Source organism: Acartia tonsa, chromosome 13 (genome assembly GCF_053477335.1).
Source record: "Acartia tonsa isolate MP-2025a chromosome 13, ASM5347733v1, whole genome shotgun sequence".
Taxonomy (NCBI): Eukaryota; Metazoa; Arthropoda; class Copepoda; order Calanoida; family Acartiidae; genus Acartia; species Acartia tonsa.
Window position 1 is genome coordinate 15,652,117 of NC_137272.1, and position 140,394 is coordinate 15,792,510.

Here is a 140,394-nt window from a genome sequence, read left to right on the forward strand (position 1 = left end):
GAGAGAGAGAGAGAGAGAGAGAGAGAGAGAGAGAGAGAGAGAAAGAGAGAGAGAGAGAGAGAAAGAGAGAGAAAGAGAGAGAGAGAGAGAGAGAGAGAGAGGGGGGGGGGGAGGGGGGAAAGAGAGAGACAGAGAGACATAGAAAGAAAGAAAAAAAGAGAGAGAGAGAAAGCGAGCGTGAGAAAGAGAGAGAGAAAAAAAGTTTATACGGTCTTTAAAGGACCAATAATATGCTTTCCTAGAAAACAGAACACGTTCTGTTCAGCCGTTTTCGAGATCTTTTTCTAAATAAACACGAAAAATTAAAAGTTAGTATGTTTTTCAACCTATTTTTAAAAAATACACTATTCTTAAACATGAAGATATATTTCGATTTTAGCAATTATTTTCAATTCATTTTGTCTTTTAGTAAAGTGAATCAAGCTAATTTAGCTTGGTCAGTTGAGACAAAACCAATTTCTGCTTCAAATTGCAGAGGGTAGTATAGACTGTATAGTTGTCAAACGTCAAACTAAAGTCAAACTTACACTAAATTATCTATTAACTAGCGGCTACGCCCCCTAGAAGCCTCTAGGGGCACTTAAGGTAGGAGGGGGAAAAGTTGACCTCATCCCATTTTAATTTTGAGTTTTAAAAGAGTAAAAAAAATTTTTTTGTGGAGGGGGTTAAAGACACCCTTCCCAAAAATAGTTTAAAACCTTCCCATGACCTATAAGAAGCTTTACTGTAAAGGAGAACAATATCGGTTCACCGGTTAGCGAGATCCTTCGGGACAGAAAAATACGCTTAGTACTTTATATAATAGGATTAACTATTGGGTATTTTTTGAAATTTTCAAGCTTACCTAACAACATCCCCAATGAAAGGTTTTTTTAATCTCACAAAATTTTCGCTTGCTGTCGGGGAAATTTCAAGATCGAAATTTCATTATACTCAGGGAGGGAGGAGACATTACACTGGCCCCCAAGAAGATTTCCTCTTAACTTTGGGGACTTTAGTTAAATAAAGATTGGTTGATACCAACTAGCAGTGACCATATAATTTCCCCCCAAAAAATTATGTACAAAAGGGGTAATTATGTTTATCGTAATTTATGGTGTCTTGTATAACATATAAACGACTATTGACCTATCCCTGGTCCATAATGCTATGTCAGACAGATGACATAAACAACAGACTTATAGAGTAGCTTCGCTTCGCCAAATGAAGAAAACAAAAAATTACATTCTGACAATTTTTATTAAACACTGAGAATTCTATCAATAAAACAATTTTTATTCAATACTCAAATTTCTTTTTTTTTTGTAAAAAGAAACAAATTTCAAAACATACACATTTTTATAATTTTTATATACCAACTTAACTATATTAATAGATAACAATAGTTTATGATTTAAGCTACTAGATAGCTAGCTTAAATACTTTATACTAGAGCATATTTCTATGCTATTTTTTGGATAAAAAATGTCACTTTTCAGATTTTTTCCTAAGTTTTATGTAATCTGAACTAAAAACTGAGAATAAGTTTTTTTTTCACATTTAAAATTCACTTGAAATTTTATTAAAAAGTTTCAAAGTTAATTATAAATTCAACCTCTGAGGTTAATTTACATCATTTCAATTCATAATTTGATTAAAATTTTCTTGTACAGCATGTGGAATATTCAAATTTTTTTCACACATTTTCTGTAAAAAAAATCTGCATTTTAAACAAAAAATGTAAACTGAACCAAAATAAGCAATTTTAAAACACTGATATGTTCTTTTTTAATACTAAATTATGCTTTTAATTAACCTAATCTTTCGAGTTAAAAAAAATTATAAAGAAAAGAAGCATTTTTTTTTACTTTCTACATACAAATATCACAGTAAAATAAAAGGTTTAGCTATTTTACAGCAAAGCTTAAAACTTAAATAGATTGCTAAAAAATGTGTATTATACTATAGAACAAAAAAACATTTAATGCTGTAAAAAGCTGCTCCAAACAAATTATATGAAGAAAAAAATATGAAAGAAAGAAATGGAAGAAGTAACTGATCATAAAACTCAAAGAATGCCAAAAAAATTAAACAGTTTTTTTTACAAACAGTTTAAATACTTTTTCATACTTTTGAATAATAATTTTATTAAACATTTATTTAAAAATATTCATATTGAAACATTTTGGCATTTTGTAAATAGTTTTTTTTAGAGAATGTCTTAAAATAAATTTTTGTATGGCACATTTTTTAGATTTCTTTTAATGAAATTTTTTTAAACTAGGTTTTTCAAAGATACTTTGAAATAAAAATGTAGTTTGAAATTCTTATTTAATTTTTGAAAAGGATACATAAAAACCAACTCTTTGGCATTTTAATTGTCAAAAACCTTACCAATTATAAATATAATGAATTTATAAGATAAGCTATAATTGAAATACATATTGGATAAAAACAATGGACTATTTTTATTGATAGATAATTAATTAAAACTAAAAACTGGCTAATAACTGTACATTAACATGGTTTTCTTGTAACTGGTTGTATTTCTTACATATACATGCCTTTACTTTTCTAGGCATGAAATTACATATTTTTTTATTCACTGTATTTCAGTCTAAATTTTTGTGGTTTTAGTATACATATACTATAAGTCAGAATTAACTTTTTTGTTTGTAAAATGATAACAAAATCACTTTTTTATTATAATTTATAAATCATATTTGTCTTTATATAATAATAGTTTCTCTAATCATAACTACAGTACAACAAATTTAAAATAATTTGCTACTAATTACTAATACTAATGCCCATAGAACACACTGCAAGGATAGATATAAATAAGTTCTACAAGATAGATATACCTAGATGATAGGTATACCTACAAGTTTTACACCGAAGGTACCATTACAACAACATATATTTACACAACAGAGAGCTTAGCAGCGAGATTTTTCCTTGCCGCGTTTTTTTATTTCAGAACCACATGAAAGTCGTCTTTGCTCACATATAAAAGTCGTCTTTGCTTTCAAAACATTCACCAGCATGGACCAAAAATGGCGCCAAAAATTTGTATTTTCTATGTACACAGCTTTTAACTAGGCTAGTTGGATAATCATTTTATTAATTATCTGACCCATGGAGGACCCACAGACACAGCAGTGTGGTGCGCATACTGTTGGTGGTGATATTGTTCTGCCGCATGCTGAGGATTCACTCCGTGACCGCCAGGCTGCCCCACTGCCGCCTGCACGTGGTGATGATGATGCTGGTGGTGGTGAGCAGCAGCGGCGGCCGCTGCATAGCCATGATACTCAACCATACCTTCCATGCCGTTGGCCGCGGCTGCCGACGCAAAATCATGCTGTTTTATGTACTCATCAACATTGACATCTGAGAACACCGGGTGTTGTCCACCTTGGCCGGCAGCAGCTGCAGCAGCCGCTGCAGCATTAGCTGCTGACCAATCATCACTTGATTGAGAGGTTGGGACACTGCCAGCCATGCTTGTTGGCGGGGTGGAGGACATGCCACCAGTTGGCTGCGGTACTGGAGTGCTTCCGGGCATGTGGGGTGAGGGCGGCTCCTGTTTGGCTAGCGCCCGCTCCAGAATGGACCCAGATGAGCTGGATGAACTGCCGGGGGCCGGTGAGTCAGGGGCGGGCATTCCACCGGTGGCCGCAGCAACATTGAAGAACCCGCCGTTTTGGTGGTCAGCCGGTGACATCATAGCCTCGCGTTGACTGCTGCCACCGTGCTGTTGGTGTGGACCTGCGTGGTGGTCAGGAGAGGGGAAGCTGTTGTGTGGGTTGGGGGAGAGGGTGCCTGCTGTGTTTGCAAATTCATGAGGAATTATGGGCGAGTGCGGATAGCCGTCCTGTCCGCCAAATCCACCGCCAGAAGCTCCTCCGCGGTAGAAACCATTTTGTTGGCGTTGCTGTTGGGCAGCCGCGGCCGCAGCCGCAGCCATTTGAGCAGCCGTTGGGATGCCGCCCATGCGTTCCAGCACCATGGCACGTTCTTGTTCGCTGCCGCCGCAAAATCCGTCAGGTCTAAATTCTGGCGGCGGAATGTGGCCGCCGTAGCCCGACATATATTCAGCCGTCTGCCAACCACCGTCCTGATAGAACTCAGGCATGCCACCGGGCACTCCGCCGGGAGACATTCTTCCGCCGAAGTCGGGTACGCCAGGCGGGCGTAACCGGATGTCGTGGTGGAAGGGGAATCCTGGGTGCATGCCGTCGGGCGGGAAACCGTCCATGCCAGGGGAGGGTGTAGTGTCCGCTCCGCCCCGCAGGATGTCCAGACTTTTCTTGGATCTGCCACGTCGCTTGTTGTCGTAGCCTTTGCCTGAAATAAAAACAAAGTTAATAATTTAAAAAGTTAGCTTCCCTAGAAAGAATAAAGTATTCCTTGTTTGTTTTTGTTCTATAAATTTTTAATATTAATAATCTTTACCTAAAAATAATTTGCTTTTTTTTCATTACATAAGACTGGAAAATAATATTTTAAGACAATATTGCTACTAAAAATTCCATCTACTACGTTGACCCAAAACTTAAAATATATCAAATTTGGGGATGGGGATGAAAATCATATAAAATAGATGAAAATTTAAAGAAAAAATTGTGGTTATATAAGAATGTAGATAGTAGTGCAATGTCTGTGTGATAGTCTGAACCTTAAGATTTCGGTAACTGCTAAACCGGATGCGTTCTTATTTGCAGAAAATATATTTGCTGGTTATACGATGGTTTTAAGCTATTTTTAGTAGGTAATTTAAACACTACCCCCTCTCTTAACCTAGTGATGCTTTCCTGTCAAACAGAAGAGATGTCACTCTCTTTGATCAAATTATATTCTGTTGTAGAGCTAGAGACAACAACAAACAAACAATGTTTCATTTATCATACATTTTCTAGGGTTTTTCACTCAACTTTTCTGTCATTTTTATCAGGGGTGTAAAGGGATAAGACAATGGCCGATAAACTGATGTACATCCCCAATTATGGTACACAAAATTATCCTTCTGTAGATTTTAATTAGCAGTTGCAACGTTTGAACACTCAAATTAATGATCCAATCAATTAAAATTATCTTTGGTCTCCAAAGTTGTTCAACTAACGAATAAGAAAACATTATTATAAAACTTTGGGGACTATTCTAATAAACAGCACAATGTCCCCTCCCTCCCTGCATTGGTATAGGACAATGGATGATAAATTAATCTTTCATTCAATTACAGTAACAAAATGTTTATCTGTGTGTACTAAAGGATATTACTAACCGCTGCACTGGACCGATATGGTTCTCCTTTATAATAAAGCTTCTTGTAGGTCATGGAAGGTATATAGCTATTTAAAGGGCAGTTAACTTCTACCCTCCCAAGAGAAATGCCAAGAGAAAATGGTTTTACTTGTATTATAAAACTAAATTGAAGTAATGTTTTTCTGTGCCACTTATGGAAATAACTGTATTTAAAAAAAAAGAAATAACTTTTGCATAAATTGAACACACTTGTATATGTATAAAACTGCAGAGCTAATGTACAGGGCGGGAGGGAGGGGATAATGGTAGTTAAATTAGATCTACACCCCCATTTCTTCCCCAAAATAATACGTAGAATATAAAGTATTATTGGGGGAGGGGGGGGGGGTATTGATTTCTTGTCTTATCCCCTAGATCCCTGAGATTTAGAAGAAAACAAAACAAAGTTATGGATAATTGATAGAAACATTTCATGTAAAAATATTTGGAATTGTTCTTTAGGTTACAAATATTAGGTATACCTATCTGTTAAAGGCGAAGCCCCTGGTAGTCAATAAATCTATTAAGCTTACATAAGAAAAAAGTAAATAAAAAGGAGTTAAAAGGTGACTGTCTAGTTCTACTATACCAGCCAAACAGAAAAAAAACAACATATCGATAAAGTCTTTATTTTTGACAGAAATTATATCAAAGAAATGAAAACAAAATTTGAAATAAAAATGATTTATTTTGCAGAACTGTAGAATGGTGGTGTGCCTTGGCTTCCGTAGTAAAAGACAAAAAGATAGGGAAGTAAGGAACATTGGACTTTAAATTTCACTAGCACCCAAAGTTTTATAACCATCGTTGGCCTAAAAACTTTGGGTACTTTTATTAAATTATAATTAGTTGGTTTAAAACAAGAAATATCTCAACTTTTTAACAAATAACCTATGGAAGGGGTAATTTGGTTTATCATAATTGGGAGAGTGAATCAAGTGCATTGTAATAATATGGCGGCTCTGACGATTTTCTTTTGTGAAGCCTGTACGGAAGTGAAGGCACGGCCTGTAGATTTTTGAGACTAGCATGCAGACAATTCAACACAGGGACAGGGGCGTGCCAATTTATAGCATAAAAATAACAGGATGTCTATCTGTGTGTCTGTCTGTAGATTAAGATTTTCGTAAGACAATTCAACAAAGGGAAAATAGCGGGGCAATCATTATATAAAAGTAACATGTCTGTCTGTAGCTAAAGATCTCGTTTACCACTGAACCGATATGGTTTCCCTTAAACTTATAACTACTGATTATATATAATTTTAATGGTTACTGTATTACAATTTACTGTTCTATCTTAAACTAAAATTTTTCGCTGTGCTACAATTAAACATAAATTTTTATTTGTTTATTTTAAATTAAATGCTAAAAATTGCCCCACCTTGGATAAAAAATAACTAGGGGAGAGGGCATTGCTTTTTAGGAAGTTAACAAAATATTAGAAAACCAATAATAGTAGTTAGATAGATACATAAATAAATAGAGAGGGAGAGAGAAAAGGAGAAAGATAGACAGATAGATAGGTAAAAAGAAAGAGAGAGAGAGTAAAATAAAGAATTTTTCATTGGAAATTTGACAGAAAATTGCTAAAAAAAAGTCAACTAGAATTTACACAAAAATAAGAAGGGAATTTTCAATTATTGACAAACAAACATTTATTTCAAAAAATAATTCATCTGCGATACTTTAAGAATACAACTTTTTTGTACTCTAAAGCATTTTTATATAGGAATAAATAGCCTGACAATAAAAATCAAAATTCTGAACTTTTTCTGTCAGGAATAAGTCAATTGAAAATAATTTGGTATCGATTAAAAATTACTTATAGCAATGCAGCTGTTAAATAAGTTATTATAAACTTGACGGTAATTAAATTAAATTTAAAATAATGTTTTTTTCTCGCTGAATGCACAGTTCCTAATTTCCTGTAGTTTTTCTTTGTATTCTGTTGAATTTTAAATTTAAACTAGCAAACAAAAATGCAATCAGTTACTTCCCATTTTTCCTTTTAATTTCAACAATAGTTGCCTCGCCCCTCGACTCTAGGAGAGGGCGGGGAAAATAGCCTTAAACCACCCATAGAAATTTAAGAAGCTTCCCTGAATACGCCTCATACCAATAATTTCCAAAATCTTTACCTTTTGATAAAAAAATCTTACTATTTTATATTAAAGGTACAATAAAATGACAAACTGACGTTCAGACCCGTCGATGGAATTGTAGAGTAGAGCATTTTTTTAAAAAATACGGGAAAAAACAAAATGGCGGCCATTTTATAAAAATCAATCAATCAATCACCTGGTTCTGTGTTAGAAGCGCGTCTGCGCGAGGATTTGCCGCCAGTCTTTGCGTCGGGGTTGATGATCCACCAGCTGGACTTACCCGTTCCCTCGTTCTGCACCCGCACAAACTTGTTGTGCAACGACAGGTTGTGACGGATGGAGTTCTGAAACAGAAAAGAATCGTGTTATTACTTTAAAACTTGAGGCTGTAATTGAAGTGGAAAAGGCGCATAAAAACGCCTGAAATCAACACAATATAATCCCATATAGTTTTAGACTATTTTTTTTTGTGTCCTTGTCTGCTTCAACGTATAATATTTTTAGAGAAAAAAAGAACAATAAATTGTTATAAAGTCAAAATTGATAATGTTAATGAGTTATTAAGTTATGTTTATAGAAGAAGCGCCTCTAATAAACGTCAAAAGCTATTCTTAAGTCTAATTGACCTTAAATATGCCATTTAATAAGAAATATAAGAAAAATCATTCAGTAAAAATATAAAAAAAACGTTTTCATCTTTAAATAGAAAAGGGGGCAAAAAAATAGCCTAAAACCATTCTAAGACATTACGATAAGCTTTCTAAAAACGGAAACTCCATCAGTTCATAAAAATATGAAAAATAATTGTATTCCCCACCCCAATGCCCCCCCCCCCTTAACCCCCATTAACTATTATCAGTATATTTCTTAACTCATTAATGTGTCTCAAGGGTGATATAATCAATGTTTGGATAGATAGATATTTAGTTTTATTTGGGAGGAGGGCTACTCTACAAGCAATGTTTGTTTGTCTGTAGGTTCCTTCAAAAATGTTGGGACATTTGACTGTAAATTACACTGGTATACAAAGTTTAATAGCAACGATATCTAATTGTTGGCTAAAATATTTTTGGGTACTTTTATCAAATTTGAGTTGTTCGTTTTAAAGTAGCAGTGTCCAAACTTTTCGACCGATAATTTTAATCTACAGAATTAATGAACATCTTCAGTGATTCTTATCAATTTATGTCTATTTTCTTATCCCTGAAGTGAACTTCTTAGTTGTATAAGCTACGCATTCAATGGATGTTAAAGCCCCTTGTTTTATATTTATATCATTTAATGCTAAATTACATTTTCTTAATAAGCATTAAGAAAGGTTAAGAATTATTATGAAACAGAGATAGGACAATGAACGCAAAGTTAATCTTCCCTCGAAATATTTATTTGTTTTTACATTTTTTAACAATCTTTGTTTCTTTATATAGAGTGGTTTTAGGTTACTTTTTTAGGTTAATCTTCATATTGTTTATGGCTGTTTTATGCTTTTCTAGCCCTAACCTAAAGGCTAAGGGCGTAACCGATAGTATATCTTAAAGGGTCATAATGTATGTTTAATGATATTAAGCTAAGTAAAAACTTTTTTCCCTTTACCTAGCTTTTTCAAAGGAATAAACATTATGAAAAATAAAGACTTTATGTCCTAAAGTAGCGCAGAAATAACATATTACAAAAGAAGCAGCTTATAGTGCCTAACAAAAAATGACGTCATCCAATACAAATGACCATTGATAGGCCATGCCAAAATGCATTTTACCATTGGTCATTTATTTGTATTGTAAGAATTAATTTTTTGTAAGGCACTATAAGCTGCTTCTTTTTTAATATTAATTTTCCCAATCCTAAAAAGTTCTGAGTAAAGTATTTGACAATCATTACAAATAACTTTTTTTCTCTCCCACCATCCATTAGTTTGGCCTTTCATCCTCTCTCCCCCCCCCCCCCATAACCTCTTACTTTTTACACTTACTAAAGACTTATTAGAAGCGTAGCTATTCTATAATTCATCGTAGGTCTGTACGTTAATTTGAAAAATGCTGATTTTTAACTTTTTGACAACAATTTTTGTAATATGTAATTATCCTATTAATTTGATTTTTAGAATAATGATTCCTAGGACAACAAGGTACATCCAACAAGTATGTCCTTAATTAGAATACTTTATCTACGCAATTTTGCAAAAAATTTTCATACACAATTTGGTTTAAACCTTTAAATTAATATTCTGCTTATTAAGTTATGACTCTCTACAAATTCATGTTCGAGTTTATTTGTTTGATTTAAAAGATTCACTTTATGGATTTATTTCATTTTTTAGTTTTAGCTCATCTGCCTTTGGAAACCCTTGCCCTTGTCTACATTACAACTGTCCGTTTTTTCCAAGACTTACGGGTCATTTTCAAAATAATTAATCTTACGATTTCTTAAGTGAAGATTTATATTACTAAATACTTTTTGGGCAAAAATGTACACGGAGGTTTCAGAAAATTGGAAGATTTTTTAGTTATTTTAAAAAGATTTTTTTAAAGGATAATAGAAAAGTTAAAGAAGGATATAGCATCTGAAGAAATTTTATTTTTCATATAATAATGATTATGATCATTTGTTTTATTGTTTATCTTAAAAGGAAATTTATAATTTTGTTCAATAACCTTTTTTGAAGTCTCCATTTTAAAACCTTCCTGGCCGAACATATTTATATTTGAGATAAAAACTCAACATTGTGGTAAAAGGCAGGAAGGGAGGGGACATTGGACTGTAAATTCTAGTCTTATCCAAAGTGTTACTATCACGTTCTCTAAATCGTTGGCTTTAAGAAACATTATTAAGCAAATCTTTTTTTTGTGATAATCTAGAAACACCATAAGTAGAAAAATATTTCTTCCTGTCTAAGTACTAGAAACTAGACGTGCATACATTACAAAAAATATTTTATTATAGCAATTTTTTTTATTGTAGGGTTTTTCTCTTTAAGTATTATTTGGCATTCTATAGGGTTAAGTTCTTATTAAGGACCAAGGCATTCCTCTCTGTCTGTATTCAATGATCTCGCTAACCGCTGAACCATTATGGTTCTCCTTTACAATGTAGCTTCTCATAGATCCAGGAAATGTTTAAATATTTGTTATAAAATTTGGCTTAAAGGTTAAAACACCTTGCAAACATACATTAGTGAAGTAAGTTAACATGGGAGGGATAGAATTACTGAAAAATGATTTTAGTTTGGACTACTTAATGGCATTTAAATCTTTGTCTCCCAAAGATTTTTTGTTAAAGTTGATCATTTAAAATTGCGCAAAATGTCCTACAAAAGTAACAGGATGGCTGTGAGGCTGTCTGTCTGTGTGTACAGAATGATCTTTCTAGCCGTTGAACCGATATGATTCTTCTTTACATTGTAGCTTTTTATAGGTAATGGAAAGGTTTAGAAATATTTTGGGGAATGATATCATCACCCTCCAAAGAGAAATTAATTATTATACTACTTTTATAGAAAACTTTGGTTTTTAATTCATTTTAGTCTTGTTCTAATGCATTACGCTTCCTATTTTCACACTATTTCTTTCTATCTATCTTCCTATCTATCTATCTATCTATCTATCTATCTATCTTTCTATCTATCTCTTCTCCTATTTTTACCTTTTTTCCTTAATTTGAATTTGTTCTACGGCCCTATTTTCCCCCTTATATTTCCCCACCTTATATTCAAAGAGTATCCAAAGTGTTTTGGGAAAATTTTTTTTTTTTCATTGTCATAACCCTACAGGTTTTCTACATGTTATTTGCTTAATTGTTCACCCTATTACATATTAACAAATAATATTCACAAAAAAACCAACCTTTTACACACACACACTCACACACAAACACACATAAACACACACACACACCGAACTTTAGGCTGTCATTTTATCAACATATCTAAAGTAACATCGACTACAATGGAGTTACTTAGTAGTTATAAGTTTCTTGTATTCCTAATGGCCATCATTAATAACATTGTATTTTATATATGTATATAGTAAATCCTTTTCCCTTTATATCTTTATCTTTTATCAATAAGTAGAGAAATATTATCAGGTTTTTAAGGGATAAGGCCTTAGGGAAAATATGATTGTTTTACTTATTTTATTTACTTTATTTGCTATTCGTTAGCTTAAAAATTTAGGGGTAGTACACAGTAACAGTGTCAAAACTTTTCCACAATTTTTTTTGCTTTAATGGTATATCCGTTATTATCCCGTTAGAAATATAGAAAATAAGGGGTGTGCATTTAATTCCACTGATTTATTATATTTGGAATTATTAAAACAGCGCAAACAGACCTTTTTGAACAGTAAAACACTCAATTTGTTTTGCTATTAAGTCTTTTTGTAAATATTAAAAATTATGGCTATTTAACATTATGCGGTAGGTAATGGACACCAGAAAATAGAGGCGTTTATTGGTTTCATTACTATAATTATCCAGAGCCCATACCAAGATAAGAAAGTAATGGGGGGGATACTGTCCCCCTTGGGGTTGGGAGGGGGATTATTTTTTCATGGGGGGGGGGGATGGGTGACAATATGTGGGGAAAAATAATTGGACGTGAAAAAGTAGAAATATATATCATTTCAGATCATCTTCTTTATCTATCTACTAGAGTCTGCGGCTCTAGCATCTAAGGGAGGGCGGGGTAGGTCAGGTATATAGCCTAAAACTAGCCTTAGACTTTTCTAAAGCTTCCCTAAAAATTACAACCAATTCGTAGCAGGCAAAATATTAATAATACTATATGAGTGTTTTTTTTTTTAAAACCTACTTATTAAATATCTTGTATTATAGAGTTGCTACGCTTCATGTAGAGATAATTATCCTTTTTTTATATTAAAGATCCATATGTTTAATAAAACAAGGACAATTATATCAATATATAGCGCAGCTATATCGTCAATAAATCCCTTAATATGACATTTTCATAAAATTTATTAAATATTTTTTCAATTATCAAAATTAAGATCATTATACTATTGGATGGACAGACACAAGAACGTACAGACAGTCCCAAATTATAACGTGGCAGTGCTACTCTATAATTTGCACAAGATAATTATGTTATTTGATGCAAGTTGCCAAAGAATAAAAGTGATAATCTTGGTGATACATCAGAATTAGTCCAGCAATTCTTCTTTCAATAAAAGGATTAATAATAATACATAGTAGCGCATATACTCTATGACTATGGTAGGGTGTGTCTGTATGTTTTACCTTGTAATTAATGATTTATGAACCCTAACTACAAGATATTGCAAAAAAATTCTTACTTTTCCTTCAAATCATTACTGATACATACTATAATGTTATTTCATCAAAATATTGTTATCTTGTTATCGCTGCGCTCCTTATGGACATGATGGTTATTGCTGTAATTTTTCAAAGTATTGCTTTTAAATGAAAATGAAACAAATGAGAGTTTAAAAATAATGTATACCCTTTGTGTTTAATGTAACAAGAAGGACAATTATGTTTATAATCAGCGCAGCCAAAAAAAAGCTAACATTAAAAAAAAGACCAGAAAAGGTTGAAATTTCAATTAATTCATGGGTTTAAATCTTTAAAATCCGTCAATAAACAAGAAAGATTTTCTTAACTTACTCAAATAATGAGACGGATGTACGGATATACTCTTGTTATAGAGCAGCTTCGCTTCTGAAAACTTTTTAAAAATTAGTCTTTTCATGTCAAGCCTTTAAACACGAAACTATATTCCACATTATAATATACCTCTTCTCTCTCTTTCCCTCTCTCTTTCTCTCAGCTACTTTGATAAACTTTTTTAACAGAAAACAGCTACTATATAATAAGGATTTTACTGTTTTTCAGAAAACGTAAAATTACTCGTTAACAGAAGTTTCAGATAAGATAAACTGACTTAAAATATTCATTCGTAATTGTTTGAGAATAAGTTTGTCAGGAAATTTTTATATTATTACTGTATTACAGTTACAAGTTCTTTTTTTTCCATTTTTCTGTTTCACTCTAGTTGGATATAGTCGTCCTTGTTATCTGGTAAAACATTTGGACTTTTAGGACAAATATATACAACTAGGAATTAGAATGAAAAATGCAAAAAATAAATTCAAACTTTTTTGGATATAACTAATGCATTTGACTGTGTGCCATAGCTTGCCATTCTTTCAAACTTTATTCCTCTCTTTTCCATCTATTTCTTTTTGTTCTGATTTTTAAATGCAAAGGGGATAGTTATAGAGAGGTTAAGAAATAATACGTATAATGGCAATATCTTCAATTAAAAGTTTAAAACTTATTGGAAATTGTAACGCTAAAAAAAACGTTTATTAAATTCTAAATATCAAACTTTTTGTGTGTATTTGTGAAATTTTCAGAACAAATATGAGTACATTCACATCACATGGAATATACAAAATCTTGTCAAATATCATTTCAATGTCAAATTTTCCTTATTTCTCATATTTTTCATTCAATGTGTTGGATTTATGTATAAATATAATTTTCTGATTTCTATTCTGGGGATGTTTTAATACAAATCTGATTAGATTTTGGTTTTGGAATATAAATTGGGGTATCATTAGAAGAATAACAAGGTTATAATAACAACTGTCATGGAGAAATAATATTTTTATAATATCATGTCATATCTAACACATAATTATCTATAATAATATCATATAAGGACAAAAATAATGAGATCTTTTGTTTTTCAGTTATTTAGACCGTAAAACTAAAAGGGCATTAATAATATTTCTGTGGACATAAGCTAGAAGACTCAAAAACATACCTAGAACAAAAAGTATATATAAATTATTTTTCAAAAACAGAAACCCAATAAATTAATTTAGAACAGTATAAGATTAAAATAGATTTTTAAGGAACTTCTTAGTAATGCCATAATAATAAAAAAAATTTTAAAAGTAAGCATATTTTCATTAAAAAATCCAATTAAAGACTAAATCAAAACTTTTGTACATTTTTAAAATGATAATGTTAATGTACTGCATGTTATTAATATGAGATATTTTACTGCCAAAATATATTTTTGCATTTATATTAAAGGCCCACCAAGTATTACACGACAACTTTCTACTGCATAATGGTAATGTACTGCACAGGTTAAACGAGCCTCTCAGAGATTTGGAGAATTATAATTTGTTATTTATGTAAATATTCTGACTTTACAAACAGTTACTGGGGGAAAAAAATTGTTTTGATGTGGCGGTTTTTCTTTTTTTTTAAGTTTTAATAAAAAAGTTCATATTATTTAAATAGTGCAGCAATAATTTAACTATGACTCTATCTTCCATGTTATTTGACCTATTTTAAGAATGATTATTTTAAATTAATTCACTATAAGTATTATAAGTTTTTCATTAAGAACATACTTTTTCTTTTTTCAATCAAAAACAACTATTCTTAACAAGCCTAATAAAAGGTTATAGAGGGTAACTTAACCTACCAAAATGTTCTAAGATATGCACACTTTTTATCAAGAATATGGGGATATGACAATGGCATGTAATTAATCTTCTTCAAATTATTATCCCTTTATAAAAGTAACAGGATGTCTGTGAGTTTGTCTGTCCGTGTGTACCAAAAGATCTCACACCTAGAGATCATAGGGGGGTTGAATTGATTAACTTTTTTGCCATTTTCCTTTCCCTACATTCCTGTAACGATTTTACATTATGATGGTAACATGTAAGATACTTAAAGAATATATATTCAATGTTTAGGCAAGAAGAAAAGGGATAATACAAATTTTTATGTTGGAATATTAAAGAAAATAAGATTTATATGGGTTGTCTGTTAGACCTAGCTGCTGTGATTATATCAACATAACAATGTAGTCATAATGTATTATCAGAAAAGTGTTATATTAGTCCATTATAGAATGTTGATAATATGTCAGCTTTGACCACTCTTTGAAATGTCGACAAAAAAGTGGTAATTCATTGCATTTGAGTTTAATATGATTATTAAGGGTAATATATATTCTATTCTAGGGCAAGAAAGAGTCGTTTTAAAAATTTATCACTAAAATTCCTATAAATGTACTTATTATTAAATTTAAAGCTATCATTTAAAATTTAGATAAATTGTAAAGAAAATAAAAATATAGGGTAGTTATTCAAAAAGGAATGTCTTGGCCCGTTAACAGAAAAATTCAGAAAATAGGTAACAAGTTTTGGCTTCATTTATATTTATTCTTTTCTTTAATATGAAATTGTTTTAACTAAGTGCATTTTTACATTATTAAAGTGCAGAAAAGTGCCATCACTACCACCAAAAGTGTCTAGTGTTGCAAAAAAATTCGGGTAGGAGGAATTTTTTTCAGGGACTATTTCTCTTTTAGCATCCTTTTTTAAAATCTTTAAAACCGTTCCCAGGACCTATGAGAAGCTACAGTGTAGAAGAACCATTTCGGTACAACAAAGACACAGATGCTGTTACTTTTATATAAGGATTTTTAGTTCTTTTGGCTTTAGACAATGCGAAAAAAGTCTTTCAGCGCGCATGTCATTGAACTAAAAAAAAACTGCATTCGTTACTAGGAACATAAAATACTTTATTCATTCCAAAACAATGAATTCCTGAGTACATACTTAAGGAAATATCTTTAGTAGCGCAGCTACTCTGTAATTTGGGTATGTTCGTCCGCTCATTCAACTCTTGAATGCTGTTTCAACTGCAATTGTTGAAGGATTTTAAAACTAAAAAAATTTAAATTGTCAGTTTTTTTACTGTGTATTACAATACTGTTCTTCATTGTCACTTTTAAACACAATTTTCAACGTTTTTTAAAGAAAACAATCAACGAAGTTATGCAAAAAAAAGACTTAAAGAATGAAAAAAGAGTTCTAGATTTTTTAGTTTATTATTTTTACAAAGCACAGTTTTTGTGAGGCAAATATATATATATTAGATAGTTGTACCTAACTTTTATTTGATATATTTTTTATAATTAAAATTAGAATTAAAATCCAAAATTTTTAATTAAAAATTTTCTTAGTCTTATTTCCTGCTTACAAAGACTTTTTACCAGGGAGGGAGGGGGCAATGTTGAATAAAAAAGTCTACAACCCTTTAATCCCCCAATTATTAGCAGTTACAAAGGACAAAGTGCACAAATAAAAATTTGGGAAAGATAAATAAATCTCCATTGGTTCTATCCCTGTATTTTTTTGCTGGCTTAATTTGAACAAGTCTAAATATTAAAAGACAAAAGTTTCTTACATGAAATCCAACTATTTACTATGTTTATAGGAGTAACAAGAACGGTTTTATTCAAGAAAGCGCAGCAACAATGAACCTTTGAGAGATTTTTCCCCTTATTAAATAATGAAGATTATTTTTTTTTTGTGTGTCCACTAAGATCTTAAAATGGATGAAAAAATATTTCTCCAACAATTAGAAAGTTATGAAGTGGTTAAGGCAAGTTTTGGTCTATTTTAGTGGGAATAAATCGAGAAGCGTGCTGTAGGGGGTGTAGAGTGGTGTCAACACCCTCCTTAAAATTTAAATTAGGAAAGCCGGACTTCCCTTTCTAAAAACAATTAGATTTCCTAAATCGAGACGCACAGCTATAGTGTAAATGAAAGACCAGACAGGAGGCGCAGCTTCGCTACAAAAAAATAATCAAAACATTAGATTTATTTTCCAAAGTTTTCAAATCATTTTGGTTCCAGGAATAAATGCTGCTGTTGCCTTTCCAGGGATCTTATACAACAAATTGTCTCAAATAGCATTACTTGTAAAAACTTGGGAGGGAAGGGGGGGCATTGAACTGTAAATTACACTGGTGCCCAAAGTTTGGTTACCATGTCATCTGATTTGTAGGGTCTAAGCAATTGGGTACTTTTTTAGAAATTTTGTTGGTTGGTTCTAAACCAGTAGTGTTCAAACTTTTCAACCAATAACTTTTTAAACACTAAAAATCATTTATATGAATAAACAAAATATGTACAGAATTCAATATATTTTGGTTTTTTAATACTTAATTTTTCAAACTTAAGTAAAATTCCTTTGGAAAGGTTAGGAGACTTGAGGCAAGAGACATTACAAGACAGCAGAAACAGCGAAAAAAAGAAATGGCAAAAGAGAGAGAAATAGAGGGAGGGAGGGAGGGAGGGAGGGAGGGAGGGAGGGAGGGAGGGAGAGAGAGAGAGAGAGAGAGAGAGAGAAAGAGAGAGAGAGAGAGAGAGAGAGAGAGAGAGAGAGAGAGAGAGAGGAGAAAGAATTTTTGAAGGAATAAAAATTTTGTAGAGGAGGCTATATGAAAGTATGAAGCCACATTTCAGCCTCTGAAGTATTTCTCTCTTTCTCTCTCTATCTGTCTCCCTCTCTCATTTTTCGTGCTCTCTATTCCATTTTTCTCTGTATAATATATTAAGAAATGTTAGTGGCTTCTGAAAGTATGCCGCCAAAAAAAAAAAACATTTGCCGCCAATAATTTTACTTTGCTTTAAAATTGCATTCTCATAGCTTTACACAAGCCTGCCCTGCTGGATATTTTCATTCTGTTAGACAAGATAGCAGTGAGTTGACGTTCAAATTCATTAAGTCATGTCGATTAATTTATAACTGAAAACAGTGGTTATGACTTAAATATCATGGAATTGCTGTAGAACAGGTTTTTTGTCTGATATTTACTTGACCATTGTTACCAATAATGCAATACACTACTGGAAGTCATTGCTGAAAACTTTTATTGTGGCAATTGTCGATATAACTGTAGCACCAAAGATTAACAGGGTGGCTATGGATTATAAAAAAAGTGTAGATTGCTGCTAGGATAACAAAGCTTTAAAGGTTTTGCTCAATTATCTTTGACATTCTCTAACTTGGGCCACATTTTTTTCTCAAGCTTTTTGCATTTTACCTCTAATTTTGCAACAAATTAGCATAGTGCAGACATTTACCTTTTTTGGTAATTATTAAATTTTTCAAAAAAAATATATCATACTAAGTTTGTAAGCATATATGTCAACCATACCATAATGTGGGATAAAATATTATGTGTAAAAATCACGCAACCTTGCGTAATAAAATTCCCGCGCTAATTGTGCTGAGATTCAAAATGGCGGACAATGGCCAGTGCTCTGGTTGGTGCTACACAATGTAAAGGGTTGAATGGATGGATGCATGCATGTGTGTGTGTGTGTGAAAGGATTGGTTATTTGTTAGGCTTATACAAAGGGGGAAGGGCTAATAAAATACTGGCCATATACGTAAGGAAGGAACAATGGACGAATAAAAACTATACTGGTAAGTTCTCTCAATAGTTAGCTTTTAGAAATTTGGCACAAATCTTGATTGGTTTGTTCAAACTAGCAGAGTCCAAACTTTACAACCAATAAGGGTATTTATGTTTGTTATAATAGGGTATGTATATTTATCGTCCATTCTTTATAATCCATTTCTAATTTCTCAATGAAAAATTCTTTTAATTTTTATGATTTATAAAAGCAGAAATTCCATAAATTTATTATACATAATTAAAGCTGTTATAAATGTATTTCTACAAAATATAAATTATAATAAGGTCTTTTATCAATTATAATCGTATTCTAAGTATTTGAAATAACTAGCATTTTTTATAATTTTCTCTCTTTTTAATAATTAAATTAAGTTACAGAAGAAGAAGAAAAAATTATTTTAAAAATAGCAAAAATCAAATTATAATGATTATAATACATAATATACATGATTTTGTTTAAAGACATGCTAAAGACGTTCCAAGGTTTGAAATCGATTGGACAATTCTAACATGCCTTTATTAACAAAAAGATCTAACCGATACACAAGACCCCAAGTATAGAAAAGTTTCGCTTTTAATAATACAATAATACTAAAGGCCAATTAGGACTTGATTTTTTTATTATTTATCATATTTTTTATAAGTTATATCTTGATATAACTTGTTAAAAAAGTAAATTTAACGTGATATAAAAGCATTGATTAAGGCAATTAAATTATCATTTATATATATTTACCTTGTTAAAAAAATCAATGTATGTTACAAAAAACAAACGTGAATTTCAAAACGTTTTATTAAGAATAAGATAACGACTTAAAAAACAGTTGTAGCTTTAACAAGATATGTACAAGCCTAATTAAATCTAAAGTAATTGGTTCTTATTTAATTTGATTGAAATTGTAAATAACCGCTATATACGTGTTATAACATTTGAAAATTTTTGTCCAAAGATGATTTTAGAAATATTAATTGCCTAAATTGTAATTAATTTACTACATTTTTACCGTCATACCTTACTACTTTATATAATAGGACTAGCGGCTAGGACATAAGAAGCCTCTACGGGAGATTTCTCTTGGGAGGTTGATGGTAACCTCCCCAAGAAAAGTTATAAACCTTCCCTGGACCTATAATAATTGTAAAGGAGAAACATATCGGTTCAGCGGTTAGTGAGTTACACACAGACATCCTGTTACTTTTGTATACTAGAATGTAGAGTAGTTGCGCTACAAAATTATAAAAAGGTGCATACATATAAATTACTAGAGTTGGCTCAATATAACTATATCGCTATTGGCTAGTTTTCTATAAGTACATATCTATTTATCTATTTCTCAATAAATCAATTTTCCTCCCCCGCCATTACTATCTAAAAGAAAGAAGTAAATATTTATTAATTTAAATGATTCTAAAAAGATTTTTTCAATTATATTTTTTCACATTACCATCACCAAAGGGTTAATATGATTAAAATTTTTGTTTTAAAATTTTAACACAAAGGAAGTGTCGCCACAATCGAATTCTTTAAAAATAGAGTTTTCTTAGATTTACTCTGTTATGAACGTATATTTTTTATTTATGAAATAAGGATTAAATACTTCAATGTAATTCAAATATCTACATGAAGTGAAAAACTTAATTCATTCCATAAACAAATAGAATAAAGGTCTTATCGCTTTGGTCAATGAGAGTTTATTATGGATTATTGGAGCACTATGAGTTTTAAACACTTTACCATTGGAAGACTCGAGCTCATTTATAGACGTTTATTTCCTATATAGATCTGTCATGGATCTTGATGCAATAAAGCAGGCCATTTTGTAAATGTTAAAAATTGGAAGATTTCATTAAATAAAAGTAATCGCAAATATACTTAGTAAATGAAATTGTCCCCCTATCACCAAGTCACCACCAAGGCATCAAAAAAAACTTTTTAAAACTTTGGCAAATTTGACTGTCAGATAAATTAAAATGTGTAGCAGGAGCATACAAAATTAAAATAAGGGAATTTTTGCGTTGACAAATAAGTTTTATATATTAATTTCATACTTAAAATTTAATAAATTGTTTAGCAATAACAAGCAAAGGATAAATTTTAAGAATCTGTTTTTTGAAAGCCATCAATAAGCAAGAAAATAAGTTGGCTTAAATAGTATATAGCTGTACTAAAAATTAATAAAATATTAACTTTTTTATATAAGTAATAAAAAACTTCTTTCAAAGTCATATAAGGAAAAAGTTTTTTTTCGTTACAATTATTGCCTAACTGTCTTTGTAGTTTTTCCATACTTTTTTTGGTTAGTAGAAATTCTACTCTATAATTATTAACTAATAAGTCATGGATGTTCGTCTGTCTGTCTTACTCTGTCTCTATGCCGTTTGGTTTTGCACATCTGAACAATACATCAAAAAAAGCATTATTGTTTTGACAACTCTTCTTTTTTAATCTAAATAGTTGAATTTTGATGCTTCTGGACATAACTGTCCTCAATTTGCATAAAATGAATGTAAAAAAAAGTTGATAAACCTATGGAAAATCCTCTTTCCCCCTTCTTTAATTTCTTTCCATTTAACACAATGAAACCTCTTTTTTTCCACAATTTTTTTTCCAGTTGATTTTGAAACAAATATAGACTTGTAAGTATTGAAGTTCCCCCCCCCCCCCTCCCACTTCATTTTTGATTCACCCCTCCCCCCAAAGTGGGATCTGATATTCTATTTTAAACCATCCTATTAACCCCTCCCCCCCCCCTCAGTTGGACAGTAATGCACAGATTTTGTTTGGTCAATATTACCCACTGAGCTTGGGACTGATACTTAAAATTAGAGTTTTTGAAATGTTAACAAAATTTAGACAGAAAAAAACACAAGAAATTATGTTTAATTGTTTTTAAGAAAAAAACACCTTCACGATTAGTTTCTAGGGGTCTTAGTATTCAAGGGATGGGTGAACTAAAAATAGCCCAAAACCACACAAAAAAACTTTTAAATAGCTTTCTGTTACCATTTACAGGATTTTTCAAAATCCTTACAACTTCTTATTATACCCATCAATGTAATTTTAAAGACAATTAATTGTGTATAGCCCTTTTTTTCTTTGTTTACAATTTTAACTTTTTTAAGTATCGAACTAATTGTCATGAGATTTAAGTCTGAAAATTACAGAGAGGAAAAAAATGATTGGAAAATATTTGACTGGAGCTGAGGAGAGAGAGAGAGTAATGTACTTTGTTAGCAATAGGACAACGTGTGTAGCTTTTACGACCCTGTTAGGCTTTTATGCTGACAATATATCAACACAGATACGGTAGGAATGGATATAGAATATACGTAGATATTATGACAGGGAAAACTGTCGTCAATTTAGGTTGCTAACATAAACATCAATTATTGGCCTGTTCGTTCATCCATTTTAGGAGGGAAGGGGACGGGTATAATTATTTTAGCCAGCTACAAGTATCATTTTATCAGTGTATATGATAAACTGGGGTAAGATCCAAATAATAATAAATCCATTACTTTATATGTCATTGAAATATAGTTCTGTTCATAATATACCAGCCATTGAATGCCACAAAAACGACAAAAAACACAAGTTGTCGAAAATATGTCAGGTATAATCAACTTTACAAAGGATTTTGTGGAGTTTTTTTAGAAATATGATTTTAATTTTAATGTACACCCTTTTCAGTTTTTGAACAATGCGCGAATCACGAAATATAGAATTTTATTATTTTTTGATATATCAGTTTTAAAAAGGTGATATGCATAGTCATACAAAAAAACAAATATTTATATAGCAGCGCATTTTTCCTAATATATATTTACGAATCTTTTTTAAAGTATGGGAGAAACACCGCTTTTAACAAAAAGATGACAACATCTATAAGTAGCGAAGAATAAAAAAATTATGGATGGACAAACGGACATTGTGATTTGTGGGAGGAAAATAAAATAAGATATAATCAAATTTCTCCAAGAGCGTTATGGACTCACTTACAGACGGACAGACAAAGTGATTTATAGAGAAGCTTCGCCAGTAAAAATCTATTTGTGAGGGGTAGGGGAGGTGGTGGGGGAGGGGTAGAGAATATGAAGATTATAGAAAACTGATAATTATTATAATCCTCTCGAAATTAAAAAAGATTTTCAGATAAAAATTTACATAAAATGCTTTGCATATTTTTTCAGCTAATTTAAATATTTTTATTTTGTTTTATGACTAAATAATGTTTTTAAAAAGAGGTTAGATAGTGAAAAATGTATGCAGAAAGGCTTAATACAATAGACGATAATATTGATGACAAACTTAATTACCCTTTCTGTAGATTAAAATTATTAGTTAAAAAGACCATTCACAATTAAACAAATGTACACCAAAGGTTTTTGGCCAATAATTAAGAAACCATCGTTATAAAACTTTGGGTACCAGTGTAATTTACAGTCCAATGTCCCCTCCCTCCCTACATGCATCATGAGGTTGTTCATGCGTTGAAAATCGATCTTTCATGATTTCTATATTAATAGATTATTATTATCGTATTAAAAAGAAACTTTAGCCGGCTTCCTTTTTATCAGTAAATTAATAACATTTTTCATCAGGTTTATGGAAAAACACATTTTTAGAGATTTGAAGATTGATTTTTGGTAAAATTAGGGATCTTAAGGGATAAGACAATGGACGATAACTTTATATACATCCCAAATGATGATAAACAAGGTTACCCCTTCTGTAGATTACAATTAATAGAGATCCTAGTTTTGGAACTAATCAATCAAAATAAAAGTTCTAAAGTTTCAAGCCAACAAATAAGATAACGTTGTTAAAAACCTTGGGTACCAGTGTAATTTACAGTCCAATGTCTCCTCCCTCCCTTGGGATTTTTATAAGACTACACATTATATTAATTACTATAGAAAAGTTTTGCTGATTATAATATACACCATTAGTGATTATAGAGATAAATATATTTGATAATAGAAGATAAAATAGCCTAAAATTACAAAAGGACCATACTACTTATGTTGTTGGATAAGATATAAGCACAAAAATTTCAGGCAGAATAATCATTTCTGTTCACTTGCTACTGGTCTTTACAAATTTTAGGGGGGTAGAATTATAAGAAATGGGAAGGGTGGTTTTGGTAAGTATGAGGTATTAGTGTGTGTGTGTGTGTTGAGTGTGTTGTTTTCTACAAGTAATAATTGGATTAAGAAGAAGTTGGCTAGAGATAGAAACCTGGTTCGATCCTTAAAATAATTCTTTAAATTTTCAACATCATTTTAACATTTATAAAGAATTAAAAAAAAAACATTCTTTATCTAATAATATGCAATCTTTTATGAAATAGATTTTTAGAAAAAGATATTTTTGATAATTTAAAAAAGTTTAAAGATCGAACTTTTGGTATAACATTAACAGAACAGTCATTAGATGCTCTTTGAGTAGCGAAGCTACTCTATAATTTTTTTTAGCCGTTGGGACGTTATTACTTTTTATGCTTGTCATGGTTAAAGCCAAAAAGTTGTCATTGAAAAAATATTTGAGAAAACAAAGGCTGTTATTTAAATAATTTTGAATGGTATATGCTTGATTATAGAAAGTTTATAGCTATATATGTAGGTATGACTTTAGCAATATACCTATCTCATAATATATGTATAAAAGCTTTTATTATAAAGTAGTTAGGTTTCTTTATGTCTGATCTCGGATGGTTCCAGTTCAAATTGCTTATACTTTCAAGGAAGCTTCATAATTTTTTTTGTTTGTGGTTTTATGCTATTTTCTGACCTCTCCCACCAGAATCTAGTGGCGAATTCATTGTCTAGTTTTTCATGTATGATTTAAGAAATAAAATCCTAATGAACTCTGCCGTTACTAATGGTTTAAGAGCCCTTTACTCGCCTCTCCTCCTTCTGCAAATGAGAATCCTTTTAAAGATTAAAGTTTTACTAAAGCAAGGACAATTGTGGCAATAAGTAACGCAGCAACAACTAACACATTTTTTCATTCTCTTATATAAAGTAGTAAGGTTTTTTCTCTGAGGCTTAAGATCCCAATAACTACTGAACCGATAGGATTCTCTATCTAAGTAAGCTTTACATAGGTCCTGTGATAGTTTTATGATATTCCATTTTCAGATTTAAATCTTGGGATGGTTTTCAGCTATTTTTCTAGATCCTCTTCCTCTTTGGATACAGAGCCCCTAGATGCTAAGGGTGTAGCCGCTAGTTTGTAATATAGAAAGAAGTACAGCGAGCGATGTACAATGTAAAATATTGTACATATTGACGTACGTCTCTAGTATTAGAGTAGCTTCGCTGCTAATATATGAAAAATAATTTTACTGGTAATTTATGATCTTAATATGAAAGCATCGATTCGCCAAAAGAAATCTACAAAAATCTTTACAATTTTTTTTTCATCAATTGGGGTCAGATCCAGGGTTCTTAAGGGATAAGACAATGGACAATAAATTGATGAAAATCCCCAATGATGATAAATAAAATTTTTGAAAAGTTTGGACACTACTTGTTTAAAACCATCCAATTAAAATGTAATGAAGGTATCCAAAGTTTTTGAGCCAACGAATAACACATTGTCCTTTTAAACTTTGGATACCAGTGTAATTTACAGTCCAATGTCCCCTTCCTCCATGGCTCAAGTCTTTTTATGAAGACATACAAATTTTCTGTTTTAAGGCATCTTAACGTACAACATGCTTTCATATTTTTCATAGCAAAGAAGCTTTTCAAGTTTCTTAAATAATTTTTTTTGAAGAAATATTTTCTTAATGAAGGCAGAGGATGATTTAATCTACAACCATTCCCCCCCCCCCCCCCCCCAATATTTGAAAGTTAGAAGATGGATTATTAGTCCATTGTCCTATTCTATGTATTCTTATTAAATAATATGAATTAATTTATAGATTTTAAAAACTAAATTTTATTTTTTATGTCTTAAAAAAGACTTTCATTTAATAATAATAAGTTAAGAAGACTAATTAAAAGTTTAGAAAAAATGTAAATATCATTGTCTTAATTCAGGGATCTAAAGGGATAAGACAATGGCCGAAAAATTGATGCTCATCCCTAATGATTATACACAAAATTACCTCATCTGTAGATTATAATTAGTAACATTTGGACATTCAAATAAATGAACCAACCAATCAAAATTCAATAATAGTCCCTAAATTTGTTAAGCCAACCAAGAAGTAAACGTTATTATAAAACCAAGGGGACTAGTGTAATAAACAGCCTAATGTCCCCTCCCTCCCTGATCTGAATTATATTTCTTTTATTTCAAGTTTTTGGACGGGTAATTTCCACCTTTTTTATTCAGTCAATTTCCTGCCCCGGACTAAATTTATATAGTGGACTTTAGGGAGACATGTAGGCTCTGTTAAACTGGGAGGTAATTGTTGACATCCATTGGTCTTTCATAATTGATGCCGTTTAAGTTATAACAAAGATGAAGGAGACACTGAGCTGTTTATTACACTAGTCCCCAAAGTTGTATAATAACGATTTCTTATTCATATGCTTAACAAATTTTGATTTGTTGGTTCATTGAGTTAAGTGTCTAAACGTTTTAATCACTAATTATAATCTACAGAAGGGGATAATTTTGTGTATCATCATAGGGGATGTACATTAATTTATCGGCTATTATCTTATCTTTTTAGATCCTTGAGTTGTATTGTCATTTGACTGTTGATATTATTACAGCCATTACTATTGTCGATATAATGATATCACTAAGGTTTAACATTGAATATAATAGAGAAATGGATAGAAAAATAAAGAGTTAAAAAAAGGGAAAAATGATAGATACGTTTTAGTAATATTAAAGAGTTAAAACTGAAGGGAATTTTGGTGATATATAAGGGAAAAAACTTAAACAACAGGTTTTAAACTTCTATGATTTGAACCCTTTGGTCAGAATCATAACATCTCTATAAGTGACATTTTCCCTTATTAAACATTATGTCTTATGATATATTTATTTACAGGAATAGTTATTTCTAGCATCGTATTATAAACGGCTTTCCGCGGATATAGAATGTACAATTATAAGATTAAAACCAGTTTTTTAGCCCCGAGGTACCGAAGGCTCCGGCTAAAAAAACTGGTTTTAATCTTATGATTGTACATTTTTTTATTCGTAGAAAGCTGGATATAATACGATGCTAGACATAGTTTTTTTCGTATGGATGAGAACCGGTTCCTATCCACCGGATTTGAATGAATACGAGAAAGTAATATATCAACTGAGCATCTCTACTGCAACTGTGCTTGTGTAATCGAGGACGTACAACCTTATTTTGGAGGAGGGTGTTTGGGGGGGGGGGGGATACTATTTTACATTTCCCAACTGCGAAACTTTGGCCAAACGTATTTCTGTTCGATATTCAACCCTTTTACTTGTTTCTGGTAATAAATCTTATACTTTTGTGATTAAACAATATGATCAATGGAAAAAGTTTTAACACGGGTAAATACAGAAAAAAAAAACTTGTTAATTATCATCAGTTACAGTTAGTTTTAAGTTATAGGGAAGCGCAGCCACTCTGCAACTAAGGTTTGTACGTCATAGTCACTAAATAATGAATTTCTTGGGTGTTTTTGGAGATAGAGATCTCATTTTTTGTAGGAAGTTTGCCCAAACCAAAAGTCTTATTTAGGCTCAATACGATATTAGCTGTTAAACTGCTTTTTGACCGCTGACAAGCTTATTATGGATATTATAATTCTTGTTGTTATAGTAACAAAAATAATAACATTTTTCATTTGTTTGACTGTTGCTAGTTAAGTCAGTGCTTTTGCTAAATTCAACGCCCTTTTTATGCTTTTTTTTGATGTATTTTTAATAGTAAGGATTAATCTATTATTAAAAGCTTTTTTATTTTGTTTTAAGCAAAGGATTTCTAAACTAATTGGTTGGTTTTTAAGGGAGGCTTAGTATAGGTACTTATAAGTATATATATAAGCAATAAAAAGCGACCAATATTTTTTATGAATATAAAAAAGAATTGTAATTAGAACAAAATACACAACACGATAAAGTCCTTTTCATAATTAATGAGACGTATGGACACATCCTAGTTATAGAGTAGCTAAGCTACTTATAATATAGATATATAGAAAATCCCTAGTTACTTGACTTTTTACTTCGATAAATATCCAAGGATTTAAGGATAAGACTATGGACTTTAATTTTTTTTTTATACTGATTATAGTAGATAATCATAGAAAAATCTCCTTATAGTACCAAAATAACGTCATTTTTTATAGTCACTATAAAAAAAGCTTCAACAAAGAAACTTGTTTTAAGCTGGATAATTGGGTTGTAGAATATTTTTCCCGCCGTTGTCCCCTCCCTGCCTGGTAAATGTAGCAAAAAGTTGAATATTTTGAGAATTGAAAGAGTAGTAAACAAGTCTAAAACAAGGATAACTATTTCCAAAATCCATTGAAACATATTATTTATTCCATTATATACGATAGTGAAATTTTATTGCTTTGTCTGAAGCTAAAGATTCAACTACTGATTGAACTTCATGGTTTTAGGCAATTAATTATTTTAGATTTAGGTAATAGATTTAGGCAATATTTATTAGTTATACCCACTTCTTAACTATACTACAAATTCCCTTGACGCTAAGGTCGTATCTGCTAGTATTATAATAAATTACTAAAAGTACAATTTTTAATAGGAAATAAAGCTTTTGACAGGCGAAATAAATAAAAAATTTTAACAAGTTTTCAGAACAGACTGAAATTGACGTGAGCTTCAGAGTAGCTCCGCTCCCAAAACGAAAGGTTTTTGTCCGTCAACATGATTTGAACAATTTCTATGAAATCTATAGGTTTTTTTCCCAACCAGCGGTCTATGGTTAGTTTTTTCATTTTCTAATTTAAATTTCTATCAATTTTATTATTGAAATAAACAAATAGTTGTTCTAACTACTGTTTTGTCAGATGCCTGACTGGTAATTATAAAAGATGGTGTAACGCCTTGGCACATAAACAGACGTTCTTTAAACTTACCTATAATGAATAAAAAAAATAACTAAACATAAAAATTTAAAGTTATTTAAAAAACATATCGTTTAAAATCATTATAAGACTTATATTAAATATAAATATAGCCTAAAACCACCCCAGGAACTATGTGAAAAATACCTTAAATCGATACATTGGTTAGCTTGATTTTAACGGAAAGCTTACTACTTTTTATAAGATATTGACTTAATTTGCTTTATAGATTTATTCTGTTGTCTTAATTCTTTCAATTAAATAGCCTAAAACCACCAAAGGACCAGTAGGTATATTCCCTTAAGAGTATAATCCGATCGGTTTAGTGGTTACCGAGATCTTATGGGACAGACGGACAGACATACGGACGGACAGACGGACAGACATACGGACGGACAGACGGACAGACATCATTCTACTTTGTATTATAGATCAATAATTCAGTTGTTGAGGCTAGAAAAAAGTGAGAGAGAGGGGACAATGGGCTGTTAGTCCCCAAAGTTTTATTATAATGTTTTGTTATTCTTTGACTTAACAACTTTGGGGACTTTTGATTGGTTAGTTGATTGTTCCTGCAACGGTTTAAACACTAATTTATTCTACAGAAGGTGTTATTTTGTGTATCATCATTGGGGATGTACATCAATATATATCGGCCATTGTCTTATCCCTTTACTTCTCTGGATAAAAGTACAGATGTATAAATTATAAAATCTCTTTAGAAAACTCCCCTCCTCTATCTAGTCTTATTTTTGCTTTCTTTAAAAACAACATCACTTCACTGCAGTTTAGAAAAGAGAGAGAGAGAGAGAGAAAACTGAGTTGAAAAACAAGATTGTTTTGACGCATATTTTGCGTCATATTAAAGGAAAAACAGCAAAGATGGAGGGGGTAAGGGGGAGAAAAAGGATAAAACTCAAAACATTTTACGCAAAAAGTTCATTTTGGTCTGATTAAAAATTAAATTAGCAAAATAAAATTATCTATTTATTTTCCATTTATATTTTCTTTTTATTTTGATATTTTTTACTCATTTATCTATCTATTCATTGATTTTTCTGTCTTTTAATATTTTTTTACCTTCTGTTAACAACTATATTTTAATTGTTTGAAAATACTGATTTGGCAGCAAATTTGCTGTCTTTGAAAGTATTCAGTTTGCTATTTTTTTGCAATAAATTTATTGGCAATTTTATTTGCGCGAAGCTTACGCAAAATATTGCCAAAATAACAAAAGAGTTTAGCAAGATGAATGAGAAAAAGAATTGAGCAAAAAATATTGGTGCAATTTGCACTTCAATTGGTTGGTTAATATTATCAGTTTTATTATTTGCTATAAAAATCTGGGGTGCTTTCACGTTAAGTGCTTGTTAATCTTTTATAAACCCTCCCCTCTTCATTTTAAAATAAGGGGAGGTGGGAGTTTTTTTCCCGATGCCTAACCCCAGCAGGGCTTCGAAGTACCCAACAAAACCTAACCTTTATAGCTCTTAAGATATCTAAGACCAGATTCTTTGTATTCAAATAAAGATATATCATTTTTTTTTGAATAGATGACACAAAATAGTCAAAAACCATCTACTAATGTATAGGGTCAGTAAAATCGCTATGCAGATAAAATAAGTAGCTTTTATTAAAGAGTGTGCCATCACAGTCGCAAAATCACATCACTCAGTAACCAGAGATCTAAAGGTATAAGACAATGAACGTGTAATTGATGTTCGTACCCAATGATGATATAAATCAAAAAGTTTTGGAACCAACTAATCAAAGTTTAATAAAAGTGCCCAAAGTTTTTGAAACAACTTTGGGCACCCTTGTATAATGAGTAGAAATGATAGTCAACTAGCTTTCATATATCTTTGTCATAACTTTACTCTACTAGCTCAACTAATAAAGGGAGAAAGAAAAAGATAAAATAAATTACACTTAAATTTGGAATAAATTTATTAAGAAGGGATGGTTAGATTCAATCCCTAGCCCCTGAAATAGCTATATCAATAAGCAAATTTTAGTAGATAGGCATACCTTTAAAAAGATGGCTATACCTTTTTTCTATTCCTTTATCCTTACAACTAAAAAAAAACTTGCTTACTCCCAGAATAACTGGGAGGGCATAACTATTTACTTCATTCATAAATTATGTCGACATAAAGAATTATCAAAACTTTTATAATACCGCCCAGGATGGTGATAATTATTAAGCAAAATAGCCTAAAACCATTTCGATACTAAAATTTAAAAATTAAATATTCTAAAACTTTTACAGAATCTTTTTTAAACTTCCTCAATCAAACTTATTAAAATCTTCAGCTGTAGACAAAAATCCTTACTACTTTATAAAATAGGATTCAAATTTTTTATATGATTATTTTGTATATCTATCCCTATCCCTAACGAAAGCTCTGCATATTTTATTGTCCTTAATTCCTGGAAAACTTTAAACTTTTCGCAGATTTTTTGACGGAAATTTTCGACAATTTTTTCTTTAAATGATTTCTTTATTTTTGTCCGGTCAAGATATTATATACAGTAGTAAACTTTTTTTGTCTGTAGCGAAGGATCTCGCCTACCGCTGAACCGCTATGGTTCTTCTTTACAGTAAAGCTTCTTATAGGTCCATTGAAGGTTTTAAATATTTTTTTTTTCTACCATCGAATTTTTACTGAAATCAAAATATTTTGAGGGTAGGTTGAATCCCCCCACCTCAACATAAGTGACATTAGAGGCTTTAAGGGGCGTAGCCGCTAGTAAATGTAATATAATACTAAACCAAATTTTCTTTCAATGATTTTAATAAATCCTGGATCGGCCAACAACAAAAAAAAACTTCATAAAAAAGTTAAGGGAATAAAAAAGAACTATTGACCTTTTGTTTTATAGCATGTAAAGCTAATAAACTTTAATAAAAGTTCAAAAAAGAAAACGTAAATGATTTCTTTAAATAAAGAAATTTAATAATCAAGGGTGATTATATCCATAAAGAGCGCAACAATAACAAGGCAATAAAAGAGTAAAGGGGAGTTCATTTCATTCCAATTGATTTTATATGGCTTTAAAACTGGTTGAATCTGACAGTGTAACGTACATACGGGCATTAGGTTTACATAAGCAGCTCTTACGAAATTCAACCAAATGAAAACCTATTTTTAATGCCTAAAATTTGTAAAGATATTTTGAAAAACATGAGGCCCTATAGATTATTGAAATTGTAAAGAAATTTATAAAAAAAACTTTGAGGCTATATAATTCTGAAAAACAGAGGCCATATGATTAGAGAGAAAAATATCTTTTCACTTAAAAATAGTTACAATTAAATATTATATTTATTTCATCTTTTTAAATAGATCTAATTGCTTTTGAGTAGATTTTTAATAGATTAAGAAACCCTTCTATTGAATTTGGGTCATTATATCTTTTTTTAAATCCTAAAAAATAACATATAAAACAAATGTTCTTTTAATTGTTGTATAAATAAATGATAAGCTACATGGATGTTCAGGCTTAAATTTTATCCATAAAAAAAAAATATTTCATCTATCAATAAAAGATAGTGATTAAGGGTGGATTGAGGTTTTTGGTGGTAAATAACAGAAAGAAGCTAAAATAATTCATAAAATATGAAAAAAGTTAGAATAATGATTAACAACTTTGGGGTTTTTAATGAATTTTTATTGGTTGGTTCATTAAGTTTATTGTATAAGTTTCAACAACTAATCATAATCTACACAAAGGGTAATTTTGTGTATCATACTTGGGAGAGTACATCAATTTATGGGGCATTGTCTTATCCTTTTAGGACACTGGATACTATTGTTTACAAAAAAGATTTTCCTGTGAAAAATTTAGGCTGCAACTGCCCCCTCTCTGACCTTAAAAAGCCCACTTTAGAAAACAAAACCTTGTGGAATAAAAGATGAAAAATGTCTTCTCTTATCTCAAAATTTATCGATAAAAATTTGTGAAATATAAAAATTAACATCTGCCGCCCTTTTAAATTTCAATAAAAGAAGAAAGAGAAAGATTTTAAATAGCTTTTTGCTTTAAATTGACTTAAAATTACTTTTTTTATTTGTTTTTATTAGTGCAGCTACTATAATAATTAATTATCGCATCGTACTATAAACTACTTTCCGCGGATATTAAAATGAAAATTTTTAAAATAAAACCCAGTTGTGTTAGTATTAATCTCATAATTTTTATTTGAATATTCTTGGAAAATTGTCTGTAATATGATGCTATCATGATTTTCAACATGGCTGAGAACCGGTTCTAATCCAGTGGATATTAATTGGTTTCAAAGCAATACTGAAAAAAATATAATCTTTCGTGGTTATGATTTTTTTGTTGAAAAAAATCAATTATATTGATTCATATTTGACATTTTGCACCCTTTTGATAAGTGTTAAAAATACAATTATATCTCCCCTCCTTTTTTTCACCAAATTCATGAAAATTTCATATTTAAAAATCTTTTACTTATGGCCATGATAAAATATCAATTAGGGTGTTTTAAAAATTATATATCTTCCCCAAACCTTTTAGGCTTTGTCTTGGGTACCCTAACTTTTTCTCCGATGATATGAATCTGCTAGAGGTGAAGTTTTGTTTATCATAATTAAGAGTAAGACTATCAATAATTGTCCATTTTAAATTTCTATTTTTGAACCTCCCTAATATAATAACCTTTAAATAAACCAATCCTTTATTATAAACCCGTGAAGTATTAAAAATTTATGAAGTTTACTCTAACTCTCTTACTTTAAAAAAAAAATTATCACAAAATTTCATTTCAAAAATTGGATTCAACATACAAAAAAAAAACAGGGTAAATGTTGTATATTATCATGGTTGCTATAGCAAGATAACAAAAGAGTAGTAGACTATTATACAGTATACAAAAATGTATATAATTTAATGGCAAAGCTTTTATTTTGAGATTACTTATCCCTCCGTGATTTTTATCATGAAATATTAGATAAAATTACTTATTGATAAATACCAAAAATTTACTTCATAAAATCAAAATCTTTACTCTAACATGACTATTTTACGTCCATAAACAGCGCAGCTAAAAACGGGCAAGAAATATTTTGAAAGTTTATGAACAAATTTTTATATTAAGCAATTTATGTTAATGTTTTAAAAATCCTTTAAGAAGCAAGAAAATTACAGATAATTATGCAAACAGACGACGTATGGACATAGACTAATTATACAAAGAGTAACTACGCTTCTATGAGTTCATATTTTTGTTGTAGACAGAAGTGAAATGACCTATGTCCGCATACAATATCTTTTTAACGACGTGACAAAAGTATAAAAAGGTCTGCTGGCCATAAAAAGCCTAAAAAATTGTTCTTAGCAGCAAATTGTTTAAGATTATCAGGGATCTAAAGGGATAAGACAATGGCCGATAAATTAATGCACATTCCCCAATAATGATACAAAAAATTAACCCTTCTATAGATTACAATTAGTGGTTGAAAGTTTGGACATTTAACTTAATGAACCGAAGAAAACGTTATTATAAACTTTTGGGAACTTTAGGGGAAGATTCAATTATCGTCCATTGATCTATCCCCTGAAGATTATGCGCTATGAGAATAAAGCGCAAATGGTGAAAATAGACACCACTCACAGTGGGATAAAATGAGATAATTGGGTCTAAAAGATGCCAGGGAGGGAGAGGACTTTGGAGTTTAAACGACACTCGTATCCAAATGCTTATTTTTAGCTAAAAAAAATTTAGTACTTTTATTGAATTTTGATTAAATGGTTCTTAACAATCTTTTCGGCCATAATTTAAATCTACAGAAGTGCTGATTTTGTTTATCATCATAGGGTAAGTAAATCTATTGTCTCATTCCTCAAGAACAAAATTATTTATTTTTGTCCAATTCCTATCCAAAGTGAAGACACCCACCATTACCTTCCCCTAAAACTTCCCTTTTTCGTCTACCCCTCAGATGAGATAAGTTGACCCCTTGTGTCTAAAGTAGCTGCCCTTGGTAACCCCATGACATTCCCTCCACCCGCAACCCCCCCATGAAATTCCCCTAACATTGTAGTATTGTACCTACTACCTGTTACATCTAAAGGAGATTGTATAAGATATGAGAAAGGGGACGGCGTAGGGAGGTAGCTGGGGGTGAGTTGACCGCCTGAATGTTGCCCACCAAAAGGGAAGTGGGCTAAAAAAAAGGGGGTGGTAATAGTTGTAATAATGTTACAAAAGATTGAGAGGATTTCTATTTTTAGACTGTAACGGTAAACCTTCTACCTATACTTAGACAACGTAAATTATTAGCAGATTTTTAACCTTTTTTCAAAATAGGGAATATTAGATTTTAATATCAGAAGGGCAGTTACTCTATAAATAAAACATTTCATATATTATAGTTTACTGTTCTTAAAAATATCTTTTGCTGTGCTACCTTTGAATAAAATTGTACTTTTCGTGCAAAAAAATGAATATAATTTCAAATAATAATAAATCCAAAAAGGGGCCAATTTCATAAAATGCAGTTTAAGAAAACGATTTGTACAAAAAATTCCAACTTAAAGAATCTTAAACAGCACTTTTTAGGCCCAAATTTTTTCTCATGTTTGAACTGTTTTAAGCATTTGATAACAGGAGGGTTGGATGGTGTATTAAACAAGCTTGGCTTTAAACAAAAAAGCGAATTTAAACAAAATAAAAATTCATTATAATTCTTTTATATAATAAGATTTTGGATCATGTTACTTGTAGGTTATTTTTTGTCTGAAGCTGAAGATTTAAATGTGAACTGATTGAGTTCTTCAGTTAAGGGAACCTTCATATAGCTGTTGTGATGGTTTTGGACTACTTCAGTTATATATTGAGAGGGTTTTAGGCTGTTTTTCAATCTTTGATTGTTGATGGAAATGTTACTAACGGAATCATCTTTTAGAAGGTGATTCTTATTTTTGCTGCGTTATTTCATTTTAAGCTATTTTCAAAGGATATGTAAAAAGAGGTCTTAAAAATCAAAGTTTGCTTAGGTATATATAAACCTAAAATTGAAATGAAACGGCCTAAAGAACAGGCAAATATCCTAACTGTAGGACAGCTGCGCAGCTAACAAGGTCAATTATGCCTCACAAGTTCTTTTACCACATTTTTTGGTCTTTGGGCGGGCAGAACATTGGGAATGCCCATTTTTAATGTTGAAAAGCAAAACTAGAGGGTCATTCTTTTCATATACCACCCCCTCCCCTCCCCCCCCCCCACCAATCCTTTTTCTTCTTCATGCAAAAATCATGGAAAAAGAAACGTTAAATAAACAAAAAAAAGTTTACTTGCAAAATATATATTCGGCTAATAAGCAAAATAAATATGAAATAAAGCTAAATATTTTTCATATATGGCTTCGAAACCGCTGGATCGGAACCGGTTCTAAGCTTTATTGAAAAATCATGTATCGTATCGTACAATAGACAATTTTCTTTCAAAATAAAAGTCATAATATTAATTCTAGTTTTGTTAGCCGGTGCTAACAATACTGAAACAATTTTTATTTTACTATCCACAGAAAGCTGTCTATAATACGAGGCGAAAGATAACTATTGATTGCAAAAATTTGGGGGCTAATTTGCCTAACCGTTTTTCCTTGAATTTAAAAGTCCAAATTGGTGCCCTGTTAACTCCTTATAAGGCATGCTCTGTACTATAATATACCACGGGGCCAAGTAAATCATATGGAATTCTGAATCAATTCAACACAGGGATCTAAAGGGATAAGACAGTGGCTGATAAATTGATTGTATATCCCCAATGATGATACTCAAATTACCTCTTCTGTAGATCAAAACTAGTGGTTATAACGTTTGAACATAAAACTTAATGAACCGATAAAAATGTAATGAAACTCCCCAAAGTTATTAAAAACTTTTGGTACTAGTGTAGCAAATGTCCCCTCCTTCCCTGGATTCAAGAGGTAGGTATGCAATTCTCATCTTTTTTTCTCATTTTTTTTCTGTTGAAAAAATATAAATTTGATGGTCATGATGATTTTGGATGAGATATTAAAGATGTTATTAGCAATAATTCATTCTGGTAATAATTTTTTTTTAAACAGGGTGGCCAAAAAATTATTTGAACCTTGATATCTATTTGTGCCTATCAACTAAGATTTGTTTAATATACGTCAATTAAAACATATTTAAACAAATAATAGTTACCAATATTATAAGATTTGAATTTTTTTAAAAATTCAAAAATCTAAATATGATCATATTTAAATTATTAAAAAACACTTAAAAATATTGAAAAATTGACTTTGAAGTGTTTCTTTTAATAGCAAAGATATTCTAATAAGTGTCTTTGTCTGCCTGTCCTTCTGTTACTATATTTCAAAACAAATATCTTAAATATAAATAACACAAAACCATCCCAAGACTTGGATCTTAAAAACAAAATAGCCTAAATCCAACCCAAGACCTAAGTGAAGCCTTCTTAATAAAGGGAACTCAATCGGTTCGGTATTTATTGAAATTTAAGGCTTCATACAAAAAAACCTAATTTATATAATAGGATTGTTTTAAAAAGCTACGCATCAAGTGGACTTAGTTATCCTTATATTATTAAAATAAGAAAGAAAAATCTATAAAAACTGAGCCAGACATAAAATTTAAGAATGGATGTAAACAAACAAAATCCTCGAAACGAGTAGAAACTTCTCAAAATTAAACATTTTCAACCACAGTTCTCATAGAAAACCGTCAAAATAACATTTTTAAAAAAGCCAAGAACCACCACAAGAACATTAAGAATTAAAATATAGTACGTTGAAGAAATCCAACACATTTTGCCCAAAAAATGATTATTTTCAAGCCCAGTTTTTTGCACTGTTTATGACGTTTAAAAATAAGCTATGCGACCCTTTTATAGTGGTAATAATGTATAAATACTGTCCAATAACACCATCATATCATATTACTGTCAGCAATCTAAATTTGAATTAACATTCGAGGGTTGCAGAGATCTTAAGGGATAAGACAATGGCCGATAAATTGGTGTAAATCCACAATGATGACACACAAAATTACACCGTGTGTAGATGAACCAACCAATATTCCCCAAAGTCGTTAAGACAAGAGAAAACGTTTTCATAAAACTTTGGGGACTAGTGTAATAAACAGCCCAATGTTCCCTCCCTCCATGGCGGGTCTAGTACAAGAATAACAGATACTCTATAATTATGATTTGTCTGTAGAAGCGCTAAAATTTCTCAATCAAACGCTTCTTAACTGCTTTTTTGGCCGCTTTTTCATAACATATCTACGCGTTTCATCAAGAAATAAGTAGAATTTTTTTCATTATTAAAAAAATTATTAATTGTCCAAAGATTTTGTTTTATAAATTAAAAATCATTTTTAAGTGGTTATTAAATCATTAGATTTACATAATATTAATCTACAATAAAAAGACAAAATTCAGCTGTTAAATTTATAAATATTTAGTAGTAATTAAAAGTATAAAATATGCATGTTTGAAATGTACGTACAAACTTTCTGGTAACGATTATAGAGTTGCTACGCTTCCAAAATCGTACCTAACTATTACAGGAAACACCATACAAAGTTTGAAATCAATAGAACAATTGTAGTATGCCTAAATTAACGATAAAGCTATCCTTAATGTTTAAAAAATCAAATCAAAATGTTGACGTCTAAACACATTTTTATATAACATATATTTCGACTGAAGGAACTAATTGGCTTATGAACGAAAGAAGAGATTATTCAAATTTCTAAACAACATTCTTTTTTCATTGATTTTTTTCTTCTCCTATTTAAATTGATAAATAGTTAGCACAGCAATGACAATTAATTAGAAAAAAACAGGAATCTAAAAGGATATGACAATGGCCAATAAAATGATGTACATCCCCAATGTTAATACACAAAATTACTCTTTCTCTAAATTACAATTAGTGGTTGAAACGTATGGACATTTAACTTAATAAACCAACCAATCAAAGTCTATTAAAAGTCCCAAAGTTGTTGAGCCAACGAATAAGAAAACGTTAGTATAAAACTTTGGGGACTAGTGTAACAGCCCATTGTCCCCTCGCTCTTTCTCTCTCTCTCTCTGTAATTATTGGGTATCTCTACTGCAGGCGTATTTTCAACAATTCCCGGAAAGTTAAATCAATGTCATATACTATTACAAGACAGTCATAGATGGAGAAAAAGCATTTTTGCCAAAGTTTCTAAAAAAATTAGGATCAAATCTGTTTTAGTCAAAATATTTTTAAAAAATTATTTTGTAAACATTTTACAAAGCATATAAAAAAACAGGGTTTGCTGTAGTCAACAATTTAAAAATGGGCATTCTAAAATTGCTTTAAGATCCCCAAAACGGACTGGATCCAAAAAGTTTTTGTTTAGCCTAACTTTTTAGTTTTTCCCTCTCTTACTGTTGAAGTATAGTAATAAGATTGAACGATATTCACGTAAAAATACAAAAAAAAGTCATAGCTATTTATTCGCAGGTTAAAATAAGATCATTATTGAGGCAGAATGTATTATTTTTTTTTACAAGAGCATATAAAGAGTTTTAGTAATAAAATTTTGATGAAAATGTCAAAGATTTTTCATAAATTATGCACTGGCTAGCTTTGACAGATTTTGCTGTTTCATGAGAAAACTGTTGGATTGGGGTATGAACTCTGGGAGGAAGGGACATTTGACTGTAAATTAAATTATAAATGTCCTCAAAGTTATAGGTAAAAAAAGGTTGGAGACTTTAATGAAATCCTAATTGGGTTGTCTGTTTCTTTTCCACAAATGATTTTAATCTACAAAAGGGTTACTGTTGTTATAATTGGAGATGTACAATGAACATGAATATTTCTTATCCCCTCATTCAAATATTTACCCGTAAAAAACGTCTTATCCCTAATTCCCTGTAAAAAAGTGAGAATATATTTCCATCATAATCTATCTAAAATCTATCAGTATCTGTTTAAAAAAGCATCAAAGCGAAAAAATATTTTCTTTAAAAATAAGTAAGTTAAACTAAAGCATTTTTTTTAAATATCCATAAATAGCTAAAATTTTACCATTCCCAATGAGGGTGCACAAATATGAAACGTTTGGACAATCATCTTAAAAAAAACTAATCCAAATTCAATAAGTTGTTATCCAACGAACAAGAAAACGTTATAATAAAACTTTGGAGACTAGTGTGGTAAACAGCCCAGTGCCCCCTACCTCCTGGCTTCATCCCCTGTTAAAAACAAAGTTACAACTGCGAAAAACCTTTAAAAAAAATGAACACAAATTTTTCCTCAGCCATTTCTGGCCAATTTTGTTTATCAAATTTCAATCATCACTCATTAAAAATCACATTAACTTTAAAATACACAAATTTCTTTCTGTATTCAAATTTATAGCACAGAAAATACAAATTTTTCCTCTATTTAAAAGTGTTTTTCTACTGATTTTTTAAGAAGCCTCTATTTTTAACAAAAAAAGGATTCAGTTATTTGTGACATATTTTGAAGAAAAAAGAACGTTTCTAAGTGAATTTTTTAGTATCATAGCTAATTTTTCCTTGATTTGTTATTGCTGCGCCTGCTAATGGATATAATTATTCCTGATTACATTATTATTATTATTATTTAACCCTAGTACCCGGATTATTATTACCATATAGCACTAGGAATCAGGGAACTAAAGGGATAAGACAATGGACAATGAATTAATAACACATTCCCAATGATGATAAACACTCACTTATTTGGACTAGAATTGTTGTTTTAATATATAGTTTGGAACCAACTATAGTGTTCAAAGTTTTTGGACTAATGTGGTTATAAAACTTTGGGTACCAGTATAATTTGCAGTTAAATATTCCCTACCTCCTAGCTAGGAAATCTACAAACCTTTCATCCTTCCAAAGTGAATATCATACCAACGGCTACGAGAAATAGGGAAAGATTAATTTATCCGCCAATGCCCTATCCATGTCTCCCTGCTATTTAACCCTTACCTATGTATGGGAGGTGTAAATAACCCTACAGTACTGCTAGCTACCACCATCATTAATCTAATCATTAAACCAGCAGTTTTATCATTTTATGACAATTTTGTACCAGTAAATAATATCTAGGATCTAAGGGGATAGGACAATGGCAGCTAAATAAATTCAAACCCCAATGATGATACATAAAACTACCCCTTCTGTATATTACAAATAGTGGTCCAAACGTTTGGTCAATCAACTTAATGAACCAGCCAATTAAAATTTTATAATAGTCCCCATAGCTGTTAAGTAACGAGTAAGAAAACGTTATCATAAAACAAAATTGTCATTGTGTCGTACAAACGGACATATCCTAGCTGGCGATACTAAAAATATGAATTATAAAAGCTATGCTCCCTAGCTAGGGTTAAGCCAAGCAGTATTTTCATGCTTGAAAAAAGGGGGGGATTATGTCAAAAAAATATGGAAGGTGGGGTGGGTTGAAGCTCTAAAGATTTTATACCTGATTGCATTAGGGTTAAGCTATCCCCCCCACTCTCCGACACCCCCTTCCCCCTACTTTATAACCCTTAACCCTTCTAAATGGAGGGGGGGTTTAACCTACCACAATCTTTTTTACAATTTTCAACCCTCATCTTTTAACAATCACAGTTGAACTTGAAGGGACAATTCAATCAAACCAAAAATTATGGAAAAAAACATTTAATTTTTCTAGTAACTCAAATTAAACAAGAAAAATTATATCTAAAAGTAGCGCAGCTATAATTTTTTTTAATTTGGCCATTTTTGGACCATTGTGATCCTTTACAGAGATGACATTTGATAGAATGGTTAAGTATTGATGTAACGGGAGGGGGGGGGAAGGTGGCAGGGTTATTAAAAATTCGGGGGGGGGAGGGGTTGTTAGGGGTTAAAGCCTTTAGAATAAAGCATCTAGGACCTTATAAAGCCTCTTTTCTTTATTATAATATTCAAGTATGTATTTTGTATTTATGTATTTACATTTAAGCTTTAAGCCTACTATAGTCTATTAAAAAATTTGTATATTGAACATCTGGTTTTTAAAAAATTGGCAATTTTGTAGGTTAAAATGATGTACTTTTTATAAGAATTTTATATTATCTTTATTTAAACGTTGCATGATTTAAAATACTTTTAAATAAACCCCAAAAATGTTTTAAAATAAAAATTGCCATAAAAAATCTTTGAACTTTTTGATGGAAAATCTCTGATTTATAATTTGTTTTTATTAAATGGAAAATCTAAATCTGTCATAATGAGGTAAACGGATAGAAAAATAGGCAATTTTATTTATCTTTCCTTTGTCAGTAAATCTCTCAACATGACATTTTTATTGAAAGCTCCATTGCTAACCAGTTTTCAGCTTTTTTTCAGTTTAAAAGTTAATTTAACTATACCTTTAAGCCCTGATGTTATGAAATGAAATATATAACAAAATTACATTTTATTGAGAGACCAAATTAATCAAATGTAATTCTAGTAACAAGTTTGGGGACTGTAAATTGATACTATCTATCTATCTATCTATCTATCTATCTAACTATCTAACTATCTAACTATCTATCTATCTATCCATCCATATATCTATCTATCTAACTCGCGATTGTGGCATAACACATTTCCTCGTTATAAGGGTAGTGGTTCGAATCTCGGCCAAACACTGCGTCATAACTAAAGACGTTAAAAATCGGTCTACTGCTGCTATGTCAGATTTGTTACATAAATATTTAAATTGGGGGGGGGGGGGGGGATACCTTTTCCCAAAACAGGCACAACTCATTACCATGCAAAGTTAAGACTTCCAGAAAAAGGTCGAGAAATCATCTATCTTTCTATCTTTATAGAATTTTAAAAATCTTTAACAGATTTGAATAAGGAAATTTATAAAAAAAATCAGGAATATTTGTAAAGTTTGGTCATTGGTGAGGGAATTAAATCTATTCTAGCTGTATATCGAGTTACTTAATCAAATTTTCTCTATTTGCAGGGAGGGAGGGAGGGGACATTGGACTGAATATTGCACAGGTTCCCAAAATTTTATAATCACATAAGATTCGGTGGCCTAAATAATTTTGATTTGTAAGTTTCAATAATTTGCAAAAGGGGTAATTTTATTTGTAATCATTGTCTTATCCCTCATGATTCCTATTTATTTGAGTTTACAATGACATTGTGGTCCTCTATTAAACCTAAAAGTGTTTTGATGACTTAATAGTTATTTTTGTCGAAAATTCAAAAAGTATTTTCTTTAATCTTTTACTTTTCAGTAATTTTTAAAGTATTCCAACTTACCTATAATAAAGTAAAATAAATGATTAATAAAATTGTTAAGAAATCTATATTAATTATTTGTATAAATCCTTGATAGTTGAGTATCAACACGATTGGTTTAAATTGAGTTGTATAGTTAGAATTCAGGGAGTAAGGGGGGGGGGGGGTTGGAGTGTAAATTACACTGGTACCCAAAGTTTTATAACAACGTTATCTTTGGGTACATTTATTGAATTTCGATTTTGTTGTCTCCAATAATTTTAATCTGCAGAAAGCGTAATGTTGTTTTTCAACATTGGAGATGTATATGAAATTGTCTTATCCCTTTAGATCCCTGGGTAGAAATATAGGATTATAGAAAATTTCTTACTTATTAATTTTAGACTTATGGGCAGACGAATATATTACATTATTTGCTGAAGGACGTACATACTATTGCATGGACAAGGACCTAATTATTGGGAAGCGTTGCTTCTAAAAATATAGTAACATTTGGCTTTGTGAGTGATACAAATATGCCCAACTACCAGGGATCGCAAGGGAAAAGACAATGGATGATAAGTTGATATACATCCCTAATAGACATAATTACCCTTTTTGCAGATTAAAATTATTGACACAATACAATCTGTCCCGATTTTGTATTACTTTTGCGGAACATGATTGCAGTTACGTCATATTTTTCTTTCCCGAAAAAGGGAAAAAGGGAAGAAAATCTCTTCAAAAGAGATGGGGAAAACCCCCTTTTCTCCCATCTCTTTTTTCTTCCCCCCTTCCCTTTTTTTCTTTCCCCCCTTCCCTTTTTCGGGAAAGAAAAATATGACGTAACTGCAATCATGTTCCGCAAAAGTAATACAAAATCGGGACAGATTGTATTGTGTCAAATTATTGGTTGAAAAGTTGGAACACTGTTGGTTAAAAAAGTACCCAAAGTTTTTGAGCCAAGGAATAATCTATAATGTTTTGAGTACAAGTGTAATGTCCCCCCCCTAGATATACCACACTTTTCTGGGATCTTGCTGAGTCAAGTATCAACTGTTGGGAATATCAAAGGATGACTCCATGCAAAATTTGAGCCGGATCCGGCCAAAACCGGCCGTGAATTTTATGAAAAACCGGTTTTTTCCGGTTTTTAGGGGGTATCTGTAAATCGATTCAGCTGGAGCAAAACCGGTTAGAGGTACAAAAAATTTTACTTCACATGAAATTTAGCCAATGCAATTGCCTACAAAAATGTACTTTATCATCAACTTGATTGGACAACTCTTTCCCCTCCTAAATGTCCATTAAAACCTTGGAAACGGCAAAAATCGCCAAAAATCACGCCTTCGGCGGCAAATAACGGCTAAACGGTCAGCCGGAGGCGAATGAAACATAAATAAAGAAATGTCTGCCTCAAAAAGTTGTTCAACATCAAAGAGATGCTTGAAGTCTCTAAAACGACTCCTTCCCCTCCTTTAAGGGGAAAAACTGAAAAAACGTGATTTTCAAAAGTATGCCCACTTCGTGGGTGTGGGGGGCACTGAACCCGTCACCCCAGGGTCACCAAATATAAAGTCTAGGCGGCCCACAATGCTGAATTTTCACTAAGTGAAAGTCTTGTGTCATTATCTTTTATGAGAAAAAAGTTATTAATTAATTAAAATTTCAAATTGTGATTTTTTGATGGATTTCTTTGATGAAATGACAGGCTGGTCAATTTTTAGGCCATTTTTTGCTGTTTTCGGCCCGCCACGCCCAAACGGTTTGAGATAATCTCACGGGACCTTTTGCCCGACCTAAGCCTGGTTATTTGTAAGGTCTAAGAAAAAAAAATCCCGGATTGGATGAAGCACGACGTCGCTGCGTGCCATCAAAAATCGCTGGTCGGCTCATTTTGCCCCCTCAAAACACTCACCTCGTGCCATTTTTCTGTGTAAAGATTATAATTATAATCTTTTGCGTAAGTCTGTTTTTTTTCCTAGACCTCACAAATAACCAGACTTAGGTTGGGCAAAAGGTCCCGTGAGATTATCTCAAACCGTTTGGGCGTGACGGCCCAAAAACCACAAAAAATGGCCTAAAAATTGACCGGCCTATCATTTCATCAAAGAAATCCATCAAAAAATCACAATTTGAAATTTTAATTAATTAATAACTTTTTTCTCATAAGAGATAATGACACAAGACTTTCACTTGGTGAAAATTCAGCATTGTGGGCCGCCTAGACTTTATATTTGGTGACCCTGGGGTGACGGGTTCAGTGCCCCCCACACCCACGAAGTGGGCATACTTTTGAAAATCACGTTTTTTCAGTTTTTCCCCTTAAAGGAGGGGAAGGAGTCGTTTTAGAGACTTCAAGCATCTCTTTGATGTTGAACAACTTTTAGAGGCAGACATTTCTTTATTTATGTTTCATTCGCCTCCGGCTGACCGTTTAGCCGTTATTTGCCGCCGAAGGCGTGATTTTTGGCGATTTTTGCCGTTTCCAAGGTTTTAATGGACATTTAGGAGGGGAAAGAGTTGTCCAATCAAGTTGATGATAAAGTACATTTTTGTAGGCAATTGCATTGGCTAAATTTCATGTGAAGTAAAAATTTTTGTACCTCTAACCGGTTTTGCTCCAGCTGAATCGATTTACAGATACCCCCTAAAAACCGGAAAAAACCGGTTTTTCATAAAATTCACGGCCGGTTTTGGCCGGATCCGGCTCAAATTTTGCATGGAGTCATCCTTTGATATTCCCAACAGTTGATACTTGACTCAGCAAGATCCCAGAAAAGTGTGGTATATCTACCCCCCCCCCCTCCCTGCCTATTACTTCATTAGCAGAAGAAAACATCAAAAATTCATAGTTAACTTTGACACATACATGTCTGTCTGTACATCTTTGCACTTTGACCCAACAAAGATGTGTTTGTTTTGAAAGCAAAGTTGTTAAGATATCCCCTCCCCCTCCCTCCCCTTACTCTTAAATCTGAAAGTTCTACTTTATAAATGTTAACCTAATGGATATATTATATGTGGATATATTGACAGGGAATAATTTAGTTTGCTAATATGGACCTCATTTATGGTCAGTTTATTAATCCAGTAGGAGGGGAGGGGATGGTTTAAAGGTGGTGAATTTGGGGTATTGTTAATTTAACCAGCAGCAAGTATCACTTTATCAGAGAATATGAAAATCTGGTGCTACATCCAGGTAATAATATATCTATTGTTAACCCTAACCTAACCTAACCTGCTTAGGATAGGTATAGATGTAATGGAAAAAAGGACAACTTCGGCCATAAGAAGCGCAGCAATAACATTACATCAAATTTAATTTAATTTATAGCAGGTATTGATCATTTAATTTAGGTATTTTTTATAGGAAATTTTCAAAATCTGTTAATAAATAAAATGTTTTAATATTTGGGTGGGCTGTAGAGAGATGTATAGTGTGCACGTTACGGACGGACAAACGTACATTTTCTAATTATAGAGTAGCTTCACTACTTAATTCTATTTTCTATTTAGACAAAATTTTATAATAATTTTCCCTAGCCCTTTTAACATGTAATATGAGTGTTACTGTTAAGACATTAACAAAAGTTGAAAGGTGGAGTATGGGGGGGGGGGGGGGGTTCTGAAGGGGAATAGGGTTAAATTTTCAAGTGGCATTATTATAGCGTTTCCCTTTTTTCCCAATATCATGTCTTTTGTGAAGTACAGTTATTAACATATTTATCTAATTCTATAATTCTTAATTTTCATGTATTTATATAATTACGCTTGCAGTAGAAATACTCCACAAAAATAGCTATAATGAGAAGCTACATTGTACAGTAGAAGCATATAGGTTCAGTGGCTAGATAGATCCTTCGGTACAAATAGACAGATAGACAGACAGGCTTCCTGATACTTTTATTAAAGGATTGTTACACTACTTAAATATTACATTAGTAAATCTATTAAAAAAGTATATTTATGTGTGTATATAAAAGATTTGTAACTAATTTTTGTAAACATTTTCTTGGGAGATTGCTGGGGTTGGGGTGGGGGGGGGGGGATTAGTGTTATCCCTGTGTACTCATATAAAATCCTTTAGAAATCCTGGCCCTGATTGATTCCATTTTTACGTTGTTTGTTTTTACTTACACCTCTCTCTGCAGATTTCCGTCAGGGGTCCCAGGGATGGGATGGTGGAGGATAAATACCCCCCCCCCCCCTCATCCACTAAATTTCTAGTTATTTCTCGGTGATTTCACACAAAATGCCAGGTGTCCTCCTTTTTTAATAAAGGGGTAATTTTTTACTTAGGCTTTTCTAACCCCTCGGGGCTATCTAATACCCAATATAACCTAACTTAACCAGATATAAAGTAATAATCAATTAACCCCCCCCCCCCCCCACCCTTATTTTCAATTTATTTCTGCTATCTTATTGTTTTAAGTAGCGCAGATACAAAAATCCAACCAGTGTAAAAAGTAAAATAATTACAAACAAACTTACATATTTAAATAACTATAGAGTTGCTTTTTTTTCTTCTTAAAAATGCTTATATATCTTAAAACCCTGATTTAGTACTAATCTACGAGTATATTATAAAGAAATTGAGATAGAATTACTTACATTTTTACATGAGTTTCATATAAATATATATGTATATGACACTGAATTACTGTGTAATACTTTACTTTTACTCATACCTTCTTTTTATTGGTCTGCTCGTTCATCCAGTAGGAGGGGGGGGGGAGGGGGAGGGGGAGGGGAGTTATCATTATTTTAGCCCGCTGAAAGTTTCATATGAAAATCTGGTGTGACATCCAAGTAAAAATATATCCAATGTCTCGCTACCTATGGATATAAATGTTCCAAGTGGTTAGGTTAGGTAATTAGATGTATATAAAAGGGTTGTCACTCCCACTACTTATATTAATAATATAAATAGGTGTATTATTATAATATAATATTTTAGTTAATCTAAACCAGATATATATATTTTTAATATTAGCTACATTGTCAAAATAAATTAGGACTGTCAATACCACATTACTGCTTAACTTCAGAATCTTAAGGGATATGACAATATACTATACATGCCCAATGGTGAGACACAAGACAACCCCCTTGTAATTTTTTGTTGAAAAGCTGTAGTTTTGAACTCACTAATCACAGTTCAATAAGATAACTAGGTTATAAAACTTTGGGTACCAGTGTAATTTTCGGTCCATTATCCCCTCCCTCTCTGGATTAACTCTCTATATGTTTATAGAGTAGCGAAAATACTCTATAAATAGGGCCTGTCTGTAAGTCCGTCAGCATTAATTTGATTTATTATAGTCCTATTTGATCAATTCCTAATTATTTATTTTAAGTTTTTAAGTAATAGAACCAAAATATAATTTTACACCTAAAAATGATAATAGTTTTTCCAGTATGGCTTCAAAACCGATTAATATCCGCTGGATTAGAAACGGTTCTCAGACATACTAAAAAATTATGTATCGTACCGTATTAAAGACAATTTTCCACGAATATTGAAATAAAAAATCATAAAACCCACAGGGCCAATCAGACTGGTTTTAATCTTAATATTTTTCATTTTAATATCCTCGGAAAGATGTCTCTAATACGATACGATAACTAACTATTTCCTTTTTCACTAAAATGTAAGTAAGTAAATAAGAATAATGCTATTTATATAGTTTTTATTAATTATATATGTTAATGTGAAGTGTTTTTGTTTAATCAACCTCTTTCCCATTCCTTACTTGATGTAAAGCCAATATAAAAATAGCTAATTTTCTCTATATACATATAATAAAAATGTTCTTTTTACACATTTTGTTACTTAAAATGTAACGCAAAAGAAATCAGTAAAACATAAAGAAATCAGTTGCGCCCCTAGCATCTAGGAGCTCTGAATTCGAATTGTTTAGAAAAGCAGAAAAATAGCTTAAAACTATCCCAAAAAGGGACCTATGTGAAGCTTCCAAAGAATAGAGAACTCAATCAGTTCAGTTACTATCGAAATATCAAGCTACAGACTAAAAAACCTTACTTTTTTTAATAGAATAAGCTTAAATATGATAGCTTATACACCTAAAAAAAGAAAGAATATTAAAGAAAATGTTAAAAGAAAAACTTGAGTACAGCATTTAATTTTGCATAGAATTTTGATGCTGCCCCATTTAAGCACAAAGAACGTACATGTCAGGCGGACACCAACTTATAATTTGTAATATGCTAACTTTTAAATCTTTTTCATCCAAAATTTGGATTCACGGATTTTCGGAAAAAAATTTGAAGATTTTTTTTGCTTGAATCTCTTTTTATAAAGTAGTAAGGTTCTTTGTCTGTAGCTTAAGATTTCCTTAGGTGGTTTTAGGCTATTTTAGTTTTAAATGAAAGTCTTTAGATGGTTTTAAACTTTTTTCTGCTCCTCGAATACGTAGCCCCTAAATGCTAGAGGCGAAGCCGCTAGTTATCTTAAAAATAAATACTGACAAAAAATTTAAATCATTTAAACTTTCTTTAAGGTGATGTACAAAAAAGTTACTTTAACTGTCCGAAAATATTTGAATTTTAAAATCTTAACTCTTAACGCTATCATAAAAAAGAAAATTACACCTAGCTGGGAGTCCGTGGGGTGGGTCAGCATTAGGGGGAACACACCCATAGGAGTTATGGGTGCTTTTAATGGGTGTATGAGTTTGAATAATAGCCGCACATTTTTAATTTTTGAGTTGTGTATATTTTACAACACAGCCATGAAAGGAGAAGAGACAGCTTAGCATAAAATACTCACTTTTTCATTTACTTTCAAATAACTCATATTTTTAGTAGAGAAGCTACTCTATAATTAGAAATGGTCCTCTGTCTGTCCGTCCGTCTGTAACGGTTATCTTTTATCCTTAATTTATACACGTTAGAATTATCTAATTGGTTTCAAACTGCAATAATGTCAGGTAGAAAATTTAATTGATTTGACAATTTAATTAAAATTTTTTTTATGAATTTTCAAAAGGTTTTTATTCGGCTGATTAACTGTATAATTTTTCATTCAAGCCTTTAAAACTTTTTTTGCATTTGTTAAAGGAGAAAAAGGAGAAAATAAAAAGATAGAGAGAAGGTGAAAAAAGTGCTGAATTAAATAGAAAAGATTGGGGGTAGGTAAGTTTTATTAGGGATGGGGGAATTATTTTCATTAGCATGGTTAGAAATTTTTAAAAAAGTTTTATGACAATATATTTTTTGTGGCACCATAAGAAGTTCTAAAAAACACGATTACTATATAAAAAAGTACAAAACGAACCATCCTTTTTTTTAGAAATTATTTAATCAAAACGAGCCGGGCTATCATGATTGGGTAAAACTTTTGAAATACATTTGCAAAGGACTAATTAACATGAATTAGACACTATTATACTCTCCCCACCACTCTCTCTCTCTCTCTCTCTCTCTCTCTCTCTCTCTCTCTCTCTCTCTCTCTCTCTCTCTCTCTCTCTCTCTCTTACAAGTACCAAAACTTAAAAACATTTACTCATCAATATTTATGAGCGTAACCACTCTACAACTTCAGATTGTACTTTTGAACGTCTGTCATACAGCTGAAGTTCTGTACCGTAGTGTAGTTTACTGTTCTTTCTTCTCCTATAATCTTAGATATCTTGTTTTTACTACGCTACTTATAGACAAAATTACCCCTGTTTTTTTTTTTTGATGAAATAAACAGAATTTTCATAATTGATTAAGCTATTATCATTCTAATTTAATTTAAAGAAATTCAAATACTAGAAAAACGAAAAACAAAAAGTTTTTAAAAAGCCAGATCACCCAAATAATATGGATTTAAAACTCATGCCTCATAAATCAAAAATAATAATTCCCCTCGATCAATTAAAGCTTTACCAAATCAAAACATCCATATTTTATAGGGAAAGTTCATTTTTTATTGCTTTCTTTCAATTCTAAGCACTTTTTATATACAGTTTTTAAAAAGTTTTAAAGCAATAAAAAGTTAAAAGTAAATTTGATTAAAAAACTAAATGCATAAAGATATGTTCAGTAAATGTAATGTTAAAATAAAAAAGCTTAAAGCCTATAGTCTATAATTACAATAAACATATATGTAAACAACTTTTATTTTTTTAATACAGCTTCATGATAAGAAAATCATGAATGTGCCTTTGAGCCACTACATTACACATTTTTTCATGCCAAAATTTATGACGCCCCATTTTTTCACCTTCTTATGAGCATCTTTTACCCCCCATCTTTTTATGTACCCAATCTTTTACCTCCCTCTCTTTTGGTACCCAATCTTTTCCCCCTTTTGTTGTGTATATTTACTGTGTCTAACACAATTTTGACATAGAGTTATTATGATCATTTTATATTCGCAAGAGAGGCTCGCGCGCAAAAATGTTAATAAACATGTGTGCGCGGCATTTAGGCGCGCGCAGCATGTCTGTGTCTGTACATTGTTGTTTGCGGCATTTCTCTCTATACATAGGCATAATATGTAAGATGCTGCGAAAATTTGCACTCTCCCTCATTTTCTCTCTATCTTTCTCACAGGGAAATGGCTTAATGTTATAAAAAAAATAATCAGCAAGATATTGCACCTGAGAAAAACTATTGGCTTTTATTGTTTTTTAGACATTTTTCATCCTGTCACGGAAGTTGACAAATTTACTGGAGTTGAAAAAAAGTTTTTTCGAGCTATTTTATGAAATACTTTATATAATAGCTCAGTAATCCTCAGTCTATTACAGTTAAGCTAGATGGTGTTTTAAAGGTATTGCAATTTCTTATTGGCGGAAAAGTTGGAGGAAAACAAGTTTTTCTCTGGATAAAATATCCCTGTTTGACACTATTTCTGGCAGATACGAGTGTAAAGAAACCGCCCGACCTCTGAAAAGGCTGGCATAAACCCCCGTGCTAAATTAAAGATGCACAATACACACACACACACATAATTTTTATCAGAGCGTAATTCAGGATTTTTAAGTTTGCATGGGGTCAAAAAGGTTGGGACTCATACTTTAGGGTGATTTTAAATCTACATTTTTTCACATTTTAAAATATTTTTATTCAAAAAAGTCTTTATTGTACATTATTTTGAATATTTTATTAATGAATTATCAAAAAATTTGAATTTTTATATAATTGTTTTTTAGGACACCCTAATGATACCCTTTCCTTGTTTTAAAAAAATAGTCATGCAACAAAAATATTCTGACCACCCTGCTGAAGGCTCTCTCTATACATATAAGCAATGATGATATACTATCTTGTTAACAAGGATGACAACATACGTATTTGTTGAATAGCAGCGCAACTGCAAAAATCTTCGAAAAATTATAATTTCAGCCCAAAATTCACAGATAAATATTATTTTCAGACAAAAATTTACTGTTATTTGAAATAAAAAAGGCGATATAAGATTTTTTGCCCCACCTTTTACTATTTTCCCAAAACAAGAAACATCACTTTAAAACAGTATGAAAAAAAACCTATGAAGAACTTTAAATCTCTTATGTGCTTAATCCTGAAAAGGTCAAGTAAAATGTTAAATGATTTCAAGAAACAAGATGAAAATTTATACATCTCCCAGGGATCTAACGGGATGAGACAATGGACGATAAATTGATGTACATCCCTAATGGAGATACACAAAATGAAATTCCCCCTTCTTTAGATAACAAATATTGGTTTAAAAGTTTGGAAAATCAACTTAATGAACCAGCTAATAAAATTGAATAAAAGATAACTTTGGGAACTAGTGTAATAAACAGCCCAAATGTCCCCTTTCTCAAAATTTAGAAGGGAATATTTAAAATATGTTCAAAAAATCACAAAAATAGCTAATTAACAGCCAATACATAACTAATTAATTTCTAAACATTATATTTCCTGAATATGCCTTAAGATTTTCACTACAATAAACTATATCTATTAGGATAAAGTAGCTATTCAACTCAACATTCTATTTCTAGCTTTTTTGTATGCTCGCTTATTTGAATAAATTGAGTAAAATTGATGCGAATTATACACCAATTAATTAACTGGCTGACCAGACTACTCACACACACACACACACATACACACACAATTTATAGCGTAGCTACTCTGTAGTTGTAAGCAGTCTGTGGCTGTACGTCCGTCCCAGGGATCTAAAGGGATAAGACAATGGCCGATAAATTGATGAACATCCTCATTTTGTAGATTATAATTAATGGTTGAAACGTTTAGACTCTCAACTAAATAAACAAACCAATAAAAATTCAATAAAAGTTCCCAAAGTTGTTAAGTAAATAATAAGTAAGTAATAAAAGAACGTTATTATAAACTTTGGGGACTAGTCTAATAAGCAGCCCAATGCCCCCTCCCTTTTGGACCGTTCTTTAAAGTTTCAAAAATTGAAAAATTATTTTTTTGATTGTTTGATTGACTAAATGACAAATTCCTTATGTAAAACAAGAAGATTAAATGATTTTTGAGTAAAAATTTCAACAATTTTCTAAACTATTTCTTTTTACACAAGGAGAAAAATCCTCAAGAAATGTGGCTACGATTTAGCAAAGATTTTTGGCTGTCATAAAAATAGCGAATATTAGATCAACTAATTATTGCTTTTGCCTTTTCTCCTAAAAGTTTCTACCTTAAAAGCTGTTTAATTTAATAGATTAGACAAAAAAAATATCTTGCTTTTTTGGAGAAACATCAAAACTTTTGAAAAAATTTGGAATGTCGGGATTATCTCTTTTTTAGTTACAGAATTCCTTCATTTTTTTACAATTCATTATTACACCTTACCAGGGAGTGAGGGGACATTGGGCTGTAAATTACACTGGTACCCAAAGTTTTATACTCGAAAAATTGGGCACTTTAATGAATTTTGATTGGTTGGTTCCAATTAAGTAGTGTTTGAACTTGAATTTAATGTACAGTACGGGTAATTTTGTTTATCATCAATAGGGATTTACATTAATTTATCATACATTGTCTTTTCCCTTTAGATCCCTGCAATTTGGGTATTAAGTATAAGGGATTGTTAATAATTTGATTATTTTTCTATTATATAAAGGCTTCAATCTTTTATATCAGTGTTTTTTACTATTTTTTTCCATTGCCTTTTCCCTGCTTTCATAGTTTAATTTGTCATTTGTGAGGTACAAGTTAAAAACAAAATGATTTTCACTATAACATTATTGATTTTCTTGTATTATTTAATATTTAAGTTATTATGCAATTATGTGTATAATTATGGAAAGCGTAGCTACTCAAAAACAAGAATATTCATGTAGTGGGACAAAGTGACTAAAAAATCAGCCATGTGACGTCATAAAAATGAGGGATTATCCATCTATTTTAGGGGGTTCCTTCCACATCTTATCTCATCTCCCTCATTTTTATGACGTCACATGGATGACGTTTGAGTCACTTTGTCCCACTACATATTCGTGTCCATAGAATAGAAATGTAAATGTTTTGTCTATAAATCACAAAATATGACATTTTATTTTTTGTAAAGCATATTTTCTTATTTCATAAAAATAAATTCTGTCAAATGTTACATTAAAGTTAAAATACACAAAAATGCCGAAATTTTTTGCCGTTTGTTTACACTTTTATTTACAAAATTTATTTATGTTCTGTATATATGATTGGATTTAAGCCTACTTACATCATAGATAAAGTTGAGTGGGCGATAGATAGATTGGAAATTTAACGCTTAAAAGATTTTTAATTGAATTCTGTAGATTAAAAAAAAAATTAGTAGATTTTTTAAAACTTTATAATTTTTTAATTTGTAGATTATTTTGCATCGTTCTAAAAAGGAATAACAACTCTATACTACAAATTTCTATTTTGTCTATGAAATTCTCGAGCTACGTGACTTGAACATAATCCAATCAAATAATAAAACAAATTCTACCAAAAAGGAGCGTTCATACGATGTGGTTAACACTACAGGTTATCAAAAAGGTAGATGCAGGTTTTTAGCAGTAATTGAAGGAAATAGATATATTCTGTTGTAAATAGTTTTTTTTGTCTGTAGCTTAAGATTTCGATAACTACTAAACAGATCGAGTCCTCCAGTTTAAGAAAGCAACATATAGTACCAGGGAAGGTTTCTGGCTAATTCAACTTCTGGATTCACGTCTTGGTATGGTTTTAGGCTATTTTTCTGCACTTCCCTACTCATTTTAATGCAAAGCCCCTAGATGTTAAGGGCGCAGCTGCTAGTATCTCAAATGTCAATAGAAAAAAGCTAAAAATTTCGGTTGCTCTTGAAAAACTTTTAAAGATATATAAATAGAATAAGGGAGTTAAATAAATGAAAGAGAGTGAGAGAGAGAGTGAGAGAGAGAGTGAGAGAGAGAGAGAGAGAGAGAGAGAGAGAGAGAGAAAAAAAAGAGAGAGAGAGAAAGAGAGAGAGAGAGATGTTAAAAAGCATGACAAAAAGTTAGTAAAAGCATTGACTTGAGATATTGATATATGTTGTAATTCATCATACACACATACAAATACATTTTTCATTTTTAGTAGCGAAGCTACTCGTTAAATATGCCGTACGTCTATAACTTAAAAATATCTAACTAATAATTATCTACCACATAGGTAAACCTTTTTTAATGGATAGATAAATAGCTAACTTTTTACATTCGAATAAATCTATTAATAAATTTCGATCTATATAAATTGATTTTCAACAAAAAGCCTTTTGCTTTACTCTCTCTTTAATGGAACTTTGACTGTAAATTATACTGGTACCCAAAGTCTAATACTCTCATTCGTTAGCTCATAATCTTTGGGGACTTTTATCAACTCTTATTTAGTTAGTATAAAAATAAACATTATTTTAATCTACTGAAGGGGTTAGTTTTGTTTTCATCATTGAAGATTACATTAATTTATCGACTATTGTGCTATCCATTAATATGCCTGTAATGTACTAGAGATATGATGTTGGTGTATAATATTGACACAACCCAGTTTTTACAACAAAACTTCCCCTTGGTCCTGTTTATCCCCCCACCCCCCAAAAAAAAATAAAGTTGTCCTTCATTTCAGCAATTTTTTAAGTACTTTTTAAAATATTACTTAAATATAGTAGTTTATATGTATACCTAAAGATAATAAATAATATAACAGATAAAAATTAAGTAAAGAATCAATTTTTTCATTTTTTCATGAAAACGTCATATATTTGACTTTATAAGAAAAATCTTCCAAAACCGGAACTCGGAAAAAGTATTATGATAATTAAAATAATTTGAATTATAGTCATACTAAAAACACTAACTTTAACCCTGCGGGGTTATTCTAACCTTAACCTGACCTAACCTTGAAAGTATTTCTTGAGCTAATTAAATTGATTAAACTACCATTTTTAATTTTTCTTGTGATGTCTTATCCCTCCCCCAGTGAAATATTGACTGGTATAACGGGGTGGCGAACATTAATCATTATCTAATTCACTTACTACCGGCCTTAAACCAGGAATTGTGTACCATAAGTTCACAAATTAGGCAAATTTTTCTAAATTTCTTAACTGTTTTTAACTGACAGCTTACATCTTATTATAGAAAGTAGCAAGTTTTCTTTGTCTGTAGCCTAAGATTTCGATAACTACTGAACCGATTAAGTTCTCCGTTTTAGTAAAGCTTCACATAGGTATATGGTTAGTTTTAGATTTAAGTCTTCGGATGGTTTTTGATCTTTCAGTGCTATCTACTTAGAAACAATATTCTAAAACTGACTCCAGCTCAAAATGACCTAACTTTTTGGTATAGAAACCTAAAATGGCTTTTGCATTTTTTGCCCTGCAATTCGAAAAATGATCTCAAAAGCCAGCAAAAAAAATATGCCTCACCTCTAAAAAGCAAATCTTCATGTTTTTTTGAGCTAAAGTATAGTATATTTAGGGAGAGAAAGGACATTCGAATTACACTGGTACCCAAAGTTTTAGAACTGTATTATCTTAAATAAAAACTTTGGGTATCTTTATTCAATTGTTTTTGGTTGATTTCAAACTAGTAGTGCTCAAAGTTGTCAACCTATAATTGAAATTTTTAAAAACGCGGGGAAACTGTATGTAATATAGTTGCAACACCCAACCCCTAAAAGAACATGAGTCTCATATTTTTATTTTTATCCCAAAAAATTGAAGGATTATGGATGAATTAATATTATTGAAAGAAGAAAAAATTTGACCATTTTTATATTTCCTTCTTATAATGTACTTGTTCTTAAATGAAAAACATTTTTGTCAAAAATAAGATATAAATTTTTAATAGGAAAAAACTTATTTTTGTACTACTTTTCTTCATTTTTTGTAACTAGGGGAGAAAAAATCAAAAAACTTAGATTATGTAATAGATTTGCTTAAAGCATAAATCCTTGTTCAAACTATTTAAATTCAAAAGTGATAGGCAGAAAAAAAGTGTAAAAATTACACAAATTTATTACTTACACTCTCAAAGAAAGATTTTTCAATAGATTTCGATAGACAGGGATCTAAAGGGATAAATTGATGTACATCTCCAATAATTATGCACAAATTACCCCCTCTTTAGTTTATAATTAGTGGTTGAAACGTTTGTACACTCAACTTAATGAACAAACCTATCAAAATTCAATAAAAGTCTTCAAAGTTGTTGAGCTAACGAAAAAGAAAACGTTATCTTAAAACTTTGGGGACTAGTACATGGATAGATAGAGCTCTTGCAGGTGTATTACCGCTCTAAAAACTCTACTGCTTTTCACATGGATAGTAAATTTAAAATTTATCGACTTTCCACCCATTTAATTCATCTCACCCCTTTCATTCTTTTTAGTGGCGAAGCTACTCTATAATTCACTTTGTCTTTCCGTTCGTCAGTCCGTCTTTTTAGTGTGTTTTTGATGGCAGAAAGGGAGGGAACATTGGACTGTTTATTACACGAGTAACCAAAGTTTTATAATCACCTTTTCTTATTCAGTGGCTTTTTTGTTCTACAGAAGGGATACTTTTATTTATCATCATTGAGGATGAGTTTTCTCATTTTCTGTTGCGCAGCTACTTTATATGAAGTCTTTTGTCTGTTAGTCTTTTTAGAAAGATAAATCTTTAGGAAAACTATTTTGCATGGGACATTTTTTTGGGTTGACAAAACAATTCTGTCTCAATTTATAATCATTTTTCACTGGTGTAAAACTTAAAGTCCAAACAAAAACAAAAAAAGCTTTTTTTAAAACACTTGTTGTGTGCCAGAAGTGTGTGAGACACGAGATAAAATTGCGGGGTTCGCTTGCGGTACAATGTTAAAAATTAGAACCCACTCAAATTTTCCGCAACGAATTTCATTAAAATTCTCAAAATTTTTCGTGTCACATTTGCGAGAGCGGCGGCGGTCACACGGCCAATTTAATAAAAATCGCTGACTAGCCTTAACATTTTTTCGCTATAGTCCTCCATGGTTAGGGTATGTAATGGGGTAAAGGCAGCTGGAAGAAATATTTTATCAGGGTATGCGAGAATATTTTACAATATCCACGTATTCTATATCCATTATAAGATATAAGGTTAACTTTTCAGTAAAGTTCCCCCGTAGTCACCCCTAGCACGGTGCTAGGCGAATCTAATTTTTTACCTCAATATTTTTTAGGAATTTATTTTAGCATTAAAAGAAAAAATCAAGGATTTATTACTAAAACCGATGAACCGATATGGTTCTCCTTTAAAGTGTAGCTTCTCATAGGTCCTGGGAAGTAAAAATATTATGGGAAGGTTAACACAACTCTCCCAAGAGAAATTACCCCTAGCAAAAAAAAGACCATCCCCAAAATATATATTTCTTTATTTTTTCTTTTTTAAACTTAAACTTTAAAAAAGTGCCCCTAGAGGCCTCATGTCTTAGATTACTAATAGCGGGTATTGTTATTAAACTGTTTAATTTTCCAACTTTCGATGGGCAAAAAAAAGAATACACTATTAAAAAGAATTCTTTATCTTTATTTGGAATTCGAATTACATATGTATTTTAAATATTTGTCTAGAAATAAGGAGAAAAGGGACATACTTTATGAAAAATACCAGTCGCTTTGCCCCTAAGGGGGTGGTGGGGGGGGGGGGGGTTAATTTCTTTAGGAAGGTTGGTGGTACTTTCCCTCAGAATAGTTATTAAACTTCCTATGAACTATAAGAAGCTAAATTGTAAAATATAACCATAATGGTTCAGCAGTTTGCAAGATACTTTGGTATAGACAGACAGACACACACACTCATGGACATCCTGTTACTTTTATATAAGGATGATTATATGCCAGCCATGAACAATTTTTTTGAACACTTGTACCTTTCCCTTATCAACTACTACATTTCTCCTGGGGGGGGGGGGGGGTGGATTTTTTGTGGGTGTAAAATTGACAATAAATTTGACCTATCTTTTGTCAATGGACATTTTTTATTCATTTCAGGATTAATTGTCCTTTAAGTGTCAGAAAAAGAGAATTTTGTCTAACTTTGAGATTTAGTAAAATGAAAAAATTGATGATTTGAGCACTTTAAAAACTTGTTATGACGTACAGACATTCTCAACTTGTGTAGAAGCTACGCTACTAAAAAAGGCGTATGACACAGTTGTGCTGAAAGATGATTGTACATACGCACAGCAAAAAAAATGTTTTGTTCGGACGATTCAAGAAATGAAGGACTGTAAAAAACATGAAATTAAATAGAGTTAAATAAAAAGATGTTTAAATCAAGGATCTAAAGGGATAAGACAATAGACGATAAATTGATGTACATCCCCAATGATGATACACAAACTCACCCCTTCTGCAGATATAATTAGTTGTTGAAGTGTTTGGATACTCAAGTTATTGAACCAACCAATCAAAATTCAATAAAAGTCCCCAAAGTTGTTAAGCCAACGAATAAGAAAACGTTATTTTAAAACTTTGGGGACTAGTATAATTCACAGCCCAATGCACCCTCCCTCCCTCCCTGTGTTTAAATAGTTTATTCTCTATAAAAAGAAAGACTAAGTTAGTATTGTTATTAATCTTTAGGTCAACGTAGTGTCAAAATCTCCTTGTTTTTACTTATCTTACTTAGATAGAAAGATAGTTATAAGAAATAAAAATTAGATTAGTTTTGCCATGAAAATCCAAGCAATAACGAGCTAAAATATTTTAGACAAAGAAAGGAAGAGTAAAATATAAAACAGTAATAATATGGAAAATTTGAAAATAGAGGAAGTTTTTTTTAAGCCTTTGGGGCTACCCAGTTCCAAATATAACCTGACCTATAATGAACTTAAGTTTAAAAAAAACTCTCCTCCCTCTTATTTTCAATTTACTTTATTTATAACGAAAGTGGGGGGGGGGGAGGAGGCATTTTAAGGGAAAACACCCATGTAAAACATAGTATTACAGCTTTCATCAGACAAAATTTTAGATTACTTTAAAACCCTTTACGCCTGATTTTTTAGCAGTCAAGGCATTAGTAGACAATTAGCCCTTAACTGACGAACGATTCCAGGCTCATTAGCGGGGACATAGACTTATATTCTTAACTTTGAAAAGTGATTATTAATGACATTGTTCCGATTTTATGTTTTTAAAGTAGATAATTTTCTTCTTAAAAACATTTAAAATGCAATATGACTAACAAAAAAAGTAAAAAGTTTATTTTTTAAATAAGTCTAATTTTCGCAGGGAACTAAAGGGATAAGACAATAGCTGTTAAATTGATGTACATCCCTAATGATAATACACAAAATTACCCCTTCTGTAGAAAATAATTTGTAGTTGAAAATTGTAAAACTCTTCTCATTAAACCAACCAATTAAAATTCAATTAAAGCCCCCAAAGTTGTTAGGCCGATTAAGGTGAAACTTTGAGGACTATCGTATTAAAATGTCCCCCCCCCTCTTCCTGATTATCCAAGTCATTAGAAGCAAATTAGGAACATCAATGTTATAATTCTTCAAAGTTGAGAAAATAGCAATGTACCTGCCAATTTTGTAATAGTATTCGAATACAAATTTTAAATACTGTATTATATTTCATTGTTCTTCTCAAAATTTTGTTACTTTTTATTGCTGCGCTTTTTTATTGACAAAATAGTCCTTATTTTTAAACTTTCTAGTATAACATCTTTGAGCAGGGTTAAGAAAACAATTATAATAGTCTTTTTTTGCAATGACTAATTTTTGTCACGCGCTTGTTGTAGCATCAGTAGCATGCGTAGCGTAGCAACTATAAAAGCATCTTCTATTCTCAACTCTCAGGGATCTTAAGGGATAAGACAATGAACATTAAATTGTTAGATTATCCCAATGATGAAGAACAAAATTACATTTTTTGTGGTTAAAATTGTTTTTTTGAAATGCTTACAACCAACCCATAAAAATTTGTTAAAAGTACCCAAAGTTTTGTAACCAAAACTTTGGGTACCAGTGTATTTTGTGGTAGATAAACTTACCTACAAAATAAAATTTAAAATTAATATATTTGGGGACTTGTGTATTAAAATATCCCCCCCCCCTCCCCTCCCTTCCTGATTATCCTAGTCATTAGAAGCAAATTAGGAACATCAATGTTATAATTATTCAAAGTTGAGAAAATAGCAATGTACCTGCCAATTTTGCAATAGTCTTTTTTAATAACATTTTTTTAAATACTGTGTTATATTTCATTGTTCTTCTCAAAATTTGGTTACTTTTTATTGCAGCGCTTTTTATTGACAAAATAGTCCTTATTTTTAAACTTTCTAGTATAACATCTTTGAGCAGGGTTAAGAAAACAATTATAATAGTCTTTTTTTGAAATGACTAATTTTTGTCACGCGCTTGTTGTAGCATCAGTAGCATGCGTAGCGTAGCAACTAAAAAAGCATCTTCAATTCTCAACTTTCAGGGATCTTAAGGGATAAGACAATGAACAATAAATTGTTACATTTCCCCAATAATGATGAACAAAATTACCATTTTTGTGGATTAAAATCACTTGTTGAAATGTTTGAAACATGCTGGGAACCAACCAATCAAAATCAATTAAAAGTACCCAAAGTTTTGAATCAAACGAATACGATATCGTGATTAGAAAACTTTGGGTACCAGTAAATTTTGTGTTTAAGTTTTTTCCTTCTTCTCTGATAAACTTACCTATTAAATAAAATTTAAAATTAATATATTTAAATGATTATACATTGATAGCTGGATAAATAGATAAAATAATACCAAGTGCAGTTGTATTTAAGCAGAAGTAAACAAGGATTACAACATCCATAAATCTTGGAATGTACAAACAGACAAAGTGAGTTATATTGCAGATATTTGGTTGCCATAACAAATAAAAGAAAGAAGGACAGACATGGAAACAAAACAGTGTATAAACTAGAATACTCAACGAAAATTTCGGCTGTCTATCTTCGATAGCAGCCGAGAAAAGTAGATTGACAAAGTGTTTAAAAAATCAGCCAAGGATGCTGTGAGTATTGGTGCAAAAAATATTACGTAACAAAAAAAATTAGCCATTGAGAGGCCACTATAAATTTTACCATTGGTCAATAACGGCCTCTCATTGGCTAATTTTTTTTGTTACGTCATATTTTTTGCACCAATACTCACAGCATCTCAGCCAAGTAACGTCATAAAAATTAGGGATTACCCATCTCTTTTTTAGGGGTTTTCTTTCCCACTTCTCCTCTCATCTCCCTCATTTTTATGACGTCACATGGCTGATATTTGAGACACTTTGTCCCACAACCCAGAAAATCACATTTCCCCCGTAGCGTTACAAACTCACCGACAGACAAAGTGAATTATAGAGTAGCGCGCTGATAATGAAAAATAAGCCTTGTAATTGGTTATTGTAGGCTTATAATTAATATTATTCACATTATAAGCAACTATCATAATCAAAATGTTACCTAACTAGTATTTAGAAAAAAAAATACATAGATCAATAGATAAGTAAATAAAGAAAAATATTACTGGTACCCAAAGTTTTATGATTACGTTATCATATTTGTTGGCTCAAAAACTTTGGGGGTACTTTGATTGAATCGTAATTTGTTAGTTATCTAATTGTGATTTTCAAACTTTTGAACCATTAACTTTAATCTACAGAAGGGGTAACATTATTTATCATCATTGGAAAAACAAAAACAATTTATCGTTCATTGTCTCAATCCTTAAGAGTCCTAGTATGACGTTAGTCGTAATATAAAATGGAATGCCTTGGCCAATAAACAGACACAAATCAGTAATGAGAATTTTTAGGACTTAAAGACAAAGGTAAAGTTAACGATCCCTTTTCCCCGGACGACTTTGTATAAAGTGCGACAAAGGCCCTTTTCTAAATTCATCTTCCCATTATACCAACTTGTCAGCGCATAATTATCCATTCAATAAAAATTAATATTCTTTTTTTCTTCAAAACCTATTCATAAGTGTGCCGTAGTTTGTGTGTGTGTGTGTGTGTGTGTGTGTGTGTTTGTGTGTGTGTATTACCCCGGGGATCTAAAGGGATAAGACAATGGCGGATAAATTGATATACATCCCCAATAATGATAACCAAAATTACCCCTTCTGTAGATTGAAATTAGTTGTTGAAAAGTTTGGACACTTGATCAACAAACCAATAAATATTAAAGTCCCAAAAGTTGTTAAGCCAACGTTTAACAAACATTATTATAAAACTTTGAGACTTGTGTATTGAACAGTCTAATGTCCCCTCCCTCACTGGTATAACCCTAATAAATGAATTACTTGAATTTAGGAAGGGAGAAGACAATGGCAGTTTAATTAATCTACTACACATCTAATCCCCAATTTTCCAATATCAAAGAAATAAAAATTCTCCTAAAGGAGTTGGGTGGAAGATATAATTGTCAATCATTGTTCTTTCACTGCATCTAAGCTTAATAGAATTGTCCTACCAATTTAAAACTTTAATAACAGTTGGCTAAGCTTAGCCTTTATTGGTTTTCATAATATTTAGTAAATTATTAAAATAATGATAAAAAGATAACTTTTTATTTATTTACTCGAAACAGTGGAAACTGATGGCATTTCCCCACAAGCGTAATTTGTTCTAATTACGGTAGGAGAGCGTAAAATTAGTGCTGTTTGTCCACTTCTGCAAAAAAAGTATCAAAATTTATAATATAAAAAAATATGAATGAAGGCTTTGCTAAAGTCAAAATGATTGCAAATATAGGAAAGCTTTTAAAAAACAGCCAAGTGACGTCATAAAAATAAGGGATAAGAGAGAAGTAGAAAATAAAACCAATAAAAAAGAGATGGATAATCCATCATTTTTATGACGTGGCATGTCTGATTTTTTAGACACTATGTAAAGTTATATTATCAAGCGACTAAAATTCTTAAAATGCACTGCTCAACTATATTGTAAACAAGGATGACAACATCCATAAGTAGCGAAGCATAAACAATTAAATAAGAATTTAGATATTAGTTGACAAAAGCATGTATATTAGGAAAAAATCACGAAACCTTTTCAACATTTGTTTTTAATTTCTTAATATTTATTTATATTTCAGTACTATGACTAACAGACTGACGGTCAAAGTAAATTACATACTGGATGCTCAGAACAACGGGAAATTTAAATTTTATATTTTTAACTACAAAAATTTAAAAAAAAACGGACCATAAACACCAAAGATATGAAGAAAAATGTGAAAAATATAAAAATAGCCAAAAACCTGCAAAAAGGCAGTCTGACCGCCATTGATGTGTTCTTGAAATTTAATTTTGATAAAATAAAACTGAAAAACTTTGGAAATTGGGCCATAAACACCAAAGGTATGGAGAAGAATGTGAAAAATACAAAAATAGCATAAAACCTGCTTAAAGGCAGTCTGAACGTCATAGTTGTTTTCTTGAAACGACAGGAAATTTAATTCTGATTCTATAACTGAAAAAATTTTGGAAATCGGACCATAAACACCAAAGATATGGAGAAAAATGTGAAAAATACAAAAATAGCCTAAAACCTGCTAAAAAGCGGTCCTATCGCCATTGATGTTATATAGTTAATTGTGCTCCTTGATAATGGGAATGTTGTCAAAAAATTTCAGCCTTTTATCTTTTATAGGAGCCGAGAAAATCACGTTTCCCCCTAACTAAGACGGACATCACTAAAAAAAGGGGTTTCGTGCATTTAAAAACTAATTAATAGTAAAACATTAGTGTGCATTTTGTGTATTTTGATAAAACATTTGGATTTTCGCGTATGTTATGTTTTTCGCGGTTATGTAGCACTTTGCAATTGTGATAAAAGCGGAAGTGACGTACCACCACTAAAATTATGGTGTAAAAATACATAATTAATGGCCGCTATCACTTACAACCAAAAAATATTAAAAATGTACTTGGGGAGGGGGGAATTCTTTTCCTTAATTGGTGCGGTTTTGGAAAGGGGCATTTTAGAAATGTCTCCCTTCTGCAAAAAAACGGTCTTTTTATAGTTTGAAAAATATTTAAAAAATAATAGTAAGATTTTGGTGTGACTGAATTCTTCATTTTAGAAACACTTTTTATTAGTTACAAGCAGGTTTTTAGCTATTTTGGTAATCGAACATGTAAGTTACACGCATTAGACTAAAATAATTGAACGTACAGACAACCTAACGTATAACTTGAATTAGTTAGAGTAGATTCGCTACTAAAGGTTACTAGAAATTTCTCCTTTATTAAGAAAAGGTTAAGTTAATTAAATCCTAATATAATAATTGGCGAACAGCACAACTTCACAAGTGTATTTTATATATAAATCATACCTTTAGTAGTCAACTTTTTATATAGAGATAATTATACTATAATATATTGTTACTTATACTTATATTTAATGGATTGATAGATGGACAAATAGATAGAGGAATAGATAGGAGACTTAATAAATTGATAGTTAAATATGTAAATAGATAGAAATATAAATAGATAGATGGAAAGATTGATAGATTGACACAAAAGACAAACAAAAAGGCATAAATACCACAGATAATGCTACTATTTTTAACAAAATTAGCTAAAAGAATTGTTAAAAAATGATATAAAGATATAAAAATGCCTAAATAGAGGTATTTTTATCTCCCAAAAGAAAACAAAACTATAAAAGTTTGTTTTTTAAAGCAAAGCTACTCAACATTTTCTTTATCCATAATTTACTAAAATTTACTTTTCAGCTTTAAGAAAAGCATAACAAATGTAGTTTTCTTGTTATTTTATTTGTACTTTTCCATTGCCGCGTGATTCCTAAACGATGTCGTCCTTGTTTGTCCTGCCAATATTATTTTACTTATCTTCTCTGTAACTTTTTAAATGAGCTTTTCTCCGAAGCATGAAGGCAAAAATCCGCTGCCCTTTTTGCCATGGGTGTCGGAGTGGATAATTTTGTAGAGCATTTTACGGATTTTTAAAAAGTTATTTCATCCAATCCTGTAATATAAGGTAATACGGTTTCTGTCTGAAGCTGAGGACCACGGAAATTGCTTGTCCAATATAGCTTTATCAATCAACATTTATATATTACAAAAATACGGGAAATTATGTAAAAATTTGACACCCCTGTCTGCAGTAATTACACGTACGGTAGGATAGTCAATGATTGGGAAATTTTGCCATCTCTTTGCAGCTGCAGGTAAAAAAAAATGCTTAACATTTAAACCGAAAAGAAAATTTGCTACTTATTATATATATGTATGATGTAATTCCTCAAAAAAATTCTCTCAAAGCTCTAGAATGTTTGTTTGTATGTATATTAGTAAATCTATACATATATTATTGTATTGCTGCGTTACTTAAATACATAATTAAACTTGTAAATTTTTGAATTTCAAGAATTTTTAATTAGGTTTAAAATTAATTTAAATAGTATGTAAACTGATTTGAATAAATAATTAGATTTAAAAAAAAGGATAATTATTGATAAAGATTATTTATTAGTGCTTATTCCAAGTAGAAATGAGATTATTATTTCCCAATTGACCATTTATAAAGGCCGAATTTTTATTTAGTAGTGTTAGTGTAGGGTGTTAGGAGTAGGGGGGAAATAATCACATTTTGGGTGTGATATGTAAAAATTTACTTAATTTGTAAAAAAAAAACCAAGTACTTCGAACCATTTCAAGTTTTTTTTCAAGTGTTTTAAATGGTTGGGGGGTAAAATCCCCACTAAAACTAAATCCATTGCAACCCGACTTGGGAGTAAAACTTTTATGGGGTCGGGGTAATCACCGCTTTAAAATAGCCATGTAGTTTAAACATATCTGACTTTGGTTTACTGTTATTTTTTTTCATCAAAAAATATTATTACTGGAATATTTATAAACTTTAATTTTACCATCTTTATCAACAACTCTTAAACGATTCTTTTACGAATAATTTAATGATCAGATATTTATTTTTAAATAGATTACAAAGTGTATCTACATTTCCGCAGATTGATTCATCCGCAAATGTCTCATATTCGCTAAAAAATACAATAGCAAATATTTAAGGGCAAGTGGGTAGGTGGAAGTTTGTGCTATTGTGATGAGTTTAAAATGTGCGGAAATGAATTCACACCCGGAAATATTTATTTACCAATTTTAATAATGAAGTTAATAAGATTGTAAAATTCCATATGAAATAAAACGTAAAATGTTTTTTTTTTCGACATATTGTTGATACAATTACAGCAATAAAGTTCAATTAATTGGAAATTATACAGGGAAGGGTGGGAACATTTGACTGTAAATTACACTGGTATTCAAAGTTTTATAACCCCATTCGTTGACTCAAAAATTTTAAACTAGTAGAGTCCAAACTTTTCAACCTAAATTTTAATCCACAGAAGGGATACGTTGTTTGTCATAATTGGGTACAAACATCAAATTATGGTTATTGTCTTATCCCTTAAGATCCCTGTGAATTATCCCAAATTATTGGCTGACCAATAGAGGGTCGGTGGGGTCTGTAAAGATTTTATTATAATTTTGTTGCTCTATAAACACTGGTTGTAGGATTCATATTGCAACAGGTTGCAAGTTTTTATAACTGGAGCGAAGCTTCTCTGTAATCAGATTCTTATCGTTCGGGCTGTTCGTCCTTTGAAGTGTTTTAAAGTACACTAAAAAGATTGACGGCTGTGATAAGAATTGATGTATTGGTCAATACGTTTCTCCATGGTAAGGGGAGGGGATGGGGTAAAGTCATAAGGAAGGGGTATATCGTTAAATTAGCCAGCTGAGAGTGACATTTTATTAGGGTATGCAAGAATCTCTCATAATATACACGTATTTTATCCATTTAAATGACACAACATGACAAAATAAAAAACACCAATATTTACCACCATTCAAAACGCTTCTATGGAAATAAACATCCTAGGTTTGTGTATTATTTTTTTACAACCACCTTAGTTAGTAGTACAGGATATTTTTCTTACTTCCACAGAAACAAAATGTAACAAGGATAAAAACATCCATAAGTAGAGCAGCAATATCAAGCTAAAATAGAACATTTAACTAAAATACAGCAAAAATTTAGAAAGCTTGTGGTATATTCAGTAAATGTAATGTTTAACCGACGGTAAGAAATGCAGCAAAGCATTTAGAACAAATAACTGAATATACACACATTGATTAAAGGGTAGTAATGCAAGTGTGTTTATGACAGACTGACAGACGTACGGACAAGCAAAACTTATTGAGACACTACACTCCCAAAAATAACATAGTCATGGAAAGTGGTAAAATCATATTTCATTGCTACTGAGTAATCTTTTTTTCAAGTTTTTTTTTACAAATTTTATTTTCTGTTTTAATAAACTTATAAACATCTTATATGATTAATTGATAAAAATTCTTTGTATTTTCTCAAAAAGGGATTTTTAAATGTATAAAATGTTTTATAAAAACTTTTTGATATTAAATTATGATTTCTTTAATAATATGTCAGCCAGAAAGAAAAATAGTATTAAAGCATCCCAAGACTTGAATCTAAATAATAAATTAACCTAAACCCACCCCAGGACCTATGTAAGGCTTCCCTGAACAACTCAATTGGTTTAACAGTAATTGAAATCTTAAGCTTCCGACAAAAGAACATCACAACTTTATATAGATGGATAGGATATAGTCGACATGTAAGGAAGGGGGGTGGTTATTGCCTCAAACACCCCCTTCGGTCGAACGCCCCTAGTATTTATGCACGTTTTTGTTCTTGTTATTTGCCACCGACTGTACGGTGGGTAACTTTACGATGGCATGCCTTAAATCAAAGCGATGAAAAACAAAGCAATAAAAAATCAAAAATCTGCCCAAAACTTCAAATATATTATTTTCTTCTGAATGTGATGCATATGTATTTCTTAATTTATAAGTAGCGCAGCTTCTCTATAAGTTGGGTTCGTCCGTACGTTAAAATTATAAGTAAAGTAAAATTGTATTTCCTTCAAAATCTTGTAAAAGTTATTTCAAAATTGATTTTGAAGATTTTCTAATTTCATTTCAAAGATTTTTTAAAAGAATACAAAAACAAATAAAAAAATGCATTATATAAAAAGCATTTTATATGTATACATACCGAGGGTTATTATTTTTAAAAGATGCATTTTTTCTTTGTTTAAAAGAGATTTTAGAATAGAGATCCTATAACATTTTTTTCATATCTTTTTTAGTGTGTCCTAAAACCATCTATTTCAAATATCTATTTTGAAGCTATACAAATAAGTTTACTTGAGATATATGAAAGATTTTGTTATCTCCTAACTCCCTCATATTAAAAGCAATTGGAGGGATAAAAAATGATTTTCCATCAATTGAATGAAAATATTCAAAATAATAAAAAAAATGATGAAAATCTTTATCCAGTAAATTCCTGAGAAAGATGCAATAAAATTATATTCCGTAGCACCCTATATTATCAAATTTGCTAGCATGTAAGCCTGAGGCGGCGGACAAAATAACAACCTGCAAATCTAAAACTGTAAAAAATCCTCCAAGAATAAGAGGAAAAAATCATCCAGTTTTTGCTTTTGTAATGAAAAAAAACAAATAAATTTATCTTTTTAAATTTAGAAATTGGTGCCAACTTTTTTCAAATGTCTATTATATCTATAATGTCTTGCATTGGTGCCTTGAAAGTTGTCTGCAGATACGAAAATAATAATTATAAACATATTGTGATAAAATCAATTATTTAAAATATGTATTTTTTGTACTTTTTTACAATGTTGCCAAAAACGCCACAATGTTGAGAACATTGGTGAATTTTTTGCCCGTCACTTTTAAAGGGAGATTTTTTATAAAAAGGAGGAACACAGCGATGTAAAAAAAAGAATATAGTGAGTTAGGGAAAAAAAGACGAAAAAGGGATTTTCATAATGCACGAAAAAAAGGGTTTCATCAGAAAGGGGAGGGAAAAGGGTAAAGGTCAACAATCTTATACAAAATAGGAAGGGGGAGGGGGGAGGAAAGGGGGAGTACTTGTTAAAGCCCTAAAATTCGGATAATTTTATATCAATTACAATTTGGCTATTTTTTTGGTATTTTTAGAGAAATTATCTGTTATCTATCTATCCAAAAATCAAAAATCCATCGTTTAAAATGCATATCTTCTCAAAAAGAAAGGGATTTTTGATTACACGAACAACTAAATTGTCTAAAACTTCACAAGTAAACTTAAAGGTTTCCAGAAAGTTGACTTTGAATGGCGGAAAAGATGAAAAGTTGGTTGAATTGTCAGAACAAACTTACCTAGAGAAAAAAAGGTACATATTTATTAACTTGAATCGTAAATTTTTAGGATAAAAAGGTTCCTTTCATTTCTCGCCCACGCAAGGGCAAGCGTGTGCTCCAAGGAGCGCAGCTACGCTATGGTTCACTCTACATGTCTGTTCGTCCTTGTGCTATAATTTGTGTTTAAATGATTTATTTGTCTTATGGAAAAATCATACATGATAAAATGATAAAAATAAAAAAAAATTTAATTAAAAGGATCATATTATACATACAAATAAAAAAAACATAATCATTTCAAAAAATATTATAAATAATGAACTACATAAAAAATTTAAATTTAGTTAAAAATAAGTAAAAATGTTAGAACCAATTCTCAGTCATACTGGCAAATCTTGTACCGTATAATAGGCAAATACTAAAATAAAAATCACAAAATTAAAACAGGGCAAATAAGATTAGAATTAATTTTATATTTTTTTATTTTACTATCCGAGGAAAGCTGTTTGTAATACGATAGATAAATAACTATAAAGAAAAGCTTAAACTTATCACACATTAAGAAAATGTAATGTTTAACCGACAATTTGGTGTTTTTTTTATGACTGTTGTCATCCTTGTTTAAGTACAGCAAAAAAATACTTGAATGTACATAAAGAAGATGATTTGGGGTTATATAGCTCAATATAATACACAAGGAGTTATTATAGATAGATAGATAGATAGATAGATAGATAGATAGATAGATAGATAGATAGATAGATAGATAGATAGATAGATAGATAGATAGATAGATAGATAGATAGATAGATAGATAGATAGATAGATAGATAGATAGATAGATAGATAGATAGATAGATAGATAGATAGATAGATAGATAGATAGACAGACAGATAGATAGATAGATAGATAGATAGATAGATAGATAGATAGATAGATAGATAGATAGATAGATAGATAGATAGATAGATAGATAGATAGATAGATAGATAGATAGATAGATAGATAGATAGATAGATAGATAGATAGATAGATAGATAGATAGATAGATAGATAGATAGATAGATAGATAGATAGATAGATAGATAGATAGATAGATAGATAAATAGATAAAAAAAAATATGATGAAAAAGGGGGATTTAAAAGTTAATTTATTGGCATATAGCATCTAAGAAACATTTTAACAATATCATTCTACTTTTCAAGAAGGTTTCTTGAAAAATATATTACAATATCAAAATCTTTTTTCTAGACTTTAACTTTGCTGTTATAGTATAAATATAAACCCATAGAACAATTCTTTCAGCTTTACCCTCTAGGGAATATTTAATATTTAGTTTATACCACAAACAGTTTTTAAAACAAGAATGACAACATCCATAAAAGGGTTATGTATTGAAAAACCGAAACAGCCAAAGACGTAGGGAGGGAAGGGACATTGAGCTGTTAATTACAGTAGTCCCAAATGTTTTATAATAATCTTTTCTTGTGCGTTGGCTTAACAACCTTGGGGACTTTTATTAAATTTTGATAGTTGGATTATTAGGTTGAATGTCCAAACGTTTCAACCACTAATTTTTATCTACAGAAGGGCCAATGTTGTGTATCATCATTGGAATGTATATCAATTTATCGGACATTGTCTTATTCCTTTCAATATCTAGAAAAACTTGAATTACAGAGTGTCTACGCCACTAATAAACATTTAAGCGTCTGCTCACTCAATAATAGTTTTTGTTGGGTTCAAGAGATCAATTTTTATTTATGGATATTTTGGGTACTGCCATACATTTAGCTCAGTTTGGGATAAAATCTTTCACTTAATTGGGACTAATAACTTATTTTAAGTGTTTTCAGTTTTTCTTTATGTCAAAAAAAAAATTTTGAAGAAATTTTTTAAATTCAATTACATAAAACTTCAAATAATCAATGAAGATTTAATTTTAAAACTTTTTTGACACTAAAAATATATAAAAAGAACTATTATTGAAGAAAAAAAGTTATGGCTTCTGGAAATAAAATTATTTTTAAACATATTTTTTAGAACATTAAAAAATAATTAAGTTATTTTAAACGAGAATTGAAAAATTAGGTTATATATTTTAAGCCTTCTTGAAATAAAATAAATGTTATATAATTTTTGTTTTACTCAAAGTTATACGTAGATAACTAGAATAGTTATATTTATAAATGATGTAGCAATAACAATAAGCTATTAACAGTTTGGATAAATTAATGTACATCTCCAATGATGACAAACAAAATTGTTATTTCTGTCTGTTTAAGATATTGGTTAACAGTTTGGACACTGCTATTTTGAGTTAATTGAGCAAGACTTAAAACTTGTTCCCAAAGTGTTTGACCCCACGAATAACATAGCATATTTATAAAACTTTGAGTACCAATTTAATTTACAGTCCAATGTCTCCTCCCCTACTGTTTACATACATGACAAAGTTAAAAAGCAGCTATGCTTTAGAAAAAAGGAATTTCAAATTCTACATGTCAATATGTCCTTTATTATTTGTATCATTATTATTATGAAACAAAAAGTATCAAATGAATATTATTACTATTTACATTTGCCAAGCTAAATTATAGTTGTGAAAAAATGACATTTGCCTATAAGAAAATTTATACCTTTCAATTTTGATTTTTATATTAATCGTTTTTTGCACAATGAGAAAGAAGCTTTTTTGCTATAATTTTAGCAAGATAAGAATGTAGTTATGAAAGATATAGGAGTCTAGTAGTAATTCTAAGTTCAATGAAATTTAAAAATGTTTCTCATATTTGTTTAAACAATAAAACACAATTTTTAATACTTGATTTGTTCAAAGTATTGAATTATTTTATGTAAAAAAATTATATTTATGTTGTTTTTTTGTCGTGTTTTTTATCGGTGTCCCCTAAGTCACGTAAAAAAAGTCATCAAAACTGCAAATTTAGCACTTATAGACAGGGAGGGAGGGAACATTGGACTGTTTATTACACTTGTCCCCAAAGTTTTATAATTACTTATTCTTATTTGTTGGCTTAACAACTTTATTTAGTTTGATTAGTTGATTGATTAAGCTGAGTGTCTGAACATTTCAACCACTAATTAAAATCTACAGAAGGGATATTTTTATTCAACATAATTGGGGATGTACATCAATTTAACGGCCATTGTCTTATCCCTTTAGATCCCTGGATACTTTAGAGCGTAAGTGAAGTGACAGCATATTTTGATGAAAGCTGTGAATACCTCCTATGATAGAAAATCAATACCATCACAGTTTTTTTTTTATCCAGGGAGGGGACATTGGACTGTAAATTACACTGGTACCCAAAGTTTTATATCATAGTTTTCTTAATAGTTGGCCATAAAACTTTGGTTACTTTTATTGAATTTTGATTGGTTTAATCCCTAACTAATTTTTCAACCGATAATTTTAATCAACAGAAGGTGTAATTTTGTTTATCATCAATGGGGATGTATATCAATTTATCCAGGGAGGGAAGGGACAATGGAAAATTAATGAATTTTCCGACAAGACTGGAAAGGAAGGTACAATAGGAAACAATATTATAGTCTCCCAAACTACCAGAAAAATTTATATTTATTGGACATGGCTATTTATTTTTTTTATAATTATTCAAAAACTTAATTTTATCATGTATTATTTTTAAATAAAATTAACATAAAAAAGCTTTAAAATACAGTATTTAGTTATGCTTAATAGATTTATAAAAATATTAGTTAAAATCCTTATAATTTATTCAAAATTAAATGTGATAGCGTTTTTCAAATTTTTTTTGTACAAAAATTCTAATTGTTCATAACATTAACTTTCAATTGCTTGTTTTTATAAAGTAGCGAAGCTACTCTATAATTAAGGTTCTATGATTGTATGTACGTCCTTGCTTTTTTCTAGTTTATTATTGCTTCGCTATTTAAAGACAAAATATTACTTGTTAATACATTAGACATTTAAAATACGTGGATATATTGACAGGAGAAAATTTTTCGTCAATTCTGGTAGCTAATATGCATCTCATTTATTGGTCAGTTTGTTCATTCATTAGGAGGTGAGTTGATTGGTAAAAGGGGGATATCGTTGATTTGCCAGCTTGGAGAATCACTTTATTAGAGTACACAAAAATATGGGGCAACATCCAATTAATTATATATTGATTGAAATATCTTACAGTAAAAAGAACTTATAAAAAGAGAGCGGTAAAAGAGTAATGATTTTTCATATCTAACAAAAATTAGAAGTTCAAACTTTTTGGACTTTTTACAACATTTCTTGCATATGTGAGTTCTTCTAATGTTATCTTAAGTATTTTGTCTTCTTGATAAGTAAATTATCTTTATTTAAGTAAAAACAGATATAATTATGTCCATTAGGAGCGCAGCCTTTAAACTGTAATAAAAGGACGGTCAAACGTACGGACGTGCTGACATTTAAATTCTTTGATGTTTTTTTTTTCAGGTAAAAAAATTTCAGACTTTTGTAGCCTAGTATGGCAACAAAAAAACAGCCGTTTGAGAACATTTATTGACAATAATTTATGATTTAATACTTGTGTCTGCTAGCAAATGAAGAAATTTTATGAACCTTAAATTTGAAATGATCAATAGCACACAACAGTCGAGGGAGGGAGGGGTCATTGGGATGTTTATTACACTGGTTCCCAAAGTTTTATAATAAAGTTATCTTATTAGTTATAAACTTTGGGGGCCGTTATTGAATTTTCATTAGATTGTAATTTTGTGTATCATCATTGGATATTGTCTTATCCCTTTAGATACCTGGTGGTGTGTCACTTTGTGTGTGTGAGTGTGTATGTGTGTGTGTGTGCGAGTGTGTGTGTGTGTGGAGTGTCACTTTAACGCCATTCCCATCATATTTATTACACACCATAAAATATAAAATTCCCCTACCCCCCCCCCCTTCACAAAACATTTTTTCTACCTGTTTTATTCCCCCCTTCCACAACCTATGTCCCTTTTAGTAGGTGTGTCGTAGTCTGACCGGAAAGTCCCCCCCCCCCCTCCCCCTGTTAAGCTTTAGTGCTATCATTATGTCACCATTATATTAAAGTTAAAAAGGCATTATCAACATTGAGTTAAACTGGAGATATAAGATTATAAACGTATTATTTACACGTATTGTCGAACAAAATAATGAATAACCACTTTTAAAAGGCTAAAATGTCAACAAAACGCCACCTTGTCTAACTGCGCGTTACTCATAAAAATTTGTGATATAAAATGCTATAGATAAAAATTCTTTGGATTGTTTTTTGTCGGGTTAGGAATGCGAATGAATATGTTCAGGTATCTTAAGGGATAAGACAATGGCCGATAAATTGAAGTACATATCCAATGATGATAGACAAAATTGCTCCTTCTGTAGATTAAAATTATTAAAGAAAAAGTTTGGACTCTGAAGGTTTGTATCAAAAGTATCAAGATTTTATAAATGAACAATAAGATTTATAAGCCAAATGAGAAACAGTGTTTATAAAACCTTGGGTACCAGTATAATTTTCAATTCAATGTCCCCCTTCTTTAAATAAGGATCATTTTGAAAGACAGAAACGTTGCGGGTAGTAAGACGGACAGCCGAACGTTAAGAACAATGTTATATACACTAGCTGCGCTACAAAGACAGGCGCGTGATAAATGGAACACTTTGTGTATATTTTGATTTGTGGCTGAAAATTTGTGCATTTTCGATGTTTAATGTTTGTTTTCAAATTTTGAATGACCCGTTTTTTAATCCACATTCCCTTTTATACCCTGTTAGGCTAGATGGCCTTGCGTTGACTACAATTTAAACTGTCTTTTTCGACCATTTTTTGTATAAAAGTCATTGTACCGTTTGCTTTTTAACATGTAAATTGGAATAAAGTTTCATTTCGACATACTAATAACACTAAGGGGTTAACAGGGGTGTGAATTATTACATTACATTTGAGAAAGGTGACTTTAGATTTCTTTTGGCCTAAAAGCTTTTTAACAACGATACTTTATGAAAACTTAAACATATTACCAAGTCAATTTAAATTATTAAACAAAGATATAAATTCTGATTTTTAAAGCATGAATAAACATAATAAAAAAACCATTTATACATGTACAATAAGGCTTCGAAAGTCCTACTTAAAAATCGTGTATCGCATCGTATTGTAGACAACTTCCCACAAATAATAAAATAAAAATCATAAAAAAAATCATCATTTTTTCATTTTAATATCCGTGAAAAGCTGTCTATAATACGATGCTATAAAAACTATTAATTTCCTTTAAAAAAAACTTTTAGGACAAAAATAAATAAAGCTATCAATGTATTTTTAGTATGGCAATGATTTTCAAAATTAAACTTTTTCACAATAAAACTTTTTTCTAATTCAATTAATGTTTTTTTTTCTCTCAGCGTAAATATTTTGATACAATTTGAATATTTCGAGGTATTATAAAATCCAAGCAGACTTTTAAAAGTTTTATTTAATTTGGCCTGGTTATTACACTAGTCCCACAAATTTTTATAATAAAGTAATCTTATATTCGTTAGCTTATTAACTTTGGGAACTTTTATCATATTTTTATTTGTTAGTTCATTAAGTTGAGTGTCCAAACGTTTCAACCTGTAATTTTAGTCTACAGAAGGGGTAATTTTGTGTAACATCATTGTGGTTGTACATCAATTAATTGACCATTGCCGTATCCCTTTAGATCTCTGTGTAATGTAGAGGCATAGCTACTCTATGATTAGACTTGGTTGGTATGTCTGTATTCTTTGACAAAGTATTACTGTAACTTTCTTGTTTATTTGTGGATTTTAATATTTTAAAAAACATAACATGCCTAATATAAAAAAAATTAAATTTTGTGATTACTGTTTATTTCAATTTTATTTTATTAATCTGATTTTAACTTTTTTATAATCCTTTTATTAAAAAGATTAAAAAAGCTAAAATCTTTAAAATCTCTAAATTTAACCTTTAGGAATTTCCTCCGTTCAAATCAAGAGAAAAAATTAAGGATTCTATACTTAAAAGTAAAAAATTGAATTAGCTTTGATAATAACTGTCAGAAACGCAAAGAAGATAAAGTATAGAATAGAATCCAGGTAGAAGATTCTGCCTGGCTAGCCTGAAGTAAAATTGGAACTTTTGAAAGACCAAAACGGCTACAAGGCTGTTAGTAAATAACATGATTTCAGTAATTCTTCAGAAAAAATATTCAAAATAAATTTCTTTTCCAATGATTTACTAAAAGCCATGTAGCCAAGAATCCAGCTTCCTCTTCCCTATTCACAATGGAATAAAAATGAATTTAATGTGCATATTAAGCCTTAAAAAAATAATTATGTAAGAAAATTTACAAAAAAATATTGGTCTCAGTATTTATATTATAAAACTAAGTTGCGCTCTTATGTTTCTTATATTAGATGTTGATACAAATTAAACTTTTCTAGTTTTGTCCAACTAGTCATTGTGATTTGTACTTTATCATTATTGTCTTTACTGCGCAAGTCAAAGATTCCTTCAAATTTCCCAGAAATATTTAGGGTTTTCATTTCTATTCCTCCTTATTCTATGCAGAAACGTAATTATTTTTTGTCGCTTTGATCTTAGTATCTCGCTAACCACTGAACCGATTGGGTTATCCGTTTTGAAAAATCTGTATATAGGCCTCGAGATGGTTTTAGGCTAATATTATTTAAAATTGAAAACTGGGATGATTTGAAACTGACAAAGGCTGATTGTCTAATGGGTGTCAGACCCCCAAATTGTCCAACTGTATCGTATAAAGTTCATGTTAATGATATTGATATGACAGTTGAACGTATTTTAGCAAACTTTTTGCAAGCTCACAATTTGAAATCTATCCCCCCGCGCCAAAATTTTTGGCCGGAAAAATGTTCACTAATTGAAATATAATCCAAGTTATGCTTTTAAATTGGCCTCTAATATGGTGTAACTTCATTTCTGCATATGTTTAATATTATTAAATAATCTGCGATTTATCAAAACTGCAAAAATTGCAATGTCTTTTGCAATGTCTTTGAGATAAGACATTGGCCGATAAATTGATGTACATCCCCAATGTTGATACACAAAATTGCTCCTTCTGTAGATTACAATTTGAGGTTGAAACGTTTGGAGACTTTTAACTTAATGAACCAACCAATCATAATTCAATTACTTTCATCATTGCAGATATGATAATATGCGAAACTGGATGAACACCCATAATATCATTATTTTAATTTTGATTTAATCAGTCAATGTATAAGATATTTTTTTATGGCCCAAGGCAGAATTTAGGCTTTTTTAAAAGGTCTATATCCCACCCCCAAATAAAAGGTTGAAATTTGTGTTCTTTAAGATCTCAGAAAACATTTAAACACAGGTATCCTTAAATTTTAGGGTAACTTTGTAATGCTCTTGGGGAAAGTTTTAAGCCATTTTATGGATAAAAATTCTAAGTAAAATTGTAATTTATAAAAAGCTTAATTTTAGCCTGCTATAAAAGGTTAAAGGAATTACGCAAGATTTCTCAAAAAAACATAAGTTCAACTAGAATAAGTTTAGGCATAGAAATATTCTTTGTACAAAATGTTCAGAATATCATATCCATTCTAAGAAAGAAGAGCCTAGCTCATTTAAAACTTAAAAGAATATTACCCAATTAAATGTTTTTTTTTCTAAAATTTGAGGTTACAGGAGGGGAGGGAAGGTTAGAAAAGGGAATTGGAAAGGAATGGGGAATAATCATAGACAGATTTCCACGATTATGAAAAGGAACAAGATTAATTCCAGTTTTGTTGGTCCTGAGGGGCCAAAGTCACGGCCCAACAAAATTTTGAATAATTTCATGATAATTTTTTTATTATTTGTAAATAATTGCCTGTAATACGATACATGATTTATTAGTAATCCAGCGGATATTAATCGGTTTCAAAGCCATACTGCAAATGTTTTTACGAATGCCGTTCCCTGATCTAGCATGGGAGGTGAGAGGTATAATTGAAAAATACTTTAGAAATTCTCCTGGGACCTTTTTTCAAAGTAAAAGTCAAACTGTTGAAAAAACTGTTAATTAATTTATAATATCCACTTCAAAGCAGAGACGGGCGTGCATAGACTTTTGCCAAAGGGGGTGGGGGGTTGTCAGCCCTGGGGGAGAAGAGTTTTGAAAAGGGAAAAGGCAGGCCTTCTTTTTTGAAGTTTTTTTTTACCTTTTTAAACCCTCCCCTTCCCCTCTGCACGCCCCCGTTAGCGCAGCTATGACAAACTTCATTTTTTAAATAAGAACAGTAAATTGTTATACAGGTGTTTTTAAAGTAGTTATTATCATTATACTACAGCATGCATGAATTGTTTGTTATCGGTAAAGAAACGGAGACGGAAAAATTGTTACTAATTTTTTTCTTATAATTAATTTTACATTTATTTGTCAAGTAAAGCCATTACCTAACTTTTTTTATCATAAAAAATAAGAAAAATTTAAAGAATTTAGGCTGAATTCATTATGAAGTATTGAAAAAATATTAATTAGTCCAGATAAGGTTAAATAACAAGGTAGTGAAAGATAGAAAGGGGCGGAGCCTCAAGTCAAGATTTTATGGATTTACTTTCAGGTATCTTAAGGGATAAGACAATGGACGATAAATCTCTATACATATCCCCTATGATGATAAACTAAATAACACGTTCTGTTTATTAAATTTTTTTGTTGAAAAGTTTCAAACCAACCAATCAAAATTCCCTAAAAGTACTCGAAGTTTTTAGGATTATCATATAAACTTTGGGCACTGGAAAAAATTACAGCTCAATGTCTTCTCCCTTCTTGATTTACATAAAACACAGTAAGATATTTTTAATGTATTGCTTTTTTTGAGCATCACCTTTTTATATTTCCCCCCTGTCAGTTTTGTTATAAGTTCATTATAATATTTAATTTTCTTAACATATTGGTCAGTCAGAACAAGCAGAGAGGGAGGGGACATTGGACTGGAAATTACACTGGTACCCAAAGTTTTTTAAGGGTACTTTCTTTGAATTTTTATTGGTTGGTTCAAGTCTAGTACTACTTCTAGGGCTGCTTTTGCCTATCAACATAGGGAATATCCCACGTAAGATATTACTACCAAAAAACTAAATCTACCATATACTACAACGCTAATCTCAAAATGAAATATCTTGACAATGGTCTTTTACTAATAGAATAACTATATTTAACATTTTTTGATTTTATAAAAAAATTGAATTATAAAAAGGTGAATCATATATTTATATATTCCCCCAAAAAGTTTTGCTAAATCAAGGTATAATATATTTATATATATGTATAAAATTTGTATAATTCTTTAGTAGCGAAGCTACTATAATGTATGTTTATATGTATAAACCGTACGTCTAAAAATAAAATATTAGTTAGAAAATTACTTTCAATTTTAGTTTTAAAAAGATTTTTTTTTTTAATATTAAGTTGGTAATTTTTCTCTTGGAAGGGTGAGTTGATACCTTTTCTGGATCTATAAGAAGCTTCACTGTAAAGGAGAACCAAATCAGTCCAGCGGGTACCGAGATCTTATGGTACACACAGACAGATTTACATCATGTTACTTTTATATAATTATGCTTCACATATTAAGATTATTTTGTTATATGCGCTACTTTCGGGACTTAATTGTTCTTGTTTTATACCTGATGGGCTGTACGTGCACGGTGGCGCTGTGGCGTAGGAGCGCAGCTTTCATTTTTACTGTTATATGCATAATAAAAATCGACATTAGCTTTATTTTCTTATGGGTTAAAATAAATTTGCCTTGCGGGCGGGAAAACTTTGGGGTGGGTACAAGGAGGGAGGGGACAATGGACCTGAAATTACACTGGTACCCATAATTTTATAACCCCTTTATTTATATTCGTTGGCTCAAAAACTTTGGGTACTTTTATTGAATTTAATTAGTTAGTCTAAAAAAGTAGTTTCCAAACTTTTCAAATAAATAATTTAATCATTTTTTGGGGATGTAATCTTTTGATTATTGAAAAACTTTGTTTTAAAATCAAAAAGTTATTTTTTTGCAATATATTAAATGATTTTGGTGACATATTTTCAAAATCATTTTTCCTCTAAAAAAAACGAACAATAATCCTTTATTTTAAACGTGAAAAAAAGGCATAAAAATCAAATTTAGTATCTCGATGATTTTTTTAGCGCATTTGTAATAAAGATTTTAAAATGACTGTATAGTAAAATGTTAAATCTTGGAAAGGACAGTCCATTTGAGATTAATTGAAAAACGAACAATAGACTATAATACAGCAAAAGCAGAGGAAATTTTAAGAGGTTTTAAGTTAATTTGTCTTAATTTGACAACTATTTGATTTCAATAAAACTACTGAAAACAGTCCTATGAATTATGGAGAAAAAAAAGAATGTACTGTCCTTTCAAGGATGATAGAAAATTTAGTTTTACAATCCATAAACGGGGATGAGTTACATTTTCATACAGCTCCACCAGGGATCTTAAGGGATAAGACAAAGGACAATAAATTCATGTACATCTTTAATGATGATAAACAAAATCAAACTTCTTGGTTGATAGTTTAGATAGTGAAGGTTTGTAAAAGTCTCCAAAGTTTTAAGCCAAATGTTTGTAAAACTTTGGGTACCTCCATCTTACAATCCCCTCCATCCCTGTACAGTTCTTAGCATTATCACCAAAGTTATTAGCATAAAAGTTATCATTAAAACAAATTCGCATAATTTTTCAGTGATATTTTGAGATTTATTGACATAAAGCATCTGTTTTATGATTAAGAAACGAATTATTATTTCAAATGAAGAAAAAATAGTTTCAAAATTTATGCTTTTTAAAGAAATACTTTTGAAAGTCGAATAGGATTTAAAGCGCTTGTAAATATGACCTAAGAGTCTTAAAACCTTTGTTCAAAAAAGAATGAAATAAATTTTATTATAATTTTTTCATCGAATTTTAGCCAATTTGATCATCATAAATTAAGCGCAAAATTTGATTTTTTCAACGGCGAAAATTCTTTTAATTTAGGTCTTTCCGTTAGTTTAGTGTATGCTGGCGGCTACGCCCCTAGAGGCATCTTACAAGAAAGACATCCTGTTACTTTTTGCATAACTTTTCATAATTTTCTTCGTTTTAAAAAATAATTTCAAAGATTTCTTTTTTTTATTTTCAAAGATTTTTCCTAAAAATAAATTTATTTGTGATATAATTTACTAAATATTAAAAAATAATGTAGGTAAATGTAATAAATTGTTATACATCCATCAATTAGTAGAAAATAAGTATGAATTTTTAATAATGTTACATATATTTATATTTCCCCCAATTTTTAAAAACTATTTCTATACTTAGGTCTGTCCGTCTGCAAGTTCATCTGTTACAGCGTTATGATTCCCGAGACGATAGGGTATACTTCAAATGTCATTATATTTGAACCTGTTTATGATTTTGCTTTGCTTTTATAGATGTTGTCATCCTTGTTTTTGCTTGGTAGTGTATTTGTTGTTTATTTTTATATTTTCCGTTTATATATTTCAATTCTTTCGGTTTCATACATTTAAAGCAATTCTAAACCATAACAGTAAAACATATACGTTCTTTTCTTCAAGATTTGATTTTTTTTTAGAATATAGAATTACATATATCCTTATTTCAAAGTAACAGGATGTCCAACTGTGTTTGTGTCTGACAGTCTGTCTGTACCGAAGGATCTTGCTCAACGCTGAACCGATATGGTTCTCCTCTACAGTGTAAGTTCTCATAGGTTCTGGGAAGGTTTATAACTATTTTGGGGCAGGGTATCTCAACCCTCCCAAGAGAAAATAAATTGGAAAAAAATTATCCTTTTCCATTAAATGCTCCCAGAGGCCTCTAGGGGCGTAGCCGTTACTGTATAATATACATATCTCCATATAGAATTACTATATAAAAGCTAAATACATCTAAATATAAGAAAAGCCTTAAGAGTCTAAGAGACTTGTATGAAAATTTAATAAGATCAAAAACCGAAGATATTACAGTCTATATATCTCCCTCCCTTTCTCTCTCTCTCTCTCTCCTATCTTCCTCCCTTTCTCTTGCTCTCTCTCTCCCCTCTCTTCCTGATTTTTCTCGTCAATTTTCCATTATGTTTCATTAATTATTCCAGTATAGGAAAATGCTTATATATATATATATTTAGTATCACTATCAGGGATGTAAGAGGATAAGACAATAGCCGATAAATTGATGTACATCACCACTGATGGTACACAAAATCACCCCTTCTGTAGAATACAATTAGTGGTTGAAACGTTTGGATATTTAACTTAATGAACTAACCAATCAATATTCAATAAAAGTTCCCAAAGTTGTTCATAATTTTAAGATTTTTGGGACTAGTGTGGTATGTGAAAATGGATGATAAATAAATCTGTGCATAAAATTTTATTTTGAAAACAAAAAATATCTAAATTTACAATGCCTATATTTCTGAATTTAGGTAAAATTCTTGCAAATCATAACAGAATAATTCTTTATTTTTTTTCGTTCCCCTATTTTACTTCAAGTTAACTTACTATCATGTGTATATATTGATAGAAAAATGGCAAAATTCAAGAATATTTTATACAAACAAGAATGACAACATTCAAAAGTAGCAAATCAAAAAAAATAGGTAAATCTTACACTGGTTGATCATTATTACAAAGAATCTTTAATAAATTTTCAACTGTCTATCTTGAATTTCAGCTGATTTAACAGACAGACGAACGGACAGACAATTACTTTTAAAAGTTACCATGCCATTATAAAACAACAAAATAAAAAAAGCAAACTGTTTGAATTATTTTAAAAATTTGTAAGGTGAAAAAAAGATAATTAACACAAAATTCCTTTCAAATGTTCTTTAAACTATCTTGTTAACTTTTACCCCAAAGAGACATGCCCACACACACACACACACACACACACACACACACACACACATACTCACACACACACAGCTATCACAACATGAAAGAAAAAAAGTAGATTTATTTCAATTTCTAACAAACTACGAAGAAAATGTCCCAAGTAAATGTTAAACTAATTCTCAAAATCTCTTTTAGTAGCAAAGCTACTCTATAATTTAGAATGTTCGTCCGTTATTTGGGAAAAATTTGATTTTCTCACCCGCTGATAAAGATATACAGCTATTCTATTCTATTCTAAATTTCTTAAAAAGATACTTCATAATGTGTTTGACTTTATCTATTATTTGCAACTTATGGATGTTGTCATCCTTGTTTAGTCTCTTTTGCTATCCCCTCTGCTATGCCTAGCCTATCTATCTATCTAATTTTGGGGCTTAAACTTGAAAAGGCCATGATCTTCAAACACAGAATGCTAGATACAATTTAACAATTTCATTTTTTCCCCTTTTCATGAACAAAAAAATACGTTTTTCTCACTCATCCAATTCTGTATTTAAAAGGTTAGATTTAATGTAACAATAGAATTTGTAAATTAGGAATAGTTATTTATCGCATGAACAGCTTTCCACGGATATTAATATGAAAAATTAAAGATTAATTAGTAACAAATTATCATTAATATGATACAATACACGAGTTTTCGAATTTTCATTTACTTGAACATTCATATAACTAATATTTTGAAGAAAAAAATTCAATATGAAAGTAGCTGTGTTTAGTGCTCTAGGAAAATGGGGATAGATTAAAAAGTGATAGGATATAGGGTATTTCCTGGCGTCAATAGAATAGGTAGGCCAAAAGCAATGACACCTATCCCCATTTTGCTAGGGTTCTATAGACAGCTGCTGAAAACCGGTTTATGTGCTTACCTTCCATCCAGCTGAGCTGTTGCTGTCCCCCTTGTCCTTGAAGTAAGGTATGTTCTGTACCATCCAGTCGTACACCTGGTCAACAAAAATGATAGGTTAGGTTATATTGGATAAAGGGTAACTCCGTAATGTAAGGCCCCCCCCCCCTCCTCACAATAACTTTCAGTGAATCTCACAAGGAAGTAAATGTATGGATTTCCCTCAAAGTGCCTTGTTGAACACAAATACCCCCCCTGGTTATTTTTAAATAAATTCAAAATATGGGGAGGAGAGGAAGGGGTAGTTTTTCATTTGTTTATTTATTACTTTAGGCCAGGTTAGGTTACAATAGGTACTGCCAAAAAATATCCCAGCCCATTATTTTTGATTTATTTCAGAAATAAGGGACATTTCAGTGCTCGACTGGACCTTTGTGGGAATTTTCAAATGTATATTTTAGTGATTTGGGGAAAATGAATTTAACTTTCATTGGCCTATCCGTATTACAAACATTATTAAACTAGATAGATTAAATATGTAAATTATTTGTAAACTTAATGACACCTTGATATTAGCAAAGTATTTGATAACAATTTAGATGCAAGATAGAAGGACAATAGGTGATAATATAATCTTTCCAGTATGTTTATAATGCGATGTTAGACGCATTGTTAAATTATGTTTTTTTATAATTTGTTTTTTCTTTATGAACAGGGAAATTTAATTGCCATTGTCCTATCCATAACTATAAAATTAATCCATACCTGACTCAATGTTAACCGCTTTTCAGGAGAGCTTATAATGGCCTGTGTGATCAAATCAGCGTAGCTCAAGTTACCCCAGGCGTTGCGACGGCTGGTCGACTTTTTCGAGCCCGGCGGGCCGCCGCCGCCCGCCGAATCAATCCCCTGTCCGCCTTTTGTGGCCGTCGATGTTTGCGTTGTTTGGATCATTTGATCGGGACTGAAGCCCATTGGGGTTGTGGGCCCGCCATCGCCTCCGGCGGGGAACGGCGAGCTCTGGGGACCACCAGCGCTGTACGGCGCCCCAAAGTCGTCATGACCGTCCATGTAGTCACCGTTGGGCCGGTGGTGGTGACCGTTTTCATGACCGCCCTGCAACGGCACCCCGTCCTCGTCATAGTCCAGCTCTCCGCCGCGATGGTGAATTCTTCCGCCGGCTGCAGCCACAGCCGCGGCCCATGGGTGTCGGGGATCGAGAACCTCGGAGGGTGAGAGGCCGCCCTCGCCACCCCATGGCGGGGGACGGGTTTCGACGCCCATTGTGTCGTGTGGACTCATTACTTTGCCTGACGTCCAAGCTTTTATATCCTCTTGTAAATTCTAAAACAAAAAGATAGTTTTAATCTTTTATTTAAAAAGTACAATCTACATAAACAAGGCACTAAAAAACAAACAGACATAGCATATAAGCTATATTTGTAGAGTAGATCTTCTACTAAAAATACTTGATAAGTTTTCATTCTATAGAAATACTATCCATAATTTTGTTTAAATATATTAATTCTAAGCTATTTTCTTTTCGAAATTTTTTTTGGTTTCTTAGATCCATTAACTCTTAAAGACAGCACATTTTAAGAACAAACCGATATGTTTCACCTTTACAGTGTAGCTTTTTACAGGTCCTGTTATATTTTTTACGATTTACAAAAAAGTATCTATTTTTGAATATTGACTTTCTTTATTTCCTCATGAGAGGTAATATTAATGATTTTCAATATATAATATCATCAAACTGTTTTAATCTTTTTTTTAACATGACATAAACGTTTAGTAGCGAAGCTACTTTATAATAAGGATAGATATGTTAGTTTGTCCTTCAAATGATGTTTACAAAAATTGTACAAGTGGGGTTAGTCATTTATTTGAAATGTCGATTTCTCTTGAGAAGATGGTGTTACCCTCCCACAAAATAGTTATAAACCTTACTAGAATCTTTTAAAAGCTACATGTAATTGAGAACCATATCGGTTAAGCGGTTAGCGAAATCTTTCGGTACACACACACAGACAGACACAGATCCTGTTACTTTTGTGACAGATTGTCGTTTGACTGATATGATTTTACTTGTTATATATATATATATATATTATTGTATAATATGCTTAATTAATTTCATTATACTAAATGATATAATAATTATTTTATGGTGATAAAAACACTTTTTTTAATCCAATTACAAGATATGTGAAAGTATATATATATATATATATATATCATCGTTGCTACTCTGAGAGGGAGGGAGGGGACATTAGACTGTAAATTACGCTTGTACCCAAAGTTTTAATCTTATAGGAGACTCAAAATTAAATTAAGGTCCAATTTTTAAACCAATAATTATATTCTAGAGAAGTGAATATTTTGTTTATCATCAATCATCATGGGGCAAAACTGACCTCTTCTTTGATATCTAGATGGTGATGTTGTGGATGGTGTTGAGGTGCTGTGCTGTGCCCAACAGTCTGCAGTCCACACTGGTCCAGTGGTAACTCCTAATTTAAAAAAAAAATATTTATTGATTTTTTTCAATCGCGCGGAATTCATTGGTTTAGCGCGCTTCATATTTCCGAAACATGCACATTCAAAAAAAATCTCAAAGAACGTGTCCTAACTTTTGTGATTTGTTTTTTTAGGAATAGCTAGTCGGTGCTTTTAGTAAGTAGTAGATGTAAAATGATTCATAGAATTCAGATATGTAATCGTTTTTTTGTAGACCTCTTATTTTTGAAGTAATTTAGGTTTTCTTAGATTAAGTTGGTTTTAAGGTACTAAAACGCAACAAAAAAAGAAGAAAATTGCCATTACGAACAAAAAATAGTAAGATCTTTAAATTTACATCTTACTTTTTAAATTCTGTTCAGTAATTATTGAGAGAAAAAAATGTATTTTGTTGAAGCCCAGTGAATAAAAAATTTGAGAACTTTGGAAGCTCGTCATGAATGGGTTAAGAAAAAATCACTAAAGTTAGGACACGTTCTTTTCTGACAAATAATACTTTGCATCATGCTAAAATAGACTTTAACTAGAAGAAAAGTTAGAAGCAAAAATAATTTTAAATTTTGATTTTTCTTAATAAAAACTACCAATTCAATAAAGGTTTTTTTCCAATTTAAAAAGTTTTATGAAAGTTATCTTATACGTCATTTATTTGTTTATTTAAATCAATTCCTAAAAATTCATTTTCAATAAAAAAACCCGTCAATTAAAAGATTTAAAAAGAATACGTTTCCTTTCGTAATTACTAATTTAAATGATTTCTTTTGATTTCTGAAGATTTTTATTCAAATGATTATTATCCGTTTTTTTGTTTATTTATTTTTTTCTACCTATTGAAAACAAGATTAAAAAGCGTCATAAGTCGCGCATTTTTACAACTTGTTTTTTTAATGAACAAAGTACAGTAAATTGTTATAAAGTAATAGTAGAGAACATTTGATAATAAATGAAAAGGAAAGACAATTTAGGAAGCTATTGTCATAAAACCTAAAGAGAATTGAATGTTTATAACACTAGTCCCCGAAATTTTATAATAACGTTTTCTTATTCGATGACTTAACAACTTTAAAGAAGTAAATTTTGATTGGTCCGTATTATTAAGTTGAGTGTTCAAACGTTTCAACCACTAATTACAATAAACAAAAGTAAAACCAGTAAAATTGACGGACGGTCGAACAAATCCTAATTATAATCTAGCCACGCCACTTCAAAATTAAAATAAATTTGGAAAAATCTTTGAAATGAAATTAAAATAATCCGTCTATTAATAGAAACTAATGAATACGGATTATTATTAAAGAAGCGTTAATTGTTCTTCAGAGGGGTGGTCCGTTCGTTTGTCTGTCCGTTTGTCCGTCGTAGTACAACAAGGTAAATGACTATAACTTCCTTATTTACTGGCAGATTTAAAACATTTTCTTTTCTTATCATATACAAAATAAGAATATAAAAAATTGATAAAGCTTTAAGACTAGATTAATAAAATCATTACTAGAATAGTGTCTTTTAACTTGATGTTAATTCAAAAAGTTTGACTTTATGGTATTAATTAAAAGTGGTCTTTACTGACTCAAAAGGAAGGGGACAATTGACTGTAGATTTCACTGGTACCTAAAGTTTTATAACAATTTTATCTTAATTGTTAGCTTAAAAACTTTGGGTAATTTTATTGTTTGTTAACTAAACTAGAAGTGTCAACTAATAACTAAAATCTACAGAAGGGGTAATTTGTTAATCATTATTGGGCATGTGTAACAATTAATCGTCTATTGTCTTATCCCTTAAGATCCCTGTTGATTATCAACAAAGCGATATTCTAATAACTTTTAATAATCCTTTTTCTTAAATATTTTGAAAGAATGAATTGAAAAAAATCCATAAAATCGACATGCATAAACAACTGAAAAGTCAGCACAATGCTTCTTAGATTAACAGGGGGGGTTTTATGGATCTAAAGGGATAAGACAATGGATGATAAATTGATACACATCTCCAATAATGATTAACAAAATTACTCCTTTTGTAGATTTAAGAGTTTTAGTTTGCAACAAACCAATTAAAACTCAATTAAGTACCCAAAGTTTTCAGCTAACTAAAGACTAAATGAACCAACCTGCATCATCATAATACAAGGAAACCTTTTTTCACAAAAATTCGATAAAAAAAATTATCTTTCACTTGTTTTCATTTTCACGTATTTTTTATATCAAAATCCTTAAATCAATTATGTGCTAAAATTCACTTTTTTTCTGTTCAATTTTTTTGTTATAACAAAATATTGTTTTTTTTTCACTATATTTTATGAAACTGAAACAGTTTTTTTATCTAAAAAATGTGATATATGATAAAAATTGTAAAAAAGGGGGCTTTTATTGACTCAAAACATAACTTTTTCTAAAATTATTAAAAGATTATTTTTCACTTTTAAAGATATTTTTTAAAGCTTTTTCATAAAATTTAAAACAATAGAACAAAAATCAATTTCATATATCGCACTTTCCTAATTTTTTTTTCTAGAAAAAAATCACTTTTAATATTAAAATTACTGCTTATTCATAATAATAATGTTTCTGCCACTCATAGTATTGGTTGATAAATGAATAATTAATAATGTATAAATTGGCTGAAGGAACTCCGTGAAGAAATTCACCGCCTCGCAATTCTCTGTTTAATTGACTGAACGCAATGTTAGTCCTTAAAGTCCGATAACTCGGGACGGTACGGCGGGGTGGGTTGTTACACGCACACACACACACACACACACACACAGGGTGCGTGCACAGAGATTTGTAGGGGGAGAGGGGGAGGGGGATTGGGGGAGAAATTCCGATATTTTATCCTTTCCCCCTTTTGGATTGTAACTTCCATATTTCTCTTCCCCCCTCCCACTTCCACTTATTCTCTTCTTAAGTAGAGTATATACAAAACATCTACATTAAAAAACAGCAAATAAATAAATTTTAAAAATTTACCTAAATATTTGTTATGATTACTTCAGAATTAAAAAAAAAAAATTTTTGATTGTCGATATGTCCATAAATCTTTGAAAACCCGGTTAAAAGACAAAAAAAATAAGAAATCTTCATGTTATTCCCCGTCAGGTTTTAGACTATTTTATGTAAATAAAGGGGGAGAAATGGAAAGCTTAGAAATGAAATTCTTTTTCAAACATTTGTAACTTAATAGTAAAGAAATATGTTTAACATTTGCTGTTTATTTTTTTGGCTCGAATAAAAAAATACCATTTTAGCGGCCCTTATTCTCTCGAATTCCTTCCCCTTTTTCTCTGTTCTGAAATTTCCACCCCCAGAAATGTTTCAACTTACTACGAGCTCTATCCGCCATAGTAAGACTGTCTGATCCAAAATTTATACCAATAAATACAATTTTGTCCAAAAGAAAAAATGCAACAACAAAATATTAGTATTTTCGGGGCTTTTTTTGAAAAGAACAATAAATTATAATAAATTAAAGTACAGTAATTATTTCAATTCATTAATGTTGTTAAAGAAATTGGTGAGGGAGGGGCCATTGGATTGTAAATTTTCTGACCAAAGTTTATATTACATGTCGACGGCTAACCGAGGTTATGAAAGTACCAAACTATGCATATAATTATGTGAATATGTGTACTAATATATTTTTTTGTATACATATCTATATACCTAACTCGTTCTTCAGTTTAAAACTCTTTGGGATTACATTGATTTATGGCAAGTCAATAAAAAGAGCAATCTTCAAACTTTTCCAATAATACTTTTTATTTGCAACTAGCGGCTATACCCCCCTAGAAGCCTTTAGGGGCATTCAAGGTGGGAGGGGGATAAAAGGGAAAAGGGTGGAGATATCCTCCAAAATTTTTTTAAAAAATCTTCCATGGACTTATGAGAAGCTTCACTGCAAAGGAGAACCATATCGATTCAGTGGTTAGCGAGATCCTTTGCTACAGTCAAATAAAAGCTTACTACTTTATATAATAGTACTAGCGGCTGCGCCTCTAGCATCTAGGGGCTCTATATTCGAAGGGCTAAATAAGGGCAGAAAAATAGCTTAAATCCATACCCAGACTTATTTTAAAAAAATAAAATAGCCTAAAACCATCTCAGGGCCTATACAAAGCTTAGCTCTAAAAGAGAACCATATCGGTTCAGTGGTTAGCGAGACCCTTTGCTACAAAAAAAAAAGCTTATTACTTTATATTATAGGATAACATTTCATATATTGTACTATCCCTTAAGACCCCTGGCAAGTTTTCATATTAACAGGGAGGAAGGAAACATTGGACCTTAAATTACTCAAATTTAAAACATGCTTGCTCATCTGTTCCCTTAAAAAACACTGGCTAATTTTATCAAATCCTTATAGGTTAGGTAAAACTTTGTGTCCACAAACTTTTCAATCAATAATCTTAATCTACAGAAGGAGCCATTTTGTTCATTATTATTTGGAATGTACATTGATTTATCATCCATTGCCTTAGACCTTAAAAACCCTGAACATTTATGTAATCTCATTTGAGTGTGTATTTGTTTGTTAGTGGGAGAAACTTCGTGGAAGCTGAGATGACTTCATATTTAACAATATGAAAATAGCATAAAACCATGAAATCATCAAATTTAAGGTAGAATTGAGGAATTGACATTATACTATTTTGTATTATATAACTTTTGAAGGGAATATACAACCTTTATTGAAAATAGTCTAAAACCATAAAAATCTCCATCTTAGACATTCTATTCTCTTAAGAATACAATATCTTGGAAAGGAATGTACCATCATCCACAAAAATAGCCTAAAACCATAAAATTTCCAGATGAGCGGGTAGACATTTTATTAGTTTGAACCAAATTATTGCGTTTTGAATTGCAATTTAAGACTTCTAAACTATTTTTTAGTGGTGTTATGTAGTAAGGTTTAAGCCTATTTTTTTACGGGATAAATATAAAAAGTTTTGGATATCTAAAAAACATCTTGTGAGAATATTTCAATTGCGACTTAGAAAATTGCTTTCAATATTGTAATTACACTTCATTTTACAGTAAAAAATTGCTAAATACAGTCTTTTTATTCTTTAAACAGTGTGTGAATGTAGAATATTGACCCGAACCGCCCTGTTTTGTAGGCCCTGCTGTGCATATGACCCGGCCCGGATATTCACGCACCATAAGGACCAAAGGACACTCAGGAGATGTGTAGACTGTCAGGTCTGACGAACGAACGTACGGACGGACAGATGAACGGACACACACGCACACACTATTAAGAGAATTTGGTCATACTCATAAGGGCCTAAATGTATTCATTAAATTATATAAAAAAAAAAAGAATTTAAATCCAACAAATTTCTATTTCTTAGGTTATTTTACAAAATCTGGAAAATTATAGCTTGAAAAATATTTTATAAATAACAGGGAGGTAGGGGGGCTTTTACCTTATTATAAACTAGTACTCAATGTTTTTTTTAACTGCGTTGGCTCAAAAACTTTGGGTACTTATATTAAATTTAAATTGATTAGTTCAAAACTAAAAAAAGTTTTTAAGCATTTTAAAAAATAATTTTAAATTATAGAAGGGATGGTTTTATCAATAATCATTGAGAATGTATATCAATTTAACTTCCATTGTCTTTTCCCTTAAGATCCCTTATAAATAATATAAATAATCATGAATATAAATAAAATTTGAATTTTAAAATTTAAAGAGGTTTTCAAATTTGTAGTAAAAAACAATTGATAATATCTTAAGCATTTTTAAGGAAAAACATTAAAATCAATAAAAGTATACAGTTTTGTCAAAAATAATCATTTCTTAAAAGCGAAACTACTCTATATTTAACTTTGGCTGGTAGTCCGTAGTGCTCTAGTGGATGAGATTTTCCCGGCTATTTTTGTGAATATACCCCTTACCAAAGAGTATAAAACTTACTTTGTACGTCAGTCTGTCTGTCGGTTATGCGACAAAAGAAATTTTTATTGAAATGTTAAGGTTTCGTGATTTACTTTATTTATTTTATATTTCTCTTGTTTTCTTTTCTTCTCCCTCTCTTTTTCTATGATCACTAAGCATCTGCTCTATAACTCACTTGGTTCGTTTGTCCTTCCTGGATTTTTGAGCTAAGCTACTTATGGATGTTATCATCCTAGTTTGGTATAGAAAAAAATATCATATTCAGAGATTTATTGGTATTTCCTTCTAATAAAACTTTGGTTACCAGTGTAATTTACAGTTCAATGTCTCCTCCATCCACAAAAAAACTTTCCCCCATATTATTACTGCGCTACTTATGGAGATAATTGTCCTATACGACTAGTTTATTTACTTCCTTTTAAAAGAAGGTGTATCAACTTTTTTTTTTATAGCTAGCCGGTTCTTTTAGTAAGTAGTAGATGTAAAATTTTTCATAGATTTCAGATATGCAATCGGTTTTTTTGTAGACCTCTTATTTTTTAAGTAATTTAAGTTTTTTAAAAAAATAATTAAGTTGGTTTTAAGGTACTAAAACGCAACAAAATAAAAGAAGAAAATGGCCAGTAAGAACAAAAATAGTAAGATCTTTAATTTGACATCTTACTTTTAAAATTCTGTTGAGTAATTATTGAAAAAATCTATTTTTTTAACCTCGGTTTAATAAAAACTTTAGACCTAAATATTTTCTCAAACAGACATAAAAAACATGGGTTCATATATACCTTTAGAATCAGAAAAATATTACGAATCCATTGTAAGCAAAATTTAAAAAAAGTAAAAAAATATAAAAATTTAAAGATGGCCAATTGTATTTTTTGTTCTGGCAACACTATTGTCTTCCCTTTTTTACCCCCACTTTACCCCCTCTATACCCCCTTCCCATTTTTATACTCAATTAAAGAGTTAAGACGTTGCCTGTACAATATAATATGATATTTTCATATAATTCCTTTTATTGTAGTTTATATACTATATTGTAAACTTTTTTTTCAATTTTGCTTACAATGGATTCGTAATATTTTTCTGATTCTAAAGGTATATATGAACCCATATTTTTTTACTTGTGAAATGATAAAATTGAGTTCAAAGTTTTTATTCTCGTGGGTTTAAAAAAATCGATTTTTTCAATAATTACCTGACAGAATTGAAAAAGTAAGGTGTCAAATTAAAGATCTTACTATTTTTGTTCATAATGGCCATTTTCTTTCTATTTTTTGTTGCATTTTAGTACCTTAAAATCGACTTAATTTTTTTTTTTTTAAACTTAAATTACTTAAAAAATAAGAGGTCTACAAAAAAAACCGATTGCATATCTGAATTCTATGAAAAATTTTACATCTACTACTTACTAAAAGGACCGGCTAGCTATAAAAAAAAAAGTTGATACAACTTCTTTTGAATTAATAAGATCAATTAAAAATAACTAACCAATACAATTACAAAACATGAATGACAACATCCACTAGAAGCGAAACTTATATAATCAGACAAAGAAAATTGATTAAGTAAAGAAAGGTTGATTCATCTGGATGTACTTACATTTTGAGAAATGCTTTGCCTAATCGTCCTGAAAATCGCCTAAAAATTGTATAATAACGTTTTAATTAATCTAATGATAAGTAGTGACCTTCTTTGAAAACTGAGTTAGTGTTACAATACTTTATCCTTATAGGAATCGTTTGTGATGAATAGGACGATTCAAACTTGCTTTTATTGATTATCAAAGCTATCCGTTACTACATCGTACTGAGATCTGTACGAAAAGTAGGACGCACTCTGGTTGCAGAAAATCCTCGCCTTAAAAATATGATTTCTTTCTTACTGTGAAAAAATAATTTAAGAATAAAGTGGATCTAATTACAGATTTTATTTATTTAGTAAAAGAAATTACAGAGTGAGAGGACATTCGACTTTAAATTACACTGGTACCCAAAGTTTTATAACCACGCTTTTCATTCGTTGGATCAAAAACTTTAATTATTTTGTAAATGTAGAATTTTAATTAACTAGTAGTGTAAAAATTTTTCAACATAAGGGGTAATTTTGTTAATCTGTTGATCAATATATCGTCCATTGTCTTATCCATTAAGATACCAGGTACAATGCAGGGATCTAAAGGGATAAGACAATGACTGATAAATCAATGTACTTCTTCAATCATGACAATAAAATTACCTTATTCTGTAACTTAAGATTAGTTGTTGAAACGTTTGAACACTCAACTTAATAAAACAGACAATCAAAATTCACTAACTTGTTAAGCTAACGAATAAGAAATGTTATTATAAAACTTTGGGTACTAGTGTAATAATAAATAGTTCATTGTCCCCTCTCTCTACGGGTACTATGTATGTATAGCAGAAAGTCAGAAAGTCTTGTCAGCTAATTATTGATGTGGATTCTAATTTTGCATACAAAAATTTCAAAGAGTATCTTAATAAAGAATTGGAATCGGATTTAATTTAATTCCATTTGAAAAAAACGATTCTAGAATCCATCGGTTAGAAAAGAGCTTACATAAATATAAAATATACTTAGACACCAAAGTAAAAGAATACAGCAAAGTCGCTAAAAAAGAGGAGAAAGCAATTTGCTAACAAAAAGGTCTCCACACATTTATTTATAAAACCATCACTTATCAAGACGTGAAAAAAGACCCATTCTTCAATTAAATATTCCAAATATTTTTCCAATAAGATGGTTCCAGGTTTCAGCTGTTTTTACAATTTAGCTCATTTCTATTTTAGCTAAATAAATAGACATATTATGCGTGGATATTGTGAAAATTTTTGTGGCAAATTTAGGTTGCTAATATAGTCATCAGCTATTGGTCAATGCGTTTCTCCATGGACAGAAGAAGGGATGGGGTGAAGTCATAACTGGGGGTGGGAGGATGGGGGGTATCGTTATATTAGCCAGCTGGAATAATCATTTTATTATATTATGCAAAAATCTGGTGCAAAATGATGTTGTGCTTAAATAGCACCGTTAAAAATCTGACAAAACTTATAAAGGAGTCATTTCTAGTTAATTGTCATGAATTAATTTTAAATCACTACATACTACAATAATAAGCTTATTGAAATCTTCTGATCGATTTCAAACTTTTAAAACAATTAAAAATGTCGAACAATTAAAAAATAAACGTACCATCTCTATATTTATAACCAGATAGTCCATACGTCCATTTAAAACATGTTGATTGTTGATTTAGAATGCTTATTACGACAAGATACAATGTTATAAGAAGATGAAATTACAAGAACGTTTTTATGAAATTTAAATTCATGCAATTTGAGAGAAAGCACCACCAATCCTAGGAATGCAGCTGGACAAAGTGAATCAAAAGATCTGCCTTGTGACGTCATAAAAATGAGGGATTATCCATTTTTTTAAGGGGTTTTCTTTCCCATTTTTCCCTTCATCTTCCTCATTATTATGACGTCACATGGCTGATTTTTCGGACACTTTTTCCAGCTACCTAAGGATAATTTGTACAGTTGTAACGTATGGACACTTTGAGGTTGCTGCCAGCAGGGAGGGATAGGACATTGGATTGTTAATTAAACTCGTACCCAAAGTTTTATAACAACATTACTTAATTCGTTGGCTTAAAAAAAATGGATATTTAACTAATTAGGATTCAAATTTTACAACCAATAATTTAAATTAAAAGAAGGGATAATTTGTTTATCATCATTTGGGATGTATATAAATTTATCATCCATTGTCTTATCCCTTAATATCCCTGTAGGTGCCAGCAGGTTGGACCGGAATACGAATCCGGAAAATTATAATTTAAAGAATTCTATTCCAAATGTTGCTACAAACAAACCAATAATTAAAATTAAAATTACGTCCTTATTTCTATGCGGGGATAAGACAATGGACGATAAATTGATGTACCTTCCCTTTGACAAACTAAATTAGACCTTCTGTCTGTAGATTAAAATTATTTATCAACTGATCAAAATTCAATAAAAGTACCCAAAGTTTTAGCTAATGAATAAGATAACGTGGTAATAAAACTTTGGGTACTAGTGTATACAATCCAATGTTTCCTCGAAAACCTTACAACAAAAACCTTACCTAACTTACAACATAATTAGCTAAAAACTTCAAAAAAAAAAGTTGTTGTAATACAAAAACACTTTTCATCTTCTATTTCTTATTTAAGGTTCATTTCATTTCTTCATTTACAATTTGAATAAAACTTTTTTTCAGAAAATTCTCTGATTTATAGATGAACAAGCTAAATGATTTGTAGTTTGTAGCAGACAGAAAGGGGACAATGGGCTGTTTATTACACTAGTTTTATACCAACGTTTTCTTATTCGTTGGGTTTACAACTTTGGGGACATTTTGAATTTTGATTGGTTGTTTCATTATGTTGAGTATTTAAACGTTTTAACCACTAATTTTAATGTAAAGAAAGGAATATTTTTGTGTATTAACGGCCATTGTCTTATCATTGTAGATCCCTGAGTTAGTAGTCTACTTTTGGTTCAAGAAACATTGTAAATATTTCTAGATTCTACGAACATTTCTAATCCAATGTACTCGAGCCCTGTGGGTTTCTCCCAAACATTACTTAACCCAACCTTAACAGGCATTAAAAATGTGGGTTTAAAATAAAGTTTAATCATGGAAAGAAAACGTAATAGCAGGTTTCGTCGTGTATTCATAGTAGCTTTTGATTATGCTATTCTAGGTTAGGTTAGGTAAATGTTAATGATTGCCCTGCATTGTTAGAGCCCCCCGTAGGAGCTAGAAATAGGAGAAAAGCAACTGTGAAAATACGACGAAGCCCGCTACATTGTTTTCTTTCCATGATCCAAAAAGTTTTCTTAGGTTCCACTTTCAGTTTAAGAGAAATATTCTTTTTTCTCCTAATCCTACGGGGTTCTGCACTATCCCTACGTGGTTTTAAAGTTTGTTTCTAGTCAAAAACATTGGCAAGCTTAAACAGTGTACAAGCGCTGCGTGCCTCACCTTACCCTTACTTAACCTAACCAAATATAAGCATAAAAAATCCTTTTTCTCCAAAAAGTTTTTTGTGGTCCAATTCTGGTTGAAGTGATATTGCCATTCTTACGCAATTTTATTATATTAATGTTTCTTACAATATAAAGATGGAATTATGGATATGTTTTATTGAATAAATATTGTTCCTACTGCTGCTATGTCTGACATGTGACGTCAATCAATACCAAGCTGTGGGAAATGCCTTTGCCCCGAACAGACACAGTTATTATTTCTTCTCGAACATCCAGACAAAAGTCGTGCTATCTAAGAGAGGGGACAATTGACTGTTAATTATACTGAAAAAAAAACTATGTTCAACAATAAATTTTCTTTATGATTGGTCTGTAAAAAGTAACAGCGTCCAGAGTTTTCCACCAACTATATTCATAAGGAGTAATCTGTAATTTCAGAATGGGAGAATCATTTATTTATCATCAGCTGTAAAATCCCTGGGTGTAACTGGAACTTTTTTCTTTAGAAAACTTATCTTTCCCTAAAATAATATTGCCATAACCATTAAAAATTGCCATAAACAAATTTTAGATCATTACAAAATTACTTTCCTATGAGTAATAAGATTTTTTTGTTTTTCCATTAAGATATCACTAACCACTAAATTTACTGAGTTTTCCTTTTTATGGAAGCTTCACATAAGTCATGAGATAGTTTTAGGCTATTTTGTTTTTAATTTAAGTCCTGGATTGGTTAAGCTATTTGCAAGTTTATTTTTTGTACATTTTGTTGTATATTTCCGTAAAACTTTTTGATATCGTAAATATTAATACTTTTTTTTCGTGTCATCCACTTCCTTCCCCCCCCCCCCTTCCCCTTGAACAATTTCTTTTTCCTATTGTCGTACCCTCCCTCTCTCTCTAAATTTTCTTGCTCATTATAATAATATCTTAGATGTTTGAAAAAGGATAAAATCATTCCTCAAAATCCTAGCTATATCACTCTAAAAAATCAATTTAAATTTTAGTATTCTATATTTTAATACCTTATAATTTTTTGAACAATCCCTAAATTGTACCAAAAAACAAACTAAATTATTGGTTTTAAAGAGTACACATTCTGGTACGGTACTACATTTTTTTAATGTCTTCTGTTTAATAAGTCATCTCTAAACATTTGAATAATCAGTGGCGTGCACAGCGACTCATCAGAGGTTGTGAAACCATTAGGGGATGAAAAAAGGAAAGGAATGCCTTTTTAATTTAAATATAATTTAAGTTGAATTGTTCAATAATTTCTATGTTAAGTTAGACGGAGTATTATGTCTGATTGACCATATAGGGATATAAACCTATATATTATTGCCCTAGTTATAATTATCCTTTAATTTTTTTCAGTGCTACTAAGCTGGTAATTTCTAAGGCAATGATAAACAGATATTGCTATAAGTTGTACTACATTTTTTATACAGTGCCCATATAAAACAACATTATAAATTAATTTTAGGGATAATTATTTTCTTCTCATAGTCTTCAATCCCTTACAAGTAAATTACATTTTTTGGCAGTCATTGCCAATAAATCACTGAATATGATATTTTTGCTAGAATTGCTTTGATCAAGTAAAGCATAGTATGCAAATATTTCATCAAGTAAAGCAGAGTATGCCAATATTTTGTCAAGTAAAGCAGAGTATGCCAATTTTCAGGAAGTAAAGCATAGTAGGCCAATATTTTATCAAAGAAGCACAGAATGCAACATTTTATCAAGCAAAGCAGAGTATTAATGTGTTAAGTTTTCTTTGTGAAAATTTATTGTTAAAAGTTATTTTTTAGGACATACGGTATTTTAAAATAGCTGCGCTATTAATTATATGAAATTTAAGCTACATTGTACGGACATAACTTTTACTATAATTCAAAACTACGAGCAGGATGCGCTCAATTTATTACAGCTGTGTTTTTACTTTCTCGCCAAAAAAAATTGCACAATTAAAATACTGCTGCTATGTCAGGGGCGCAAAGTTTATTTAGAATATGTTTTCCAAAAAAAAGGTGATTTTTTTTCTGCTCAAAAAGGACTTAAAATTTAAAGTCATGCTATCAAAGGGTTACTTGTCTGTAGGACATGTGGCGCAAGATTTGATTTATACATTTATACTAATAACATTTATATTTAATTTGTTAATTTAGTCCTTAAAATTTACCAAAAATGAAAGGCATAATTCCATTCATAAGACTTCATTCCTGATGATTTTTAAAAAATTTAAAAATCTTATAAAATACTCGCGGCTGCACTTAAGCATTTAGGAGCTCTCTATTCGAAGTAGAAATGAAGTAAGAAAATAGCCCAAAACCAAACCTAGATATTTGAATTAGATTGCCTAAAACCATTCACGGACCTATAAGAAGCTGAACTGTAAAGGAGAACCATATGGGTTCAGCAGTTTTTGAGATCCTTCGGTACAAACAAACAAACAGCCAGCCAACCTGTAACTTTATTATTATTTTTACACAATTTTGCATGAACACCCATTGCATAAAAATTTTGCGCATTGCATAAATAAATTCATGGCATGGTGCGTTGCTACTTCTCAAGACAGGAAGTAGGGTCAGGGTGGGGGTTAGACACACCCATCCCCCACAACACTCTGATATCTTGGGGACAAAATAATGTTGCTTATCTAACAAGGACAATTATGTAGCGAAGAAATCCTTATAATAAAGTAACTGGATGTCTATTTGTCTGTACCAAATAGGATCTTACTAACCACTGATCTGATATGCTAGGGTAGCTTCTCAAGTTCTCATAGATCATGGGAAGGTTTTTAACTATTTTGGGGGAGGGTACCACAACCCTCTCAAGAGAATTTGCCCCTAGAAAAAATTCTCCCCCCCCAAAAAAATTTTTTTAATTTATTTGAAAAATTGTGTTGTCGTATTCAAGTGCCCCTAGAAGCTTCAAGGGGGCGTAGCAGCTAGTAAGAAACAAAGCATTATCCAGTTATAAAAAGTAGCAATGTCTTTTTTGTATGTAGCTTAAGATTTTGATAACTACTGAACCGATTGAATTCTCAATTTTAAGGAAGCTTCTTATAGGTCCCTGAATGGTTTTAGGCTATTTAATTTTTAAATTTAAGTTCGTTTTTAGGCTATTTTTCTATTTTTTTTGGCTTTTTCGAATACAGAGCTCCTCGATGCTAGAAGTGCAGCCGCTAGTCTTTATACAAAGTAACAGGATGTCTCTCTGTCTGTGTGTAGCAAAGGATCTCTGTAACCACTAAAAACTCTTTATAAAACTGTATTTCATAAGTCCTAAAAGATATCGTATTATTTTTGGGCAGGTTTTAAACATTTCCAATTCCCCCCCCCCCCCCTTTGTAAACTTACTTTATTTCATATACAAATACTAGAGTTGGCTCGATATAATTATCTCCCTATTGGCTAGTTTTCTATATGCATATCTATTTCTCAATAAATCTATTTTCCTCACCCATCATTACTATCTAAAAGAAAGTAAATATTTAATAATTTAAATGATTTTAAAAAGATTTTTTAAATTATATTTTTTTCTTTACATTACCATCACTAAAGGGTTAATGATGCTGATTACAATTTTAGTTTAATATTTGACCACACAAAATGTCGCCACAATCGAATTCTTTTAAAACAGAGTTTTCTTAGATTTATTATATTATAAATTTATATTTTCTCTTTTATGATTAGAAATTAAATACATCAATATAAGGTAAATAGCTACATGAAATAAAAAAAAGGAATTTATTTTTAATAAAGTAAAATAATGAGTCTTATCGTTCTGGGCAATGAGAGTTTATTATGGATTATTGGAGCACTATGAGTTTTAGTCATATATTCCTTGGAAAACTTGAGCTCGTTTATAGACATTTATTTCCTATATAGATCTGACATGGATCTTGAAGCAAGTAAGCAGGCCGTTTTGTACATGTTAAAAATTGGAAGATTTCATTAAATAAAAGTTAACGCAAATATACTTAGTAAATAATTTTATAATAGTTATAATAACTACAACAAGTAAAAAGACAAAATTAACTGAAATTACACTAAATATAAATTATATAACATTAATGGATTTAGAATACGTGGATATATTGACAGGGGAAAATTTGTCATCAATTTGTTAATTTAGATTACTATTATGGACCTCTTCTATTGGTTAGTTTCTTTTTCCAATATGAGGGTATGTGTTAGAGTGGGTACATGTGAGATTTATTACTAGCAAAAATACAGTTATAATACTGTCATAAACACAGTTTTACTGTCAAAGTCACACCTACATTTTTGTCAAAAACACAGTGGCTGTATTTTTGCTAGTGGTAAAAGTGGCAGAACCTGTAGAGTAAGTATCGTTATTTTAGCCAGCTGCAAGTATCACTTTATTAAAGTACAGAAAATCAGGTGCAACATCCAAGCAAAAATATATCAATTACAACATTACAGAATTATTTATTTATGATTATGGCATAATTATTAAAAATACACTACTCCTACTTTGAAATTAATATTCCTTTATTCCTAATGCTTTTAGGAATCTTCAATTTAAAAATAAAATTTTTATAACGATTGTGAAATTCGGTTTAAAAAGTTTACCTAAAAATCATAATGTTTTCAATGTATTTTCTGACCATCTGAAAAGTTTACACTAAAATGTAACAGGAATCTTTATACATACAAAAATACAAGGGTAGAGTTTCCTTTTAAGTATGTGAAAAGTTACACTCATACATATGATATCTATCTATAAAATATGCCTTACAATGCATTTTTTTTAAAGCGAAGCTTTTATGTAATTAGGGTCGGTCCATCCGGACGTTCGCTATGGATTGTCGTCAATTTAGACATGTTAGAATTTTCCTATAGATTTAAAACTTTGCATTATGATTTCTGTAATAGTTAGGTCAATTGGAAAAGCGTAAAAAAAATTTCCTACGTCCGTACGTCCATTTAAAACATGTCGATTTTTACCTTTATGGATTTATGGATGTTGTCATCCTTGTTATTTGTATTGTCATTATCCGTAGCAAAGCTTCTCTTTATATCACGTTGTCTCTCCGTGTTAAAGTGAAAATGTGAAATATCCCCCTACACTCTCTTGATTAGGGTTTGGGGGTGGTGTAAAAACCCAGTGCATGCCACTGTATAAAGGGTTGGCAATAAATCGGAAAGATCTACATATTGACAGACAGAAAGACAGGCACAATCACCTGTATAGTAGATTCCCTACTAAAAAAAAACATTACAAAGCCAAATAGCTTTTATTACAATAGTTTATTTAATATTATTGCCCAAAAATTGCCCACAGTACATTTTTGAGCATTTTTTTCCCATAGCCCAAGTCTTGTTCTAGCATTTGTTGGAGTTGATACTCTAAGGTTGGGCAACGAGAGGATATTAATTTATCTGTTTTTTTTTATTTATTAAAACTGTATTAATAACTTTGAAGCTACATTTCAAATTCAAGATTGTCCATACTACAGTCGGTCTGTAAATTCGACTCTCAGACTGTAAAGCTATGGGAAAATTGTTATTTTCTTGGATGTTATTTTAGATAGAACGACGCTTTTTCTTACTGAAAAGATATAATACCAACGAAAAGTCTAGTCGGACTATGCTACATAAATAACTGAGGAGGAGGGGACGGGGGGGGGGTTGATTTTTTCTCTAGTGACGATACTGTTTTAGGAGGGTAGAGGTTAGTTTTTCCAAAAAAAAAATTTGACCTTCAAACACTGACAGACAGACAGGTATTATCACTACTTAAAATATGTCCATATTTACTAACATTTAGTAAATATTCTTGCAGTGAAAATGGTTGATGGGAGGGGGGAAAAGAATGGGTTGTAGAATCCTTATATAATGGTATTTTAAACACTTGGTAATTTCCCATTTTGTTATGAATGGACTTTTAAACAACCACCCTTTTTCTTTATAAGCGAAGCTTTTTAACATTTAGGTTTTAAACGTCCGTAGGTCTAATTAAAGATATGTGCATGTTAGAATAATCCTATATTAACAATCCTAATATAAAAGCAACAGGTTGCCTATCTGTAACTTATAAACTGATATGGTTCTTCTTTACATTAAAGCTTCTTTTAATTCAAGTGAATGTTTATGACTATATTGGGAGATGGTACTTCAACCTACCCAAGAAATATCCTGGAAATTTGTTTTTTACTTATTCTTTTGTAAAAATAAATTGAAAGTGTATAATCTACTTTTCAATGGAATATCCTAGTTGTAGAGTGGCTGCACCACCACCAACAACAAAAATGCGCCACAGTCAACTGCAACAGCTTTAAACAAGTGCAAGCAATTGTTGGGTACATAACCCCCCAACCACAATCAATTATTTTCCACGATCGATTTTCTGTAGATTTTTTTCTCATGTTTTTTTTTCGCTTAGCGTACTATTTGCTTCGGCCCTTGCCTCTAGTCAAGTACAGGAATGTCAGAAAAATAGCTTAAAACTGTCCAAAGATGTTTATAAAAGTTTCCCTGAAAAGAACAACCAATTCGGACCAGCATTTTTATAGTTCTATAGATTCAGATAAAAAAAAATTTCTTCCTTTTTATTAAGAATTTATTCCGTTCAGTGGTTAAGGAGATCTAAATGGACAAACCAAAAAACATTAATACTATATAATTGGTGCTACTATAGCTATACGATTAAACATATACCTCTATATTTTTGCTTTTGTGAAATAACTTGGTCATACATGATACGGACTCTGGGTTGGTTTTAAGCTATACATTTCAAGAAAATTGATCCATTACCCCACTGCGACCCCTAATTTCCTTTTTGCCATTATATAATCAGGCAATGTGCTGAAAAAATTGATAAAGTTTACGTGGATATATTGTCGTCAATTTAAATTGCTAATTTGGACCTCATTTATTGGTCAGTACGGTTATCCAGTAGGAAAAGGGGGGATGGGGTAAAGAGGTTTTCTTTATTTTAGCCAGCTGGGAGAATCACTTTATTTGAGTACATAAAAATCTGGTACAACATCCAAGTAATAATATATAGATTTCTGCAAACTAAATTCTTGGGCACATTAAAACGCATTTTTTTAGTAGTTGAGCTACTGTATATTTAGGGAACGTTTGTCCGTCCGTGTGCAAATAAAAGGTATGATAAAGTCTCTATATTCATACACGAAAAAATTATCCATGGAGGGAGGGGACATTTTTGACAATTTTGGGGACTTTTATTGAATTTTGATTGGTTAGTTCATGAAGATGAATGTCCAAACGTTTCAAACATTAATTGTAATTTATAGAAGGAGTAGTTTTGACATTAGGGATAAAGTTAGATTTATCGGTCATTGCTTTATTCCTTTAGAATCCTGATTATTAATAGACTTTTTGTTTTTAAAGTAAATTTATTGCTGTGTAAAAAAAGATTTTAATGTTATCAATAAATAGCAATTAATTGTTTTTTTATTACTATGTTGTCACTGAGCTATTAATGGACAAAATATTCCTTGTTGGTTTATGGGTTCTTTAAGGAGACAAAGGGAAGTTGAAAAAGTGTTAAGAAATGACAAGAATGTCCATAGATTTATAGCCACTGAAATGCTGTTATATTTCCACTTCTATAATAAAAGATTCTTCTATTACTGGGTACATAAAGCGGGGCTTCTGTAGACTAATCCAAATGATGACAACTGAAAAGTAAATTTATTTAATGTGTTGCTCTATCTCCTGTGGATATTAAGTAAAGTGACATCCAACAAACAATGAACCCCTTAATTACACGATTTTGCCAGTTCATGGTGTTAAAGTGCAAATGTTTATGGACCAAGGCATTCCCCCTACTCTCACCACTAGCATAGTACGCAAAAAATAACAGCAATAGGAACCATTATTAATATGACGCAGTGTAATCAAAACTCGAATTCGGCACATTCCTGATATGCAGCAAGCAGAACATAATGAATAACACTGCGACAAACTAAAGATGTTAAAAATAGATAATAATTATGCTCTGTATAGCCCTTGGTAATGACATAGTTTTAATATACAGGATTTATCATTACCATGCACAGATAGGATTTCGTGCTATAAATAAGTTAGTTTTATGGCTTCAATTAAGACTCAAAATTATCTCTGAATAAACTTCCTAAATAATTTTAAAAACGAATATTTTTTAGAGATGTTTCGTGCCCCCAAAAATGGGGTGTGGTTCTGACTGCAGTGGGAAAAAATGCGCCTAACATGTCCTTAGTTTTCCCACGCGCGTGCACACAGGTTATTTAGCACAGGTTAGAAAATTAACAACTTTTAAAATACGTAATACTCTTATAACAAGCAAATTTTATCTTTATATAAAAGTAACAGGATGTCTAAGTGTCTATATGACTGTGTGTAGCAAAGGATCTTGCTAACTGCTGAACCTATATCGTTCTCCTCTACAGTGAGGCTTCTTATAGGTTTAGGGAAGTATTTTGAAGAAGGTTTTTAAGTTAACAGATAAGTAAAACAAAAAGGTAGAAAAAATACCATTAATTGGCCTGGAAACTAACTTTGAAAAGAATAGGAAAATTATTTCCATACATTTTAGTACATAAACCAAATGGGTTGCATTGCAAATTTTTGGCAATTTTTGGGTTAGTAGAATCTTCGGAAAAATTTGTTTATCATTTTTATTGCATAATTTTCACAGGGATCTAAATGGATAAGACAATGGTTATTAAATTGAAGTAAATCCCCAATTATGATGCACAAAATTAACCCTTCTATAGGTTACAATTAGTGGGTGAAACGTTTGAACACTCAACTTAATGAATCAACTAATCAAAATTAACTAAAATCACCAAAATTGTTAAGTCAAACGAATAATAAAACGTTTTTATAAAACTTTGGGGACTAGTGTAATAAACAGCCTATTGCCCCCTCTCTCTCTCTCTGATAAAATAGGGCGTTGTATGATAAAGTAAAGCAAAGGAGGGGAGGGACATTTTGTGCTGTTGTAATAATACTTGTTAAAAATATGAAGTTTGTCCGTAAAGATCTCGTTAACCACCGAACCGATTGAGTTCTCTATTTGTGAGAAGCTTTACATTGGTCCTAGTATGATTCTAGACTATAAAATTTTTAAATTAAAGTATTGAAATAGTTTATTCTATTTTACTACCCTCTTCGCCAAATTATTACAACTGTTTAAATACCAAGGCATTTCGCAATCCCTAATTGTACCACTCGACTGACATAGTAGCAGTAGAAATCACTTAATAACATCTTTAGTATGACGCAACATTATTTTTATTCAGTTTCATCTCAATTATGTGCAGTATAAATATAAAGTTTTATTTATTTCTTTTTATTTTATAGAAAAAAAAAAGAAAATAAAACGTTTTCTTTTTTTACTTAATTATTAATGGCATAAAACGCTAAGTGTAGGGAAGAGAGTATTTAACTTTCCATCATTCGAAAACTTTCAGAAGCGCAGCCACTTTATAATGTGGTATGTCTGTACGTCCGATTATCCAAAATTAAATGATTTAGTGAGGAAGTTTTGTTTGTAACTTAAGATTTCGGTAACTACTGAACCAAATAAATTTTCCATTTTAATGAAGTTTAACTTAGGTCTACGGTTGGTTTCAGGCCTTTGATGCTAGGGGAGCAACATAAAATAAAATTTCAAAAATTTCTTTTTAATTAATTGTCGATTGTTTAGTATCAAGAAAAGTTGCCATTGCTGACCTATCATAGGAGGAACTATAAGGTCTTAAATTGACAAAGTCTTCAGCCTCTACTACCTTTTTTCTGTATTGTTTATGTGTTATAAATTATTGTTATTTTCAGTTTTTACAGCTAAGCTACGTATGCACATAATTGAACTTGTTATAGGGGAACTATTCTTTCAAGAATTATAAAAAGAAGATTGTTTAGGTTTTATGTTTTACTTCTTTACCACTAAAAAACGGCGTCTTAGCCTCTAAGAACTAAACTTTAACCCTATTAAACAATAGTCTCTATTTAACCTAACTTAACCTAATCTTAATTAAAAAGGAAAAGAAGAGTCAAACATTTATAAAAATTCGGGTTGTAATGAAACCAAAATTATCCCCTTCGCATTTTGGAGATTTTCTGCCCATTAAAATTTGTACATATTCTTCCACCCCACCCTCCTCCCAACCCCATAAAAAAAATATGACGTTCTTGAGACCACCTATCAGAATGTCAAACAGAAATTCAGAATGAACCTTCGACATGGAGAATGAATAATTTGTCTCCGTCTCATAACATTGTTCATATTTCATCTTCTTAGCTGCGCTAATTATGGACAAAATTGTTATTGTATGAATTAAAGTGAACTTGACTGCGAATTAAATATACCAGGACTTTAGTTTCGAAGCTACTCTATAATTAGAAATGTCTGAAAGTCCATCGGTCCGATTGTCCATCTGCACATCAACTCTATAGCTTTCTTGGCCCGTCAGTCTGTCTTTAATGATATATAGGACATGAAATTTCCATAGAGAATTCTATTTTCTTTTCTGTTTTCTGCTAAAAAATTTTTGTGATGGATGTTTTCTTTTACTCTCGACCGTTGCTTACAAAGTAGCTCATCGTCGGGTAGGTGACAAGTTCGAATGTCGGCTCAACATCGTGTCATAACTAAAGACATTATAAAAGTTTCCTACTGCTGCTATGTCAGATGAGAGACATTAAAAGACAGCTTAGGGGGAATGCCTTGGTCCAAAACAGGCACAACTCATTATCATGAGCATTTGGGACTTCCAGATAAAAGTTGTACAATCAAAGAGTTGATAATGTTAACCTAATACCCAGTGTGTTTGGACAGAAAACTAGAGACTTGGATGTTTTCATCCTTGTTTTTTGCTCAATATCAAGTCTTAGAAGTAAAGCTAAAAGAAAAACAAATTTTCTTCCTATATACCTCCGTGGTTAAGGGATAGGATAATGGCAGATAAATTAACCTCCCATCCCAAAAAGATGATGTAAAAAATTTGACAAATATTGGGGGGATAAAAGAGTGTAGATTACTCAATCATCATTGTCCCCACCCTCCCAGATTTCACCTTAAAATAAATTTCTCTATTCTTCTCCAGGGAGGGAGGGGACATTAGGCTTTTTATTACATCGGTCCCCAAAGTTTTATCATAACGATTTCTTATTCGTTGGCTTAACAACTTTGGGGACTTTAGTGAATTTTGATTTGTTGATTCATTAAGTTAATTGTTCTAACGTTTTAACCAGTAATTTTAATCTAAAGAAGGGGTAATTTTGTGTCTGATCATTAAGGTTGTACAATGTACATCAATTTATCAGCCATTGTCTTATTCCTTTAGATCCATGATTGTTCTCTCTATTTTTAACTTTTTCCCCTATAATAAATATAATCTAGGCTAGATACATAATCTCTAAATCAACCGAAAAGATCCGGCCACTTTATTGGTTAGAAAGTGTGCAGATTTGGTATAATCATTTGACCCAACCGACAAAGTATCATATAGAAAGCAATGCGGTTTCCTCGGTGGCTATTTGATATAGACAGCTAAAATGTCCTCTCTATTTTATATATCTTTTATGACAACTCGACATCTGCTTTATGCTTCACTTTGTCCGTTTGGCCGCCATGATTTTTTTGTGCCTGGCTACATAAGGATGTTGTCATCCTTGTTTTATTTGATATTTCATCTTGCTTGATAGGAATTTTTCTTTAGGAATTTTGTCATTCTTGTTCAACATAAGAATCAAGGTCGATTGGTGAGGATTTGTGAAAACATGTTCATTTTTCATCCAAAGATGCAGTAGGGAAAGCATAAAGGATATAAAACAAGCAACCTAACATTCATAAAGACGAAACATAAGAAATCATACAGTCGGACAATCGGACATTTTTCGGAAAAAAATCGATTAAAAACTGTCACCATATTGCTTATATACAGGGTGCTGAATGATTTTAAGACATTGTTAAAAAGATGTTTTGCTTATAAAATAAAGCCCAATAAAGTAATCATTCTGGAAAAACCTCAAAAAATCAAGTTAACATTAAATTTCATCAAATTAGGTAGGCAACAAAAAAAAATTCTAACTTTCCACACTAGATAAAAGTCACTTTTGCTGCTATGTCAGGCACTTGTATTAAACAATAGTAATTATATTAATTAACATGTTAGGAACAGTTATTTTTAGACAATAGGTTGGTTGTCTGTTAGATTAAAATCATCCTTCTAGTCGCATCAACCAACAATATAGAGTAAAAAGTTGTTTTTTGTGAAGCTCAAGATTTCGGAAACTGCTGTGTCTTACCTCCTTTGCCCTCCCTTAGAGGCTAGGGGTGAGGCAACTAATAAATATTAAAGTAATAAATAAAATTATTTTTGATCTTTTTTATTAACACCTAAAAGTAAAATTCAAAAAGTTTTAAATTATATATTGTTTAAAGCTTTCTTCCTTGAAAAATAAAAAGGAACAAATTTGTGTTGTCTCTTAGGAAAAAATAAAATTACAAATTCAGCCTTAATAAGTTAGGTACATTAGGTAATATTTGTGTATTGGAAAATAAATTTTATTTATTTTGCTTTACGAATTCACAAAAATTACAATTAAACTAAAAACAGATCGTTTTACTTTTTAACATTTTAACTTCTTTTTGCTGTACAACTTATGGACATAATTATCCTATAATTGTTACAAAACAAATGAATTTCTTTGATAATGATAATTGTACATTTACCCTCTCAATACACAATAGACAATTGATGTATCCATCTGTTGATGTTATTCTGAATGGTATTACTAATTTACCCTCCCAACACATAGTACTCTATACATGTATCCAACTGTTAATGTTATTCTGAATGTTATTACTATTTTTACCCTCCCAACATATAGTGCTCTATTCATGTATCCAACTGTTATTGTTATTCTGAATGGTATTACTATTTTACCCTCCCAAAACATAGTACTCTATTCATATATCTAACTGTTAATGTTATTCTATATGGTATTACTATTTTACCCTCCCAACACATAGTACTCTATTCATGTATCTAACTGTTAATGTTATTCTGAATGGTATTACTATTTTACGCAATCAGCTTCCAATTTGCATTACAGACAAGAACAACAAAAACCATAAAAGTATCAGGGATTTCAAGGGATAAGGCAATGGCCGTTAAATTGATGTACATCCCAAATGATGATACATAAAATTACCCCTTCTGAGGATTACAATTAATGGTTGAAACGTTTTAACATTTAACTTTATGACTCTGAGTCTGGGGACTAGTGAAATAAACAAGTAAAGTATTCCGGAAAGTATCCTTATTTGAAGTTACAGGATTTCTGTATGTGTGCCTGTCTGTACAAAGGATCTCGCTAACTGCTGAACAGATGTGGTTCTCCTTATAGCTTCTTATAGGTCCAGGGAAGGCTTACAATTGTTTGGGTTACTATCACCCTCCCAAGAGAGATTACCCAAGAAAAAAAATTACCATCCCCAGCCAAAACAAATAGAGTCTAAATAAGGGTGCGAATTTCCATTAGACAATGGACATTGATGAACACCAATAATCTTATAGATTAGATTCATTGGTTAAAAAGTTTTGACACTAATAATTTGTAATAAATATTCAAGATTTGTTTAGGTCTCCAAAGTCTTTAAGCCAACGAATTGTAGAAGGTCTTTACCAACTTTAGGGACTACTATGATTTATATTTCAATATCCCCCCCGCCCCTGGTTATATATTAATTAGGGATTAAATGTGTAGGTGATTAGAGCTCAATATCTTTAATGAAAAGAGCAAAACCAAAAAAAAAATTTTTTTTCTCTATGAAGACATTTCCATATTTCAAGGAAATTATTAATTCAGGGACTAAAGAAAATAATAGTTATTTCTCGCATCGTATCATAAACTGCTTTCCGCGGATATAGAATGTACAATTATAAGATTAAAACCAGTTTTTTTAGCCCCCTTTTATATATGTAGAAAGCTGGATATAATACGATGCTAGACATAGTTTTTTTCGTATGGATGAGAACCGGTTCCTATCCACCGGATTCGATTTAATACGAGAAAGAAAATTAACCTTCTTGGACGTGGATTTTTTGGAATTTCTGGGGGGTGAAAAAAATGGTGGTAAATTTAATTTAATTTTTCTAATCTTGATAGTTGGTATAAACTAGCAAATGCTGAACTTTTCGACCAATATGATTTCAATCTACAGAAGAGCAGTTGATTTTGTTTCTCATCATTACGGATGAAAAAATCAGTTTATCAATCATTGTCTTATCCCTTAAGATTCGTGGATTTATATTACATGAGGCAGTTGATATATAATTACTTGGATGAAGTACCAGATTTTTATGTGTTATATACAATCATATGTTAATAACCCTTCTATGATTTTGTTTAATTTTTGTAGATTTTTAATGTGATTTTGGTGGATTTTTCACGAAAACAATTTTGCCCCACTAAGCGATTAGTGGGGCAAATTTTTTTTAAAGAATCCACCTCTGATAAAGTTATACTCTCAGCTGGATAAACTAACAATACCCCCTATCCCCATCCCCTGCTGGATGAACGAAGTGACCAACAAAGGAGGTCCATATTAGCAAGCTATATTTTAATATTTTACATACAAATTTATTTACATACCAAATGATAATACACAAAACTACCCCTTCTGTAGATTACAATTTAGTGGTTGAAACATTTATACACTTAACTTAATGAACCAATCAATCAAAATTCAATAAAAGTCCCCAAAGTTGATAAACTAAGAAATAGAAAAACGTTAATATAAAACTTTGGGGTCTAGTGTATTAAACAGCCCAATGTCCCCTCACTTCCACCATTAGCTGACATGCATGTATGAGGTTTCTGTTTATTTCACCTTTAGGAAGCTCAGCTCAATACTTTTATCAAATAATTGGTGTCCTATCAATACCGAACAAAATAATGTAATTCAACCGCCTGATTATTCTGTCGGTGTGTCTGTCTGTACCAAAGGATCTTGTTAACTGATAAACCAATATGGTTCTCCTTTACAATGTAGCTTCTCATAGGTCCTGGGGAGTTGTATAACTTTTTTTTGGAAGGGGGGGGGGGGGGTACAACTAATCTCCTAAGAGAAACATTACTTTTACATCCAGATAAATGAAAATTGAACAACTTTATACTTCAGGGGAAAAGAGAATCGTTAATTACAAAGTAGCCATTAAAGATTATATTGCTTAATTACATAAAAAAAATAAACTGCTAAAACATCTCTAGACAATATTCCATTGCCCGTTTGTACTTCCATGTTTTTTTGTGCTTCGCTACTTATGGATTTTGTCATCCGAGTTTTTAGTTTTATAACCTATATTTTGAATTTGATTAATATATTTCTTGGAAGCTAGCAATAGATCTATTTCACATCCTGTTATATTTAAACAAGGGCAGTTTTATGTCCAGAAAAGTGCAACAATAACAATCCTTATACTAAAGTAACAGGATGTCTGTGTGTCTGTGTATCTGTGTGTCTGTACCGAAGGATCTCGCTAACCGCTGAGTCGATTGGGTTCTCCTTAACAGGGTATATTCTTATATGTCCTGGGAAGGTTTTTAACTATTTTGGGGGAGGGTACCACCACCCTCCCAAGAGAAATCACAATAAAATTGAAAAAAAAAGAAAAATTTAAATATTTCCGCCGCATAGTGTCGCTAGCGTAGTCGCGCTGCGCAGAAGAATGAATTTAACAGCTGATAACATAGACAAATTATTTCTCAAATTAGATATTTAAAATAAAAAAAAACATTTAAATGCCACTAGAGGCCTCTAGGGGCGTAGCCGCTAGTTATTATATAAAAGTAACAGGATGTCTATCTGTGTGTATGTGTCTTAAGATATTTAAAGATGGTTCTCCTTTAACATCAAGCTTCTTATGGGTCCAGAAAAGGATTTAAATTTTTTTGGAAGAGGGTTCTTCCACCCTTCTAAGAGAAATAGACCTCTCTCCTACCCACAAAAGAAAGTACAAACCGACAATACATACTATGTTTATAGAGTAGATTTGCTATTCATAAAACATTTTCTCGTAATCATTCGAATCCGGTGGATAGGAACCGGTTCTCATCCATACGAAAAATAACTATGTCTAGCATCGTATTATATCCAGCTTTCTACGAATATAATAAAAATGTACAATCATAAGATTAAAACCAGTTTTTTAAGCCGGTGCCTTTGGCACCTCGGGGCTAAAAAACTAGTTTTAATCTTATAGTTGTACATTCTATATCCGCGGAAAGCCGTTTATAATACGATGCGAGAAATAATTATTCTCGTTTTTAATTGGCTATTAAAATCTATTATGGTATTCTTAGTATTTATATTAAATGCAGGGAGGGCAGGGACCTTGGACTGTAAATTACACTGGTACCCAAATTTTTACAACCATATTTTCTTATTCGATGGCTCAAAAAATTTAGGTACTTTAGTAGAATTTTAATGGTAATTCGAAAATGGTAGTGTACAAATTTGTTCAACAGAAGGGGTTACCTTGTTTATCATAATCGTATAAATTTATCATCCATTGTCTTATCACTTAAAATCCCTGATTCTATAAAAGATTTGACAAAATAAACTTTAACAAGGACAAAGCAAAGATGCTGTAAGTATTGGTGCAAAAAATGGGGACGAATTTCAAATCGATTTGACGGGGCTGGTTTTTTACGTCACAAGTGAAGGGAAAACCCCACCTCTTTTCTAGGAGGTTTCTTTCCCCCTTTCCTTTTCTTTCCCTTCACTTGTGACGTAAAAAATCAGCCCCATCAAATCAATTTGAAATTCGTCCCCATTTTTTTGCACCAATACTTACAGCATCCAAAGCAAAAGCATATTGTCAAAGAACAATAGACTTTAATACAGAAACAATGAAACTCTAATTATAGAGTAGCTGCGTTACTAACAGGAAAATGATGTAAGGTATACTTGAATATTTGCTAATTTATTTTATGTATTTTAAGATCTCTCAAACAATTAATTGCCTTTACCTGTAAACAATATATGTAAGCTTTAGAAATTCAAAAAGGAATATTGTAATATATCGAATCTTTTTCTAGACCGTTTTCTATAGCTTAACATTAAACACAGTTTTGCTGGCCACGAGAACTAAAGACCCCTGCAAATAAAACAGGGATGAATTCTATAATTAAAAGCGAAGCTTTTCTATAATTAGGGTCGGTCCGTCCGTACGTCCGTAACGGATAGCTTTTTCCGTTAATTTAGGCATGTTAGAATTGTCCTATCGATTTCAAATTTTGCATGGTGATTCCTTTAGTAGTTAGGTACGATTTAGAAAGCGTAGCAACTCTATAATCATTACCAAAATGTCCGTATGTCCATTTTAAACATGTTGATTTTTTTAACTTTTTTAACATTAAATTTTTATGTGATCTAATCATCGGATTGATCTGATTTTTGGTATATTGATTCCTGTGACAACAAAGTATAATGTAATAAGCGAAGCAACTCTATAATGAAGTCATAAAAATGTAAGTATGTCCATAAAAATTATCCTGTATCAAGCAGTTTTTCAACAAATTTACTTACAATTTTGCTTTGACTCTTATAAATTTATATTATGATAATTAAGTTCTAACACTATACAAGTGTTAATGTCCGTTTGTCCTACCGTTTCAGTGCTTCGCTTTTATGGATGTTGTCATCCTTGTTTTTATCTAATTTTTCCATGGAAAATTATTTATAATAAATTATGGTATATTTTTCAGTATGACTCAGAACCGGTCCACTGTATCCACAATATTTTCAATGATCAAATCTGACAATTTTTTTGATTTAGTTTTGATTTTTAAGTTGCTATGGTTTTTATATGAATGACGTACTTAAATAAAATCTATTGAAAAGAAAAATCAACAAATTTAGATTTTCGAATGGTTAATAATAAAGATTTGAATCAAAAGCAGAAGCGTCATTTGAAAAAGGAAAATTTATAAATTTTATTTTTAAATCTGTTTTTATTTCATCCATTTATCCTATTATATAAAGTAAGTGTTTTGTCTGAAGCTTGAGATTTCAATAACTACTGAACCGATTGAGTTCTCCATTTTGTGGAAGCTTTACATAGTTGCCCCGGGATTGTTTTAGGTAGGGTTGGGCCGGATATTTTTTTGGCCGGATACCGGATACCGGATATCCGGCTGATTTCAAATGCCGGATATCCGGTATCCGGCCGGATATAAGGCCAACGCCGGTATCCGGCAAATATCCGGTTTTCCGGCTAAATTACCAGATATCCGGCCGGATAACCGGCCAAATTACTACATATTAAAGTTTCAAAAAAGGATATAGTCCCTTTCATGGCAACGAACCTTGAGGGGCGATTCGTTGTATTTTTAAAATTGCTTTTAATAGGTTATTTTAGGTTAGGTTAGGTTATATTTGGTTAGGTGATTGCCCCGTATGGTTAGGCAATTGGCCCCGCAAGGTTAGAGTCCTCCGCGAGAGGCTAAAAATAGGAGGAAAGCTACTGTGAAAATACGAATAATCGCTCCTTAAGGGGCGTTGCCCGGAAGGGACTACAGCCGCAAAAAAAATTTCTTCATAAACTGGTATTTTATATTATACTAGCGGTTGCGTCCCTAGTATCTAGGGATATTAGAAGGGACATGAAAGTGCAGAAAATAACTTAAAACCTTACAACGACTTTTAAAAAAAAGATTAAACAGCCTAAAACCACCCTAGGACCTATAAGAAGCTTCACTCTAATGGAGAACCATATCAGTTCAGCGGTTAGCAAGATCCTTCACAACAGACAAAAAAAGCTTACGTTATATAATAGGATAAAATTAAGGTTAAAACTTAAAAATGAAGTAACTATTAAATGATCTTTCTTCTTAGCAAATAAATCTAAATAACTATTACTACCCTCAATCTGTAATATTAACCCCTAACGGTTGGAGGATGGGCAGGGAGGTGGCGTCGAATGCCTCCCCCCCCCCCCCCTCCCTCTGTTTTTTCTATCCCATTTTCTGTGTATAAAAGGTAGAGGGTTATAACTGAGCGACTTTCGAAATATGGGTATGACACATAACTGAAAGTTGAATTTTTTTTAATACCTCCTTCCTGGCGGGCACAGGATGCCAGCAAATCTGGTAAGGTCATTCAGGTAAAAAGTAAAAATATTTTTTTACTTAAACAAAGCATTTCATGTTATCTAATACTTAAATATCCTATAGTCATACATCCTCATATGTAATATAGGTGTTCAAGTCGATTTCATGTTCCAGGTATAATCCTGCAAGTCCTGAACCTTCAGGTCTCCAGAAATCTTTAAACGGTTTTTTACTTAGATTTCAAATTTTAAACTTTTTTATATACCTTCATGACATATTACAATTTCATAAAATCCGTTGCCGTTTACCTGCCAACCGTCAGTTTGCGGCTGGCAGCTGCCAAGTACTGCTGCCACCGCCAAAATTTATGTTTTGAGATTTCTAATATAAAATTTACATAAAGATAAACATATTCAGAAAAAATTGTTCTTCTAGCTTCAATAATAAAAAAAATTATAGCCATTTAAGGTTAAAAAAAACAGAGATTTTTGTTGAAAAATATAAAAGATAATATTGCCGGATATCCGGCCGGATATTGAAAATGGCCGGATATCCGGCCCAACCCTAGTTTTAGGCTAATTGATTATTAGATTTAAGTCTTGGGATGGTTTTAGGCTATTTCTACTACATATCCTATCCCTAAATAAGGATGTTAAAACTAAATTTTTAGTATTTTTTTTTTCTTTTGGCGTGTAGTAAGAGAACCCTCCAAATTTGATCCCTCCACTTCCCCCCCCCCCCTAATCAAAAATCCCAATTTCCAGCTTTTAATGGCTGATAATTGAGAAAAAGTTGTATGGTCTATAATCTATACATACTAGCGTGACACAGTCAATACACCAGGTTTCTTTGAATCGCTGTTTTAAACTAGCGAATACGCCCCTGGAGACTTCTTTGGGGACTTATGGAGGGAAGGGGTGTTAAAGTTAAAACCCTTCATAAGTCAACATTAGTTTCTTATTTAAAAGGGCGATTTCTCTTGGGGTTATTGGGTTACCATCCCCCAAAATAGTTGTAAACCTTCCCTGGACCTATGTGAAGCTTCATTGGAATCTACAACCCCTCTTCCCCCAAATTCAATTTTAGTTTAAAACAGAAAAAGTAAAATAATAGCCTGAAACCATCAGGGGAGCTTATGTAAATAAAAAACCAAATTGGTTCAGTAGCTATTGAGATCTTAATCTTCAGACAAAAAAAAATCTTACTACTTTATATAATAGGATCAAATAATATTCTAGTTTCTGGTTGTCAGAATTTGTCAATTCAGTATATCAGCGCCTAAATGCTCATGGTCCATGGACCCCTAATTTGGAGAATTATTTACAGGGTGATTGTATTATATCAGCATTTAACCGCTTTAATGCTCATGCCTCCCCTAATATAGAAAATTATATATTAATATTTCAGCTTATAACTGTTTAAATTTTCATGGGCCCAAATTTAGAGAATTATTTACAGGGTGATTATATTATTTCAGTCTACAACTGCTTAAATTTTCATGGTCCCAAATTTAGAGAATTATATACAGGATACTTGTATTAATTCAGCATATAACCGCCCAAATGCAAATGAGCCCCAATTTATAAAATTACAGGGTGCTGGTATTATTTCAGCCTATAACCGCTTTAATGCTCATGCCTCCCCTAATATAGAAAATCATATATTAATATTGCAGCCTATAACTGCTTAAATTTTCATGGGCCCAAATTTAGAGAATTATATACAGGGTGCTGGTATTATTTCAGCCTATAACCGCCCAAATGCACATTGGCCCCAATTTAGAGAATTATAAACAGGGTGCTGGTATTATTTCAGCCTATAATCGCTTAAATGATCATGCATCTAAAATTTACAGAGTTATATACAGGGCGCTTATATTCTTTTAGCATAAAACTGCTTAATTTATCATGACAATTCACTGCTGAAATGCTCATGGGCTCAAAAATCAGAGAATTATATACAGGGTGCTTGTGTTATTTCAGCCTATAACTGCTTAAATGATCATGCATCTCCAATTTACAGAGTTATATACAGGGCGCTTATATTATTTCAGCATGTAATAGCTTAAATGCTCATGTTCCCCCAATTTAGAGAATTATATCCAGGGTGCTTGTATTATTTCAGCATACAACCCCTTTTAAAAAAGCAGGCACCTTCCAATGTACAGATTTATAAACAGGGTGCTTGTATTATGCTCATGCTGCCCTCAATTTAGGGAATTATATATAGAGATCTTGTGTTTTTTCAGCCTATAACTGCTTAAATGATCATGCACCCCCCAATTTAGAGAATTATATACTGGGTGCCTGTAATATTTTTTAGTACTATTGCTATTTGGCCCCAAATCAAAGGCACTGTAAATGTTTTCCTAGATTTTTTAGTACAAACGTTTTAATTTAGACTTTATGAAGCCTTTTTGTTCTTATATATCTCTCAAAAAAAAGTAAAAGTTCATCATATTAATAAATTACATTAAGTTACATCTTTTAAGTTTTCTTATTCAGTATTGTTTCATAACAACTAAAAGGTATAATAAAAAGTCTTTTTTCATATCCTATTACGTCCAATGTTACAGAAGCATTCATATTAATTTTTTTAATTTACAAAAGATTACACCTCTATGTTTTCTTATCCAAAAACTCTTCCAATTCTTTTCTCCTAATATCTTCATAACAGAATTATGAAATATCTTAACAAATATCGCTTATAATAGAACATTTGCAAAGAAGTATAAGCCAACTTTTGAAAATTAAATACATTAAACATATTGAAAATTTTAACATTTCAGTGTGCCAATCTTGCATAAATTTTTTTAACCTGGTCATATTTTAAAAAAGGACTTTTCAATAAAATAAAGCCTAAGGCTTTAAATGTTCAAGCAATTCATGCATTAAAATCATAAACTTATCACCCTGTATATTGCAGGAAAGTCTTAAAATTTAATATAATAAAAAAATTTAATCTAATAAATATTCTTATCGTTTTTTGGTGACCTATTTTTTGGGTGGTACCATAAAGTAAAATAGTTGGCGCACCCTGTAGAATATTTCCATCGCTAAGTATAGATGGACCAGTAACATTGGGGGGGAGGGGTACAAGTGGCCTAAGCGCTGAGATTTAGGGGGGAAGGGGGCGTGGCTAAACTCCGCCCCCTACTTTAGTGTTAATGCACTGCTACACCTTCAGTTACAGACGTGGTTACAAATTTTCAGGGGCACCACAAAAGGAAATTTGAAAATAATTTATATACCTATATATTCTCTTTCTGTAATACATACTAATTGCTCGCATCTAAGCTGTAGGTAAGAAAGGAGCAAAAAATAACCTAAAACCATCCCAAGGCTTAAATCTAAGTTAAGTGGTTATTGAGATCTTAAACTACAGACAAAAAGTCAAACTTCTATATATCCTTGTAATAAAGTAAAAGGAGCTGTGTCTGTTTGTGTGTACCGAAGGATCTTACTAACCACTGAACCGATATGGTTCTCCTTTTCAGGAATGCTTCTCATAGATCCTGGCAAGATTTATAACTATTTTAGGGGTCGGTACCACCACTTATCAAGAGAAATCGGCCTAGAAAAAATATTCCCCTCCAATTTTTTTTTTACACTTTTTCTTTTTAAAACTCCATGTGAAAGTAGGTGGAGGATGCGACATTCCCCCCTCCCCTCAAGGGCACCTAGAGGCCTCTAAGGGCGTGGCAACTTGTAATAAAATAAAACAACATTTCAAATATTAGTCATGTTACATATTTACCTTGTAACTTATGCTTATAATGAAGTAACAGGAACTCAGTCTGTGAGTCTGTCTGTACCATCTTTTACCCCCCCCCCCCCCCAATAAAAAAGCTTGGACGCCCCTGTGCTGAACCAACATGGTTGTCCTTTTCAATGTAGCTTCGTATAGTTTCGAGCACAGGAATCTACATTGTAAAGAAAACCATATTGGTTCAGTAATAAACGATATCCTTCGGTACAGACTGACAGACAGAAATACATCCTGTTACTTAATAGAATTTTTATTATTGTGTTGCCCCTGATTTTAACTTTAGTGACTTCAATACTAGGAGCTTAGTTCTGATCTTATCAAGTAGAGTATCTAAGCCAATCTTTCTTTAATAATTTCTCTCTCTCTCTCTCTCTCTCTCTCTCTCTCTCTCTCTCTCTCTCTCTCTCTCTCTCTCTCTCTCTCTCTCTCTCCCTCTCTCTCTCTCTCTCATCTCTTTCACTTTATCTATCTATCAAGTAGAGTATCTTATTTTAATAATTCTCTCTCTCTTTCTCTCTCTCTCTCTCTCTTTCACTTTATTTATCTATCAAGTAGAGTATCTAAGCCAATCTTACTTTAATAATTTTCTCTCTCTCCCTCTCTTTCTCTCTCTCTTTCTCTCTCTCTCTCTCTCTCTCTCTCTCTCTCTCTCTCTCTCTCTCTCTCTCTCTCTCTCTCTCTCTCTCTCTCTCTTTCTTTCTCTCTCTCTCTCTCTTTCTCTCCCTCTCTTTCTCTCTCTCTCTCTCTCTCTCTCAGACGAAACCGCTACTTCGTTTTCTTTCCAAGATCCCTTTTATTTCATAAGAAACTTCTAATTAAAATCCTGTTTGGAAAAAATTCTCTAAGCAAAAAATATTTCTAAAAAATTATTTTTTTAACCTAAAATAAAAATTTATAGAAACCTATTAAGGCCAAGAAAATCATGTTTTTGATTTTGATAGGATGCAAAGCCGTTCCTAATTTTTTCTTATTTTAACACTAGAAATATTAATATTTCGCTCTGAATGATCGGTTTAGTAATCTTAATATATAAAGTAGAAAGAGTTTTTTTTCTTCTTAAGCTTAAGATCTCAATAACTACTAAACTGATTGGTTTCTCTATTTAAGGTAGGCTTCATAAAGGTCCTGTGATGGTTTTAGGCTATTTTATTTTCAGAAATATGTTTTAAAATAAATTTGAGCAATTTTTCTAGCTCCTGTATGTCCTTCAGAGCCCCTAGATGCTAGGGGCGTAGCTGCCTTTCTAATATATGTAAGTGTTCAAACCAATTTAAGGTTCCAGGTATGATTCTGCAGGTCCCGATATTTCAGGTCTCCAGAAACTTTTCTTGTGGCAGTTTTTTTTTACTTAAAGCATTCAAATATTAATCTTTTAAGTCTTAACATTTATCCGCAGCCATTTGTACCGTCTACGGACGGCGGTTGGCTTCGCCGCCAATCAAAGCCGCGCCTGCGAAACTTAAACATTAAAATCTTCCGAAAAAACATTTCCAGAAAAATTCGCAAAATACAAGTTTTGAAGTAACAAGGATGACAACATCCATAAAAGCGAAGCTCTGAAACGGTAGGACAAACGGACATTAACACTTGTATAATGTCAGAACTGAATAATCAGAATGCGAAGAGTCAAAGCAAAATTGTAAGTAAATTAGGACTTGATTATAGAGTTGCTTCGCTTATAATATTGTACTTTGTTGTCCCAGGAATCTTAATACCAAAAATCAGACCAATCGGATAATTAGGTCAAATACAAATTTGTTGTTAAAAATGTAAAAAAATCAACATGTTTGAAATGGACGTACGGACATTCTGGTAATGATTATAGAGTTGATACGCTTTCTAACTCGTACCTAACTATTACAGGAATCACCATGCAAAATTTGAAATCGATAGGACAATTCTAACATGCCTAAATTAACGGAAAAAGCTATCCGTGACGGACGGACGGACGGACCGACCCTAATTATAGAAAAGCTTCGCTTTTAAAAGTAGTACCTATTGGCTATTGACAACGGTTGCTAAATAGATACCTCAAAGAAGCTGTAGTAAAAAAAAAAACATTTCCAATATGGCTTCGAAACCTATTGATATCCGCTGGATTAGAACCGGTTCTAAGCCATACTGAAAAATCATGTATAGCACCTTATTACAGACAATTTTCCATGAATATTGAAATCAAAATTATAATATTAATACCAGTTTGTTAGCCGGGGCCTTCGGCATCTAGGGGCTAACAAAACTAGTTTTAATTGACGAAGCCCAATCTGTACCACTTTTGACGTCATATTCTTTATCTCTTTTTAAGGGGTTTCCTTTCCCATTTCTCCTCTCATCTCCCTCATTTTATGACGTCACAGGAATCAAAAGTGTTGGAAAAGTGGTACATATTGGGCTTCGTCGTTTTAAACTATAATTCTTTATTTCAATTTCCTTGGAAACCTGTCTATAATACGATGTGATAAATAACTATTCTTGTTAAATAAATGCTTATTTTAAAAGCATCCTATTTTGACTTTTCCCATGAGGCACTAATAAAAAAAGATATTTTTATAATAAAAAATTGTCAAATGATTTTAATCCAATGTGTAAAATGAACCATTACGCGTTTCCAAAAGTTTTGCTTTTTGGGGGATTTTTAAAAATTGATAAATAAATGATAAATGATTTGATAGTCAATAATTTTACTGTAACAGTAGACACTACATTAAGGGCACTTAAGTTGGGGTACATTCCCAACGGTAATGGACAAAATTATCCCTTTTGTAGCTTAAAATTTTGTAAACAACCAATCAATATTCAGTGAAAGTACTCAAAGTTTTTGATCCAACAAATAAGATAACGGGGTTATAAAACTTTGGGTACCAGTGTAATTTCCAAGCCATAATCTTCGTAGGTAGAGAAAGTTCTTAAAAATCAGACACGTGACGTCATAAAAATGAGGGAGATGAGAGAAGAAGTGGGATAGAAAACTCCTAAAAAAGAGATGGACAATCCCTCATTTATTTGACGTCACGTGGCTGATTTTTGAGTGACTTTTCCCCCTACATAATCCTCTTTATTTTGAGACACAGTCCTTTAGTTAGATTCCCTGATACTTGAGTTTAGGGAAAGTTGTTGGTATGCCTTCATTCCTGCAAACATCTCACATATACCATTATAGCATATAAGTTTCAGAAATTAGAGTATTTAAAAAAAACTATCGTTTTATAATAATAAATATCAAAGATTTAGGGGACATTGGACTGTAAATTACACTGGTACCCAAAGATTTATAACAACAACATCTTATTCGTTGGATTAATAACTTTGAGTACCTTCATTGGAATTTCATTGGCTGGTTCAAACAAGCAGTGACCAATCTCTTCAACCAATAATTTAATCTATAGACGGGTTAATTTGGTTTATCATCATTGGGGATTACATCAATGTCTATTCGTTGGCTTAAAGGCTTTTGGTTCTTAAATTGAATCTCAATTAACTGATTTAAACTAGCAGTGACCAAACTTTTCAACCAATAATTATAATCTACAGAAGGGATAATTTATTTAATATCATTGGGGATGTACGTCAGTTCATCGTTTATTGTCTTATCCCTTAAGATCCCTGGAGGAAGGTAAAAACAGGTCTTTTTGCAGGCCTGACTGCGAGTTGTTTACTTCGTAGATTCTATGAAAGCTAGAAGCCTCCAGGAATGTTAAAGATTTACACTTTATCGTAAAATGTTTCATGTCTGGGGTATAATTAAGACGTTAACAATCTTTGTGTTTTAAATGATTTATTCTTCTTATTAGACAAATCATAGACAAATTAAACATGATAATATTACATATTATAAACATATTTATATATATACATGTTAAAACATAATGTTATATTTTGATTTATATTGATTTCATATTACTTTTTTTAAAACAATACAGTTTAGTAACTAATTTTATAGATTTTGTTTTAGGATATAAGGACAATACAAAGTATTTTACGTTAACAATCTTATATAGTATAATTTATTAGTAAAAGTGGAAGATTGCCTTCGTCATTGAACAGGTCTAACTAACTAGCTTTGATTGGCTGGTTAACTTGACTGTTTGTTATCTTTTCAAGTCTAAAATTACTACACAAAATCTATATCTACTACAGCGTTTAATGATATAAAACCTAATGTTTATATTTATATGATGAGAACGCCAAAATTTAAACTTAAAATTCTGAGTTTTTGTGCACCCTTAGACATTAACTCAAAATTTAAAATGCTTAAATTTTGATCTAAAGGGATAAGACAAGGGCCGATAAAATAATGGACATTCCCAATGATGACACACTAATTTTCCCCTCTTATAGGTGTAAATTAGTGGTTGAAACGTTTGAATACTCAACTTAATAAACCAACCAATCAAAATTCAGTAAAAGTCCACAAAGTTGTTAAGCCAACGAATAAGAAAACGTAATAGTGAAACTTTGGGGACTGGTGTAATAAACAGCCCACAGTCCCCTTTTTTCTCTGTGCTTAAATACTATCTATGCTTAAACCTTTAATTCCTGCAGGGCTTGAGAAAAAGAAATAGAGAGAAGGGGGAAAGGAGGGAGAGGTGCCCCCCCCCCCCCCCCCCGACATGTTTTTGTAACATTACTAGCTAGAAATAGTAACCATTAAATTAGAAAGAGAGGGTGCACATACAAATGAGCAAGTTATTATATAGTAGCAACGCGACATTTTAGTCATTTATGGGTTATTGTCAGTGTAAGTGTACATTTGTAGGGAGGGAGGGGACATTAGGCTTATTCTTATTCGTTGGATTTAAAACTTTGGGGACTTTTTTGACTGAATTTTGATTGGTAGAATAGAAATAGAAGAGTAGAAGAATATTCTGAACCCTTTTTTCGTCAAATCTAAGAGAGAACATTCCTAGCAGACAAAAGTATTGTTTACTTTCGACTCAAGCTGATGTGGATTCTTAAAAAATGATAGACTCGCTATTCGATAGTGAGGCAAAATTATTTTTGTGAAAAATCATCCAAAAGCACATTAAAAATCTACAAAAATTAAACAAAATCATATGTTAATAACCCTCTTAAGATTTTATTTCATTTTTGTAAATTTTTTTATTCGATTTTGGAGGATTTTTCACAAAAATAATTTTGCCTCACCAGCGAGTTGCCAGCCTAACTTTTTTTTTTAAGAATCCAACTTTGTTTCAAGCTTTCAAATTGTAAACGAAATTTTTGGGCAATTAATTCTGATTCCGCAAAGCTTTCTACTAAGAAAATATACTGTTAACAGCTGACTTTTATGTATGTATGAAATGAAAAAAAACATGCCTTCGTAGGAAAATGTGTACATAATTTCAACCAATGAGATCCAATGTAAATTCCGATGCGATTCTCCTATTGGCTCAATCAGACATTCCCTCTCTTTCTTAGTACCTTTATTATTGGTAGGTTCATTGAATTGAGTGTCCATATTGTAATCAACAATAGGTGTAATTTTGTGTATCTTGGGGATATAAATCAATTTATCATTCATTGTCTTATCCCTTTAGATCCCTGGTACATTTGTTGAGTGATTAGCTGATTTAGGACACAAAAATTAAAGAGAATACATACATTATTTAAATGCTATCATGTTGATATTTTGTAAGCTATGACTACTTTTAATAGTTTAATACTTATATTTGCGGAAACTTTTATTTAATGAAATCTTCCATTTTTTAACATTTACAAAACAGCCTGCTTTATTGCATCAAGATCCATGACAGATCTATATAGGAAATAAATGTCTATATATGAGCTCAAGTTTTCCAAGCGATAAATGTTTAAAACTCAATAATTCATAATAAACTCTCATTGACCAGAACGATAAGACCCATTATTTTACTGTATGAAGAATAAATAACAGTGGAAAAACTTTTCGTCGATTTAGCTTGCTAATATGTAGTTTATTTATTGGTCAGTTTATTCATACAGTAGGAGGGTTAGTGGATGGGGGGTATCCTTATTTTAGATAGCTTTATCAGAGTACATGCAAATCTGGCGTAACATCCAAGTAATATAAATATAATATCGGTTCATATTGTCAACATAATAGAAAGAGTTTATTTTTTAGAATTAAAAACATTCCGAATAAATAGATTTGCTGTTAGGCTACAGAAAAATCTACTTTTTTGTAAAAACATTTTCAGAAGACGAGGGGTAAAGACTTTATATAAAATGGAAGATATATAAATATCTGGATAATAGATATATTAGAATAGATAGACAAACACAGTTTATAAATACATTTTTCCATTTGTTGGCTTCAAAACTTAAGGGAATAAGATTTAATCTTTATTGATCTGTAGGTTTCCAACCCTACTAATTTTAGTCTACATTTAGGCAATTTTGTTTATTATAATTACTATTATTCTATTTTCCACTTGTGGCTACGCCCCTAGAGGCTTCTAATAGCACTTGTGGTAATTTTAGGAAGTCAACTTCCACTTTACGTTATATAGTTTTTAAAAAAAATTCGATTTTTAAAATATTTATTTGAGTGGTATTTTTTCTAGGGGTAATTTCTAATGAAGAAAGTTATGAAGAAGGTTATATGTGCACCTCTATATCTTGTATCTCTATTATTCTTATCGCTAATGAAAAAGGTTATATGTGCACCTCTATATCTTGCATGTCTATTATTCTTATTGCTAATGAAGAAGATTATATGTGCACCTCTATATCTTGTATGTCTATTAATCTTATCTCTATGAAGAAGATTATATGTGCATCTCTATATTTTGTATCTCTATTATTCTTATCTCTAATGAAGAATTTTTTTTATGTCTACTTCTATATCTTGTATCTCTATTATTCTTATCTCTAATGAAGAAGGTTATATGTGCACCTATATATCTTGTTTATCTAGTATTCTTATCTCTAATGAAGAAGATTATATGTGCATCTTTATATCTTGTATCTCTATTATTCTTATTTCTAATGAAGAAGGTTATATGTGCACCTCTATATTTTGTATCTCTGTTATTCTTATCTCTAATGAAGAATGTTATATGTACACCTCTATATCTTGTATCTCTATTATTCTTATCTCTAATAAAGAAGGTTTTATGTACACCTCTATATCTTGTATCTATATTATTCTTATCTCTAATAAAGAAGATTATATGTGCACCTCTATATCTTGTATCTTTATGATTCTTATCACTAATGAAGAAGGTTATATGTGCACCTCTATATCTTGTATCTTTATGATTCTTATCACTAATGAAGAAGATTATATGTGCACCTTTATATCTTGTATCTCTATTATTCTTATCTCTAATAAAGAAGATTATATGTGCACCTCTAAATCTTGTATCTCTATTATATATCTTATATCTTATTAAGAAGGTTAGATATGCACCTCTATATCTTGTATCTCTATTATCCGTACCTCTAATGAAGAAGGTTATATGTGCACCTCTATATCTTGTATCTCTATTATTCTTATCTCTAATAAAGAAGATTATATGTGCACCTCTAAATCTTGTATCTCTATTATTCTTATCTCTAATAAAGAAGGTTATATGTGCACCTCTATATCTTGTATCTATATTATTCTTATCTTTAATGAAGAATGTTATATGTGCACCTCTATATCTTGTATCTCTATTATTCTTATCTCTAATGAAGAAAGTTATATGTGCAACTCTATATCTTGTATACATATTATTCTTATTTCTAATAAAGAAGATTATATGTGCACCTCTATATCTTGTATCTCTATTATTCTTATCTCTAATAAAGAAGATTATATGTGCACCTCTATATCTTGTATCTATATTATTCTTATCTCTAATGAAGAGGGTTATATGTGCACCTCTATATATTGTATCTCTATTATTCTTATCTCTAATAAAGAAGGTTATATGTTCACCTCTATATCTTGTATCTCTATTATTCTTATGTCTAATAAAGAAGGTTATATGTACACCTCTATATTTTGTATCTCTATTATTCTTATCTCTAATGAAGAAGATTATATGTGCACCTCTATATCTTGTATCTCTATTATTCTTATCTCTAATGAAGAAGGTTATATGTTCACCTCTATATCTTGTATCTCTATTATTCTTATATCTAATAAAGAAGGTTATATGTACACCTCTATATTTTGTATCTCTATTATTCTTATATCTAATAAAGAAGGTTATATGTACACCTCTATATTTTGTATCTCTATTATTCTTATCTCTAATGAAGAAGATTATATGTGCACCTCTATATCTTGTATCTCTATTATTCTTATCTCTAATGAAGAAGGTTATATGTGCACCTCTATATCTTGTATCTCTATTATTACTATCTCTAATGAAGAAGGTTATATGAGAAAAGCACTTCTGAACCAAGCTTCTCAAGACCCACAGAAATGTAGCTTTTCATAGGGCCTGGGTAGGTTTATAACTATATCGCCCCTAAAAAAATCACATATGTACATAATACTCGTAGTTTATTTACCCTTTACAGTCGGGCCCCTTGGCGCACCTTCATCGGTCTATTATCTCAGTTCCTATTAGAGCTAGAGGGCTATTTTTTGTGCAAGTCCCCTGCTTGATAATGAATGTCCGACGTGTAAGAAAAGCTTAAGTTTAAAATTTGAAGTCTCTAAGTCAAAAATTGCGGCCACAGGAGCCTTTTGAAGATTTCTGGAGACCTGGAGGATCAGGACCTGCAGGATCATACCTGGAAACTGAAAGTAACTTGAACACCTGTATTTCATATAAGGATGTACTAATAGAGGATATTTTAGTATTTTGGTATGATAAAATGCTATGTTTTAGTCAAAAAAAATATTTTTGTTCTTTACCTGGATGAACCTGCCAGGTTTGCTGGCATCCTGTGCCCGCCAGGATGGAGATATTCAAAAAATTCCAACTCTCAGTTATGTGCTATATCTATACTTAAAAAGTCACGCAGTTTGGGCTCCTTATCTTTCACACACAGAAAATGAGATAGTAAAAAACGGAAGGGGGGGGGGGAGTTCAACGCCCCCCCCCCCCGACCGTTAAATTATCCTTATATAAAAGTAACAGAATATGTTTCTGTCTGTATCGAAGGAGTTCGATGACCACTGAACCGAAATGGTTCTCCTTTTCATTGTAGCTTCTCATAGGTCCTGTGAAGGTTTTTAACTATTTTTGGGGATTGTGCCAATACCCTCCCAAGAGAAAGTAACCGGATCTCTGTCTGTGTGTGTGTCTGCCTTTATCGAAGATTCCCACTAACCGCTGAACCGATATGGTTCTCATTTACAAAGTAGCAGGTTTCCTTGTGTATTTATGTAATTTGTATAAATAATTAATAGCAATAGAAAGTAGAACAAAAAGTATATATAAGAATTGCTAATCAGTGTCACTAATAATTCATAATTATTACAAGCAAAGCTCTTCTATCTATAATACAAAGTAGAATGATGTCTGTCCGTCTGTCCCTTTAGATCTCGGTAACCACTAAACCGTTTGGATTCTACTCTTCAGGGAACATAACTTCTAGTCCTGTGGTGGTTTTAGGCTATTTTCTTGAAGGGACACCCCCCTACCAACCCCAATATATTTTGCGAATTCGCCATTTATTCACGAAAATTGGCAGCTCATTCGCAATTTTTTCGGCTGGGTAGGTAATAGAAGATGTAATAATTCCCATAATCACAAAGCCGCTAGTATTTCTATAAAGTACGCCAGACTGTCAGTTAGGTACTTGTTTTTTCTTATTCGTCAGCTCTACAACTATAGGGACTTCTATTTAAATTTTGATTGGCTGGTTGATTAAGTTGTGTGTCCAAACGTTTTGACCAATAATTGTATCTACATGACTGATATTTTGTGTATAATATTATGGGATGTATAATGTATATCAATTTATCGGCCATTGTCTTATCCCTTTAGATCCCTGATTCCTCCCAAGAGTAACGAGCATCTACTTTATAACTTTGTCCGTCAATTTGTTTAACAGCCGTTTAGATACGAACATTTATGAAGTAGCTTCGATATCAAAAATAATCAACAGATTGAGTTCTCCTTTTTAGGGAAGCTTCACATAGGTTCTGGGATGATTTAATTATATTTTTCAGATTTGAGCCTTAAGATAGTTTTAGGCTATTTTTCTGCGCAACCGCTAGTTATTCTATAAAGTGCATTATACTGCCTATTCATTTGTTCAACCAAAGTTCGAAAACTGCTAAACTCAATTTTTTTTAATTTTCAAGAAAGCTGTACATGTTTTACGCTATTTTATAGGTTCTGAACATCTGTCTAAGTTGATACAATTTAGTGCAGTAGTCTAAATGAAACTATTATGCATAGACTTGTTTGTTATTGTATCAGTATGTAAAAAAAAACAAGCAGTAAATATTCCAGTAAGGCTTCCAATCCGATTCATATCCACTGGATTAGAACCGGTTCTCAGCTATACTGAAAAATCAATTATCGCATCGTAATATAGACATTTTAACGAATATTGAAACGAAAATTTTCGGATCATGGAAAGAAAACGAAGTTGCCGGTTTCATCGTATTTTCACAGTAGCTTTTGAAGGGTTATTTTAGGTTAGGTTAGGTTAAGTAAATGTTAATGATTGCCCCGCAGGGTTAGAAAATATGCCCTGCAGGGCTAGAGCCCCCCGCAGGGGCTAGAAATAGGAGAAAGCATCGTATTTTCACAGTAGCTTTTGAAGGGTTATTTTAGGTTAGGTTAGGTTAAGTAAATGTTAATGATTGCCCCGCAGGGTTAGAAAATATGCCCTGCAGGGCTAGAGCCCCCCGCAGGGGCTAGAAATAGGAGAAAGGCTACTGTGAAAATACGACGAAACAAGCAACTTCGTTTTCTTTCCATGATCCGAAAATTTTAACAAAACTGGTTTTGATCTTTCAATTTTTTTCATTTGGATATCCGCGGAAAGCTGTCTATAATACTATCCGACAAATAACTATTACACAGTAGCAGCAAATACATGTAAATAATCTGCCTGCCCTTGACTTTCAAATACTCCTCCTCCCCCCCCCCCCCCTTCAGTGGAGGGGTTGGGGGTGTTATGACTTTTGTTTTGCCCAAACGCATAAACAAGGATAAAAATACTCAAAATAAAAAGAAGTTTTGAGAACTAAAATTATATCTGTTTCGGTACGCATGCCTTGCCGTACACGAAATCTTAATCTCCAAGCCCTCCGAATGACCAACATGTGAATGTTTACAAATGTGTATTTATTACCATGAAAACGGTGCATCTAAAACAAAAATATAAAAATTAATTACGTAATATTAATGGTTTATTATTTTTGTATATCGAGGTTGCGTGATTTCAATTTAATTAAAAATATAAAATTTCTAAAAAACTTTAAATTGGCACGAAACATATTAAATAGCATCAGAAATTGATAATTTTAGATTCAAATGATCAATAAAATTAAGGAAAATATTCGTATGTCAAAAGTTAGCAGTTAAATGGTCTATTTGTTGAAAAATTAATGTTTTAAATTTCTTCGTAAAAATATACCATACTACACTTATTATTAAGAATTAAGATAAATTCTTACCACATTATGATGTCAAACTAAGCAGAAGGCTTATTTGAGATATTCCACACATCAGAGCACATATATATTCAAGCAATACATTATTTTCAATCACGTAGCTCTTCACGTGGGACTAATCAAAGGATAAGTGCGCGTTTCTTTTGTCCGTTTACAAGCCACGCGCCGCGCGGGGATAGTTAGGAATGCCGCGTAACACACTCATTCTCTAGGAAATTTGGTGTAAGGAAACAGGGATTAATGGGTTCGAACTTGCCAGGGAATACAAGAAAAACATACCGAAACACACCCGTCTATTCACTGGGAATCGAACACAATACCTCATCTTTGCAATATGCGTGCAGACAGTGTCCACAAAATCACAATCTCACAACACATAAACCACAAGAGTTTAAAATGTTATGGCCATAAGGCCTAAAATTAATTATGGTAACTCGCGAATACCACAATAACTCAAACCGAGTCCACTACCACATAAGGATAGGAATAAGGAATGGGAAAAGCATTCAATATACATGAATTGCACATTTACCACTCACACATCTCATTATATCATGGCCTCATAATCTCAATAGAATTAGAATTACAGACCATGTAATTGCGAATACATGAATTAATAATCAATAGTACCTAAACTTCAATTAGGCACCTACATAATAAAATAGGTAAATGATTTTTATACTAAAAATCGCATCAATAATTAAATAATCAACTCAAACTTTTAAATCAAAAGAAAGAAAGATTAAATAATGACATTTTTTCTACTAAATCTTTTTGCTAGAAAAGAAAGTAAAATTTCATAAAAAACTTCTCAATAATTAGCATTGTTTCCAGCGGAAAAATACTCGGGCTTACATCTAAACATTTTTAAGATAAGATAGGTAAGATCCTTAAATCTAACATGTTTAATAAAATAGATACTTAAATCTAAATAAAATATGACTGTAAAAATCATCAAACTTCGGAAAATTAAAATTTCATAATTTTAAATCTTCGTGAATCAAAACTGCGTAAAATTAAAATTGCAATTGAAATATGCAAATTAAATTTACCAAAATAAAACAAAAGCTCAATATAAGAAAAGAACTTCTCTAAATGCTGAGTTTGCAATTTCTCTCTGTTTTGAGAAGAAAGCAACTTGTACATATTCATACAGTCAAAATTAAGGCAATTTGGGGCCTCAGTTAGAATGAACCCCTCAAGATACAAACTAACCAATCTTTAAAATATTAATAATGCCATGTTCCAGCTATCCTGACGGACGTTATGTCTTTCCATCACAATTTTTTGATACTGCATAATTTCCGACAGGATTTCTGGCGCAGGGCTCCATCAATTGAAAATAAACATAATTAGTGATGTTTAAATCAAATCAAAAATTAAAAGAATCATGAATAATTCAAGAAACTTTAAAATCATCAGTCAAAGCAATCAAAATAAAATTATCTTATGCTTTAGTTTTGCCGTTCTGTAGTATGTCTGGCCGAGGTAACAGAGCTAAGATACACTATAGAGCGGTCTTATTAAGCTTAAATCTTCGAACTCAAAGAATCTACTTAATTCAAGGCGAAAAAAATCTGCATTTTTTCTTTAGGTACATCGGTTAAAAGGTAAATAGTAATAATTTTAATATACATATAGTATTAAATTATTTATGTGATTGTAATAAATCATAAAGAAATATTTAAATGATGTAAAAATCTCATTTTGTTAATTTCTTATCATGTCAAATTTCAATCCAACAAGGATAAAAATGTTTATATCTGCGCAGGTACCTAGGAAATTTCCCGCGAAAAAAATCCCTGGTCCCGGAAAGACTTAAATCATTGAAAGAACTTGCGTAAACGTATAAAAAACTTAAGTTTGCATTTCAAATGAAAAAAATCTTGCATCGATTTGAAAGTTTAAACGAAATTGTATCAAATTTGCGTTACTTAAAAATCTTAAGAAATGTTACCCATTTCTTTTAAAAATACTGCTTCAATTTTAATATGTGCGATAAAAATGAAGGTAGAGTTAATTTAAAATATGCATAGTTTATCTTAAATTAATTCTGTGATATTTATATAAAATAATAATCAATATTTTAATAATATCATACATCGTGTTCATTATTATAAATGCTTAAACATGAACGAAAAATATATATACCTAGGAAAATAATTGCTAAAGTATTTTCTCAAGGTTTAAAATTGTCCGAAATCGCTAGGTACGTATATTACTACGAATCTCTGCTCTCGGAATGAAAAAAAATCTTTTCGCGTGGATTAATGGAATCCCAGCTTCCGGAGTGAACAAAAAAAAACTTTGTACATGAATTGTTAAGAATCTCTGCCTCCGGAATGAAAGAAAATCTTTGATTTGCTTACAAATTTAAACAAATATCTTGATTTTTTGCGATAATCTTTTAAAATAATAATGAGGAATATCTTAAACATTATCATAATAATATTACATGTTGTGTTCTTTACTTTAATGCATTATTTCATATGAGAATCTGAGAAATAACATTTTTTAAGTAAACGTGAACCATAAAAAAAAACTAGAAAAATAATTTGTAAAAAATCTACTTTTCTCAATTTAAAATCTGCAAAAATCATTTCACAAACTTTTGCTCTTCAAAATCATACTTAAAGAAACAAAATCTTTTTAAAATCTGCTTTAAAAGTCTAAACAGTTTTGTAGAATTTTTGTGCTTAGGTATGAACAATAAAATTAGTTGAATAATGAATACTTATTCTTTACAGAACCGATTGAGGTTCCTTTCACAAGCTCAACATAAAACTTGCAATATTTTTTCTTTAAAGATCATTGTCACATAAATAGTTTATGTTGTGGATTAGATATATGTGGTTTGAAAAATTTCAATGACTTTCTGGCGGCAACACCCGCCATATTTCCAACCGCCATTTGCAGGCCTCTTACCCTGCGTCGGGCGGCCAGCTTGGCAGCAACCAAGTCGATTCTTGATTCATAACACCACCAGGGCACGTAATAAAAATGTGGCTGTCATAAAACTTAGAATCATCTACTGGCTTTTGTCCGGCCGGAACCGAAACTCCCGTCGGCTCTTGTCCGGCCGAGACCGAATTTCTTATCGGCTCTTGCCCAGCTGGAACCGAAACTCCCGTCGGCTCTTGTCCAGCTGAAACCAAAACTCTGATCGGCTCTTGTCCAGCCGGAACCGAAACTCCCGTCGGCTCTTGTCCGGCTGGAACCGAATCATTCAGCGGCTCAACACCCGCCGTAACAAAGTTATCAACGACTACAGTATCGTTACCAATATCATCAGGAATAACTGCAGCACAACTAACATCATTATCAGTAATAACCACGGCAGCACCCGCCGTAGCCAGGTTGTCAACGGCTGCAGCACTAGCAGAACCAAAAGGTTCATCAGCCGCGTTACAAGCAGAACCAACAGGTTCAATAATAGCATCACAAGCAGCACCAACAGTCGGCTGCGGCTGAACATCTGAGCAGACAACATACCTACTCTTTGCTAAACCATTAGCACTAACAGCAAAATATCCAGATCCAAACAGGCTGGAGTAAAGCATGGTTTCTCCTACTGAACGTTCAGAGTAGGGAAACATCGATGGGTGCAGGTGCCCTACGAGCAAATCAACCTGCCCATCAACCAAAGTAAAATCTTCAGGTTTCATATCAAACAAAACAGCTGCCTCCACAGGATTTATGGAGCAGATCGCCTCTTTTGGACCAATGAGAGGCACTACCACAGGTTCTAATATGTGATAATTCTTGTGTCGATCAATTAAACATAGCTTGACCGTCGGGAGACGTTTAACTTCACCGTCAGCTAGAGAAATTCTTGCTGAACGTCCAGTAAAAGGTAACTGAAGTTTATTAACAAGTGACTGGGTTACCATTGTGGTAGTTAAACCAGTGTCCCACATAGCGTTCACTGGGACCTTCTGGCGATTAATGTCAACGACGTCTAATTGTTGTAACATTAACATTAGGTTCGCCTCAGGGGAAGTATGTACTTCATAGACGGCGGCAGCCATATCAACACTCTCATGCAAAAGGTTGTTATGGGCCTGACCACAATTGTCCACTTTGCAGCCGCCTATTACATCTGCCTTCGGGCAATCCACAGATTTATGCCCTTTTTGCAAACAAATCCAACAGCATCCAGCACTCTCCACAATACTCTTCCTGTCTGACACTGACAGGTCATGAAATTTTGGGCACTTGTAAAGTAAGTGCATGTCATCACAGCCATTAACAAAACATGACTGCTTCATCTTAGATTTACCAGGTTTACCTACGGCGGTAGCGGCTGTCGCAGGGTTACCTTTCTTCTTAGAGGGGGTGTCCATATCAGTCGAACACCTCATTAAAATGGCGCCACGCTATTCTTCAATAATCTTTAACAGCTTTGGGACGTTTGGGACATCCATCGAGCCCAATGATAAATTGAGCTTATCTTGAAAATCACGTGGCAACTTCTTGGATAACATCTCAAGAAGTATAACAGTCAACCACTGGCTAGTGGTAACTTCATCATCTTCATCATCTTTAGTCAGCTGCTCCAGCTGGCTAACTGCTCCACCAAACTCTGCTAACACAGTCACAATCTGGTTGGAGTCCGACGGTTTAGACTTCTTCTCCCATTGGTTGAAAAGGCAGAGCATCTGACGTGTTTTGGACTTAAAACGTGCGTCAAGGTAGGCCCACTGAGATTCATGCGATTGAATCTGAATTAACTGGAGTCTAAGCTCTTTATTTTTACAGACCTTTTCACTGCTCAACAATAACTGTAAATACGACGGGTCTTGTCCTACAGTAAGCTTTTTAAAAGTGTCTTTAAAACTTACATAGGAAGCTTCCAGGCCGTCGAAAGATGGAAGAAGACGTTCGTCGACACGATTCATATATCCTGGCGTGAACATAGAACCGGCGACGAACTGTGGTGTGCCAAACGGTGACACAAATGGCGATGCTGTCGAGGCACCCGCCATCGTCGTGGGTGGCTTCACAGGTTCAAGCTTAACCTCAGCCAGACGTTTCATCAAAGCAGACAAAGTGTTTATAATTGCATCGGGCAAGGGAAAGTATGGCCCTTTAATAACTTTCACAATCTTCAAACATCGATCATAAAGTTCAGCCTGATGATTAGGCAAATTATCACCAACAACATCAACAACACTTTGAATGTCACTAAGCTCTTCTATAGCATCAAGAGCATCTTTTAAGGCACTATAGTCTTTTTGTACAGTAACTATATCAGAATAAATGTCACTAAACTCATCAAGCTCTTGGATTCTCAAACCAAGCTTGCTAAAACCGACCATGATGCTGTCAAATGTCTCGAACTTGTCATGGACAAGGATTGATTCCTTAGTGAGATGTCTAACATTAAGTTCTGAAGTATCACTGACCAACTTCATCACTCTATTTAGCTCACTGGTTAGGGCATCAACGGCTGGACGCAGCCGCTTACTCAATTGTTCACCTTTATTCTTTTTAGGACCCATAATTGTCACTAAAGTTAACTGTACTGATTATGACTATAATAATAATGTGTGGTAAGGTATCACAACCAACACATTCACAAAACTTCACAGAATGTTCTTAGCTGCATCTGTTCTGTCTCGTTTTCATTGTTTCGGTACGCATGCCTTGCCGTACACGAAATCTTAATCTCCAAGCCCTCCGAATGACCAACATGTGAATGTTTACAAATGTGTATTTATTACCATGAAAACGGTGCATCTAAAACAAAAATATAAAAATTAATTACATAATATTAATGGTTTATTATTTTTGTATATCGAGGTTGCGTGATTTCAATTTAATTAAAAATATAAAATTTCTAAAAAACTTTAAATTGGCACGAAACATATTAAATAGCATCAGAAATTGATAATTTTAGATTCAAATGATCAATAAAATTAAGGAAAATATTCGTATGTCAAAAGTTAGCAGTTAAATGGTCTATTTGTTGAAAAATTAATGTTTTAAATTTCTTCGTAAAAATATACCATACTACACTTATTATTAAGAATTAAGATAAATTCTTACCACATTATGATGTCAAACTAAGCAGAAGGCTTATTTGAGATATTCCACACATCAGAGCACATATATATTCAAGCAATACATTATTTTCAATCACGTAGCTCTTCACGTGGGACTAATCAAAGGATAAGTGCGCGTTTCTTTTGTCCGTTTACAAGCCACGCGCCGCGCGGGGATAGTTAGGAATGCCGCGTAACACACTCATTCTCTAGGAAATTTGGTGTAAGGAAACAGGGATTAATGGGTTCGAACTTGCCAGGGAATACAAGAAAAACATACCGAAACAATATCAAAGGTTGAATTTGTAATTAATTTAAAAGGTTACATTTTTTAAGGTCATTTTTAACAAAACCATCAAGAAATCATATTAAATCAAGTAGTAAGTTTTTTTGTCCGTTAAGATCTCGCTAATTAGAGAACTGATTGATATCTCTCTTAATGGGAAGCATCAAATAGTTTCTGGGATGGTTTTAGGCTATTTTACTGCCGAACTTCCTCCCGTGGAAGCTTGGGGCGCAACTGAATATAAAAAGATTATTTAAGATTATATTTTCTACTAAATTTCAATTTAACATCTTAATTTCATATTTACATCTTACATCTATTCTCCATATTTCCATAGCTAAACGCCTTAAAATTGCTTGGGGCAGCTTCAAAACAACTTCCCTGAAAAGGGGTGGCTATTAAAAGATCTTAAACAACACATTTTCATTTTCAAAACTTATTCCATACCCTGTTCGAGACGAAATGAATTAAAAATAAGAAAATACGGAAAAGTATGAAGGGGGGGGGGGGGGTGTTTACAATTTTATGTAATATGTATGTTAGTAGGTAAATTGCAATTGGGGCGGTGGT

General features: G+C 31.4%; 1 protein-coding gene across 1 annotated transcript; it reads right to left on the reverse strand.

The window, feature by feature from the left end:
• Positions 1–1,220: 1,220 nt before the first annotated feature.
• LOC145334886 (uncharacterized) lies at positions 1,221–90,425 on the reverse strand. The gene is made up of 6 exons (XM_080180500.1): positions 90,210–90,425; positions 87,997–88,092; positions 86,345–86,923; positions 85,602–85,676; positions 7,587–7,734; positions 1,221–4,329 (listed from the first exon to the last, which is right to left on the reverse strand). Exons 1-6 carry the CDS (start codon positions 90,219–90,221, stop codon positions 3,107–3,109), a joined length of 2,133 nt encoding a protein of 710 aa, XP_080036626.1. The 5' UTR covers positions 90,222–90,425; the 3' UTR covers positions 1,221–3,106.
• Positions 90,426–140,394: the final 49,969 nt, after the last annotated feature.

Bases quoted from the DNA above. Each gene is read 5' to 3' on its own strand.
- LOC145334886 (XM_080180500.1), bottom strand. The intron at 85,677-86,344 runs GTATGGATTAAT...TTTGTTGACCAG, and splicing joins AGCGGTTAACATTGAGTCAG to GTGTACGACTGGATGGTACA. The intron at 4,330-7,586 runs GTGATTGATTGA...TTTTTATTTCAG, and splicing joins CGCTTCTAACACAGAACCAG to GCAAAGGCTACGACAACAAG.